A 144,179-nucleotide genomic window follows, 5' to 3' on the forward strand; every position below is an offset into this window, starting at 1 on the left:
TGAGCCACAGCACACCAGACCTCCCTGTCCATCACCAACTGCCAGAGTCTACCCAAACCCATGTCCATTGAGTCAGTGATCCCATCCAACTATCTCATCCTTTGTCGTCCCCTTCTCTTCCTGCCCTCAATCTTTCCCAGCATCAGGGTCTTTTCAAATGAATCAGCTCTTCACATTAGATGGCATTAATTTTTCTTAAATATTTCATAGTAAAAGTACAAAGAAAATAGAGAATTTTGAAAAGATCAAGAGAAGAGAGAAACCCATATACAAGAATACCCTCATAAAGCTATCGATGGATTTCCCAGAAGAAACTTTGTAGGTCAGAAGAGACTTGGATGATATACTCAAACTACTGAAAGAAAAATAACTGCCCACCAAGTATATTATATCTGGCAAAACTAAACTCCAAAAATGAAAAAGAAAGAAAAAATTTTCAAACCAAAAAGCTGACTCATAACCACTAAACCTGCTTTACAAGAAATGTTAAATGAAGTTTTTCAAGTTGAAATGAATGGATATTAATTAGTAACATAACATTTGAAAATATGAAACTCACTGGTGAAGTTATGTAGTCAGATTCAGAATACTGTAATACTGCAATGGTACATAAATCACTTTTACATAAATGGTACATAAATCACTTTTAACTCTAGTTTTTAAAAAGTTAAAAGACAAACTGTTTAAAACAAATAAAGAAACAAGCAGATAACTAGTGGGAAACTGCTGTATAACACAGGGAGCTCAGCCCTGTGCTCTGTGATGAACTAGAGGGGTGGGATAGGGGCTAGGAGGGAGGCTCAAGAGGGAGGGGATATGTGTATACTTAGAGCTGATTCACATTGTTGTACAGCAGAAACCAACAAAATATTATGATGCAATTAGCCTCCAATTAAAAATGAATTAAAAATAATTTGTTAATAGATATGGAATACAAAAAGAGGTAAATTATGACATCAATAACATAAAATAGAAGACTAAATGTAAATTTTCTTTCAAACTTATACAAAAATCAACTCAAAATGGATTAAAGACTTGAATTTCAGACTTAAAACTGTTAGAAGAAAACCTAGAGAAAAATCTCTTTGATATTAGTCTGGGTATATTTTTTATATGACTCCAACAGCACAGTAAATAAAAATTTTTGAAAATAGACCAATGGGATTTCATCAAAGGCTTCTGCACAGCAAGGGATATGGCCAACAAAGTAAAGAGACAACCTAGAGAATGGAAGAAAATATTCACAAACCATGTATCTGAAAGGGTTAATATCCAAACTATATAAGGAATTCAATAGCAAAAACCAAATAACTCAAAATGGCATAAAGAAAAAACCATTTTGCTGAAAACAGCAAAAACCAAATAAGTCAATTAAAAATGGACAAAAAAATTGAATAAACATTTCTCCAAAAAGACATACAAATGGCCAATAGGTTTGTAAACATAAACAAACAAAAATGTTCCAAATCACTAATCATCAGTTCAGTTCAGTTCAGTCATTCAGTCATGTCTGATTCTTTGCAACCCCATGGACCACAGCAACCAGGCCTCCTTGTCCATCACCAACTCCCAGAGTTTACTCAAACTCATGTCCATTGAGTCAGTGATGCCATCCAACCATCTCATCCTCTATCATCCCCTTCTCCTCCCACCTTCAATCTTTCCCAGCATCAGGGTCTTTTCCAATGAGTCAGTTCTTCACATCAGGTGCCCCAAGTATTGGAGTTTCAGCTGCAACATCAATCCTTCCAACACTAGTCCTTCCTGGCCCAGTTATTTTCTATTTCCAACCATAACTATGAATCCTCTTTCATTTTTATTTTTACTCATTTGATTGTTAATTTGCCAAATCGCTCTTCCTTTTGGATCCTATACATATTTTTTTCACTCAAATATCATTGACAACAAATCACTCAAGTCTAAAGTTATGTCCCGAGATAATTACACAGTTCTTTTTAATATTCTAGCACAAAAATTATTTAAAATTCTATGTCTCTACATATCACATGATAGTGTTCTTCAAATTGTAGTGATATTTTCAGTAGAATGGGTTACCTGGTGGCTCAGATGGTAACACGTCTGCCTACAGTGTGGAAGACCTGGGTTCAATCCCTGTGTCAGAAAGATCTTCTGGAGAAGGAAATGACAACCCACTCCAGCATTCTTGCCTAGAAAATCCCATGGATGGAGGAGCCTGGTAGGCTACAGTCCATGGGGTTGCAAAAAGATGGACACGACTGAGCGAATTCACTCACTCACTCACTCACTCACTCACCTCTTTAATTACAAAAAGAACATGACTTGAAAATGTCACAGAAACAATCATTAGGAGAGGTAGAGCTTTAGTTGCAGCTTTATAATGTTCAGAAAACCTGTCTTATTTTGTATGTTTAGATATTTCCTCTCAAAGAGGAGTAGAAACAATAAAAAGCATGGTTGTTGAGAAACAGAGTCTCTCAGAAAACCTACTCCTTTCTCCTGGATTCAGCACCCATGTGATTGGGTTAAGTTTCATTCACGCATGAATTAAACAGAAACTCACATACAACAAGGTAGCAAATTAATTGATGTCAATAATGGTTGTAAAAAGAGGCACTCAGAAACCTAACAGTGTATGATCTATGCCAGCAGTGCTTCGGTATTCCTTTAAACAGTGTCTGCGGCAACTTTATAAACTGTAGCTACTGCCATGATAAGAATTGACTAATACATCTAAAAACATCCAATGACCGTACTAAAGCTAATGAGCAAGACAATAGGAGCCTAAATATTGCCAAAGGGATCAAGAGTAATTTTACAAATTAACCACCAGAAGTAATAATCCTAAAACATTTGTCAATTAACTCCATTAACTCCATTTCTCCTTTCTTCATTTACTGTAGCATATCTCTGAACAATACTGACCTCTGAGTCAATTTCTCTGTATGTGTGTGTGTGTCTGTGTGTGTGTGTGTGTGTTCATCTGAAACTGGATATGGTTAATTTTAAATATGAATTTTCCAATAAATTCGCATTCTCTTTGTAGTTTTTCCCATGTTGTTTACACTTATTTTCCTTTTTTTTTTTTTTAGAAGTACTTCGGAATAAACTAGGTAAATTTTCTGATGTCTCCTTAGTCTTGATCCCCTTTAAAATGACTGATGCAACATTTAACATTGCCTGACTTCTCATCTGTATTCCTTGTATTGGCATGCCTTTCCTCTGCATGTCTATTAGTTCCACCCTAATATTTTGGTGTGGGAATTCTCCCATTTTAAATTTGTCCATTTCTGTTTCCATACCTTCTCTAGTTTTCCATTCCTTCTCTTTTCGCTTCATACCATGCATTCCCTATAAAGACTGGCTTCTTCTCTCTTGCAGGGACTTGCAAGTTTCATTAAGAAGTTGGTGAGATGAAATGCATGAAGTTGATAGGTAGATGGTTTCTATTCTATATAGGTTTTCTAGAAAACATTCAATGATGTAAGTTAATAAGAATGGGAAGAATTTAGAGCCATGACACTCAATTCTTTGGCTTTCTGCGGTAGATGATAAAACCAGAGACTACATGCTTTCACAACTGATTTTGAAAGTCCTTGACTTGACAACTAAATTAAATATATTTTGTTAAGTGTAAAGATTTAGAAACCATCTGACTTACAAAAATATTGTACCCTGACTTACTATAGCCATTCACTTGATCAATGTTTGTAACATCTTCCTGAAAGACTTTTTCAGGACTTACACATCTTTACCCTAAATATACAAATGATGTTTTCACTTAATGATATCTTGCTTAATCTGATATATTTAGAAAGATTTGTAAAATTAGAAAATCAACATCACTACACTACAACCCAGATAACATTCACTCAAAGATTATTTTATTAAGTATATTTTTGATCAAAATTTTTAACTACATATATCCTTAAAACTATGCATAAAAGAAACATGAACCAGATCAAATCCTAGTTAGTTTCTGTGAACACCTTAGCCATTCTTCTTATTCAGTCAACTATGAAATTCATTTCTTTTTTCTAAGATAGAGGTGGAATTCCTTGACATTTTCCCATTTTTGTATTGTTTTGTTTCTGTTTTGTTTTCTGATTACATTCATCCTAACATATTTTCTGTGCACTGGAAATTTTCACCTTATTCTCATTTTCTGTGTTGTTTTTCCTTGACACTTATTTGAGTTTCTTCCATTTTACTTTTCAGGGGAACTTCAGAATGAAATTGGTAACCGTTATTCTTCTATACTTTTGGTGATGTAATTTCTAGAACATACTTTCTTTGTTTCCCTTCCTTCATCTGATATAATCCTCAGATAATTATCAAAATTTTATCATATGCTTATTAACATGAAAGGGATTAGGCTAGAAGAAAGTGGTTTTCTCCATTAAGAATAATTTGTCTTTACAATGTGGTTTACTCCATTTAATAGAAAGTTTTCCTTAACTTGGATTCTCCAAGTTGTCCTCTGAGATAAAAGGCCCATTGTTTTGCACATGATAGTGTCCCAGTTCTGAAAGGGTTGAGCCTCCAAACACAGTGATTGAGAGAAGTTCATCCGGAAGGACCTCGTTTACTGACAACAAATGTCATCTTAAGATTTGCAGTGAACTTCTCTGTGACTGGGAAATTTTCAGTTTATTTTCACGTTCTGTGTTTTTTTTCCTTTACACTTATTTGAGTTTCTTCCATTTGCTTATCAGAGAAACTTCAGGATGAAAATAGTAAGTGTTATTCTTAAATCCTTTTAGCGATATAATTTCTAGAAACATACTTTCTTTGCTTCCTTTCCTTCCTTTGATATAATCTTCAGATGATTATTATAATTTTGCCATGAGCTTGTTGACATGAAAGGAATTAAGATAGAAGAATGTGATTTTCTCCATTAAGAATAAAACGTTTTTACAATGTGGTTTTCTCTATTTAATACAAAGATGTCGTTCACTTGGGTTCTCCAGGTTTTCCTCTGAGATGCAAGGCCCATTGTTTTGCACAACATAGTGTCCCAGTTCTGAAAGGGTTCAATCTCCAAACCCAGTGAGTGAGACAGTTCATCCAGAAGGACCTCGTCTACTGATAGCGAATGTCATCTTAAGACTTGTTAGAGAACTTTTCTGTGACCCAGAAATTCTCAGCTTATTTCCATGTTCTGTGCTGTTTTTCCTTGACACTTACTTGAGTTTCTTCTGTTGTCTTTTCAGGGAAACTTCAGAATGAAATTGGTAACTGTTATTCTTACATCCTTTTAGTGATATAATTTCTAGAAACATACTTTCTTTGCTTCCTTTCCTTCCTTTGATATAATCTTCAAATGATTATCATAATTTTGTCATAAGCTTGTTGACATGAAAGTGAATAGGCTGGAAGAATGTGGTTTTCTCCATTTAATAGAAAGTTTTCTTTTACTTGGTTTCTCCAAGTTGTCCTGTCAGATGCAAGGCCCATTGTTTCGTACATAATATTGTCCCAGTTCTTAGAAGTCTGAATTCAGCCTCCAAAGCTGCTGAGTGAGAGAAGTTCATCCAGAAGGACTTTGTCTATTGATAAGAAATGTAATCCTAAGACTTGCTAGTGAACTTCTCTTGACCGTATTCTCAAGACACCAAGATGTATAATAGTTTTTCTTGATTTTCCTTGTTATTATGTTTCCTATCATAGTTATTATTCTTCTTTCATGTTTGCTTTGATTTATTCAATTATTCAACAAATTTTTCATCCTTCAGAGTCTTTTGTATTGCATTTTGACTCATATAAGCTTCATTGATAATATATTCCTAAATTCTAAAATGATTTTATAAAGTATTCCTATACAATTTTAGTAACCTATTATAAGAATTATTTATATCCTCATCACTCTACTTATCAAACTGTATTCTTCATACTCTAGTAAATGTTTCATATGGAATGAACTTTAGAAATTTCTGTGATTATTTTTGAATGAGCAATACCTAATCAGTATGCAAACACAAACATTGGCAGATGTGTGGCTTTAATTGCCTCTTCCTTATGATGTTAAGAAATCCTGTCTCATATATGTGTGTTTCTGTATTGTCTCTCAGATAAGAGGAAGGCTCAATACAAACATGGTGAGTAATGCTTAGCTCTCAGAAAACTCCATTCTTGTGTCTATCTTGAATCTTGCCTCTAGTGCAGTAGGATAGGATTAGAGAATAAAATAAAAATGTCTGTAGTCAGCAAAGAAGAATTTCTAACATTACCTTCTAAATTTCTGTAATTTCAGTGAATTGTCTTTGAAGGTAAATGATGAGTGATTCAGCATATTTTTTCTTCTTTCCTCCTTTCTTCTTCTCATCTTTATTTAATATTCCTCACCCTCCTCCAATATTCTTCTGCTCTTTTGTTGCTTCTTTATTTCTACCTTTCTTACACCTGACCTCTTTTATTTTCATGTTTGAAAAAAACAGAGTATGAAGATAATACAGGATAGAAAGAGAAAACCCAAGGGATTCAAAACAAGAAAGGGAATAAAGACAACAGAAAAAGAAAACAATAGTAAGAGAAATCTGGTAAGGAAAAAAAAGGTAAAGGATTTCCTACTTTGTTCTTTTGCAGCCTGGAAGAATGTACCATTATACCCTGGTGAGTTACATAGACCCTGCTGAGGAAAATCCTATGATCAAAAATATTTCAAATGAACATCTACTGTGTGTAAAACATATACTGAAAATCAAAGAAACTCCAAAGCATACATAGCATGAATTCTATAGATTACTCATATGATAAGAGATAATAATGTGTATGAAATGCTAAATTTTAGCAGACTTTTTAATTGTGTCTTGCATTCTATATAAAGTGGTTTTCACTGGCTAAAATCTGAGGAAACTAATGTGATCAACAAGCTATTTTGTCAGAAACACGACGTTCCCTATTCTCTCTCAAACACTGTAAATAGAGTCTAGATATTTATCCTGCAGTAATGTCAACTTAGAGGGCATAGGAATGGGTCAAGTCTCAAGTCAGACATAATTTAGAAGAATGTTTTAAAAAACAGTTTAACTTATAAAAGGGTATTTTCTTTGATTGCTATTATTCTTGAATTAATCCTAGGGAGTTTATACTCATAGTATTTAGGACAGACAGGCAGCTTTGTTTTTCAGATGATAGTTTCTCATGGTCACTTGTTCCTTGTAGACTGGAGGAAAGAAGAATTCAAAGCTGGTGAGTATGTGATGATCCACAAGGGACCTTTTTCTTCGTGGGACAATCTGGAGGAATGTTGGGTGGAAGTGAGCTGATCTACCCAGGGTCAAAGGAGTCCTCAGAGAATAAGAACCCTCTGGCCCAGGCCTACTGAGACCTTTCCCAGAAACATGATGGTCTACTTGTCTTTGCAGTAAATATGACCCTGGATGCAGCCACTGCTCATCCTGCCCTCCTCCTGTCTGAAGAAGGAAGACAAGTTTCCTGGCAAGAAAGGTGTCAAGAAATTCCCAGCTCCTCAGAGAGATTCATCTCCAGTCCCTGTGTGCTGGGTCAATTGCGCATCATCTCAGGGAGATACTCCTGGGACGTAGAGGTTGGGGACGCCTGTTCCTGGGACCTGGGAGTTTGTAGGGATAATGTAACAAGGAATGGGAGGGTCACAATGTCCCCAAAGAATGGTTTCTGGGCCATTAGGTTCTATGATGGAGAGTATTGGGCCCTCACCTCCCCAGAAACCCATCTTACTCTAAGAGAAAAACCCTTTATTGTGAGAGTATTTCTGGATTATGAGGCTGGAGATGTGTCTTTCTATAATATGACAGATGGATCCCACATCTTCACCTTTTCCCAGGACACATTCTGTGGTGTCCTAAGACCACTTTTCAGACTTTGGTCCTCTGAGTCAGGCTCCCTAACCATCTGTGCAGGTGAAGAATGTGCTGATGTTGTAATTCATATGTCTACCCCACTCCATGAGAAATGATTACTTTGATCCCCAATGAAAATCACAATTCTCCCCCAATGAGATACAAATAGATATTTTTCTTATTCCTTACTTGTTCATTCTCAAGATGAAGCTCTGGACACAGACTGATGATTGCCTTATATCAATTCTCCCTTCTTTATTTTATCCTTCTTTATTTATCCTTATTATTATACTTTGCTATGACAGCTAATATAAATATTAGATTTCTTTATCTCCTCTACTGAAAGTGGATAAATGATGATGCTGTATATCAGCTGAATTATAAGGATGTGTCCTTAAAGGTAAATTGTGCCTTTCTATTCTTTACTTTCTGCTGGCTGTAATATATCATGATGGCTAGAACTCAAAAACTATGACATGTAATACGACATAAGTGGTGGAGAAATTAAAATGAACTGGGTTTTTGACAATTTCTTGGGGCTACTCTATTACCCAGTTCCAGAATTCTTTTCTGTGAGACATAAACTTATATCTTTAATCAACTTATATGTTGGATATTTGTCACTTGTGATTCTTCCCCTTACTGATGCACTCTCCCTTTTAAGTTTGGCAGCAGATGACACCCACAATTGAATATGCAGGTGAAACTGAAGTGTAAAGTTCCGTACTTGATCACTTAACTACTCCTCCTCCTCCAGTGTGTCAGTCTCATTAAGGCCCTTTATTTCTTCTAATTCATCAGTCACTCCTGATTTCATACCCTTTCCTATTTATGTATCATGGCTAATAATTTCAAGTATGTTCTTATTAATAAATAAAACTCTTGTCATTGTCCTGTCACATCAACCTGGCAAAATTCCAAATATGAACTGGTCTAATTATCCACTTCTTATGTTGGCAATTTATCGTGTGATAACAATTCATGCAAATGAGTAGATTGTTTTCCTTATACATGTGTAATCAGCTATCAACTCTTGCACACTAGTGTTATCTGGTAATGCTCCCATGCATCTCTAGCTACTTGCAATTCCTTATTTTGCAATCAGTTTCATTAAAAAGGGCGGGGATAGATATAGCTATGAATGATTTGCATTGTATGGCAGAAACCAACACATTGTAATGCAGTTATCCTTCAATTAAGGAGTAAATAAATAAAATAAAAATACAAACACCTACTCAGCAATATCTTCTAGGGAATCATATAAATGAAAAATATTTTGACAATAAATACAATAAAAAATTCTAATTAAGACTGACAAAAAATTTTTATTAAAATTTCCCTTTCTTTAAACTTCTAAGTTTTATTGTTGTTCAGTCACCCAGTCATGTCTGGCTCTTTGTGACCCCATGGACTGCAGCATGCCAGGCCTCCCTGTCCCTCACCATCTCCCAAAGCTTGCCCAAGTTCATGTCCATTGCATCAGTGATGCCATCCAGCCATCTCATCCTCTGATGCCTTCTTTTCCTCCTGCCCTCAATCTTTCCCAGCACCAGGGACTTTTCTGATGAGTCAGGCTGTTTGCATCAAGGTGACCAAAATACTGGAGCTTCAGCTTTAGCATCAGTCCTCCCAATGAGTATTCAGGGTTGATTTCCCTTAAGATTAACTGATTTCATCTCCTTCCTATCCAAATGACTCTCAGAACTCTTCTCCAGCACCATGGTTCAAAGGCATCAGTTCTTTGGTGTTCTGCCTTCTTTACAGTCCAGCTCTAACAGTCATATGTGACCACTAGGAAGACCATAGCCTTGACTATACAGACATTTGTCAACAGTTATGTCTCTGAATTTCAACACACTGTCTAGGTTTGTCATAGCTTTCCTGCCAAGAAGCAATTGTCTCCTGATTTCAAGGCTGCAGTCACCATCTGCAGTGATTTTAGAGCCCAAGAAAGGAAATCTCTCACTACTTCCACATTTTCCCCCTCTGTTTGCCTTGAAGTAATGGGACCAGATGCTATGATCTTAGTTTTTTTAGTATTTAGTTTTAAGCTGACTCTTTCACTCTCTTCCTTCACTCTCATTAAGAGGCTCTTTAGTTCCTTTTCACTTTCTGATATTAGAGTGGTTTCATCTGCATATCTGAGGTTGTTGATGTTTCTCTCTATTTTGATTCCAGCTTGTAACTCATCCAATCTGGCATTTCTCATGATGTGCTCAGCATATAGCTTAAATAAAGAGGGTGACAGCAGACAGCCCTGTCGTACTCCTTTTTCAGTCGTTAACCAATCCATTGTTCCATACACGGTTCTATGTTGCTTCTTGACCTGCATACAGGTTTCTCAGGAGACGGGTAAGACAGTCTATTATTCCCATCTCTTTAAGAGCTTTCCAGTTTGTTGTGATCCACAGAGGCTTTACCCTAGTCAATGAAGCAGAGGTAGATTTTTTTTTTTTAATTCCTTTGCTTCCTCTATGATCTAGAGAATGTTGGCAATTTGATCTCTGGTTCTTCCTCCTTTTCTAAACCCAGCGTGGACATCTGAAATTCTTGGTTCATGTAATGATGAAGCCTAGGATGCAAGATTTTAAGCATGACCTTACTAGCATGGGGGATGAGTGCAATTGTCTGATGGTTTGAACATTCTTTAGTACTACCCTTCTTGGGAATTGGGATAAGGACTGATCTTTTCTAGTCCTGTGGTCACTGCTGGGTCTTCCAGATTTGCTGACATATTGAGTGCAGCACTTTGATAATATCATCCTTTAGGGTTTTTAATAGCTCTATTGGAATTACATCTCATCAACTAGCTCTATTAACAGCAGTACTTCCTAAAACCAACTTGACTTCACACTCCAGAATATCTAGCTCCGGCTGACTAACCACACCATCATAGTTATCCAGTTCATTAAGATCTTTTTTGTTAGTTCTTCTATGTATTCTTTCCATCTCTTTAGCATCTACTAGATAGACATTGTTTCTGTCCTTTAATGTGCCCATCTTTGGGCGAAACGTTCTCTTGATATTTCCAATTTTCCTGAAGAGCTCTCTAGTCTTTCCCTTTCTGTTGTTTTCCTCTATTTTTATGCACTGTTCATTGAAGAAGTCTTTCTTGTCTCTCTTTGCTATTCTTTGGAATTCTGCATTTAGTTGGATGCACCTTTCCCTTTCTCCCTTGCTTTTCATGTCTCTTCTTTCTCCAGCTTTTTGTAAAGCTTCCTCAGATAACAACTTTGCCTGCTTGATTATCCTTTTCTCCAGGAAGGTCTTGTTCACTGCCTCTTGTACAATATTATGGACCTCCATCCATAGTTCTTCAGGCACACTGTTTACTAGATCTAATCCCTTGAATTTATTCATCACCTGCACTGCATATTTATCAGAGATTTTATTTAAGTCACACCTAAACTGTGGAAAATTCTTCAAGAGACGGGAATACCAGACCACCTATCCTGCCTCTTGAGAAATCTGTATGCAGGTCAGGAAGCAACAGTTAGAACTGGACATGGAACAACAGACTGGTTCCAAATAGGAAAAGGAGTACGTCAAGGCTGTATATTGTCACCCTGCTTATTTAACTTCTATGCAGAGTATATCATGAGAAACGCTGGACTGGAAGAAACACAAGCTGGAATCAAGATTGCTGGGAGAAATATCAATCACCTCAGATATGCAGATGACACCACCCTTATGGCAGAAAGTGAAGAGGAACTAAAAAGCCTCTTGATGAAAGTGAAAGAAGAGAGTGAAAAGGTTGGCTTAAAGCTCAACATTCAGAAAACGAAGATCATGGCATCCGGTCCCATTACTTCATGGGAAATAGATGGGGAAACAGTGGAAACAGTGTCAGACTTTCTTTTTGGGGGCTCCAAAATCACTGCAGATGGTGACTGCAGCCATGAAATTAAAAGACGCTTACTCCTTGGAAGAAAAGTTATGACCAACCTAGACAGTATATTCAAAAGCAGAGACATTACTTTGCCGACTAAGGTCCATCTAGTCAAGGCTATGGTTTTTCCTGTGGTCATATATGGATGTGAGAGTTGGACTGTGAAGAAGGCTGAGTGCTGAAGAATTGATGCTTTTGAACTGTGGTGTTGGAGAAGACTCTTGAGAGTCCCTTGGACTGCAAGGAGATCCAACCAGTCCATTCTGAAGGAGATCAGCCCTGGGATTTCTTTGGAAGGAATGATGCTGAAGCTGAAACTCCAGTACTTTGGCCACCTCATGCGAAGAGTTGACTCATTGGAAAAGACTCTGTTGCTGGGAGGGATTGGGGGCAGGAGGAGAAGGGGACGACAGAGGATGAGATGGCTGGATGGATCGCTGACACTATGGACGTTTGTCTGAGTGAACTCCGGGAGTTGGTGATGGACAGGTGCTGGGGTCCAGCCCCAGTGGATCCAGGGAATTTGAAGTGGGGACGGAGTCGGCGAGGAGGGATTTATTTATTCAGAGATATAAAGAGAGATTAGGAAGGAATAGTGTAGTGGGAAATCTAGTAGAGAAAAGAGGCTAAATAACTTGGTTTATGCGGAGAACCAATAAAACTCCGAGACAAGGAGTTTGCACCACCTACGTAGGCCACAGGCATCTTCCCGGTTTCCCTGTCCTGATCTTAGAAGCCTGGGCAAAATTAGTAGGCCTGGCGACTTTCCACGTTCCAGATGGGAATTCAGCCAATAAAAAAACAAGAAAGAACAACACGGGGGAAATAAGTGTTTCCAGAGACTGATCCATTTCTTTATTTTCCAGGTTCATTTTTATACTTTTTGTTATACATAGAGATAAATGGATAATACAAAGTCATGCAGGGTCAGCAGCCCTGACCCTTATTGAGACCAGGCTTTCTTTTTGCATATCTTTTTGTATACAAAAGTTCTCAGGTGATTTACATTATCTTCTGGCCAAGAGGCCTATTAACACTTTATGGCTCTCTTCCTTGATGAATGTTATTCTCATTTTCCCTGAAGTTTTTCTTTAATTTGCATCACCCTCAAAGCACTAAACAAAGTTACATTCCTACAGAACAAAGGTGCAATGGGTTACAACAAAGAAAGCACTTAATTCAAAGATCTATGTTGCTACTTGTTTTTTCTATATACCAACTATATCAACAAATAAAAGGTATGAACGCTTGGCAGCAAGTATTGGCTCAACAAAGAAATCCTTAATCAGTTTTATTCTAACAATTTTTCCTAGAATCTTTTAAGCTTTCTGTGCCTCTCATGGTTGGGAGTCTGTAAACAATCACATGCACCATTGTAAAAATCCAGACTGACCTGTCAGGCAAGTTAGGAAGCTATCAGAGAGGTTTGGATTGGAACACTCTATTATGTCCAGGAGACCAGAGCTCTAAGTTGAATTCTTTTAGAGAAAGGTGGTCGGGGATAGCCCCTTGCAATGTCAGAAGAGTGGAAAGCACAGCACAGTAAGGCAGGCAGACTCTGGTTTTGGGAGGTGGATGCTCAGGAAATTCCAGGGGGAACCCCTGAAGCCTGATATGCCCTTGCGTATGTCAGGCTTCCTTCCTCATGACCTTTGCCACGGGCGGGATTCCTCACGCTGGCTCCCAGCATCCAGGGAGGCCTGGTGTGCTGCAATTCATGGGGTCACAAAGAGTCGGACATGACTGAGTGACTGAACTGAACTGAACTGAATTGGCTGACCTAGTGGTTTCTCTCACTCTCTTTAGTTTAAGCCAGAATTTTGTTATAAGGAGCTGATGATATGAGCAACAGTTAGCTTCAGGTCTTCTTTTTGCTGACTGTATACAGCTCCTCCAACTTCATCTACAAAGAATGTAATCAATTTGATTTTTGTATTGATCATTTGGCAATGTCCATGTGTAAGTCATCTCTTATGTTGTTGAAAAAGGGTTTTGCTATGACTAGTGCTACTGTGGACAGGAATCCCTTAGGAGAAATGGAGTAGCCATCATGGTCAACAAAAAAGTCCAAAATGCAGTACTTGGATGCAATCTCAAAAACGAAAGAATGATCTCTGTTCATTTCCAAGACAAAACTTTCAATATCACTGTAATCCAAGCATATGCCCCAACCAGTAATGCTGAAGAAGCTGAAGTTGAACAGTTCTATGAAGACCTACAAGACCTTTTAGAACTAATACACAAAAAAGATGTCCTTTTCATTATAGGGGACTGGAATGCAAAAGTAGGAAGTCAAGAAACACCTGGAGTAACAAGCAAATTTAGCCTTGGAGTACGAAATGAGGCAGAGCAAAGGCTAATAGAGTTTTGCCAAGAGCATGCACTGGTTATAGCAAACACCCTCTTCCAGCAACACAAGAGAAGACTCTACACATGGACATCACCAGATGGTCAACACCAAAATCAGATTGATTATGTTCTTTGCAATCAAAGATGGAGAAACTCTATACAGTCAGCAAAAACAAGACTGGAAACTGACTAAGGCTCAGACCATGAACTCCTTATTGCCAAAATCAGACTTAAATTGAAGAAAGTAGGGAAAACCGCTAGACCATTCAGATATGACCTAAATCAAATCACTTATGATTATACAGTGGAAGTGAGAAATAGATTTAAGGGACTAGATCTGATAGACAGAATGCCTGAGGAACTACGGATGGAATTTTGTGACACTGTACAGGAGACAGGGATCAAGATCATCCACATGGAAAAGAAATGCAAAAAAGCAAAGTGGTTGTCTGAGGAGGCCTTACAAATAGCTGTGAAAAGAAGAGAAGCAAACAGCAAAGGAGAAAAGAAAAGATATAAGCATCTGAATGCAGAGTTCAAAAGAATAGCAAGGAGAAGAAAGCCTTCCTTAGTGATCAATGCAAAGAAATAGAGGAAAACAACAGAATGGGAAAGACTAGAGATCTCTTCAAGAAAATTAGAGATACCAAGGGAACATTTCATGCAAAGATGGGCTCGATAAAGGACAGATATGGTATGGACCTAACAGAAGCAGATGATATTAAGAAGAGGTGGCAAGAATAAATAGAAGAACCGTACAAGAATATCTTTACAACCCAGATAATCATGATGCTGTGATCACTCACCTAGAGCTAGACATCCTGGAATGTGAAGCCAAGTGGGCCTTAGAAAGCATCATTATGAACAAAGCTAGTGGAGGTGATGGAATTCCAGTAGAGCTGTTTCAAATCCTGAAAGATGATGCTGTGAAAGTGCTGCACTCAATATGCCAGCAAATTTGGAAAACTCAGCAGTGGCCACAGGAATGGAGAAGGTCAGTTTTCATTCCAATTCCAAAGAAAGGCAATGCCAAAGAATGCTCAAACTACTGAATAATTGCACTCATCTCACATGCTAGCAAAGTAATGCTCAAAATTCTCCAAGCCAGGCTTCAGCAATACATGAACCATGAACTTCCTGATGTTCAAGCTGGCTTTAGAAAAGACAGAGGAACCAGAGATCAAATTTCCACCATCTGTTGGATCATCAAAAAAGCAAGACAGTTCCAGAAAACATCTATTTCTGCTTTATTGACTATGCCAAAGCCTTTGACTGTGTGGATCACAATAAACTGTGGAAAATTCTTCAAGAGATGGGAATATCAGACCACCTGACCTGCCTCTTGAGAAACCTGTATGCAGGTCAGGAAGCAACAGTTAGAACTGGACATGGAACAACAGACTGGTTCCAAATAGGAAAAGGAGTACATCAAGGCTGTATATTGTCACCCTGCTTATTTAACTTATATGCAGAGTACAGCATGAGAAACGCTGGGCTGGAAGAAGCACAAGCTGGAATCAAGATTGCCAGGAGAAATATCAATAACCTCAGATATGCAGATGACACCACCCTTATGGCAGAAAGTGAAGAGGAACTAAAAAGCCTCTTGATGAAAGGAGAGAGGAGAGTGAAAAAGTTGGCTTAAAGCTCAACATTCAGAAAATTAAGATCATGGCATCTGGTCCCATCACTTCATGGGAAATAGATGGGGAAACAGTGTCAGACTTTTGGGGGGGGCTCCAAAATCACTGCCCATGGTGATTGCAGCCAGGAAATTGAAAGACGCTTACCCCTTGGAAGGAAGGTTGTCACCAACCAAGACAGCATATTCAAAAGCAGAGACATTACTTTGTCAACAAAGGTCCCTCTAGTCAAGGCTATGGTTTTTCCAGTGGTCATGTATGGATGTGAGATTTGGACTGTGAAGAAGCTGAGTGCCAAAGAATTGATGCTTTCAAACTGTGGTGTTTGAGAAGACTCTTGAGAGTCCCTTGGACTGCAAGGAGATCCAACCAGTCCATCCTAAAGGAGATCAGTCCTGGGTGTTCTTTGCAAGGACTAATGCTAAAGCTGAAACTCCAGTACTTTGGCCACCTCATGCGAAGAGCTGACTCATTGGAAAAGACTCTGATGTTGGGAGGGACTGGGGGCAGGAGGAGAATGGGACGACAGAGGATGAGATGGCTGGAAGGCATCACCGACTCAATGCACATGAGTTTGGGTGAACTCCGGGAGTTGGTAATGGACAGGGAGGCCTGGCGTGCTGCGATTCATGGGGTCACAAAGAGTCAGACTCCTCTGAGTGACTGAACTGAATTCTGTAAATACTTTAAGGTTAAACTTGAATCAAATAAGCATGGGAAAATAATATACATGTGAAGTGACTTCACTCAGTCGTGTCCGACTCTTTGTGACCCCATGGATTGTATCTTACCAGGCTCCTCAATCTATGGGATTTTCCAGGCAAGAATACTGGAGTGGGTTGCCATTTCCTTCTCCAGGAGATCTTCCTGACCCAAGGCTTGAATCTAGGTCTCCAGCATAGTAGGCATACACTTTACTGTCTGAACCACCAAGGAAGTTCATTAATAATTTAAATGAAAAGTGTTAGTCACTCAGCCATGTCTCACTCTTTGTGACCCTATGAATGTAGCCTGCCAGGCTCCTTTATCCATGGGATTCTCCAGCCAAGAATGAGGTGTGGGTTGCCATTGCAACCTCCAGGGGATCTTCCCAACCTAGGAATCAAACTCAGGTCTCCTGCATTGCAGGCAGATTCTTTACCATCTGAGTCACCAATAATTTCTGTAGACCACATGTAAAATGGACCTAATAGGGACTTCCTTGGAGGTTCAGTGGCTAAGGCTCCATGCTCCCAGTGCAAAGAGACCAGGTTCAATCCTCAGTCAGGTAACTAGATCCCACACACCCCCCAACTAACAGTTTATATGCCACAATTAAAAGATCCTGCATTTTTCAACAAACATCAAAGATCCTATATGACACAACTAAGACCTAGGACAGCCAAATAAATTAAATAAATAAATATTTTAAAAAGAAATGGACTTAATAATCCCCAACTCCTGTTATTCATACCTTCGAGCAATCCCCCTCCCACATCATACCAAGATTGGTTTATCACTTCCAAGATTTGACTCTATTTTTTTGCTTTTTATTTAGTTTAATTGCAGGCTAATTATTTTACAATATTGTGGTAGTTTCTGCCATATATTCACATAAATCAGCAATGGGTGTACATGTGTTCCCCATCCTGAACCCCCCTCCCACCTCCCTCCCCATCCCATCCCTCACAGTCATCCCACGGCACCTGCCCTGAGCACCCTGTCTCATGCATCAAACGTGCACTGGAAATTTACTTCACATATGATAATATACATGTTTCAATGCTATTCCCTCAAATCATCCTACCCTCACCTTCTCCCGAAGAGTCCAAAAGTCTGTTCTGTACATCTGTGCCACTTTTGCAGTCTCACATACAGGGTCATCGTTACCATCTTTCTAATCCCATATATATGCATTAAAATACTATATTGGTGTTTTTCTTTCTGACTTACTTCACTCTGTGTAATAGGCTGCAGTTTCATCCACCTCATTAGAACTGATTCAAAGGCACTCTTTCTAATGGCTGAGTAATATTCCATAGAATGTTGATGATGAATTGATGCCGAAGAATTGATGCATTTGAACAGTTGTGTTGGAGAAGACTCTTGAGAGTCCCTTGGACTGCAAGGAGATCCAACCAGTCCATTCTGAAGGAGATCAGCCTTGAGATTTCTTTGGAAGGAATGACGCTAAAGCCGAAACTCCGGTACTTTGGCCACCTCATGCAAAGAGTTGACTCATTGGAAAAGACTCTGATGCTGGGAGGGTTTGAGGGCAGGAGGAGAAGAGGACGATAGAGGATGAGATGGCTGGATGGCATCATTGACTCGATGGAAGCAAGTCTGAGTGAACTCCAGGGTTGGTGATGGACAGGGAGGCCTGGCGTGCTGCAATTCATGGGGTCACAGAGTCAGACACGACTGAGCGACTGAACTGAACTGAACTGAATATTCCATAGTGTATATGTACCACAGCTTTCTTATCCATTCGTCTGCTGATGGACATCTAGGTTGCTTCCATGTCCTGGCTATTGTAAATAGTGCTGCAATGAACATTGGGGTACACATGTCTCTTTCAATACTGGTTTCCTCAGTGTGTATGCCCAGCAGTGGGATTGCTGGGTCATAAGGCAGTTCTATTTCCAGGTTTTTAAGGAATCTCCACACTGTTCTCCATAGTGGCTGGACTAGTTTGCATTTCCACCAACAGTGTAAGAGGGTTCCCTTTTCTCCACATCCTCTCAGCATTTATTGTTTGTAGACTTTTGGATAGCAGCCATTCTGACCAGCGTGAGATGGTACCTCATTGTGGTTTTGATTTACATTTCTCTGATAATGAGTGATGTTGAGCATCTTTTCATGTGTTTGTTAGCCATTTGTATGTCTTCTTTGGAGAAATGTCTGTTTAGTTCTTTGGCCCATTTTTTGATTGGGTCACTTATTGTTCTGGAATTGAGCTGCAGGAGATGCTTGTATATTTTTGAGATTAATTCTTTGTCAGTTGCTTCATTTCTATTATTTTCTCCCATTCTGAAGGCTGTCTTTTCACCTTGCTCATAGTTTCCTTCGTTGTGCAAAAGCTTTTAATTTTAATTAGGTCCCATTTGTTAATTTTTGCTTTTATTTCCATTACTCTGGGAGGTGGGTCATACAGGATCCTGCTGTGATTACGTCAGAGGGTGCTTTGCCTATGTTTTCCTCTAGGAGTTTTATAGTTTCTAGTCTTACATTTAGATCTTTAATCCACTTTGAGTTATTTTTGTGTATGGGGTTAGAAGGTGTTCTGGTTTCATTCTTTTACAAGTGGTTGACCAGTTTTGCCAGCACCGCTTGTAAAAGAGATTGTCTTTTCTCCATTGTATATTCTTGCCTCCTTTGTCAAAGATAAGGTGTCCATAGGGGCGTGGATTTATCTCTGGGCTTTCCATTTTGTTCCATTGATCTATGTTTCTGTCTTTGTGCCAGGACCATACTGTCTTGATGACTGTTGCTTTGTAGTAGAGCCTGAGTCAAGCAGGCTGATTCCTCCAGTTCCATTCTTCTTTCTCAAGATTGCTTTGGCTATTCGAGGTTTTTTTTTGTATTTCCATACAAATTGTGAAATTATTTGTTCTAGCTCTGTGAAAAATACCGTTGGCAGCTTGACAGGGATTGCACTGAATCTATAGATTGCTTTGGGTAGTATACTCATTTTCACTACCTTGATTCTTCCGATCCATAATCATGGTATATTTCTCCATCAATTAGTGTCCTCTTTGATTTCTTTCACCAGTGTTTTATAGTTTTCTATATATAGGTCTTTTGTTTCTTTAGGTAAATATATTCCTAGGTATTTTATTCTTTTCGTTGCAATGGTGAATGGAATTGATTCCTTAATTTCTCTTTCTATTTTCTCATTGTTAGTGTATAGGAATGCAAGCGATTTCTGTGTGTTGATTTTATATCCTGGAACTTTAGTATATTCATAGGTTAGTTCTATTAATTTTCTGGAGGAGTCTTTAGGGTTTTCTATGTAGAGGATCATGTCATCTGCAAACAGTGAGAGTTTTACTTCCTCTTTTCCAATTTGGATTCCCTTCATTTCTTTTTCTGTTCTGATTTCTGTGGCCAAATCTTTCAAAACTATGTTTTCTATTAGTGGTTAGAGTGGGCACCCCTGTCTTGTTCCTGACTTTAGGGGAAATGCTTTCAATTTTTCACCATTGAGGATAATATTTGCTGTGGCTTTATCATATATGGCTTTTATTATGTTGAGGTATGTTCCTTTTATTCCTGCTTTCTGGAAGGTTTTTATCATAAATGGATGTTGAATTTTGTCAAAGGCTTTCTCTGCATCTATTGAGATAATCATATAGTTTTTATTTTTCAATTTGTGAATGCGGTGTATCACATTGATTGATTTGTGAATGTTGAAGAATCCTTGCATCCCTGGAATAAAGCCCAGTTGGTCATGATGTATGATCTTTTTAATATGTTGTTGGATTCTGTTTGCTAGAATTTTGTTAAGGATTTTTGCATCTATGTTCATCAATAATATTGGCCTGTAGTTTTCTTTTTTTGTGCCATCTTTGTCTGATTTTGGTATTAGAGTGACGGTGGCCTCATAGAATCAGTTTGGCAGTTTACCTTCCTCTGCAATTTTCTGGAAGAGTTTGAGTAGGATAGGTGTTAGCTCTTCTCGAAATTTGTCATAGAATTCAGCTGAGAGGCCATCTGGTCCTGGGCTTGTGTTTGTTGGAAGATTTCTGATTAGAGTTTTGATTTCTGTGCTTGTGAAAATCCTAACGGATTTTCTATTTCTTCCTGGTTCACTTTTGAAAAGTTATACTTTTCTAAGAATTGGCCATTTCTTCCAAGTTGTCAATTTTATTGGCATATAGTTGCTGATAGTAGTCTCTTATGATCCTTTGTATTTCTCTGCTGTCTGTTATAACTTCTCCATTTTCATTTCTAATTTTGTTGATTTGATTCTTCTCCCTTTTTTTCTTGATGAGTCTGGCTAATGGTTTGTCTACTTTATTTATCTTCTCAAAGAACCAGCTTTTAGCTTTTTTATGGTCTCCTCTGTTTCTTTTGCATTTATTTCTGCCCTAATTGTTAGGATTTCTTTCCTTCTACTAACCATGGGGTGCTTCATTTCTTCATTCTAGTTGCTGTAGGTGTAGAGTTAGGCTATTTATTTGATTTTTCTCTTGTTTCTTGAGGTAAGCTTGCAATGCTATTAACCTTCCCCTTAGTACTGCTCTTACAGAGTCTTGTAGGTTTTGGATTATTTTGTTTTCATTTTCATTCATTTCTATGCATAGTTTGATTTCTTTTTTATTTCTTCTGTGATTTGCTGGTTATTCAGAAGTGTGTTTTTTAGTATTGGAGCTTCAGCTTTAGCATCAGTCCTTCCAATGAACACCCAGGACTGATCTCCTTTAGAATGGACTGGCTGGATCTCCTTGCAGTCCAAGGGACTCTCAAGAGTCTTCTCCAACATCACAGTTCAAAAGCATCAATTCTTCGGCGCTCAACTTTCTTCACAGTCCAACTCTCACATCCATACACGACCACTGGAAAAACTATAGCCGTGACCAGATGGACCTTTGCAGGCAAAGTAGTGTCTCTGCTTGTAGAGTTAAGTTATTTATTTGACTTTTTTCTTGTTTCTTGAGGTATGCCAGTATTGCTATGTGCCTTCTCCTTAGCACTGCTTTTACAGTGTCCCATAGGTTTGGGGTTGTTGTTTTCATTTTCATTCATATCTATGTATATTTTTATTTCTTTTTTATTTCTTCTGTGATTTGTTGGTTATTTAGAAGCATGTTGTTTATCCTCCATATTTTGGAATTTTTAATAGTTTTTTTTTCCCCTGTAGTTGATATCTAATCTTACTGCATTGTGAATCAGAAAAGATGCTTGGAATTATTTCAATTTTTTTGAATTTACCAAGGCTAGATTTATGGGCCAGGATGTGGTATATCCTGGAGAGGGTTCCTTGTGCACTTCAGAAAAAGGTGAAATTCATTGTTTTGGGGTGAAATGTCCTATAGATATCAATTAGGTCTAACTGGTCCATTGTATCATTTAAAGTTTGTATATCCTTGCTAATTTTCTGGTTAGTTGATCTATCCATAAGTGTGAGTGGGGTATTAAACTCTCCCACTATTATTGTGTTATTGTTAATTTCCCCTTTCATACTTGTTAGCATTTGCCTTACATATCACAGTGCTCCTATGTTGGGTGCATATATATTTATAATTGTTATATCTTCTTCTTGGATTGATCCTTTGATCATTATGTAGTGGCCTTCTTTGTCTCATTTCACAGCCTTTATTTCAAAGTCTATTTTATCTGATATGAGTATTGCTACTCCAGCTTTCTTTTGGTCTCCATTTGCGTGAAATATGTTTTTCTAGCCCTTCACTTTCAGTCTGTATGTGTCCCTAGATTTAAGGTGGGTCTCTGTAGACAGCATATATAGGCGTCTTGTTTTTGTATCCATTCAGCCAGTCTTTGTCTTTTGGTTGGGGCATTTAACCCATTGACATTTAACGTAATTATTGATAAGTATGATCCCATTGCCATTTACTTTATTGTTTTGGGTTAGAGTTTATACACCCTTTCTATGTTTCCTGTCTAGAGAAGATCTATTAGCATTTGTTGGAGAGCTGGTTTGGTGGTGCTGAACTCTCTCAGCTTTTGCTTGCCTGTAAAGCTTTTGATTTTTCCTTCATATTTGAATGAGATCCTTGCTGGGTACAGTAATCTGGGCTGTAGGTTATTTTCTTTCATCACTTTAAGTATGTCCTGCCATTCCCTCCTGGCCTGAAGAGTTTCTATTGAAAGACCAGCTGTTATCCTAATGGGAATCCCCTTGTGTGTTATTTGTTGTTTTTCCCTTGTTGCTTTTAATATTTATTCTTTGTGTTTGATCTTTGTTAATTTGATTAATATGTGTCTTGGGATGTTTCACCTTGGGTTTATCCTGTTTGGAACTCTCTGTGTTTCTTGGACTTGGGTGATTATTTCCTTCCCCATTTTAGGGAAGTTTTCAACTATTATCTCCTCAACTATTTTCTCATGGTTTTCTGTCTTCTTCTGGGACTCCTATGATTTGCATTTTGGAGCGTTTGACATTGTCCAGAAGTCTCTGAGGTTGTCCTCATTTCTTTTAATTATTTTTTGTTTTTTCCTCTCTGCCTCATTTATTTCCACCATTCTATCTTCCACCTCACTTATCCTATCTTCTGCCTCAGTTATTCTACTGTTGATTTCCTCCAGAGTGCTTTTGATCTCAGTTATTGCATTATTCATTGTTGAGTGACTCTTTTTAATTTCTTCTAGATCCTTGTTAAACTTTTCTTGCATCTTCTCAATCCTTGTCTCTAGTCTATTTATCTGTAACTCCATTTTATTTTCAAGATTTTGGATCAGTTTTACTATTATTATTCTGAATTGTTTTTCAGGTAGACTCCCTATCGCCTCCTCTTTTGTTTGGTTTGGTGTGCTTTTATCATGTCCCTTTACCTGCTGAATATTTCTCTGCCTTTTCAACTTGCTTTGGTTGCTGTGTTTGGGGTTGTCTTTCTGTATGCTGGAAGTTTGTGGTTCCTCTTTATTATGGAGGTTTCTCCCTGTGGGTGGGGTTGGATGAGTGGCTTGTCAACGTTTCCTGGTTAGGGAAGCTTGCATCAGTCTTCTGGTGGGTAGAGCTGGATCTCTTCTCTCTAAGTGCAAGGAAGTGTCAAGTAGTGAGTTTTGAGGTGTCTATGGGTTTGGTGTGACTTTTGGCCACCTGTACTTTTGTGCTCAGGGTTATGTTCCCTTTTTTGTTGGAGAATTAGCTTGGTATGTCTTTTCTGAAACTTGTTGGCTCTTGGGTGGATCTTGGTTTCAGTGTAGATATGGAGGCTCTTGGATGAGCTCTTGTCAATTAATGTTCCCTGGAGTCAGGACTTTTCTGGTGTCCTCAAGTTTTGGATTTAAGCCTCCTGCCTCTGGCTTTCAGTCTTATTCTTATAGTAGCCTCAAGACTTTTCCATCCATACAGCACTGATGATAAAACATCTAGGTTAGTGGTGAAAGATTCTCCACAGTGAGGGTTCACAGAGTTACATGGAGAAGAGAAGAGGGAGGAGGGAGATAGAGGTGACCAGGAGGAGAAGAGGGGAAATCAAAAGGGGAGAGAGCAATCTAGCTAGGAATCAATTCTCTATTTGCTCTCCACAATCTGGAACACTCAAAGAGGTTCACAGAGTTCCACAGAGAATAGAAGAGGGAGGAAGGAGATAGAGGTGACCAGGAGAAGTGGAGGGGAAGTCAAAAGCAGAGAGACCAATCTAGATAGTGATCAGTTCCCTAAGTGTTCTCCACAGCCTGGAATACCCAAAGAGATTCACAGGGTTAATTAAGTAGAGACAAGAAAGGGGAGTAAGGAGATAGAGGTGACCTGGGGGAGAAAAAGGAGAGTCAAAAGGGGAGAGAGTAATCAAGCCAGTAATCACACTTCTAAGTAACAATGGGTACTGAGGATTGGATTCTTAAAGGTACAAAATTGATATCAAATACCAAAAAGCAAAGATTAAAAATCTAGAGTAGAGGTTAGATTCCCAAAAATACAATAAAAACAAAACAAAACAAAATCGCAAAAATAATTTTTTTTAATATATGAAATTTGCTTTAAAAATAGGGTCTCTTTTAACAAGGTAATAGTAGGTTTTAAAAATGAAAATTAAAGGAGTAATAAAGAACTTAAATTTTTTTAATTTTAAAATTAAAAAATGATAATAGTAAAATATACCTAGGAATATCTCTGGAGCTGTTGAGTGCAGTGTGGGGTCAATTTCAGATAGTACCTTGTTCCAGCTTATACTTCTTCTCAAGGTCTATAGGTCCCTTCCAATGTAGTCAATGCTAACTACAAGGTTTTAATCTGTTGCACCTGTCACTTTCAAAGCAGTTTCCTTTTCTTTGTTTATTTTGGTTTCCTCTGTTTGCTAGTCTCTTCAGTATCTAACTTCCTCCCTGACACAAGGGGGTGAAGGTGATAATTTATTTAGGCTCACTTGTTCAATTGTACTGTGGGGAGGGAGGAACACTGCAAACAAATATCACTGGCGTGTATGTGGAGTGTTCGCAGTGTCTGGGCCACACTGGGTTTGCCCCCGCTCCCTGCATGTGTGCTTTCCCTGTCAACACTGCTCAGGCTCCAGGTTGCTCTGCAGGGGAACTGTCTAAAGTGGGCCCTGGGTTGCATGCACTTCCTAGGTCTAAGCCACTCAGGTTAAGTTTCCTGAGTACCCCACAAAGGCACAGACTCGGTTAGGCCTGTGTTTTGTGCCCTTCCCAGGTCCAAGCAACTCAGGCGACGAGGTGCTTGGTGAGCTCACTCTCCTCAGGTCAGGCAGTGTGTCTTATCACCTCCCCAGTCCCGGCCGCTCAGTTTCCCAGATGCACAGTGGGAGCACCATCTCAGGTGTATCGTGTGTCTCCTCTAGGGAGCTGATCTCTTGCTGCGACCCTCCTGGTGGATCTCAACCATCCAGGATCCCAGGAAGACTTGGTTAGCAACTGGGAGCCTACTCGCAGTTTGTTTGTTTGGGTTTTGTTTTGTTTTTTTTTTCTCTCTCTCTCTCTTTCTCTCTGGCTATCCCACAGTTCGGGCTGCTTTCTCACATTAGCTCCCTCAGATTGCCCTCAGGGCATTCAGGCCTGGTCCTTACCCTAAGCAATGCAGTCTGCGCCTCCCTGTTCAGCCCCCACTTGCTGGTGCCAGACGCCAGCATCTGGGCTACTTCTCCACTGGGAGTTGCAGTTAGGTGCATAATCTCTGGGGTTTATTTATTTTTTTCTTCCAGTTATGCTTCTCTCTGAAGATTCCAAAAGTCCCCACAGACCCGCCAGTGAGAGGGTTTCCTGGTATTTGGAAACTTCTCTATTACAACTCCCTCCCCGGGTGGGTCTCCGTCCCTAACTCTTTTGTCTCTCTTTTTATCTTTATATTTTGTCCTTCCTCTTTTCAAAGACAATGGGCTGCCTTTCTGGGTGCCTGGTGTCCTCCACCAGCATTCGGAAGTTGTCTTGTGGTGTTTACTCAGTGTTCTAATGATCTTTCAATGAATTTGTTGGGAAGAAAGTGGTCTCCCCATTCTATTCCTCCACCATCTTAGGACCGCCCTCTCCTCCAAGATTTAATTTTAAAAGGCAGTGAGGCCTTTGTCTTATTGCTCTCTTAGTCTCTCTCTTGGATCACTCACAGAAGAAAACTAGCTATCATGTCATGAGCAGCCCTCCTAAGGAAGCCCACATGGCAAGGAATCAAAGCCTTCTGCCAACAGTCATGAGTAAGATATCTTGGAAACACATCTTTCAGCCCTGATCAAGCCTTCAAATGACTACAACCCCAGTCAACAGCTTGACTGCAATTTCATAAAAGACCTTAAACAACAACCACCCCCCTAAGCTACTCTTACCCTCAGAAAATAAGTGAGATAACAGATGTTTGTTGTCTTGAGCTGCTAAATTTGGGGGTAATTTGTTTCTTATCAACAGATGTAATAATAAGACCAGACTGTCAGATAAAATAGTTAAGTAAGTTCACAATGAGTGACGTCAGTTCAGATCAGTTCAGTTGCTCAGTAGTGTACAACTTTTTGTGACCCCATGAACTGCAGCATGCCAGGCCTCTCTGTCCATCAACAAATCCCAGAGCCTGCTCAAACTCTGTCCATTGAGTCGGTGATGCCATCCAACAATCTCATCTTCTATCATCTATCTCCTCCTCCTGCCCTCAGTCTTTCCCAGCATCAGGGTCTTTTCCAGTAAGTTAGTTCTTCACATCAGGTGGCCAAAGAATTGGAGCTTCAGCTTCAGCATCAATCCTTCCAATGAATATTCAGGACTAATTTCCTTTAGGATTGACTGGTTTGATTTCCTTGCAGTTCAAGGGACTCTCAAGAGTCTTCTCCAACACCACATTTCAAAAGCATCAATTCTTTGGCACTCAGCTTTCTTTATGGCCCAAGTCAATCATCTTTAATGTCATACCCTCTAAGCACTACCTCATAATCCAACAACAGGCATTTTCAAAGAACACATGCAGTTGGAACTCCTATACACTGCCTGTGGGAGTGTAAATTATTGTAGCCACTTTTGAAAACTATTTGGTAAGTATCTACTTAAGCTAAACATAGCCTAGCTATGACCCAGCAATTTCACTCTCAGATAAATACCCAACAGAAATTGGTGCAAATACTTATCAAACAATATATATGATTGCTCATAGAAACTTTGTTTACAAGAACCAAACATTATATATAACTCAAATGTTCAAGCACAGAAGAATACGTAAGTAAGTTGTAGTATATTTCTAAAATGGAATATCGTTCAGCAATGAAAAAGAATAAACTACAGCTGCAAGAACAACAACATGGATGAATCTCACCTCATAATTTTAAGCTAAAGAAGCCAGATAGCAAAGGGTATATAATCTATAATTCCATTTATATAAAGTCTAAGAACAGAGAAAACCAACCCTTGCATAGAAATCAAACCATAGGTACTTTTGGTAGGGGTGATATGGAAAGGGAACAAAAAAAGAGCTTTCTAGAGGGCTAGAAGTGTTGTATATCTTGATCTAGGTAGAGTATAACTGATATACCTTCACATAAAAATACATCAAGCTGTGCAGTTAAGGTTTATGCACTTTTCTGCACATATATTAGATTTAACAACAAACTCTGAACTTTTAACATGGTCAAGATCCAGTTCCAGAATTACCAAAAGAAATTTTTTTTCTTTTCAGCTTTATGATTGTCTATAATTTTTATTTTAATAAAAAGTATGCATCTTTTTTAATTTAAAAATGCCAGTTCAAAAAAACTGTACATTATAATTTAGCTGTCATTTATTACAACTATGAAAAAGCCAAATGACTAGGAGAAAAGACACTGAAATGTTAAATGACTTTTCTCTCCAGAAAAAGGTGTAATTAGGGGAACTGTAAAGATGGTGGAGGAATAGGACGGGAAGACCACTTTCTCTCTCACAAATTCCTCAAAAGAACATTTCAACACTGAGCAAACTCCACAAAACAACTTCTGTAGGCTGGCAGAGGACATCAGGCAACCAGAAAAGCAAACCATTGTCTTCAAAAACAGGTAGGAAAAAATACAAAAGACGAAAAAGGAGACAAAGGAGGTGGGGAGGGAGCTCCGTCCCGGGAAGGGAAGCCCGTCCTGGGAAGGGAATTTTAAGAAGAGAGGTTTCCAAACACCAGGAAACACTCTCCCTGCTGAGTTGTGGAGAGCCTTGGAAACACAGAGGGCAACATAACAGGAAGGGAAAAATAAATAAATAATTAAAACCAACAGATTACAAGCCCAACAGTAACTCCCCCAGCGGAAAAGTGCATCCGCCACTAGCAAGTGGGGGCAGGGCAGGGAAGCACAGGAGGTGCGGGCTGCAGAGCTTTGTAAGAATCGGGCAGGAACGCCCCATGTGCAACCAGAACGATCTAACTTGGGCTAGCAAACCAGACTGTGGGATAGCTACTGCACAAAAAGCTCGAACATAAGACACCGCCAGGACCGAGCACAGAACAAAGGATGGAACGGAATAAGCCGGCTGCAGACCATCCCCCGCCAGGGACAGGCAGCCAGAGCCATAAGGACTGGAAAGGGGCAATTGCAGACCCGGAGAGACTTTACTTACCTAACTGCAAGCAGGCTTCTTTGCTAAGACTTCTGGGGGTGCTGGACAGTCACCATCTGCCTCACAAGGGGCGCCAGCGGTCCACCCAGAAAACTGAGCAGCAGAGGCAGAAAAGGCGACAAGTCGCAGCGATCGCGCTCGCCAAACTCCTGAGCTACTCAGACCCAGGAAGGGTACAAAACGCAGTCCCAACCGAATCTGTGCCTCTGAGGGCTACCTGAGCGCTGAACCTGAGCGGCTTAGACCGGGGAAGTGCACGCAGCCTAGGGCCGGCCTCAGATGGTTCCCGGCTGAGCATCCTGGAGCCGGAGCGGATTGTGCGCTGCGAGAAGGGACAGGTCAAACAGGGCTGAGACACTGTGTGCACATGACAGCACTATTTGTTTGCAGCATCCCCCCTCCCCACAGCGCGACTGAACTAGTGAGCCTAAAAAACCAGCAAACAGAACAAGCTAAACAGAGGGAACCACCTTGGAAGTGACCCCACACTGCCCAGAACATCAGAGAAGGGTCAGATATATTTTTACTATTTTTAAAATCATTCCTTTTTTTTTTTCCAAACCTTATTTTTTAATTGTTAAGTCTTCTATTTCTCCTCTAATTTTTATTTCTATCACCTACTATTACTATTTTAAAAAAAAAAAAAAAGGACTCTTTTTTTCTTATGGCAAACACCAAATATAGTCTTTGGGTGGATGTTGGTGTTTTGTTGTTTTTTTTTTTTTAATAATTCTTGTGGGTTTTTTTCTCTCTTTTTCTTTTTTTCTTTCTTCCTTTTTCCTTCTGCTTCTTTTCTTTAATATTGTATTTTTGAAAATCCAACCTCTACTCTAGATTTTTAATCTTTGCTCTTTGGTTTTTGTTATCAATTTTGTACATTTAAAAACCCAAATTTCACTACCCAATTTTACCTGAGAGCAAGATTACTGGTTTGACCACTCTCTCCTCCTTTGGACTCTCCTTTTTCTCCACCAGGTGTCCTCTGTCTCTTTTCTCCCCCATCTCTTCTCTATCCAACTCTGAATCTCTGTGGGTTCCAGACGGCAGAGAACGCCTAAGGAACTGGTTACTGGCAGGATTTGTCTCTCTCCTTCTCATTCCTCTCTCTTATCCTCCTGGCCACCTCTGTCTACTTCCTCCCTCTCCTCTTCCCTGTATAACTCCGTAAATACATCTGAGCGGTCCAGACTATAGAGCGCACGTAAGGAAGTGACTACTGGCTAGCTTGCTCTCTCCTCTTTTGATCTCACTGCATCTCACTCCAGTCACCTCTAACTACCCCCTCCCTCTTCTCTTCTCCTGTAACTCAGTGAACCTCTCTGAGTGTCCCTCAATGTGGAGAAACTTTTCATCTTTAACCTAGATGTTTTATCATCGGTGCTGTATAGATGGAGAAGTCCAGAGGCTACTGTAAAAATAAAACTGAAAACCAGAAGCAGGAGGCTTAAGTCCAAAGCCTGAAAACATTAGAGAACTCTTGAATTCAGGGAACATTAAGCAATAGGAGCTCATCAAATGCCTCCATACCTACACTGAAACCAAGCTCCACCCAAGGGCCAACAAGTTCCAGAACAAGACATACCATTCAAATTCTCCAGCAACACAGGAACATTCCCCTGAGCTTCAATATACAGGCAGCTCAAAGTTATTCCAAAACCTTTGACGTCTCATAACCCATTACTGGTCACTCCACTGCACTCCGGAGAGAAGAAACCCAGCTCCACCCACCAGAACTCCAATACAAGCCTCCCTAACCAGGAAACCTTGACAAGCCACTGATACAACCCCACCCACAGTGAGGAAGCTCCATAATAAAGAGAACTCCACAAATTACCAGAATATAAAAAGGCCACCCCAAATGCAGCAATATAATCAAGATGAAGAGACAGAGGAATACTCAGCAGGTAAAGGAACAGGAGAGTTGCCCACCAAACCAAACAAAAGAGGAAGAGGTAGGGAATCTACCTGAGAAAGAATTCCAAATATTGATAGTGAAAATGATCCAAAATCTTGAAATCAAAATGGAATCACAGATAAATAGCCTAGAGACAAGGATTGAGAAGATGCAAGAAAGGTTTAACAAGGACCTAGAAGAAATTAAAAAGAGTCAAAATATAATGAATAACGCAATAAATGAGATCAGAAACACTCTGGAGGCAACAAATAGTAGAATAACGGAGGCAGAAGATAGGATTAGTGAAATAGAAGATAGAATGGTAGAAATAAATGGATCAGAGAGGAAACAAGAAAAACGAATTAAAAGAAACGAGGACAATCTCAGAGACCTCCAGGACAATATGAAAAGCTCCAACATCGAATTATAGGAGTCCCAGAAGAAGAAGACAAAAAGAAAGACCATGAGAAAACCCTTGAGGAGATAATAGTTAAAAACTTCCCTAAAATGGGGAAGGAAATAATCACCCAAGTCCAAGAAACACAGAGAGTTCCAAACAGGATAAACCCAAGGCGAAACATCCCAAGACACATATTAATTAAATTAACAAAGATCAAACACAAAGAACAAATATTAAAAGCAACAAGGGAAAAACAACAAATAACATACAAGGGGATTCCCATAAGGATAACAGCTGATCTTTCAATAGAAACTCTTCAGGCCAGGAGGGAATGGCAAGACATACTTAAAGGGATGAAAGAAAATAACCTACAGCCCAGATTACTGTACCCAGCAAGGATCTCATTCAAATACCAAGGAGAAATCAAAAGCTTTACAGACAAGCAAAAGCTGAGAGAATTCAGCACCACCAAACCAGCTCTCCAACAAATGCTAAAGGATATTCTCTAGACAGGAAACACAAAAAAGGTGTATAAACCCGAACCCAAAGCAATAAAGTAAATGGTAACGGGATCATACTTATCAATAATTACCTTAAACGTAAATGGGTTGAACGCCCCAACCAAAAGGCAAAGACTGGCCGAATGGATACAAAAACAAGACCCCTCTATATGCTGCTTACAAGAGACCCACCTCAAAACAAGGGACACATACAGACTGAAAGTGAAGGGCTGGAAAAAGATATACCACGCAAATAGAGACCAAAAGAAAGCAGGAGTGGCAATACTCATATCCGATAAAATAGACGTTAAAACAAAGGCTGTGAAAAGAGACAAAGAAGGCCACTACATAATGATCAAAGGATCAATCCGAGAAGATATAACAATTATAAATATATATGCACCCTATATAGGAGCACTGCAGTATGTAGACAAATGCTAAGAAGTAGGAAAGGGGAAATCAACACTAACACAGTAATAGTGGGAGACTTTAATACCCCACTCACACCTATGGACAGATCAACTAAACAGAAAATTAACAAAGAAACGCAAACTTTAAATGATACATTAGACCAGTTAGACCTAATTGATATCTATAGGACATTTCACCCCAAAACAATGAATTTCACCTTTTTTTCAAGTGCTCATGGAACCTGCTCCAGGATAGATCACATCCTGGGCCATAAATCTAAACTTGATAAATTCAAAAAAATCGAAATCATTCCAAGCATCTTTTCTGACCATAATGCATTAAGATTAGATCTCAATTACAGGAGAAAAACTATTAAAAATTCCAACATATGGAGGTTGAACAACACACTTCTGAATAACCAACAAATCACAGAAGAAATCAAAAAAGAAATCAAAATATGCATAGAAATGAATGAAAATGAAAACACAACAACCCAAAACCTAGGGGACACTATAAAAGCAGTGCTAAGAGGAAAGTTCATAGCAATACAGGCATACCTCAAGAAACAAGAAAAAAGTCAAATAAATAACCTAACTCTACACCTAAAGCAACTAGAAAAGGAAGAATTGGAGAACCCAAGAGTTAGTAGAAGGAAAGAAATCTTTAAAATTAGGGCAGAAATAAATGCAAAAGAAACAAAAGAGACCATGGCAAAAATCAACAAAGCCAAAAGCTGGTTCTTTGAAAGGATAAATAAAATTGACAAACCATTAGCCAGACTCATCAAGAAGCAAAGGGATAAAAATCAAATCAATAAAATTAGAAATGAAAATGGAGAGATCACAACAGACAACACAGAAATACAAAGGATCATAAGAGACTACTATCAGCAGTTGTATGCCAATAAAATGGACAAGGTGGAAGAAATGGACAAATTCTTAGAAAAGTACAATTTTCCAAAACTGAACCAGGAAGAAATAGAAAATCTTAACAGACTCATCACAAGCATGGAAATTGAAACTATAATCAGAAATCTTCCAGCAAACAAAAGCCCAGGCCCAGACGGCTTCACAGCTGAATTCTACCAGAAATTTCGAGAAGAGCTAACACCTATCCTCCTCAAACTCTTCCAGAAAATTGCAGAGGAAGGTAAACTTCCAAACTCATTCCATGAGGCCACCATCACCCTAATACCAAAACCTGACAAAGATGCCACATAAAAAGAAAACTACAGGCCAATATCACTGATGAATATAGATGCAAAAATCCTCAACAAAATTCTAGCAATCAGAATCCAACAACACATTAAAAAGATCATACACCATGACCAAGTGGGCTTTATCCCAGGGATGCAAGGATTCTTCAATATCCGCAAATCAATCAATGTAATTCACCACATTAACAAATTGAAAAATAAAAGCCATATGATTATCTCAATAGATGCAGAGAAGGCCTTTGACAAAATTCAACATCCATTTATGATAAAAAAAACTCTCCAGAAAGCAGGAATAGAAGGAACATACCTCAACATAATAAAAGCTATATATGACAAACCCACAGCAAACATTATCCTCAATGGTGAAAAATTGAAAGCATTTCCCCTAAAGTCAGGAACAAGACAAGGGTGCCCACTTTCACCGCTACTATTCAACATAGTTCTGGAAGTTTTGGCCACAGCAATCAGAGCAGAAAAAGAAATAAAAGGAATCCAAATTGGGAAAGAAGAAGTAAAACTCTCTGTTTGCAGATGACATGATCCTCTACATAGAAAACCCTAAAGACTCCACCAGAAAATTACTAGAGCTAATCAATGAATACAGTAAAGTTGCAGGATATAAAATCAACACACAGAAATCCCTTGCATTCCTATACACTAATAATGAGAAAGTAGAAAAAGAAATTAAGGAATCAATTCCATTCACCATTGCAACGAAAAGAATAAAATACTTAGGAATATATCTACCTAAAGAAACTAAAGACCTATATATAGAAAACTATAAAACACTGATGAAAGAAATCAAAGAGGACACTAATAGATGGAGAAATATACCATGTTCATGGATCGGAAGAATCAATATAGTGAAAATGAGTATACTACCCAAAGCAATTTACAAATTCAGTGTGATCCCTATCAAGCTACCAGCCACATTTTTCACAGAACTAGAACAAATAATTTCAAGATTTGTATGGAAATACAAAAAACCTCGAATAGTCAAAGCAATCTTCAGAAAGAAGAATGGAACTGGAGGAATCAACTTGCCTGACTTCAGGCTCTACTACAAAGCCACAGTCATCAAGACAGTATGGTACTGGCACAAGGACAGACATATAGATCAATGGAACAAAATAGTAAGCCCAGAGATAAATCCACACACATATGGACACCTTATCTTTGACAAAGGAGGCAAGAATATACAATGGAGTAAAGACAATCTCTTTAACAAGTGGTGCTGGGAAAACTGGTCAACCACTTGTAAAAGAATGAAACTAGATCACTTTCTAACACCACACACAAAAATAAACTCAAAATGGATTAATGATCTAAATCTAAGACCAGAAACGATAAAACTCCTAGAGGAGAACATAGGCAAAACACTCTCCGACATAAATCACAGCAGGATCCTCTATGATCCACCTCCCAGAATTCTGGAAATAAAAGCAAAAATAAACAAATGGGATATAATTAAAATTAAAAGCTTCTGCACAACAAAGGGAAATATAAACAAGGTGAAAAGACAGCCTTCTGAATGGGAGAAAATAATAGCAAATGAAGCAACTGACAAACAACTAATCTCAAAAATATACAAGCAACTTATGCAGCTCAATTCCAGAAAAATAAATGACCCAATCAAAAAATGGGCCAAAGAACTAGACATTTCTCCAAAGAAGACATACAGATCGCTAACAGACACATGAAAAGATGCTCAACATCACTCATTATTAGAGAAATGCAAATCAAAACCACAATGAGGTACCATTTCACACCAGTCAGAATGGCTGCGATCCAAAAATCTGCAAGCAATAAATGCTGGAGAGGGTGTGGAGAAAAGGGAACCCTCCTACACTGTTGGTGGGAATGCAAACTAGTACAGCCACTATGGAGAACAGTGTGGAGATTCCTTAAAAAATTGCAAATAGAACTACCTTATGACCCAGCAATCCCACTGCTGGGAATACACACCGAGGAAACCAGAATTGAAAGAGACTCATGTACCCCAATGTTCATCACAGCAATGTTTATAATAGCCAGGACATGGAAACAACCTAGATGTCCATCAGCAGATGAATGGATAAGAAAGCTGTGGTACATATACACAATGGAGTATTACTCAGCCGTTAAAAAGAATTCATTTGAATCAGTTCTGATGAGATGGATGAAACTGGAGCCGATTATACAGAGTGAAGTAAGCCAGAAAGAAAAACACCAGTACAGTATACTAACACATATATATGGAATTTAGAAAGATGGCAATGACGACCCTGTATGCAAGACAGCAAAAAGGACACAGATGTGTATAACGGACTTTTGGACTCAGAGGGAGAGGGAGAGGGCGGGATGATTTGGGAGAATGACATTGAAACATGTATACTATCATGTAAGAATTGAATCGCCAGTCCATGTCTGACGCAGGATATAGCATGCTTGGGGCTGGTGCATGGGGATGACCCAGAGAGATGTTATGTGGAGGGAGGGCGGGGGGTCCATGTTTTGGAATGCATGTACACCAGTGGTGGATTCATGTCAATGTATGGCAATAAAGAATTTTATTAAAAAGGAAAAAAAAAAGAAAAAGGCATAATTAATTTTTTCTTATTTTTTTGTTTCTCTATTTTCAGCATGTAGTGTGGAGCATGAATTGCTTTTATAAGAGGGAAAAATGTTTAAAGATTGACTAGCAGAGCTGTCCTTTGCCATAACTGTCACCAGGAGCACCAGGACAGGAAGATGAGCCAAAACATAGTATTTCTGAGGAACTTGTGGAAGGGTTTACTGACAGAGGGTTACATTTTTCAAGGTTTGTATTCGATTTTAAAATCTGTTATTTCGTGTCATTTTAAATAGGTATTGCTTGACCTATAGGACATTGCATGCAGTACATATGGAATAAATATTTACTTTATCAATGAACAGGAGCATTAAACAGGAGTTCATGTGCCTCATATATACTATGTACTAGTATCATCTACCAAAACAGTAAAGGCAACTGTTGTAGCCTAGTGAACCACTGTGAATAGAGTCTCCAAAGGCCACTCATCTCAGAGCAACCTTCTTATGCAATGAGACTTTCCCTGCAACACCCTAGGCAACTTTGGCCTATCCAGGCCAACACAAAACATAAAATCAAGCAGAGAAGACCATAAATGTTTCCCTATGAGAAATTTTATGTGTCTATCTTTACTTATGCATCTATCTATCTACTACTTTTATGATTTAAAAGGCAAAGCAAAATCACTGTACAGAGGAGGCCGTCCTAAGATGGCAGAGGAATAAAACGAGGAGACCACTTTCTCCCCCACAAATTTATCAAAAGAATGTTTGAACGCTGAGTAAATTCCACAAAACAACTTCTGAATGCTGGCAGAGGACATCAGACACCCAGAAAAGCAGCCCATTGTCTTCGAAAGGAGGTAGGAAAAATATAAAAGATAAAAAAAGAGACAAAAGAGGTAGGGATGGAGATCGGTCCCAGGAAGGGAGTCTTAAAAAAAGAGAGAAGTTTCCAAACACCAGGAAACACTCTCACTGGTGAGTCTGTGGCGAGGCTTGGAACCTCAGAGGGCAACATAACTGGGAGGAAAAATAAATAAATAATTAAAACCCACAGATTATGTTCCCAATGGTAACTCCCAGCAGAGAAGCAACACAGACAACCGCATCCGCCACTAGCAAGCGGGGGCTGGTCAGGGAGGTGCCGGCTGCATTGCTTAGGGTAAGGACTGGGCATGGATGCCCCAAGGGCAATCTGAGGGAACTAACTTGAGATAGCAAACTAGACTGTGGGATAACTACCCCTTGAAAAGCCCTAACCTAAGGCACTACCAGGCCCGCTCACAGAACAAAGGACTGAGCAGAGATAGCCGGCTGCAGACCAGCCCATCCCCTGCCGGAGTCAGGCAGATGAGGGAAGCCAGAGCTGGAAGGGGGCAATCGTGGCCCCAGAGAAGCATCATCTACCAAACTACAAGCAGGTTTCATTGCTAACCAAGACTTCTTGGGATTCTGGATGGTCAACATCTGCCAGGAGGGTCACAGCCAGAGATTAGCTCCCCAGAAGGGACACACGGCACACTTGAGAAGGTGCGCCAGTTGTACACCCAGAAAACCAAGCGGCAGGGACGGGGAGGCAACAAGTTGCAGCGACAATGCTCGCCAAACACCTGGTCACCTGAGCTGCTTGGACCTGGGAAGGGCACAAAACACAGGCCCAACCAAGTCTGCACCTCTGAAGACTACCTGAGTACCTGAACCTGAGCGGCTTAGACCTGGGAAGTGCGTACAACCCAGCGCCAGCCTCAGACAGTTCCTGGCAGAGCAACCTAGAGCCTAAGCAGTGTAGACAGGGAAAGAACACACACATGAGCAGGGGCAAACCCAGTGTGGCTGAAACACTGTGAGCACACGCCATTGTTATTTATTTGCAGTGTTCCTCCCTCCCCACATCACAACTGAACAAGTGAGCCAACAAAGTGTCCACCACCGCCCCCTTGTGTCAGGGCAGAAATTAGACACTGAAGAGACCAGCAAACAGAAGAAGCTAAAACAGAGGGAACCACCTTGGAAGTGACAGGTACAATAGATTAAAACCCTGTAGTTAGCACCGACTACATAGGAAGGGGCCTATAGATCTTGAGAAGTATAAGCTGGATCAAGGAACTATCTGAAAATGAACTGACCCCACGCTGTCCGCAACAACACCAGAGAAACTCCTAAATAATATTTTTACTATTATCAGTCTTTTAATTTTTTAATTTTTTTATTTTTAAGTCCTCTATTACTCCTTTAATTTTCATTTTTATAACCTACTATTACTTTGCCCAAAAAAAACCCTAATTTTTAAAGCAAACTTCATGTATATATATTTTATAATTTTGGTGACTTTCTTTTTTTTTTTCTTTAATATTGTATTTTTGAGAATTCAACCTCTACTCTAGATTTTTAAATCTTGGCTTTTTGGTATTTGTTATAATTTTGTACCTTTAAGAACCCAATCTTCAGTATCTATTTTTACTTGGGAGCAAGATTACTGGCTTGACTGCTTTCTCCCCCTTTAGACTCTCCTTTTTCTCCACCAGGTTGCCTCTATCTCCTCACTCCCCCTTCTCTTCTCACCCATCTCTGTGAATCTCTGTGTGTTCCAGACTGTGGAGAACACTTAGGGAACTGATTACTGGCTGGATCTGTCTCTCTCCTTTTGATTCCCCCCTTTATCCTCCTGGCCACCTCTATCTCCTTTCTCCCTCTTCTCTTCTCTGTATAACTACGTGAACATCTGTGAGTGGTCCAGACTGTGCAGAGCACATAAGGAAGTGATTACTGGCTAGCTTGCATTCTCCTCTTTGATTCCCCCTCTTCTCCTAGTCACCTCTATCTCCCTCCTCCCTTTTCTCTCCTCCATGTAACTCTGTGAACCTCTCTGGTTGTCCCTCACTGTGGAGAAACTTTTCATCATTAACCTAGATGTTTTATCATCAGTGCTGTATAGATGGAGAAGTCTTGAGGCTACTGTAAGAATAAGACTGAAAACCAGAGGCAGGAGGCTTAAGTCCAAATCCTGAGAACTCCAGAGAACTCCTGACTCCAGGGAACATTAATCAATAGGAGCTCATCAAAAGCCTCCATACCTACACTGACACCAAGGACCACCCAAGCGCCAACAAGTTCCAGAGCAAGACATACCATACAAATTCTCCCACAACACAGGAACATAACCCTGAGCTTCAATATACAGGCTGCCCAAAGTCACTCCAACCCACTGACATCTCATAAGTCATTACTGGACACTTCATTGCACTCCAGAGGGAAGAAATCCAGCTCCACCCACCAGAACACTGACACAAGCTTCCCTAACCAGGAAACCTTGACAAGTCACCTTTCCAACTCCACCCACAGAGAGAAAACTACACAATAAAGAGAACTCCACAAACTGGCAGAATACAGAAAGGCCAAACCAAACACAGCAATATAAACAAGATGAAGAGACAGAGGAATACCCAGCAGGGAAAGGAACAGGATAAATGCCCACCAAACCAAACGAGGAAGCAATGAGGATCTATCTGATAAAAAATTTTGAATTATGATAGTGAAAATGATCCAAAAATCTTGAAAACAAAATGGAGTTACAGATAAATAGCCTGGAGAAAAGGATTGAGAAGATGTAAGAAGGTTTAACAAGGACCTAGAAGAAATAAAAAGAGTCAATCAATAATGAATAATGCAATAAATGATATCAAAAACACTCTGGAGAGAACCAACAGTGGAATAATGGAGGCATAAGATAGGATAAGTGAGGTAGAAGATAGAATGGTAGAAATAAATGAAACAGAGAGTGAAAAAGAAAAACGAATTTAAAGAAATGAGGACAATCTCAGAGACCTCTGGGACAATGTTAAATGCCCCAACATTTGAATCATAGGAGACCCAGAAGAAGAAGACAAAAAGAAAGACCACGAGAAACTATTTAAGGAGATAATAGTTGAAAACTTCCCTAAAATGGGGAAGGAAATAATCACCCATGTCCAAGAAGCCCAGAGAGTCCCAAACAGGATAAACCCAAGGCAAAACACCCCAAGACACATATTAACCAAATTAACAAAGATCAAACACAAAGAACAAATATTAAAAGCAGCAAGGAAAAAACAACAAATAACACACAAGGGGATTCCCATAAGGATACCAGCTGATCTTTCAATAGAAACTTCAGGCCAGGAGGGAATGGCAGGACATACTTAAAGTGATGAAAGAAAATAACCTACAGCCCAGATTACTGTACTCAGCAAGGATCTCATTCAACTATGAAGAAAAATCAAAAGCTTTACAGGCAAGCAAAAGCTGAGAGAATTCAGCACCACCAAATCAGCTCTCCAACAAATGCTAATGGATCTTCTCTAGACAGAAAACATAGAAAGGGTGTATAAACTGTAACCCAAAACAATAAAGTAAATGGCAAGGGATCATGCTTATCAATAATTACCTTAAATGTCAATGGATTGAATGCCCCAACCAAAAGACAAAGACTGGCTGAATGGATACAAAAACAAGATCCCTACATATGTTGTCTACAAAAGACCCACTTGAAAACAAGGGACACATACAGACTGAAAGGGAAGGGTTGGAAAAAGATATTCCACACAAATAGATACCAACAGAAAGCAGGAGTAGCAATACTCATATCAGATAAAATAGACTTTAAAACAAAGGCTGTGAAAGAGACAAAGAAGGACACTACATAATGATCAAAGGATCAATCCAAGAAGAAGATGTAACAATTATACATGCATCCAACATAGGAGCACTGCAATATGTAAGACAAATGCTAACAAGTATGAAAGGGGAAATTAACAATAACACAGTACTAGTGGGAGACTTAAATACCCCCACTCACACCTATGGATAGATCAACTAAACAGAAAATTAACAAGGAAATGCAAACTTTAAATGATACAATAGACCAGCAAACCTAATTGATATCTAAGGACATTCCACCCCAAAACAATGAATTTTACCTTTTCTCAAGCGCACAAGGAACCTTCTCCAGGATAGATCACATCCTGGCCCATAGATCTAGCCTTGGTAAATTCAAAAAAATTGAAATCATTCCAAGCGTCTTTTCTGACCACAATGCAGTAAGATTAGATCTTAATTACAGGAGAAAAAATATTTAAAATTCCAACATATTGAGGCTGAACAACACGCTGATGAATAGGCAACAAATCACAGAAGAAATCAAAAAAGAAATCAAAATATGAATAGAAGCGAATGAAAATGACAGCACAACAACCCAAAACCTGTGGGACACTGTAAAAGCAGTGATAAGGGAAAGGCTCATAGCAATACAGGCATACATAAAAATTAAAAAAAAAAGAAAAAAAGTGAAATAAATAACCTAACTCTACAATTAGAGACATAACTTTGCCAAGAAAGGTTCATCTAGTCAAGGCTATGGTTTTTCCAGTGCTCATGTATGGGTGTGAGAGTTGGACTGTGAAGAAACCTGAGTGCCAAAGAATTGGTGCTTTTGAACTGTGATGTTGAAGAAGACTCTTGAGAGTCCCTTGGACTGCAAGGAGGCCCAACCTGTCTATCCTAAAGGAGATCAGTCTTGGGTGTTCAATGGAAGGACTGGTGCTAAAGCTGAAGCTCCAGTAGTTTGGCCACTTCATGCGAAGTGTTGACTCATTTGAAAAGACTCTGAAGCTGGGAAGGATTGGGGGCAGGAGGAGAAGGGGACAACAGAGAATGAGATGGCTAGATGGCATCACCAACTCAATGGACATGAGTTTGAGTAAACTCCAGGAGTTTGTAATGGACAGGGAGGCCTGATGTGCTGCGATTCATGGGGTTGCAAAGTGTTGGACACGACTGGGTGACTGAACTAAACTCAACTGAACTGACACCTAAAGCGACTAGAAAAAGAAGAAATGAAGAACCCCAGGGTTAGTAGAAGGAAAGAAATCTTAAATATTAGGGCAGAAATAAATGCAAAAGAAACAAAAAAAGACCATAGCAAAAATCAACAAAACCAAAACCTGGTTCTTTGAGAGGATAAATTAAATTGACAAACCATTTGCCAGACTCATCAAGAAACAAAGGGATAAAAATCAAATCAATAAAATCAGAAATGAAAATGGAGAGATCACAGCAGACAACACAGAAGTACAAAGGATCATAAGAGACTACTACCAGCAATTATATGTCAATAAAATGGACAATGTGGATGAAATGGACAAATTCGTAGAAGAGTACAACTTCCCAAAACTGAACCAGGAAGAAATAGAAAATCTTAACAGACTCATCACAAGCATGGAAATTGAAACTATAATCAGAAATCTTCCAGCAAACAAAATTCCAGGTTCAGACGGCTTCACAGCTGAATTCTACCAAAAATTTCGAGAAGAGCTAACACCTATCCTACTCAAACTCTTCCAGAAAATTGCAGAGGAAGGTAAACTTCCAAACTCATTCTATGAGGCCACCATCACCCTAATACCAAAACCTGACAAAGATGTCACAAAAAAAGATAACTACAAGCGAATATCATTGATGAACATAGATGCAAAAATCCTTAACAAAATTCTAGCAATCAGAATCCAACAACACATTAAAAAGATCACACATCATGACCAAGGGGGCCTTATCCCAGGGATGCAAGGATTCTTCAATATCCGCAAATCAATCGATGTAATACACCACATTAACAAATTGAAAAATAAAAGCCATATGATTATCTCAATAGATGCACACAAAGCCTTTCACAAAACTGAACATCCATTTATGGTAAAAACCCTCCAGAAAGCAGGAATAGAAGGAACATACCTCAACATAATAAAAGCTATATGTGACAAACCCACAGCAAACTTTATCCTCAATGGTGAAAAATTGAAAGCATTTCCCCTAAAGTCAGGAACAAGACAAGGGTGCCCACTTTCACCGCTACTACACAACATAGTTTTGGAAGATTTGGCCACAGCAATCAGAGCAGAAAAAGAAATAAAAGGAATCCAAATTAGAAAAGAAGAAGTAAAACTCTCACTGTTTGCAGATGACATGATCCTCTACATAGAAAACCCTAAAGATTCCGCCAGAAAATTAATAGAACTAATCCATGAATATACTAAAGTTCCAGGATATAAAATCAACACACAGAAATCCTTTGCATTCCTATACACTAACAATGAGAAAATAGAAAAAGAAATTAAGGAATCAATTCCATTCACCATTGCAACGAAAAGAATAAAATACTTAGGAATATATCTACCTAAAGAAACTAAAGACCTATATATAGAAAACTATAAAACACTAGTGAAAGAAATCAAAGAGGACACTAATTGATGGAGAAATATACCGTGACTATGGATCAGAAGAATCAATGTAGTGAAAATGAGTATACTACCCAAAGCAATCTATAGATTCAGTGCAATCCCTATCAAGCTACCAACAGTATTTTTCACAGAGCTAGAACAAATAATTTCACAATTTGTATGGAAATACTTAAAGCCTCAAATAGCCAAAACAATCTTGAGAAAGAAGAATGGAACTGGAGGGATCAATCTGCCTGACTTCATGCTCTACTACAAAGCCACAGTCATCAAGACAGTATGGTACTGGCACACAAAGACAGAAATATACATCAATGGAACAAAATGGAAAGCCCAGAGATAAATCCACTCACCTATGGATACCTTATCTTTGACAAAGGAAGTAAGAATATACAGTGGGGAAAAGGCAATCTCTTTAACAAGTGGTGCTGGGAAAACTGGTCAACCACTTGAAAAAGAATGAAACTAGAACACTTTCTAACACCATACACAAAAATAAACTCAAAATGGATTGAAGATCTAAACGTAAGACCAGAAACTATAAATATCCTAGAGAAGAACATAGGCAAAACACTCTCTGACATAAATCACAACAGGATCCTCTATGACCCACCTCCCAGAATATTGGAAATAAAAGCAAAAATAAACAAATGGGACCTAATTAAAATTAAAAGCTTCTGCACAACAAAGAAAACTATGAGCAAGGTGAAAAGACAGCCTTCAGAATGGGAGAAAATAATAGCAAATGAAGCAACTGACAAAGAATTAATCTAAAAAATACACAAGCAACTCGTGCAGCTCAATTCCAGAAAAATAAACGAGCCAATCAAAAAAATGGGCCAAAGAATGAAACAGACATTTCTCCAAAGAAGACTACAAATGGCTAACAAACACATGAAAAGATTCTCAACATCACTCATTATCAGAGAAATGTAAATCAAAACTACAATGAGGTACCATTTCATGCTGGTCAGAATGGCTCTATCCAAAAGTCTACAAGCAATAAATGCTGGAGAGGGTGTGGAGAAAAGGGAACCCTCTTACACCGTTGGTGGGAATGCAAACTAGTACTGTTCTCTATAGAGAACACTGTGGAGATTCCTTAAAAAACTGGAAATAGAACTGCCATATGACCCAGCAATCCCACTGCTGGCATTCACAGTGAGGAAACCAGAATTGAAAGAGACACGTGTACCCCAATGTTCATCGCAGCACTGTTTATAATTGCCAGGACATGGAAGCAACCTAAATGTCCATTAGCAGATGAATGGATAAGAAAGCAGTGGTACATATACACAATGGAGTATTACTCAGCCATTAAAAAGAATACATTTGAATCAGTTCTAATGAGGTGGATGAAACTGGAGCCTATTATACAGAATCAAGTAAGCCAGAAAGAAAAACACCAGTACAGTATAATAATGAATATATATGGAGTTTAGAAAGATGGTATTGATAACCCTGTATGCGAGACAGCAAAAGAGACACAGATGTATAGAACAGTCTTTTGGACTCTGTGGGAGAGGGTGAAAGTGGGATGATTTGGGAGAATGGCATTGAAACATGTATATCATCATATGGGAAATGAATTGCCAGTCCAGGTTCAATGCATGATACAGGATGCACTGGGATGACCCAGAGGGATGGGATGGGGACGAAGGTTGGTGGGGAGGGGGGTTCAGGATGGGGAACACATGTACACCCATGAGGGATTCACGTCAATGTATGGCAAAACCACCACAATATTGTAAAGCAAATAGCCTCCAATTAAAATAAATATATTTATATTAAAAAATAATAATAATAAATCACTGTGCAAACACAGAAAATATTAGAAAATACAAAATATTAATTCTTCATAATACCACAATGAAAGATCATTATTATTAATTTAATGCATGTTTTGACTTTCAGATTAATTTGTATTTTAATTTTTTGAGCTCCTTTTTTCTGTGTAACTAATTATATCATGTGCTCTTCCCATGTCATTAAAAATTCTATAAAAACATGCTTTTCTGTGTTGTGTAATATATTCAGGTATACAATAATTTATCAAATAATCCCTTTGTTTTAACACATTTACTTTTCTCTTTCTTTTTTCTAATTTCCCACAATGTACACTTCACCCTTCTGACTCATTTTGTAAATAGAAGTTGTACCTCTTAATTTCACTCATCCCCACATCCTCTTTCCCTTCAGCAACTACTTGTTTTTCCTCTGTATCTATGTTTCTGTTTCTATTTTCATATGTTTGTTCATTTGTTTTGTATTTAAATTTCATGTATAAATGAAATGATATGGTATTTTTCTTTCTCTGCATGACATTTCACTTAGCATAATACCCTCTAGTATAATGAGGCTAGTGAAAACCCTGGCTTAATACATAAAATTCAAAAAACTAGATCATGGAATCCAGTCCCATCAGTTCAGTTCAGTTCAGTCACTCAGTCGTGTCTGACTCTTTGCGACCCCATGAATCGCAGCACACCAGACCTCCCTGTGCATCACCATCTCACGGAGTTCACTCAGACTCACGTCCATCGAGTCAGTGATGCCATCCAGCCATCTCATCCTCGGTCGTCCCCTTCTCCTCCTGCCCCAAATCCCTCCCAGCATCACACTCTTTTCCAATGAGTCAACTCTTCGCATGAGGTGGCCAAAGTACTGGAGCTTCAACTTTAGCACCATTCCTTCCAAAGAAATCCCAGGGCTGATCTCCTTCAGAATGGACTGGTTGGATCTCCTTGCAGTCCAAGGGACTCTCAAGAGTCTTCTCCAACACCACAGTTCAAAAGCATCGATTCTTCGGCACTCAGCCTTCTTCACAGTCCAACTCTCACATCCATACCTAACCACTAGAAAAACCATAGCCTTGACTAGATGGACCTTTGTTGGCAAAGTAATGTCTCTGCTTTTGAATATGCTATCTAAGCTGGTCATAACTTTTCTTCCAAGGAGTAAGCGTCTTTTAATTTCATGGCTGCAATCACCATCTGCAGTGATTTTGGAGCCCAAAAAAATAAAGTCTGACACTGGTTCCACTGTTTCCCCATCTATTTCCCATGAAGGGATGGGACTGGATGCCATGATCTTAGCTTTCTGAACGTTGAGCTTTAAGCCACCTTTTTCACTCTCCTCTTTCACTTTCATCGAGAGGCTTTTTAGCTCCTCTTCACTTTCTGCCATAAGGGTGGTGTCATCTGCCTATCTGAGGTTATTGATATTTCTCCCGGCAATCTTGATTCCAGCTTGTGTTTCTTTCAGTCCAGCATTTCTCATTATGTACTCTGCATATAAGTTAAATAAGCAGGGTGACAATATACACCCTTGACATACTCCTTTTCCTATTTGTAACCAGTCTGTTATTCCATGTCCAGTTCTAACTGTTGCTTCCTGACCTACATACAGATTTCTCAAGAGGCAGGTCAGGTGGTCTGGTATTCCCATCTCTTAAAGAATTTTCCACAGTTTATTGTGATCCACACAGTCAAAGGCTTTGGCATAGTCAATAAAGCAGAAATAGATGTTTCTCTGGAACTCTCTTGCTTTTTCCATGATCCAGTGGATGTTGGCAATTTGATCTCTGGTTCCTCTGCCTTTTCTAAAACCAGCTTGAACATCAGGAAGTTCATGGTTCACGTATTGCTAAAGCCTGGCTTGGAGAATTTTGAGCATTACTTTACTAGCATGGGAGATGAGTGCAATTGTGCAATAGTTTGAGCATTCTTTGGCATTGCCTTTCTTTGGAATTGGAATGAAAACTGACCTTTTCCATTCCTGTGGCCACTGCTGAGTTTTCCAAATTTGCTGGCATATTGAGTGCAGCACTTTCACAGCATCATCTTTCACGATTTGAAAGAGCTCAACTGGAATTCCATCACCTCCACTAGCTTTGTTTGTAGTGATGCTTTCTAAGGCCCACTTGACTTCACATTCCAAGATGTCTGGCTCTAGGTTAGTGATCACATCATCATGATTATCTGGGTCGTGAAGATCTTCTTTGTACAGTTCTTCTCTGTATTCTTGCCACCTCTTCTTAATATCTTCTGCTTCTGTTAGGTCCATACCATCTGTCCTTTATCCAGTCCCATCACTTCATGGCAAATAGATGGGGAAACAATGGAAATAGTGACAGACTTTATCTTCTTGGGCCCAAAATCACTGTAGATGGTGACTGCAGCCATGATATTAAAAGATGCTTGCCCCTTGGAAGAAAAGCTATGACCAACCTAGACAACATATTAAAAAGCAGAGATTACTTTGCCAACAAAGATTCATTTGGTCAAAGCTATGGCTTTTCCAGTAGTCATGTATGGATGTGAGAGTTGGATCATAAAGAAAGCTGAGAGCCAAAGAATTGATGTTTTTGAACTGTGGTGTTGGAGAAGACTCTTGCGAGTCCCTTGGACTGCAAGAAGATCAAACCAGTCAATCCTAAAGGATATCAGTCCTGAATATTCATTGGAAGGATTGGTGCTGAAGCTGAAGCTCCAATTCTTTGGCCACCTGATGTGAAGAACTGACTCATTGGAAAAGACCCTGATGCTGGGAAGGACTGAATGTGGGAGGAGAAGGGGACAACAGAGGATGAGATGGTTGGATGGCATCACCAACTTGATGGACATGAATTTGAGCAAGCTCCAGGAGTTTGTTTTGGACAGGGAAGCCTGGCCTGCTGCAATCCATGGGATTGCAAAGAGCTGGACACAACTGAGTGATTGAACTGACTGAACACCCTCTAGGTCAATCCAGTTGTTGTAAATGGAAAATTTTCATTCTTTTACATGGTTGAGTAATAGTCCACTGTATATATGTATACCACATCTTCATTATCCATCTATCAATGAATAAAAACTCACTTTGTCTCCATAGCTTAGCTTATTTTGAACAATGTTACAATGAACTTGAGTGCATATACCATCTCGAATTATTGTTCAATCTCTGGGTTGAGACATGTCTCCTGCATTGGCAGGCAAGTTCTTTGCCACTGCACCATCTGGGAAGGGCTGGCAATAGTAACATTAAATTTTCTCATCTCATTCAAATGCCTAAAGTAAAGGACAAATATGCCTTTAAGATGTAATCTTTGATTATCAATGTTAGGTGAACAAAGTGTACAGATCAAAGGTGACACTTGTTATTCATTACCGTACATTTCTTAAACTGCAAACTCTAACAAATCAAGTCCATTGAAAGTTACATATCTGAACTCTTTCCACATTATTTCTTTCTCCTTGTTAGTGTTTTAGAATTCCTTTTGTGTGTGGTCAGTTTTCTAAAATAGATCAAATGTTCCCCACCCCCACTGGAAGTATACAAAGGACCCATATGTAATTTTTTTAACATGTACACTACATCATATTGACAATAATAAGACATTTAGCATAGGGGTGTATTAGTTAGTATTCTCCAGATAAACAGAATAAAATATTAATATATCTAGAAAAAGAGATTTATTGTAAGGCATTGGCTCACAATTGTGATGGCTTGAAAGTCTGAAATCTTAGGGCTGGTGAGTAGGCTATAAAAGCACAAGAGAGTTGATATTGCAGTCTTAAGTTTGAAATCCACAGGGAAGGGCAAGCAAGTTGGAAACACAGGCAAAGTTTCTATGATGCATTCTTAAGGCATAATTCTTTTTTCTTTAGGAAATGTCAGCCTTTGCTTTTAAGGCCTTCAGCTAATTGGATGAGTCCCAGCCATATTATGAAGAATAACCTACTTTACTTGAAGTCTTATGATTGTAAATGCGTATCACATCTAAAATATACCTTCATAGCAAAGTCTAGACTACTCCTTGACCAAATAACTGGGCATGTAGCCTAGCCAAGCTGATATATAACATTAACCATCACAGGGGGTGTTTAGGTTTGTTTGGTTTAGTTGCGTTTGTGTTCAGATTTATGATGGCAGTAGTAGTTATAATGGTAATATCAAGAAACTATAATGTTTCCTCCATTAGAATTTTTCTGCATGTTCACATTTAGGCTATGGTAAGATAGCTGCAATTCAGAAACCAGGCTGCTGAGATATTAAGCTATTTTGCAAAATGTTATGCAATCAAATTCTATATAATTCTATTATGGTATGCTATTAACATAATCAAAATTATATGGTTAATATTTGTAGCTGACTATTGGATTTACAGTGGTTCTAATAACTTTGTGATATAACCAGAATTAATCTATGTCAGACCACCTGACCTGCCTCTTGAGAAACCTATATGCAGGTCAGGAAGCAACAGTTAGAACAGGACATGGAACAACAGACTGGTTCCTAATAGGAAAAGGAGTACATCAAGACTGTATATTGTCACCCAGATTATTTAACTTATATTTAGAGTACATCATGAGAAACACTGGGCTGGAAGAAGCACAAGCTGGAATCAAGATTGCCAGGAGAAATATCAATAACTTCAGATATGCAGATGACACCACCCTTATGGCAGAAAGTGAAGAGGAACAAAAAAGCCTCTTGATGAAAGTGAAAGAGGAGAGTGAAAAAAGTGGCTTAAAGCTCAACATTCAGAAAACTAAGATCATGGCATCCAGTCCCATCCCTTCATGGGAAATAGATGGGGAAACAGTGGAAACAGTGTCAACTTTATTTTTGGGGGCTCCAAAATCACTGCAGATGGTGACTGTAGCCATGAAATTAAAAGACGCTTACTCCTTGGAAGAAAAGTTATGACCAGCTTAGATAGCATATTCAAAAGCAGAGACATTGCTTTGCCAACTAAGGTCCGTCTAGTCAAGGCTATGGTTTTTCCAGTAGTCATGTATGGATGTGAGAGTTGGACTGTGAAGAAGGCTGAGTGCCAAAGAATTGATGCTTTTGAACTGTGGTGTTGGAGAAGACTCTTGAGAGTCCTTTGGACTGCAAGGAGATCCAATCAGTCCATTCTGAAGGAGATCAGCCTTGGGATTTCTTTGGAAGGAATGATGCTAATGCTGAAGCTCCAGTACTTTGGCCACCTCATGCGAAGAGTTGACTCATTGGAAAAGACTCTGATGCTGGGAGGGATTGGGGGCAGGAGGAGAAGGGGGCGACAGAGGATGAGATGGCTGGATGGCATCACTAACTCGATGGACATGAGTCTGAGTGAACTCTGGGAGTTGGTGATGGACAGGGAGGCCTGGCATGCTGCACTTCATGGGGTCGCAAAGAGTCAGACACGACTGAGCAACTGAACTGAATCTATGTCAATAGATGAGTCAAAATATGGAGTGATTATTTTAATACTAGTAATTTAAATTTATATATGTAAAAATTTTTAATGACTCCTTCCTCATCAATCTAGATCATAAAAATAGGCTAAATAAGGATTTCAACTATCAGAGTCAATCTTAGAAGACAAAGTAGGTAGGTGGAAAATCCTATAACTGGAGAGCATTACTCTCTTCCTCCTGCACCTCACTGCTTAGTCTAAAATATATCACCATGGACAGTAGGCCTCCAAAACTGAAATGAACTGTGGCTTTGTAAACAGAATATGGACTCTGGAGTCAGAAACTCTACTGTTTGCTGGTTGGGCAGTTTCAGATGTCTTAGTCTTAAAGGATTTCATTGAGAAGATCATTGGGGATTAAATGTGTTGGTCCTTGGAAAGTATCTACTACAGAGCTATATTGGGGAAGGAAATGGCAACCCACTACAATATTCTTGCCTGTGAAATCTCATGGAGAAATGAGCCTGGCAGGCTACAGTCCATGGGGTCGCAAGTCAGGTATGACTTAGCAACTAAATCACCACAGAGCCTTATGGTTCCAAAACACTTAATAAAAGGGGGTTTTACTTCTCTCTTTGTCCTCCACAATGGCTTGTGAAATCCCATTCACTGGCTCATTCTTCCTCGCACCACAACCTCTTAGCTTTCCCTTATTACATTTAACTCCATTGCCTCAGCTTCATGATTCACCCTCCATTTGTTTCAAGGAACATAGAAATGTTTTTCACTTTTAATCATCAAACATTTATTAAGTCCCTAACTGCCTCAAGAGTTACAAAGATGAATGAAACACAATCTCTGGTCTCAAAATCCCTGGAAAATTAGAAATTATCCCAGAGCCCAGACAGAGTAAGTTCCCTTCCAGTATCCTAAATTTAAGATCCTCCAAAGTATTCTGAAATCTTTACAGCCTCTTGGTTCCCTTCTTCCTTTCCTCCTGCCTCTAAGTTCTAGTTCTTTGTTATGACACACATTCCAGAACTTTCACAGGCCATACTCCTGTAGTCTGCTTAGGTCTGATCAACCTGAGCCACACGATTCCTCTGTGACTCTCTGCATCCTTGTTTACAAGGGCCTCCCCCACATCCAAGTTCATACTGCTCAGAAACAGTGAGCTTGGGGTGTTTGTTTTATCTTGATTGCCCTCTGACAAAGAAATCCAGATGACACAGAACCCACTGAGGACAATACCTGGAACATGGCAGTCTTGGGTATGGACTGACGCCTTCTCTGAGGCCTTCTTGACCCTACTGGCTCAGGAGTCTTCTCTTTGGGAATTTTAATACAACTGCTTTCCTTTCCTTGCCTGCTTTCTTTCAAATCAATATCCTTTCTTTCACTCTCATTGATTTCTCTGGAAGCCTGAGGAAAACAAACCCACATTCAACCTGTAGCCTGAGTGCTGATTTCTCCTTCGGTTTCTGGAGTTGGAATTGGTCAAAGAAAATAGCTATTTTCTGGAGAAACAGGAAAATTCCTCAGTCTTTTATCTCACTGCCTGTAATATTGCTAACTTTATAATCTTCCTCCATTCTTCCTCTTATTTTCTTCAGGAAGAGAGAGGAGCATTTTCTTAGTGGTCTAACATAAGAACATTCCAGGCATCATTCAAGAGGCTTGATCCAATATCCTATGTGTTTATTCCTTCCTCTCCTAAGGATTATTTCATATCAGATATGAAATTGTTACTTTCATGATAGAGATCAAACTATTTGCTCTTCATTTTAGTGGTATATTAAGAGCAAATCTCTGAAGGTTATCTGGTAAGAGAATTTTCTCTTCTGACCTAATACATAGAAGACTCAGCAAACGTTTTCCTAATTTGCCCTAATTGGAGGTATATTGTTACATCTTGAGGTGAATTCACATACTGCTTTTTTGCAGTATCCTTAATCTTGGTGTAATGTTCTTAGCCCTTCGAAGTCTAATTTTCTTCAGCATTTTTCACAGTCATAGTCAGATTTATGGTTGGTTCTTTAATTCATGCATTCCTCCCATTCTCTCTCCCATCCTCCCTCATTCCTACCTTTGTTTTCTCTCTCTCTTTCCATCTTTCCTTCTTTTCTTCCTTCACCAAAAGCCTCCACAGTCTATGCTCTTCATAACCACAGCAATATAATCTTGTTAAGATTCTCTCTTTAGTGACACATAAACACACACTAAGGTAAGAAAGTCTCACTGCGCTCTCTCCTACTGACCACAGTAGCAACCCTCATAAATATTTATCTTATAATGAAGGACTTGGTAAGTGATGTTTGAGGGGTCTTTTTCAATAAGAAATTTCTTTCCTCTGCTGTGACTTGCATTAGTATGAACTGAATGACCTACAGTCAAATTTTTTGATCACCCATGAAAAAATTTTGAGTGTTCATTTTTTATATATGTATATAAAAATTTTATGAACACACTACTAATACATAAAGAAAACAGAAAGTCTATAAAATTTTAAGTTATAAGTTACATAAAAATAAAACTAATATTTCTTTCTAACATCCCAATGGATTTCTTTACATGCCACTGGCTCCGCTAACCATCTCTCACCCACAGAGTAAGGAGTTCAATGAGGAGGAAATCTGTCAGATTTCCCACTCTAAACCAAGGGTACAAGCATCTGAGGGTCTTAGTATCTGACCAAAAGGACCAACAGAAAAGCCAAGAAATGGGAGGGAAAATACGTGGGGACAAAAAGATGATGAAAAAGGAAGAACAGAGTTGAGGTAGCACAAAAGGGAGGGGGCGTGGTATAGGGGAAATGTCTATCTGTACGTAAGAGGTGCCCAGAAGTTGTCTCTGATAATGACCAGGTCTAAATAAACAGGCTACAGGTGAGTTTTCTTTTCAGAAATAGTTTTGGCTGTTATCCTGACTCTGCTGGGATTTGCCATTCTCGCTATTTTGTTAACAAGATGGACACGGCGCAAGCAAAATGGTGAGTAACAATGAGTGAAAATGGAGATTCTCTATGAAAGCCACAGAGGTAGGAATGTCAAGATTCAGTCTGAGTTTGTTCCTATTTACCAGATATCTAGAGAATTTGCCAGTATTCTGGAAATCCATTTCAATACATGTAATCTCTGACCTATTAGTGATTCCCCCTGAATCTCACATTACAGAAAAAAAAAAAATCACATTGAGTTTAACAAGAGAAATAATATGAATAGTCTAAAAGAAAGTTATCTGAGCTCCAAGAGAAATTACCTTAGGAAAAGAAAGCAGAAGAGAGAAGGCACTACACTAGTAGATACCACTGGTTAATATTATACAGAAAGAATTCAATATTTTTAGTGATTAGGGAGCTGATAAGAAGAAACAAATATACGGTAATAGTTGTCAGTGAAACAGAGATATGGCTTAGATCTACATTGACCTATTCCTGTGCCATGAGACACCTTCAGGAATTTTCTTAGCATCTTTCCCACTTCCTTCTAGTCAACTGCTGCTGCTGCTGTTAAGTCGCTTCAGTCGTGTCCGACTCTATGCGACCCCATAGATGGCAGCCCACCAGGCTGCCCCTTCCCTGGGACTCTCCAGGCAAGAACACTGGAGTGGGTTGCCATTTCCTTCTCCAATGCATGAAAGTGAAAAGTGAAAGTGAATGTCGCTCAGTCATGTCTGACTCTTCGCGATCCCATGGGCTGCAGCCTACCAGGCCCCTTTGTCCATGGGATTTCGCATCCCCTCCTTATTTCTCATATTCAGTGCCTACAAACTCTCAGAGAATAGTAAGTCATATGGAAGGACAAACAAAACAAGGCTGACTGGAGGCATGGGAAAAAAGGTAGGAACCAGTAATGCATGATGTCAAGACCATTTGGGGAGCAAAGAAGCATGGCTTAGAGTGAGGAGAGTTGAAACAGGATAAACAACACCTCTCACAAGTGGCTAATAGAAATATTTTTGCTTAATTCTTCCACAGAAATTGATATCTCAAGATACAGTTCTGAACAAAGTAAGTACTTATACCCATGAGAAAAAGAAAGTAAGCATTTATGAAATTTCCATAAATCAGGGACCAAATCTGTCTTGTTTACCACTGCATTTCCAGCACCTTGCATAGTGCATCATTCCGTGAACTGAACTTCTAAGTTACTGGGAGAATTTCGCCAAGAGGAAAAAGCAACTTTGAGAGCCCTTTTGATTATTATTCAGCCCAGATAATATTATGAAAATGGTGACTGGTGTGGTCATTAGCATAATCTCCTGTTACTTATGCACAGTCCTTAGTTCCTACAAAGTAAATTAATTTCCCATCATTACCTGTTATCAGGAGTTCATGTCTACTTTAGGTCTCAGAGTCTTAAAGCCCCACTAATTTTCAAGATGCAAAATCATGGAGCGCTCTCTCCTTTTTCTTCCAGGTGCTGGTCTGTTGGACTATGAGGATGACAGAGGTAAATAAACTAGGAAATACTAGAGAAAAACTAGGAAAGTGTTCCTGAGAGGATAAAATGGGCTCATCTCCCTTTGAGCATGATTTATTACATAGCATGCCTTTTGTTGTTGTAATTTCCAACTGCCAAATCATCTCCTTCTGCATATACAAATATGTGAAAGATTGTGTATTTTTTTCTGAGAAAAGACAAATATGTTCCCTTCTTAAGACCACTAAAAGAATTCTTTCCAGTTGCTTTTAATCCCAAGATCTTGGAAAGGTTAATGAACTTTTGAAATGAAACAATTACCTGGATGTGTAAAATGAGAATGAAATACATAATTCATGAGCTGTCATGAAGCAGCATACATGAGGATACTTTATAAGGTATAAAGTATAATAGGTGAGCACAATTTATATTTTTTAATCTTCATATTATAAGATAAAATTGATACACAAAGGGTTAAGATACTTATCCAAATTCACCTAGCAAAGGAAGGAGTTGAATAGTGAAGCCAATTAGTGGCCCTGAACTCAATAGTCACACTCTTACATATTACTATCCAAAAGTGATTTAAGACAAAAAAAGGCTTATTTTATACTATTTATTATTATAAAGAGAGTTACACTCTGTCCCTCAAATCAGAACGTGTGGTCTGACATGAGTGATAAAATGAAATGATAAAGCTTATGAAATAAAACACTCAGAAATCCAATAATTCTAAAGAGATTCCAAGACACACTCTACTTCTTTGTAAGGACACACAACACACACACACTACAAGCACATAGATTCATATCCCCAAGAGGAAAGAAAAGAGTGGGTAACTTGGTCACTTTGCTTGTCCCACATTTGGACTCTTGGCCCATTTCCCCTCTTCTTATCTCTATGATTCATCTGTCTCGACCAGCAAGATTGAGGAGCAAAGGGCCCTGATAATTTCCTCTTTCTTTTCTGAAACAGAATCCAAAGAAAATGAGAATATCTGGGAAACTAGAAAAGTCTCTTAGAAGCTAGATTGAAACTAATGATGAAACATTTCTTGATGGGCTGTTAGTTAACTTAATCTGTTTTTTCCCCCAAAAGATTTTTCTTCTCCAAGAGCTAAAAGAGGAAGAGGTAAATAGATTTTCACCTAATAAGAAAATAATGTAGGCATGGTTGTCAAGGTAGAATCTCATTATATTTTCCTCTTCTTTTTTAGGATTCCAGAATTTATACTCAACAGAAAGTGGTAAATAAATTAGATCCTAGCTTGCTAAGGAATTAATACAGAAATTGCTTATGAGAAATTAAGAATCTTTTTTTTCCTTCAATCCTCTAGACATTTCATATGATGATCGAGGTAAGTCTATTTAGAGATTATGGTAAAATTAAAGGAAAATCTATACTTTTTTCCTGTTATACATGAAGGGCTATAAAACCTACCCAGGTAAAAGATAAGAAACCAAAATAACATATAGAAGATTGTGACATTCAGAAATGTTCACCTTCACACTGTGAGACACTTTTTCCCAAGTGCTATTCAATTCCTCGTCTATTTACTTCCTAACTGGTTTAAGAAAAGTAATCTGAGTAACTCAGGAGAAATTCAGTATTTTAGAGCTCAGAAATGCTAAATATTCAGTGAGTCTTTCTTAATATAAGTGCTAAGAAACAAAAGAATAAACCCCTGAAAATTCAGCACATTAGGATATGATCTGTGCATGGAATGCACTGAATTTATTTTTAATGTTATTAACTTCTAAAGCAAATGTAGCATTTTCTATCTTTAAAATATCCATAGAATTATAAGAAACAAGTAGCATTAATGGAAAGCAGGGATTTTGTGTGTTTTAGTCTTAATTCACATTACAAAGACAATCAAGTATCTCCTCCAACAAGTGAGCTCATATAAATGCTCATATAAATGAGCAAAGCACTCATTTTCAGAAAAAGAGCTGGGAAAAAAAAATACATGCTGCCTTCACAGTTCTGGGTGGATCTTTAACTACTTCAGTAAAAGAACAAATGATACCATTAAGCAACATAATTTAAGTCACTTCCAGAGTGCCAATATTATTTATTTTTACATTTTCATGAAAATAACAGTGATAATATGACAAGTTTTGTGTAATAGTGATAACACGTCAAGCTTTGTATGTCTCTGGAGCTTTTGTAGAAAATCTATTTCTATAAAATCACTAAGAAACAAGTTTTAGATGAAAGGATATACATTCAATCACAATAAGCATATGCATATGGATTCATTATAATTTGCATTATCATCACTGAACTTGAATTTTCAATCAGCTGAGTGAATCTTTTTCCTTTTTTTCTCTTATTTAGCCTCAACTTATTTTATAGCTAATATGTACTGTTTTAGTGTTTTCATTATTTCTTCTCACTGCACTTATTTACCTTAATTAACCTTTGCTGCCCTTTTTTTTTCCCTTTGGGCTTGTTATTTGGCTCATAAACTAAGGCATGAAGAGATTTTGCCTTAGTTTCTTGCTTACTTGGATACTGAGGGTGTTGATTGAGTAATCCTCCATAATGATATCAAAACTATAGAAACAGAAAATTCAAAATGACTTTTCTTTGTTTTGTGTTTTTAGAGGGATACAACAGAAATTATAGTGAGTATCCTCTTATTTCTCAATAAAAGTGCATTTCCCATTAAGTAACATTTCCCTAGGTTGTTAAAGGTTTGGGGAAAGAGAAATCCTATCGGTTTATATGACTACTAAGCATTAGACAAGGTCACCCAGTGCTGGTTTACAATGATCTGTCAGTAGCACGTTTCCAAACTGACTGAAAGGAAAGGAAAAAAAAAAATTAGAGAAAGTGTTGAATGTGAGAAAAAGGAAGTGATAAACAGGGAGAAGAGAAAAAGAGACAGAAAGGAGAACAGAAAAAAATGCAAGCCACAAGTTTCATAGGAATAGCATCCATCTACTAAAACACAAAACCCTTTACAGAGATTGAAGGGATGAGAGATCTGCTGGACATGACTTCCAATGCCCACCACCAAGTCAGTGGATCTCCCTCAGCCAGGGCTTCATCTCCTGAAGAGCTGCAATGACTGAAGCTAATAGGCCAAGGTTAGGGATCCAAATTCTGATGATTTGCCTCCTGTGTCCCTGTGTTGTGTGTGTTTTAGTGCCATCAACCAGCTCCCTCGGTAAGTTCTTTGTGACTTTCTTTCAATTCTACTCTCATCTGGTTTGCAAGTCCTGAAGTTCCTGTATTTGATTTTTTCTCTTAAAGAAGTTTTAAAAATAAAGGATACAAATAATTAACACTTGTAAACCCACACCCTAAATTTGATAACTGGTATTATTTTTGTCTTAATTCTTAACTGGCAGGTAGAAATCTTATGTCTCCATTTATAGATCTATTCTACTCTCTCCTCTTCCCAAAGAGTTATAAGTGTATTATAAATCTTTAATTTATTTTCACATATTTATATAATCTCTCTGTAACACTTAACACATAGTATTGTTTTGCATACATTTTTTAAAATTTTACTAAAATGGCATCATTCTAAAACCATCATTACAACCTGCTTTTTCCCAAAAAAACATGGTAATACTGAAATATATAGAAATCCAAATTATGCATTTTAATCATTGAATGATATTCTAGCTTGCAAATATACATTATTTTTATTTTTTCCCCTACTGATACATTCTTAACATTTCCAATTTCTTCTGTCACAAATAATACTATAAAATGTCCTTCTGTAAGGGGAAAATAGTTTATTCAAGGTACCTACCCTGAAGTAAGATGAATGAATCACACTGTGTATGAACATTCACGTAAGTTAGGGATATTTTAAGTTTACTATTGTGTGAGTTCCATGGTAGTTACACATAGCAAAATGTGCTATATGTGAAGCATAGCAAAATGTATAAAAGTTTCCCATTTCCCTGCATCAATTCAAACCTAGATTTTGTCATACTTTTACACTACTGCGACTTTGATAAGTTAAATTACTTTTTTACAGTCATAGATGTATATAAATGTTTGGGCATCTTTCAGGTTTAGCATTGCTGGCTTCATCCTGTGCCTTTCTTCTTTTACTTTGGCCCAAAGACAATCCTTTAGTGGTTCTTTAAGCCCCATGTGTGTGTAAAAATTTTTCTAAGCCTTTGTATGACTGAAAATAGTTTTTCTTCACCCTCAGCCTTAAACAAGAGTTAAGCTGAGTAAATAATTAACAATTATTTTTTCTCACACTTTGAAGATTTAGTCCATTGTCTTCTGGCATTTACTATTGCTGATAAGAATATGCTACTATTTTGATGACTGTACCTAAGTAAATATGGTTTTAAGATTTTATCCTTACAGTCTGCATTTTAATTTATACATATATTAATTAAACATATATATAAAAGCCACTGGCTTCCCCAGTGGCTCAGCAGCAAAGCATTCACCTGCAGTGTAGGATCTACACTGCATCTATCTAACAAACTATAGTCTCTTCTTCTAAAATAACTGTCAAATATGTGTAAAGACTCTCCTCACAGCTTCAGGTCTGGTAATGTCTCTTTCATATTCCTCATTTGCATTAGTTAACTTCAGCTCCTATAATAGGTAAATCTTAGACTTTCAGTGATTCTAATCATAAAATCCCATTATTCTGTAATATCAAATATGCCTGGTTCATGTTTAGCTCTTCTGTTAGCAATGACTTAAGCATTTAAGTTCATCCTATATCTCCACCATCTTTACCTTATGGCTTCTAAGTTCATCTTGCCTACCTTAAGTGAGCAGAGGAGAAAAGCTTTTAGATCATGAGTGGGAGACTTTTATGGATAAGCCTGGATGTTGTCACACATCACTTCCAAATAATTGGCTAGAATTCAATCATATGTCTAAACCTAATGGCAAGGGAATCTGGGGGCAATAGTCTAACTATGCTGTATTAATTTTCTATTGCTATTATAACAAAATGCCACAAATTTAATGGCTTCAAACAACACAAATTTATTATTTTATAGTTCTATAGATTAGAAATCTGACATGTCTTACTTGACTAAAAATCAAGGTGTTAGCAAGGCTGTATTCTTTCTGGAAATTCTAGAAGTCAATCTGTTTCCTTGTTTTTTCAGCCTCTAGAGGCTGCCCACATTCCTTACGGTCCTTGGCTTATGGTCCCCTTCCTCCATCTTCAAAGCTAGTTAAAATAAGCTAAACTTTCACATCATATCACTCTGAACTTTGTTCATTATTACATCTCTCTCTTTGACTCCCTTCAACTTCCTGCTTCTGCTTTTAACACTTTTGTGAAGACAGCTGAGCGCCGAAGAATTGATGCTTTTGAACTGTGGTATTGGAGAAGACTCTTGAGAGTCCCTTGGACTGCAAGGAGATCCAACCAGTCCATTCTGAAGGAGATCAGCCCTGGGATTTCTTTGGAAGGAATGATGCTAATGCTGAAGCTCCAGTACTTTGGCCACCTCATGCGAAGAGTTGACTCATTGGAAAAGACTGATGCTGGGAGGGATTGGGGGCAGGAGGAGAAGGGGACGACCGAGGATGAGATGGCTGGATGGCATCACTGACTAAATGGACGTGAGTCTGAGTGAACTCCGGGAGTTGGTGATGGACAGGGAGTGCTGGCGTGCTGCGATTCATGGGGTCACAGAGTTGAACATGACTGAGCGACTGAACTGAACTGAACTGAATATTACACTGGGCCTACACAGATCATACAGAATAATCTTTCTTTTTTTAAGATTAACTGATTAGCAACATTAACTCCATTTGCAACCCTGATTCCATGTAATGTAACATATTCACAGATTCTGGGGATTAGGATGTGACCACGGAGGAGAGAGGAGTGAAGGGTTCTATATCATTTCCTTATTTCTCGATGCTTGACCCTGGATGTTTTCCTCAGATTATATCATTCACTAATTCTTTCTCTGTGTTGCTGTTTAGTCACCAAGTTGTGTCCGACCCTTTTACTACCCATGGAGTGTAGCCACCAGGCTCCTCTATTCATGTAGATTTCCCAGGCAAGAATATTGAAGTGGGTTGCCATTTCCTTCTCCAGGGATCCTCCTGACCCATGGATTGAACCTACACCTCCTGCATTGCAGGTGGATTCTTTACCACTGAGCCACTGAGGAAGCCCAAGTCTTTTTTTTTTTTAATTGGAGGCTAATTACTTTACAATATTGTGCTGGTTTTTGCCATACATTCACATGAATTGGCCATGGGTGTACATGTGTTCCCCATCCTGACCCTCCCTCCCACCTCCCTCCCCATCCCATCTCTCAGGGTCATCCTAGTGCACCAGCCCTGAGTGCACTGTCTCATGCATTGAACCTGGACTGGCGATCTATTTCACATATGTTATATACATGTTTCAATGCTATTCTCTCAAATCATCCCACCCTTGCCTTCTCCCACAGAGTCCAACAGTCTGTTCTTCACATCTGTGTCTCTTTTGCTGTCTCGCATATACGGTCATTGTTACCTTCTTTTTAAATTCCATATATATACGTTAATATACTGTATTGGTGTTTTTCTTTCTGACTTACTTCACTCTGTATAATAGGCTCCAGTTTCATCCACCTCATTAGAATGGATTTAAAGGAATTCTTTTTAATAGCCGAGTAATATTCCATTGTGTATATCTACCATGGCTTTCTTATCCATTCATCTGCCGATGGACATCTAGATTGCTTCCATGTCCTGGCTATTATAAACCATGCTGCGATGAACATTGGGGTACATGTGTCTCTTTCAATTCTGGTTTCCTCGGTGTGTATGCCCAGCAGGGGGATTGCTGGGTCATATGGCAGTTCTATTCTCAGCTTTTTAAGGAATCTCCACACTGTTCTCCATAATGGCTGTACTAGTTTGCATTCCCACCAATAGTGTAAGACGGTTCTTTTCCTCCACACCCTCTCTAGCATTTATTGTTCATAGACTTTTGGATAGCATCCATTCTGACTAGCGTGAGATGGTACCTCATTGTGGTTTTGATTTGCATTTCTCTGATAATGAGTGATGTTGAGCATCTTTTCATGTATTTGTTAGCCATTTGTATGTTTTCTTTGGAGAAATGTCTGTTTCATTCTTTGGCCCATTTTTTGATTGGGTCACTTATTTCTCTGGAATTGAGCTGCAGGAGTTGCTTGTGTATTTTTGAGATTAATTCTTTGTCAGTTGCTTCATTTGCTATTATTTTCTCCCATTCTGAAGGCTGTCTTTTCACCTTGCTTATAGTTTTCTTTGTTGTGCAAAAGCTTTTAATTTTAATTAGGTCCCATTTGTTTATTTTTGCTTTTATTTCCATTACTCTGGGAGGTGGGTCATAGAGGATCCTGCTGCAATTTATGTCAGAGAGTATTTTGCCTATGTTTTCCTCTAGGAGTTTTATGGTTTCAGGTCTTACATTTAGATCTTTAATCCATTTTGAGTTTATTTTTGTGTATGGTGTTAGAAAGTGTTCTAGTTTCATTCTTTTTCAAGTGGTTGACCAGTTTTCCCAGCACCACTTGTTAAAGAGATTGTCTTCTCCATTATATATTCTTGCCTCCTTTGTCAAAGATAAGGTGTCCACAGGTGCATGGATTTATCTCTGGACTTTCTGTTTTGCTCCACTGATCTATTTTTCTGTCTTTGTGCCAGTACCATACTGTCTGATGACAGTTGCTATATAGTATAGCTTGAAGTCAGGTAGGTTGATTCCTCCAGTTCCATTTTTCTTTCTCAAGATTGGGAAGCCCAACTCTTTCTCTGAGTCTCTTCTCTGTTTATCCACCTAATGATTTTTATAATTTAATGACTACATTTTCTACATTTGTTCATTCCATTTTATTCTCTATCAAATATAGCTTCTTCTGAATTAATGTTATTCTGCTTTATGGATTCTATCCTTTATTAACTTCCCTTGTGGCTCAGCTGGTAAAGAATCCAGCTGCAATGTGGGAAACCTAGGTTAAATCCCTGGGTTGGGAAGATCCCATGGAGAAGGGAAAGGCTACCCAATCCAGTATTCTGGCCTGGAGAATTCCATGGACATAGTCCATGGGGTCACAAAGAGCTGTACATGACTAAGTGACTTACACTTCACTTCACTATTTGAAAATCTCTTTTGAATTGCTCTTCCTTCATGTGTTGTCCCATTTGTTGTGGCTACTGTCTATCACAACAATATATTCTGACTTCTGTCTGTGAGCTCACTGGTTATCATCTGTTTGAGTTTCTCATAAATCTTTGTTGTATAATAATCCTATTACTGCACAGACTTTATAGGCCAGTTTTTGTAAGTTTATACATGCATAGTTTCTTCCCTACACGATGGATTCAAATGTGGGCTCTATACCTGAACTCAGCTTACACTGAAGTTCTACCATTGCTGATGACTCCATTTCCAACCATGGCCTGGTGCAAACAGGTCATTTCCTGGCATATATCACCTAACCAACAGGTGAGAATTAATGGTGCCCTTTTCACAGACTGAGCTTTTGTGAGACTTAGATATATAAGAAGACTAGTCCCAGGCTCTTAAAATGCATAAGACACATGGCCTTCATTTTTGTTTCTGATCGGCTGTTGATATCCCAGCTTCCTGTTAAGATACATGAGTGATGAAACTTCCAATTAACTATCCAAAATATGGACTACCTCTTGATATATTATTCTAGGAGACTTTTTTTCCTAGTTTTCAAACTCAGCTCTATATTTTAAATTTTTAAGAAATATTGTGCCCAACTTTTCCAAGTGATTAGAGAAGCAGGTGAAATATCCATCTTGACAGTGAGCCTTGACATTTTATCTTCTAACGTTCAGGTACATCCTGTCTTTTCTTGTTATTCAGCATTCCCATAGGACACAAATGATTTTGAAATGGAAACCCTTTGTTGACGCAGTTATATAGTAATGATTTTGTGCAACAAATGATCTTTCAAAGGAGAAAATAAGACAAATAAAATTAAGGAGAGGGAAAAGGAAGAAGAGGAGAGACAAGAAGGAACAGGGGAAAGGACAAAAGCAGCAGGATCAGAAATGAAAGAAGACATGGAGGCAGGAAAGTTTCCACGGTCTGAGAAACTATTAATCCCCGAAACCGTGTTATTCTTTTAACAAAAGAAATTAAATGATGGATTGCATAGATCTTGCAATCCTGTCCTATCTTAAGACTATTACTGATAGAATAAATAAAATCTGAAGTTCATACCCAAAGAGCAATCCATAGATGGATATCTATCTTCCCACCAGATGGCACTGCAACTGATAATAAAAAAAGGAATGTGACCTGTTTCCATAATCTCTTCCTAACATAGTAGCTATAGAATCTAAGTTCTCCCTGAGACACACTGATCTTTTTCTGTTTTCTTTTAGCACAGTCTCAATCCAATATTGGTAAGTTCCTTTCAGTTTAGTCGCTCAGTCATGTCCGACTCTTTGTGACCCCATGGATTGCAGCATGCCAGGCTTCCCTGTCCATCACCAAATCCTGGAGCTTACTCAAACTCATGTCCATTGAGTCAATGATGCCATCCAACCATCTTATCCTCTGTTGTCCCCTTTTCCTTCTGTCTTAAATCTTTCCCAGCATCGGGGTCTTTTCCAATGAGTCAGTTCTTCACATCAGGTGGCCAAAGTATTGGAGTTTCACCTACAGTGTCAGCCCTTCTAATGAATATTCAGGACTGATTTCCTTTAAGATTGACTGATTGGATCTTCTTGCAGTCCAAGGGACTCTCAATAGTCTTCTCCAACATCACAGTTCAAAAGCATCAATTCTTCAGTGCTCAACTTTCTTTATAGTCCAACTCTCACATCCATACATGACTACTTGAAAAACCAGAGCTTTGACTAGATGGACATTTGTTGGCAAGTAATGTCTCTGCTTTTTAATATGTTGTCTAGGTTGGTCATAGCTTTTCTTCCAAGGAGGAAACGCCTTTTAATTTCATGGCTGCAGTCACAAACTGCAGTGATTTTGGAGCCCCCCAAAAAATAAAGTCTGTCTCTGTTTCCACTGTTTCCCCATCTATTTTCCATGAAGTGATGGGACTGGATGCCAGGATCTTAATTTTCTGAATGTTGAATTTTAAGCCAACTTTTTCACTTTTCTCTTTCACGTTCATCAAGAGGTTCTTCAGTCCTTCTTCACTTTCTGCCATAAGGGTGGTGTCATCTGCATATCTGAGGTTATTGATATTTCTCCCGGCAATCTTGATTCCAGCTTGTGCTTCATCAGCCCAGCATTTCACATGATGTACTCTGCATATAAGTTAAATAAGCAGTTTACATCTTCTTTATATCTACCATTTACATTTACCAGGTACTTTACATCTTCTTAATAACCCTATGAAGTAGACATCATTACAAATGATCTATTTTAAGTGAACAAACTTAGGTGCAAAAAAGGAGTTAAGCAGTCTGTGCAGGGTCACACAGTTAGCAAGTAAAAGAATGAGGATGTAAATTCAAGCATTCTAGCACCTAATCCCCCACAGTACCTAAACAGAACTAATTAGGGTCCCATTTTTAAGAGTTTCATGAGAATTATGTGCTTTTTAAATCAATTAATTCAGACTTTTGTAGGTTTTTATTATTCCTCAGTGTCTATTCCAAGAATCTTATTTAAGTCTTCTTTCTATTTCTCAATTCAGGAAAGAGAAATGAGAGCAACTGAGTAAAAACAAAGGTGAACATAGGGCAACTAAAGAAAGTTTAGCTAAGACTAAGGTCTTCCAAGCTCCCTGAAGAGTTTCAACCTTTACAAAGACTGAAAAGAAAGAGTAAATGGCCTCCATGCTCATCGCTTGTCCTAAACATTTTTCTGGGCTTCAGTCACAGCACTAAAGCACAGGATCTTTAAAAATCTGTGACCAAATCTCACCACAGGTGGAACAGAGAATTGGGTGCTCCCTCAGGAGGGAAGAGTGAGAGTCTTTTCCTCATGCTTCTCTTCAAAAAGGAATTAACTCTAATGTTTTTAAGCAGCTGACCTCAAGGATTTATCTGTGTGTCCATTTAACGGAGCTCAGGGATTGAGCATGTTCCCAGTTGTTTCTCCACCATGAAGAATGTCAGCCCTTTTGCTTCTCCATTATCGTAGATTTTATCAGTTAATGATGAAAGGCCCAGGAATATAGGACTTCAGTCTGTGAATTCAGACTAAGTAAATCATTAAAAGTTGAGCCAAAAAGTGTTGTTAAACCCTATTATTTTAGAGATTCATTAAATAAGGTCCTGAAGATAATGAAAATTATCAAATTTCATATAGCAATTTAAAATTTAACAAAGCGAGTAAGACAAATGCTTATCTTTTCTGCAATGAATATAGTGAGGATTCATTCTACCGAAGTTTGTATGTTACTATTACTGTCATAATTATTATCATTAATAATTATCACAAACTTTCTCTATAACTTATTTTATAAGAACACTCCAAAGATCAATGGAAAAGAATAGGAAAAAAAAAAATGAGTTTACAAGTAGGAAAGAAATTACTTTTTAAAAGAATATTCCAGGAAGAATAGAAAGAGGAGAAAATTGAGTGGGGTACAGAGGAAAGTGCACTAACTTAGAGTCAGAGACACTGGAGGCTAAAACTGCCTATAATTTTTTGGATATTCAGGCACAGACCTTTGCCTCTCTTGGTCTTGGTTTTCTTTTTTATAAAAGAAACATGGCCTTTCTTTGATTCTTGAAGCTATCACATTTTGGAGAGGATACTTTCCAAACTGAAAAGAGAAAAGTGTAAGGAATGGAAAATAGGGGAAATAAAAGATGCTGAATAGAATCATTATATTGGGAATACAGTAAGTTTGAATTCTCTCCAAAAAATTTCCACTCCTGGATAGGGTCCAAGAGGAAAGAAGATTCGAGACTTAAAGATTCAAGAGGTGTGGTAACTTGTACCTACTGGAGAATGGAGGGTCTAATGTACAGTTTCTGGAAAGACTTGGCAAATAGGTGGATTATTTAAATAATTAATTCTTGACTGATTTGAATATTTTCTATTGTTCTTTAGTTTTACCGCAAGAATCTGTGAGTAAGTTTTCTTTTTGTTTCAAAATCTGGTTTGTAAGAGCTCTATATAAAATGAGAGGAGATAAAATCATGTGAACTGAATTGCAGCCTAAAAAATTTAGTGAACCTGTGATTTTAAAATGTTGTTCTGGGGACTGCCCTGGTGGTCCAGTGGTTAAGACTCTGCACTTTCACTTCTGGGGACACAGGTTCGATCCCTGGTCAGAGAATTAAGATCTTACATGCCATGCAGCACAGTTAAAAAAAAAAAATTAATATGGTTTGTAGGGCTCCTATATTAGGCAGAGGTAATCTCCCTGTCTTATCTGTTCCCTGCTTTAGAGTGACCAGGCTTGAGGCTCACAATTCTCCACCTTCTGTTTCATTAATTATCTTATCTATGTCATATAAAATGCCACCTGTAGATGTATTTTGTTTGAACAGCATAGCATTATTTTAAGTATTGTATTTTGTGTTTTTAAATAGGGTATGCATTTTTCAAGTGGCCAACATCCTCACTAGCCCCATAACTAACATTCATAATTCATGAGAACTTCTGGCTCCTAACAGCAACTAAGTTTGTGATACCCACAAAGATAACCAGTATTGGATTTCTGTCCAATATGGAAAATTTAGCACTTTCTAAGAGAACTAATCCTGACATTTTCATTAAGAAGAGTAACTATTCTCAAACCACATTCTTAATTAAAAAAAAAAAAAAAAGCACATAGCAGTACTTGGGCAAGATACTCATGTCATCATTTTTTAGCTACTTCTCCACTCCGAAAGTCAGTAATGGTTATCTTTCACTATCTTACTTATTGTCTTCACCTAGACAATGCCACAAAACTCTCAGCTTAAAATTTTCCTGTCCTCATTATTCTATAGTACTTTAGGTCAGGAATAGAAAATATATAATATGCATGCCACCTCTGTTCACACTTTTGCTGGTGGCAGACTTCAATAATGGATCATAGTTCTCTTTCCTGCTCATTCCTGCTCAGCCCACATGCAACCTAAAATTCTCCTAATCTCCAGGGAGTTGCTACTTAGAATAAGCATACAACTCATATTCTTAATAATATATGTATTTTTAAACTACCTTTATTTGATAGTGGGCATGACATGTTACTTTAATTTATACCATTTAGAAAAACTGACATCTCTTCCCAAATGCTGAAGTAGATCTCATCGTTTATGGAAAAAGCTATTATTTCCCACCTAACATAAAAAATTAATAAAAACAGAGTCATAAATATGCAAATGAAAACAAAGATTTACTATACAGCCCTGAGGATTATAGCCATTATCTTGTAATAATTTTTAATGGAGCATAATATGTAAAATACTGAGTCACTATGCCATATACCTGAAACTAATGTATTTTAAATCAACTATCTTCAATAAGTATAGCTGGGTTTCCTTGGTGGCTCAGACGACAAAGCATCTGCCTGCAATGTGAGAAACCTAGGTTCGATCTCTGGGTCAGGAAGATCCCCTGGAGAAGAAAATGGCAATCCACTCTAGTACTCTTGCTTGGAAAATTCCATGGATGGAGGAGCCTGGCATGATACAGTCAATGGGATAGCAAAAAGTCATACATGACTGAGCAACTTCACTTTATACTTCAATAAAAAAAAGAAAAAGAAATTGTAAACTTTGCAACTCACAATATTTCCTAGTAAATATAATTGTTTAAATAAGACTTCAGCACTCAAACAGTGATAAACAAAGAGAAATAAAAATACATAAACAACAAAGAGCTGAATAGGTTAAAAAAAAAAAAGGACAAGGTGAGGAAAGTAATAGGGAGTAAGAATATCACTGAAAATCTCTAAAACAGGAAAGTTAAAGACCAAAGTAGGTTCTAAGTCCAAGTCATAATTTTATATATATGCAAAACCTTGGGAATTCCATGAGAAAATTAACTCATTTCATTAAAATATTTTGGTTCAGTAAAGAGACTTTTGGCAGCTGAAAATAAGATGGGTTTTTCAAGCCAAAAACAACAGTTAAGAGACTGCAAGGTAACTAAGGAAAACAAAAGGATAGTTTCTTTAAGAGTAAAATCACACAGATTAATAAATCAGAAAAACATACTGAAATGCTCATAATTATGTCCTGTCACCAACATTCAGAACTTTCTAAATGACAGTAAGAAATAAAAGAGAGAAGAAAGTAGAAGAAAAGTAAAATAAAGCAGAATACCTTAAATGCAGTGAAAACTTACTATTTTGCAGAATTTCATTCCTTATAGTCACTGAATATTTCTTTCCATAACATTTCTATTAGAACTTTTCAGCTTTCCTATCAATTATTATGCTTGCTTTTTCACTGCAACATTGCAATGTATGTAAGACAGGAGATATGATTTCCATTTTAACGATTAGAAAATTAATGCTTCAAAGGTTTAGTGACTTACCCAGTCAAAGAGCTAGAAAGTAGCAAAGCTAGGACTCTCTAATAATGGATCTTTAACCTCAAGGGTATTTGTACCTTATGCCCTCTGAAAGTCTAAATCTAAGTGGGATTATATTTGTCAATTTCCTTTCTCTTTTGGTTAAACAGCAAACATTTATTTCTCAAAGTTCTTGTCAATTTTCATCATAGGTGATACAAATGACTTAAAAGCAACTCCAGAACTTTTACGTAAGTTTCCCCTCAACTCAGTTGTTTCCATCTTTTACAAAGTGCGTACCTCTGTGGGACTGGGGGCAGGGGGGGGGGGCGGGGGCGGCGGGGGCGGCGGGGGGGGGGGGTAGTGCCTACTATTAGGGGACTGCGGGGGAGGGAGTTGAGGAGGCACATAAAAATGGAAGAAAGAGAACAATTACTCATTATTTTATTGCTCTCCTTTCTGGTATGAGGAACTTGATGTTGATTTCAGGATCCCCTTAAGTAACTAATGATTTTCTTATTTTGCAAAGTGGAAATTCCGCTAATGAAAATAAAGTAATTAACCAAAACGTAAAACAAAATCCCCAGTTCAATGGGGTCATTTAGCAAAAACAAACCTTTAGAAGGATCTGACAGCAAGATGACTGTAAAAATTGAGAATACAAAAAATAATTGAGAATATGATCTTATTGGATTCCTAAGGAAAAGGGTCGAGGGAGATACAGATTCACCTTCTTACTGCCCTCCATGTAAATCTGATATGTAGTAAATGCTTATTCTGAAACTCCATGAAATGTACATTCTTCAGTCAAACTTTTTTCTGTTTACATTTTAGCTGGCACTGTAGGACCCATAAGTAAGTTCTTTTTCTGTATTTTAATCCTCCTGTGTTTTGCATCACTATGCTGTTAGAATATGTAAGACACTCCTATCCCTGGATGTTTTTAACCCCTCCTGCACAATTTGTTAATTCTTTTCTCTTTATTCTCTAATATTATCTTAACAAGCTAGGTTCCTCTGTGAGGAAGTACTGTCAGTTTTAATTATATAAAAATTTTGAGATTCGGTGGCAGAGGGAATTATTAGAAAAGTAGGAAGTTTCCTTTCTAAAAATCCCAGTGACACTCAGAGGATAAGGATAGCGAGTTCCAATTGGCTGACCTAGGATACCCAGGATATTGTTGACAGTTGCATGGAATTTAGCTGCCGTCTATGGAGTCACACAGAGTCAGACACGACTGAAGCGACTTAGCAGCAGCAGCAGCAGCAGCAGCAGCTATTATCAGAGTAAATCTGGAAGAAGTGTCCAGATAGCATTTTAAATGATATAACCAAACATTTCTGGTAGAAGCACTGGGGGAGAATAAAGACTGAGAGATAAGAGAGAGGCAGTTGACTCAGAAATGAAAAAAAGGGGGGGGGGAGGGTGTGGGGTAAAAGGAGAGAGCAATGTACAAATGCTCTGAAATTTTACCAGTCCTTTACAACCTTGCTGTATAAAGTGAGTCCAAGGACCTGTGTTGGCATCACCTTGGAGTTTATGAGAAATGCGGAATCTCAGCCTAACACCCATTCTCAGGACTATTAAATCAGAATCTGCTTTTTAACAAGATCCCCAAGTGATTTGTATGCACAGTAAAGTTTAGAACTATTGCTTTACAGAGTTTCAATCCTTTTGCATTTGGAAAGGAAATAAAGAGTTGAGTGTACTTGACCTAAGTTTAACTAGTTCCTCTATCTCTAAAGATTCTCCTGTGTCTACTCCTCCTGGAGCGTGTGCACACATGATTAAGATAATCAAAATGCAATCTTCAAGCATAAATACTGGACAGGTGCCACAAAAGTGCACCTAGGAGGTATAGAGGGGTACGTGTGTATGTGTGTAAAGAAAGAGAAGGCTGTTATTGCTAAGCATGGGTATCTCATGCCTCAATCTCTTTAGCCCCCAATTATATCTATGAATGTCTTGAGTCTATCTAGAAGTTTCTATTGCTTTTTAGACACTAGATATTGAAGACTAAGTTAATCTGTTGAATAAGGGAACCAAGGTCTCTTAAAAGAGACAGAAATGTCCACTTCCTCCTTCAGAAGATGAGGCTATGGTTTCTAGCTAAACAAGTTCAAATTAGTCCAGCTGGAGGAAGAACAATGGCCTGTAATCTACAGAGCTACAAATAGGGCACCCACTGAGGAAGGAACACTGACCACTGCACCCCTGCAGCTCCAGCGGCCAGAGCCAGTGGTCTTGGGATCCTCCAAGATGGAGAATGAAGAATATACCTCATTTACTTTTCCAGTGAAGTGGAAATTTTAGTCCTGGTGTCTATACTTCTGATGTTTTCCCAGAAATAATTTCAATGAAAATTGCATTTTCCTATGCCAAAACACCATTCTAATTAGTTCTGTCTTGTTTTTCTCATATTTTAGCTGGAACTATTGGCCCAATAAGTGAGTTCCTTTTCTGTTTCCTAATTCTGACACTCTTCTGTGGGATAGGGGACACTCTCTTCACCCTGTTTCCATTTCTACATCTCTAGGCTTTCCCACTCATGCTACTTGATTGAATTTGAATCTCCTGATGCCTAAGCTATCAGAAATAGATACCTTGAATCATAACTGAGTTTAAGACAAAGGAAAGCCAAATAATTTATATTTAAAATAATGACCAGGAAAAAATTCTCTGAGTTATGATCAAAATAATCAAAACTGTTATTTATGGGCTTTTCCTAAATTGAGGGAAGAACTACAAGAAAAACAGGTAGTTCTAGGAGAAGGCAAAAGAATAAGCATGGTGAAGACAAAGGAAGAGATGGTGATGAAAAAAAAGATAAAGGAACTGACATCTACCAATTCCTAAATAGTTAGAGTCCTTTGAGACAGCTGAAAGGTAGAGAAAAGAGGAAAACAGAAGAGGGAGAGGGATGAGGGTGAAGGAGAAGAGATAACTACCTTCAGACTAGGTTCTATACGTTCTTCTCTGCCATAGATTTATCACTTAAGATGAATGCTGAACGATTTGATCCAGTGGGTGGATTATGGGTCTTCCTGGGTTCTTAAAAATAATATTAGTGGCATAAGAATTCAGTTATCATCAAACCACACCAATTTCCTTCTTCTTTGCATTTCAGTGCAATTCACAGCACCTATTCGTAAGTACTGAACTTGTTTATCTACTCTGGTTCCTTTGATATCTGACCTACAGGTCTTTAGAACTGATCTGCCCTTTTTCTTGATATCATGCTTCTTGACTCCCTAGTATTCCTATCACAGTTTCCAAAAAAGCTCTGAATGAAGTAGAGCTTCTATGGGCTAATGTAAGAAAGTAGAAAAGAAAGGACCCTCTTAGAAGCAGTCCTAATGCTGTCAGCAAGGGAAGGTTCACTTTTCAAGTAACAGTAAGTCCCTAAAGGAATGAGGAAAAAAAGAAAAAATTCTAAGGAAAAAAAGAGGCATTACAAATTAGCGGGAATGAGTCTTTCCAAATCCTCTAAAGAGTTTCAATCAACACTGAAAAGGGAAGGCCTCCATTCCTGTAGGTCTCCTAGGTTGTGCAACAGGAAGCCTATCCAAGGACTGCCATACACGCAACCTTTGATCTCCCTGGGGTTTTCATTATGACACTCCCTCTAGAGTAAGTGTTGGAGAATGAGTTTCACAGTTGTGCAACATACTGATCTCTCTCTCTCTCTCTCTCTCTGTTTCTCAGCTGGAGCTACAGGACCTATCAGTAAGTTTTCTGTCTAATTCTTCACTGTAGAACATTTTAAAAGCCTTTGGTATATTAAAGATCCTACCTTGGATTCCACGTTAGGACTTCAGGGGTTTGGGGGTCCACATTTTCTTGACCTTTCAATTTTCTTCTACAAGCATTTCTGCAAGTCATTAATGATTCTGTAAATGTACATTCCACTGCTAAATACAAGCTATAAAGTAAAAGACAAACACTTGTAGAAGGTTTCCAAAGACTTGTCAACATCATACAAAGGACTTTTAAAACCAGAATGAGATAAAGTGAAATGAAACAAGGGAGAAAGGAAGATAACCAAGTTTAAATGGAGAATTTTTCCAGTCCTCTACAGAGATTTTAATGGACCACCAGAGTAATCTCTCTTTACTACTTACCCTCTCAGTGGATCCATTAGATGAGGAACTCTTATATGTAATAGATTTTCTTACCATTCCAGCAAGAAAGGCAACAGCCCCACTACCCAACTGCAGCTTTCCCCAAGTTTGGTGGTACAGAGTCTTACTAAGGAACACAAACCAGAACCTGAAAGCACCTCCTCAGTTCTTTTCACTTCTTTTCTTCTTTTTTATTCTTTTATAGAGCTGTCTCAAAAGACCATCGGTAAGTCATCTAAGTCTCAAATTTTAACACCTTTTAATCCTTTATAATGCTTAAAACATCAGTCTATTTTTATTTCAATGATTCATGCCCACAGACTCCAGGACCAAGTGTTTCCACTGCCTCATTATCCCACCCAGAATTCCTAAAGGTTGGATTCACCCAGATTCTGCAATAAAAGATATTAACTACAAAGCTGAAAAACAAAGTTTTTAAAAAAAAAAAAAATCCCCTAAGGATGGTCTTCTGTGAGCTGTTCCCACTTTAGTACACAATCTAGCTCTTTAAAACCAATATGTAATAAAAATTTAGAATATAGCTTCTAAAATTCTAGCTTTCTGTGCATGTAATCTTTCATGTACTTTCATAGTACATTATCTAATCTTCATTTTGTTAAAAAAAGAAAAGAAATTTTAAGATTCTTTTCATTTCTAACTACTCTGAAAAGTTCTCTCCAGGATAGGTAGGTTCTATTTCACCAACTTTTAGCAACTTGCCCTGTTGCATTTTTCCATAGAAACATTATAAATAATGGTTAGGCTTCAAGATACAATTATCTATATATATATGCTTATAATCAAGAGCATACAGTCATAGCTTCACACACTGGATTATAGTATTCCTAGCAAAAACTGAAAATATTTTTAAATTATAAAACTAAAGAAATATGATTTTAGGTTCCTCTATGCTCATTTGACAAAATGAACATGAGTCTTGTATTTGTATCTAGTCACATTCTTTGAATGATTCTTATAATGCTTTATGATGTTTCTAAATCTCAAATGCATTATGTTGTTGGATTCAGTGGTGGTGGGTAAAGCAGATATTATACCCATTCCTCTTCTGCTAGAGTAATCTTGACAATGGTCCGTGCAGATATCTAAAGAGATCCCATAAGAAAATGCCTAAACACATGGGCACTACACTCAAGGAAGCCCAAAGCCATGGCTTTCTAATAGGTATTTATACTTCTCCCAGTTCAGATGCAGTTCACTGTTCAAAGATGATCCTTGTGTAAAACCAATGCTGCCAAGTACATGGCAGATTTACAATCTTTATCAGGTCACCAAAGGATCAGAGCTAGAAAATCAACTGAAGGCTAAATTCTCATTAAAAACTGAAGACTTTGTTGACCCTTTATCCACAGACACTAAAACTAATCAAGGCAGTCTTTGACCCTTTATCAGCCTCCAGTAAGCTGGAAGCTGTGAGAAGACAGGACCCTTATCTTCCTACCCTAATACCTACTCCTAGAACATATTAGCTGGTCAGAAATATTTTAGTGTACAGGGTGGTCCCTTGAAAAGGCAGTATCTTCTGTTACTGATAGGAAAGAAAAGTATAAAGTTTCGCATTTCTTTACTGTCTCCTTGCTTGGCAAGAATCTTAGGAAACCCTTACCTCAGGCTGAAATATTGCAGTATATTTGAATATCCCTTTTGTTCTATAGTTAACCAAGCTCCCTGATGTTCTCATTACTGATACAACTTCCTCTCCCATACTCTACCTCTCCAAGTCTCATCCCTAAATAAAATTCATTAAAAGATGTATTCTTCATCTGAACATCCATACTCATTTGTCAATTTGAATTTCTTTTTAGTGCAAACTCCAGGACCTATTGGTAAGTTGCCCATATGTATGTGTGTGTATATATATATATATATATATATATATATATATATATATGATACATATGTACATTAATAAGGATGATGTAATAAATGACAAAGAAGACAATAGAAAGATGGCTCAGAGAGGGATCAAAAATGATGTGAAGAAAAAATATGAGGCAAATGGAGAGAAGAGAATATAATTAAGATTTTACCATAAACTCTTGGAAAGGCAATGATGAAATGGTTATCTTGCCAACTAAAACAGGGTTACAAATCTCCTAGAGGAAGATTCAATTCTTATGGAAAGGCTATAGTCCAGCAGCAGTGCAGTAAAAAATATTTAATCTTGAAAACTGGAATTTAGTTATTCCAGGGAAACCATTTTCATTGCTCTCCTTTGAAAAACATCAATGGTACACATGCATTTTTCATGTTTAACAAGTACAATAATTTATGTTTATTTCTGTTTTTAGTACAATATACGGGACCCAGTGGTAAGTCCCTTACCTATTTCTTTCCTCTGGTGTTCTACAGTGTCTAAAGGGCCTGTTTCCTGTCTTAAATGTATCTATTGCCAGAAGGATGGTGGTTTTAGACATGTTTTCATGCTTTCCAGTTTCTACCTGCCTAGAACTTTCCAGGGCTATTTTTTATAGAAAAATAATAAGAAAATTCCCTCAATAATGATCAGTAATGGCTTCTAAAACAATATAAAATTTTCTAGTGTGACAGAGGAAGAATAATAAGGATGACTTTCCAGTTCTGAAGTGCTTTGTAGTTTATTAAGGGCCTACTCAAAGATAATGGAGACAATGTAAAGACGATGAGAAAAGGCAGGCAATATGTGAAAATAAATGTAAAAGAGGGGAAACACAATCAAATGTAAACAGATAGAGGTCTTACCAGGTTCCTTCTAGTTTCCAGGAATATTGCTCAGAATCTAGTCTACCCTAGGATCCCTCATCTTTTCCCCCAAGACTCACCCCAAACAACCCTCAACACACACACACACACACACACACACACACACACACACACACACACACACATGAGCTCAGGGAACAGGATATGACAGTAGTTGGGCTGCAATTACAGGAACTGACAGATTCATCAAGTACCTACAAACCACAAGTAGAAGAAAGTAGAAGGTTATGTTTGTACTGCAACTAGAAAGAGCAAAGCTGGTGTCAAAATCTGGAGTGTCAAAACCAACCCCATGTGATAGAAAATTTTTAGTATGGAAATTAAGTAATAGCATCCCAAAGTTTAAGCCAAATAGGAAAAAATTACCAGAAAGCAAGTCGGGTGTACTCAGACATTACTTCAACTAGCTGAGCTTCCACCATGTATCAGAAACTGATGAGCCCCGGGGATAAAGTCATGAATAAGAGAGAGAAAGATGTGGTTGACCCCTGGTGCTGTGGAGTTTACAGTCCTCCAGGATGTCTTGGAAAAAGGAACTCAAAATGTGGTGACTACAGGCGGTCTCCCACACAATCATACTATGACTGCTGAAATGGATGTTACTTGCCCTGAATGCTTCCTGCTGTGGATGAATACCAGCCATCATTTACTGACTGCTCCCCTAAATCAAGGCTGCCTTTCTCAGTGCTTTTTTTTTATCACCGAGACTTACAATCTTGAAAGTTCTCATAGTTCTTATAAGGGGAAAAAAATCATAAATCAGTTCACCACGGAGGATCCCACTGTGGCTAAAGGAAGGGCTTCATTGGTCCAAGTCCCCTACTGGTCATGTGTGCCAGAGAAGCTATATAGGTACATCAATTCCCTTTCCCTTCTTTTGCTCCCTGCTTAATTCCCTCTCCTAATGTGTAAACACTTTTAAATATATAGCAATGTTTAAATGAATTATATTGCTACATTCATTCCTTCCTAAGCTTTCCCCTAGACTACACGTGATTTGGAGAATGCACAAAACACATTGATTAATTTTTTAATTAACAAAAGCAAGTGCTTCAAGTGGGACTAGGAAAGAGAAGCATTTGGAAAAAACTTTTCAAACCAATGAAAACATCAGGAAGGGAAAAGACTAGTGAAAATAAGAATGGCAAAACTACACAGAAGTGTAGAAGCACAAGTTTAAGAATTTATGAACATCTGGATGTGTTTCTTCTGTTTACAAGACCCAAAAGGAATGGAAAGGATGGCCACTTTTCTGCCTCAGGCAGGAGATACAGACCTGAGGATACAAAGCACAGGGGTGGGTTCTTAAGCCCAGACCCTCAGCTAATAGGCAGGTTTCAGAGCTCCCTGCATCCTCTCTGCAGTTACTCTTTTTAAGCCTATAATGTGAGAACTGAGTTCTCTTGGTTCTACAAACTAATTTCTCCTTTTTTTTCCCTTCCATTTTTCCACCAGCTGAATCTTCAGAAACAACCTGTAAGTTCCATGCCTGTTCTTACAGTTGCTTTCAGCTCCTTACAGTATCTGGGTATAGAAATTTACATTTTCTTATCCCTTACTCATTCCACTATCTAGCTGCACCTCACCCCAAGAATAAATGAATTGAGGGGACTACAATCCCACTTAATAACCTAAAATATATTATGTAATCTATACATACATGTAACATACATTATGGGCTTCTCTGGTGGCTCAGAGAGTAAAGAATACACCTGCAAGGGAGAAGACCCGGGGTGGGAAAGATCCCCTAGAGCAGAGGATCGTAACCCACTCCAGTATTCTTACCTGGAGAATTCCATGGACAAAGAAGCCTGGCAGGCTACAGTCGATGGGATCACAAAGAGTCAGACACGAATGGGCAACTAACACACTAGTTCAGTTAAGATCAGTCACTCAGTTGTGTCTGACTCCTTGCAATCCCATGGATCGCAGCACGCCAGGCCTCCCTGTCCATCACCAACTCCTGGAGTTTACCGAAACTCACATCCATCAAGTCAGTGATGCCATCCAGCCAGCTCATCCTCTGTCGTCCCCTTCTCCTCCTGCCCCCAGTTCCTCCCAGTATCAGGGTCTTTTCCAATGAGTCAACTATTCGCATGAGGTGGCCAAAGTATTGGAGTTTCAGCTTCAACATCAGTCCCTCCAATGAACACCCAGGACTGATCTCCTTTAGGATGGACAGGTTGGATCTCCTTGCAGTCCATGGGACTCTCAAGAGTCTTCTCCAACACCACAGTTCATAAGCACCAATTCTTCTGTGCTCAACTTTCTTTATAGTCCAACTCTCACATCCATACATGACCACTGGAAAAACCATAGCCTTGACTAGACAGATCTTTGTCGACAAAGTAATGTCTCTGCTTTTGAATATGCTATCTAGGTTGGCCGTAACTTTCCTTCCAAGGAGTAAGCGTCTTTTAATTTCATGGCTGCAATCACCATCTGCAGTGATTTTGGAGCCCAAAAAAATAAAGTCTGACACTGTTTCTACTGTTTCCCCATCTATTTCCCATGAAGTGATGGGACTGGATGCCATGATCTTAGTTTTTTGAATGTTGAGCTTTAAGCCAACTTTTTCACTCTCCTCTTTCACGTTCATCAACAGGCTTTTTAGTTCCTCTACACTTTCCGCCATAAGGGTGGTGTCACCTGCGTATCTGAGGTTATTGATATTTCTTCTGGCAATCTTGAGTCCAGTTTGTGCTTCTTCCAGCCCACTGTTTCTCATGATGTACTCTGCATATAAGTTAAATAAGCAGGGTGACAATATACAGCCTGACGTACTCCTTTTCCTATTTGGAACCAGTCTGTTGTTCCATGTCCAGTTCTAACTGTTGCTTCCTGACCTGCATACACATTTCTCAAGAGGCAGGTCAGGTGATCTGGTATTCCCATCTCTTTCAGAATTTTCCACAGTTTATTGTGATCCACACAGTCAAAAGCTTTGGCATAGTCAATAAAGCAGATGTTTTTCTGGAACTCTCCTGCTTTTTTGATGATCCAGCATATGTTGGCAATTTGATCTCTTGTTCCTCTGCCTATTCTGAAACCAGCTTGAACATCTGGAAGTTCACGGTTCACGTATTGCTGAAGCCTGGCTTGGAGAATTTTGAGCATTACTTTGCTAGCATGTGAGATGAGTGCAATTGTGCAGTAGTTTGAGCATTCTTTGGCATTGCCTTTCTTTGGGATTGGAATGAAAACTGACCTTTTCCAGTCCTGTAGCCACTGCTGAGTTTTCCAAATTTCCTGGCATACTGAGTGCAGCACTTTTACAGCATCGTCTTTCAGGATTTGAAACAGCTCTACTGGAATTCCATCACCTCCACTAGCTTTGTTCATAGTGATGCTTTCTAAGGCCCACTTGGCTTCACATTCCAGGATACCTGGCTCTAGGTGAGTGATCACACCATCGTGATTATCTTGGTTGCGAAGATCTTTTTTGTACAGTTCTTCTGTGTATTCCTGCCACCTCTTCTTAATATCTTCTGCTTCTGTTAGGTCCATACCCTTTCTGTCCTTTATCGAGCCCATCTTTGCATGAAATGTTCCTTGGTATCTCTAATTTTCTTGAAGAGATCTCTAGTCTTTCCCATTCTATTGTTTTCATCTATTTCTTTGCACTGATCGCTGAAGAAGGCTTTCTTATCTTTCCTTGCTATTCTCTGGAACTCTGCATTCAAATGGGAATATCTTTCCTTTTCTCCTTTACTTTTCACTTCTCTTCACAGCTATTTGTAAGGTCTCCTCAGACAGCCATTTTGCTTTTTTGCATTTCTAACACATATACACATACATACACACATACATTGTATACAAATATATACATACATAAGGTGTACATACATATATATTATATTTTAAAATAGAGGAAACTATCTGAAGTACTGTGACTTGTCAGCAAGGGAGGGAGTATATTTATATGAGTGAAGGAGACCTTGAGAAGCCTGCAGAAAAAGGCAGAAAAATAGTAAAGGCAATACAGTTTAAATTACCAACCCCACTGTAAGATTTTAAGCAGTTGACCAGCCACTGCAAAAAAGGAAGAGATAAAATCATCTCCCAGACTAAGCAGAAGCCAGAATCCTACAATTCAACCTACAAGGTATGATGGCAATTGTATTCCCCACCACAGTGTGCTATAACACCTACAAGGATTTGATTCTATCTCCACAGATATTTCTGATACTCTCTCTCAGAATAGTAAGAGGAAAAGTAGTTCTTATTTCATCAGCCTTTCCACACTGATTTCTCTCTTTGCTTTTCGGCTTTGAGATCATCCTGTAAGTTTGAATATCTCACTTTCCAAAGGAACTCAGTTGTCTCCAGCAGTATCTAACAGATCTACCTGAACCAAAATTTATCCATCCTTATTGGGACTGCAATAACTTAAAGCTCCCACTTCCTTGACCTTTTATTTTTCCATTATTCAGAATTCCACTAAGTTATTAATAAGTTTCCAGAATGTTCACTGAGTCATATAAAAATAAAGAGCAGGAAAAAAAATTTCTCCATGGTTCTAAAGATTGTTAGTTAGGGACTTTCCATGCAGAAGAGAAAAATGAGTGAGAGAAAAAGATACAGATAATATTTCTATTTTCCAGCTAGCTCATTTATATCAGCAATTAGTAAATTGCTTATTTCTCTGCTGTGCAATTATCAAGGTCCAGTAATGTCTATTGGAACTTGAGTTCTGGTATAGGAATTTGAAACTCCTATTTTATTTTCCTTTTTCCTTTTCCATTAACCAGTATTCCATCAGCTGATTATAATTTTTCTGGAAAGTTCAAATGTCTGATCAGAAAAACTTTTTCTGTCTCTGACAGAAAAAATGAACTGAAGAATAAACAAGAAAGGAGTAACTTAAAAAATCTCTCTGCTTGTTTTCAGCGGAATCAACTCCTCATGCAGTCAGTAAGTCTGTTTGTTTGCCCCAGAGTTTAACTGATTTCAAATGGGGTCCAAAATTCTTTACCTGGCCATACTGGAATACAAAGGGCTTGAGGTACATCTTGTTCTCTTGGAACCTGGCTATCAAAATGCCTCTGGGTTATTTTGACCAGGAAAGGTCTGACACTACTAATTTACATAAAAATGAAGAGGGGATAAAAAAGTTTTGTTTAGTTATAAAGACCAACAAGAGACTACCTACAGACAATGAAAAAATGATGGGCAAGAAAGGAGGGGATAAGAAGTTTCTAAGACAGTTTTCATTTGGACCTCCTGCCCTACTTAGTCTATTTTTCCATATTTGAATTCCAAGATACTTGAGGAAACTTCCCTGACCGTATAGGTATTTCAAAGATTAGAAGTAACTGTTTCCTTCATGTCTCACATTCATATTTTCAATAAGTCTCTCAGCTTTTTAATAACTTTGTGGGGGAAAAAAAAACTCCACTGATTCACATAAAAAATAAAGAGCAGAGAGGAAAGTTTCCCAGCAGTTAAAATGATATGTTACAAGGGACTTCACAAAATGAAAAACATATTGAATGGGGAAAAAGTGGGGGGAAAGATAAAAATTTTCTCGGTTGTGTTTTCTAGATGGACCAGCTCCACAAGCCCTCAGTAAGTCACTCCATGTTTCTTCCACTGCGGGATCCTATTTCTCCTTTCCCCAGCTGTGCTGGAACTTCTGGGCATAGGGTACATGCTGCTTTAACTAACCACTTACCCTCTCATGGTCAAAATTCCATTGTTATAAATGATTTTTTGAAAAGTCCAAATCCTGCTGACTTATGCTAAAAGTAAATAAAGACCAAAGGTAACATTTTTTCCTAATGTTATAATGACCTATCAAGAAGGAACTCTCTTTAAAAATGCAGACAGGAATACAGTGGGAGAGAAAAAGAGTTGTGACAATATTTTTCTGTCTTTCAGCTTGTCCACCTTCAATGCTCAGGGGTAAGTTTCATCCGTTTTTCCACTATTTCCTATTGTTGTTCTCTACAAGGCCTAGGGACCAGACCCTGTCCTCTTCATTTCTAACTCTGTGTAGCGACCTGAGACTCATAGCTCTCAATTCCCTCTGCCTTCTGCTCATCCAGCTTCTTTCTCTGAGAAATCAACTTATATTTACTTAATTACAAATATGTATTTACTTTGCATCTCCTATGTGATCATAATTATATAAGTGCTTTAATTATTAATACTTTACACTATTTAATTCTTAGAGTAACTTCACTGACCTCTCTGTAAAGACTAAGAAACTGAGGCCACATCCTGGCCCAAGAATACATAGTCATAGAACCATAATTTAAACAAAGAGCTATGGAACAAATTAGCTTCTCCCCTACACAAATATAATTCCTTAAAAAGAAAGTTTGGTTTTTTCAAACAAATATCCACTGATATCTAATTTGTTTTCTAGGTCTGCCCCTGGCACCCATAAGTAAGTATAACATCTCTTTCTCTACTTTGGTTCTGTTTGGTCTTCAAAGTCTGAGGGACTTTTTTCCGTTATAGTGATTTATTTTCTCATTGCTCGCTTATGTTCTTATTACTCAGCTTCCCCTACATTATTTTATGGGCATTATTATTAAGGGCTTCCCTGGTGGTTCCGCCTGCAGTGTAAGAGAACCATGTTTGATCCCTGGGTGGGGAAGATCCCCTGGAGAAGGAAATGGCAACCCACTCCAGTATTCTAGCCTGGAGAATCCCATGGACAGAGGAGCCTGGTGGGCTACAGTCCATGGGGTCACAAAGAGTCGGACATGACTGAGTGAGTGACTAACACTTTCCCCTACATTATACATAGTTTAAGAAAATACTGATTAGGGACTTCCCTGGCATTCTAGTGGTTAAGACTCTGTGCTCCCAGTGCAGGGAGCAGGGGTTCAAATCCCTGGTCAGGGAACTATCCTGCATGCCATGTGGTACAGTCAGAACAAGGAGTAAGGTAGCATTTGTCAACAACAACAACAACAAAACAACTGAATATTATGAAATAACAGAGGTAGGCAGATTTTTTTGAGAGAGAAGGAAGTCCAAAATCATGTTTAAATGGAGACTGACTTTTGAGTGTTCCCTCAAAGAATACATTGCTATCCAAAGGAAACAGAAATATCCAGTTATCTTCACCTGGTACTATACCCAAAGTTGTTCAGATCCAGTATATTAAGAAGATTTCTGAGAAAACCCTGCTTTGACTTCATCATTAAATCATCACTGCTTGATCTCATATCTAAGTTTGCATTGCAACTGCTTTCTACAGCCATTTGTGATGCTTTCTTCTTAGTCCCACCCAAGTCCTCCCCTCACAGACACAGACAGAATATATTAGATACTATTATGTTTTTTGTATTTAACAAAAATTTCATGGATTTCTTTTTATTTTTTAGTGATTTCACAGAGAACTTCAAGTAAGTTTTTTACTTATCAATCTGTCTTAGGTGAGACTTTTTCTCAGCTTAGGTGTTTCTATTTTAACTAGCCAAAAGGTTGAGACTCGTGTTTCTCATATTCAGTTGCTTCCATACTACCCAAAGGCCTCAAGATTAGGAATGCAAAATGACCTTTTTGAGACATAACTATAGAAGTTCCTATTATTTCAGCTCTTAACTTCTCAGGTTACAAATACCAACAGTGACTTAATAGTTAAACCAGATAAAGCACTGACCATGGTGATATTCTGGAGAAGGCAATGGCAACCCACTCCAGTATTCTTGCCTAGAAAATCTCATGAACAAAGGAGCCTGGCAGGCTACAGTTCATGGGGTTGCAAGAGTCAGACGTGACTTAGCAACTAAACCAAACCATGGTGATATTTAATATAGAATTCATGAAGCCATATTTTTCACTGTTCTGGTGTTCCATAATTTGAATTTGGTTCTCATACCTATAAGTGGTTTTTATGCAAACCCAATATCCCCTAGGGTTTCTCAGATTGAAATAAAATCACATTAATATTAAAACCCAAAGTGCCTGTCAAGGTTAAAATTTTAGATGCCAATAGAGCCCAAAAATGTAATATAACTGAATGAGGTAAAGTACATCCCTTAAGAATTATGGAGAATTAGAAAGCCATATACAGTCTAAAGAACACAGCTGCTACTTAACTCTACCCAATTTTCCCACAAATGGTAAAATTGTGGTCATCTGATACAAAGAATTGCCATGCTGCAGTCCATGGTGTCGCAAAGAGTTGGACATGACTTAGTGACTGAGCAAAAACATCAACTTGTAGAATATATGTTTTAGTTCTTGGAAGGAATCTACAAGAGCTTGCCCATTTCTAAGGGCTCCACTGCACTATCCTTGATGGGGAAGTACTGACTCCAGTCTGGACTATTCCAAAACCCCTTAGTTCTGTCCCCCCTGACAGTATATCCCATAGCCTGTCATTGATGAGATACCCTCATCAAGTAGGCCACCAACTTGAATGAAGTACCAGTACCAAAGCTCAAGCCCAGATATCTTCCACAATGCCCACCTGACCTTCAAGAAGCTCAAGTATCCTTGTCACTAGAAAAGGAAGAAGATGCCTGCTGCTCCAAGGCATCCTCCTCACTGTACACTGCTCCCACTCTTCAATTTTCTTTTCGTTATGCTCAAAATGCACAAAACAAATCAGCAAATCCACCAAGCAGACATTCAATTAGGAAATGGTTTGCCACACACCTTTTCTCACAGACAATCCCCGCCCCAGTCTTTATAAGCAAATCTCTTGAAGTCCTTCTCATTTACTTTCAGGAAGGAAATCACTATACCTTCCTATCCCACATCGTTTCTTAGTCAACTACCCACAACACTGAAGATTGCTTTAAATTTCCTTCCTCTTAAACTTGTGTGCTTATGGAGGCTTGGAAGAAAGATGGTATGTGAGACAGAAGAACTAATTTGGCCATCATTTGTTAAAGCCTTAGAGCAGCATTTCTGCATTGCACAGCTCTAGGAGTCCCTTCCCACTATGCTTCTGAGTCATGCAATCCTTCCTATGGGTTTGTCTTACCTAAGTTGTATGAGGAGGGAAATATGAGAGGTTACAGCCTCTTTTTCCTTAGAGTTTTATCTCAGTAGTAATAGAGACATTCCCATTTCACATCCTCTTCCCCTTGCTTTAGGGGGAGAGCAGGTGGAGAATGAACTTGACAAATTTAGTGTAGAGATAGCATTTTAAAACCACTGGACTAAATTTGATTACCAGTGGTGCCTGTAAAGATAAGAACGCTAAGAACTGTGCTCAGGAACATCAGTTTTAGAGGTTAGGAAGAAGAAAAAAATCCAGCAAAGTATAGAAAGAAGGAGTGTGCAGGGAGGAAGAAGAAAAACCAGGAGAGTGGCTTATAGAACTCAAGAAAGTATTTCCAGATGAAAAGAGTATATAAACAACTGCACCTAAAACTTTCAAGAAATAAAAATTTGGACTGAAAATTGGTCATTGCATTTTGTAAAATGAGGGTTATTAGTAATCTTAATAGGGTAGAGGGGAAACAAAAGTCTAATTGAAGAGGTTATGGAGAGAGAAAAGTTAGAATGGTAAAGCAGTTGATATATAGCATATGGCATATAGCATACGGTAGAGCTAAGATAACATAAGAGCAGCAAAGACGGGAGCTCTGATCCTCGTGGGGAATAAAAGAGACTATCCATGTTTTAAAAAGATAAAAGAAAAAGTTACATATATTTTTTAATGCAGTTTGGAAAAAGAATAAGCAGATATAAAAAAGAACAAAGTTGAAATCTTTGAAATGAAAAAAGTTACTGAAATTGAAACAGATAATTAAATAAAATCAGAGACCTAGATGGGAAAAGAAAGAGTGAGCTCCATCGCTAGCTATAGACCATTTCTTCCATAACATTTCCAAGGGAAAGTGGTCCTTGCAGAATCTCTTTTTTTCTTTCCACTACTGTTCAGTCTATGATGCTCATCATAACATCAGTGAAAATGTGTTTCTGTTTCATTAGACAATCACACTAATTTGTTCCTTTGCTTTTTTTATTAAAGCAAGACCTGAAAAATCTAAAGGTAGGTCCCATGTTTCTCTCAATTCTGTTGTTATCACTGGTGTTTCATGGTACCTAGAGGCCCTTTTGTGCCTTGTTTTTAATGTGAATGTTCACCAGGGCTTAAGATTTATATTTCTGATTCTATGGTTTATTTTTTTCTAGCATTTCTCTCCTTCTAGCTTCTTGTTTCCCTATTCATATTTTCAGTAGCTTGCTTCATTTTGAACTATCAACATTCATTTGGAGGCTATAATTGAAACTAATTGGTACTCTATGGGGTACTATAATAACAAATACTAGTTGTTACATACTTACAAGGTACCAGGCACTGTACTTAGCTTTATATATGCATATACATTATATAAGATAAATATTGTTATTCCTATAAGAAGAAGGAAGTGGTAAGACTAGGTAACTTGCTCATGACCCCACAATTATGAGCAGAAGAGGTTGGGATTCAAATTCAGGCTTATTTACCTGAATCTAAAAGCAAGTACTGCTTTCATCCCATTCAAATGGGGAGTCACCAGCCCTAAGATATCTATGTGACTGGGAAAAAGAGAACTTTTCTAAAATTAATCTAAAAAACAATAATTAGCAGGTAAGAATTACAGTAATGATCATGAGAAATCAATATGATCAGTCCAAAGAAGTGATGAGAGAAAAAGGAATAATAATGAGGCAATAAAGTGTGACATAAAAATCTTACCAAAAAGTTTGAATTAGCAGAGAAAAATCAAAAAGAAGAAATAGCATCTTCCAATGATTCCTCTCTGATCCTTTCTTTCAAAAAAAAGCACTCAAATTAAAAGGTACTTGAGCAGAATAATCTGAAGACATTTATTCTCCCACTAATTTAACTGATTCCAAATAGAGAGTTTGGTGGTCTCTCAAAGTCCTGTTTTTTAAAACTTCCTGCATAAAGAATTTGAGAAGTAACTCATTCTTCACGTCTCATTCATTTAATTATTTTATTTCTCTTTCACAGTAAGGCAAGAACCACCAAGTAAGTTTTATATCTATCCATCAATTATAGGGTTGGTTCCTGTGTTGATTATATCCTTTTCTAAACAAGTAAGACCTTGACATTCAAGTTTTTCAATTTCTTTATTAATATTGATTAACTTCCTCTGCTGCTGCTGCTGCTGCTAAGTCACTTCAGTCATGTCCGACTCTGTGCGACCCCGTAGACGGCAGCCCACCAGGCTCCGCCATCCTTGGGATTCTCCAGGCAAGAACACTGGAGTGGACATTGCCTTCTCCGAACTTCCTCTAGTCACTGATGAATATTTTGAAAGTAAAACACTCACAAATGGCAAATAACAAACAGGTTAAAGGTGACTTGGAGTTGGAAATAATGTTTTTGAACATTATTTTTTTTTGAAAATTGTTACCTATGGAAAAAAGTGTTAACTGTTAGTATTTTTATTAGAGTTTATAGGTTCTCTTTGGTAGGAAATTTAAAAAGCATAAGACAGAAATAAAGATGAACTGGCAAAGTTAAATTCATTGAGATCTTACTCATTCAAAAAAATATAATTATTGAGGTCTTATCATGTGCCAGGCACTGGGAATATAGTAGGGACCAAAAATAGAAAAAGACACCCCTGTCCTAGAGTTCATATGTAAATTTGAGCATTCTAGACATGTTTCTCATCCAGAGAAGTTGGGGAAAATAGAAAGAAAATGTAGTTTATTTCTCTCACTTCTAAAAATGGAACTGTTGTATCTGACAAATATGTTTCAGAAGTATTATAGAGTATATTTCCATCTTTATTTACCAAACAATATCAATTAGATCAATGAGAGCCATATTCTCTGTATCTACATTAATGACAACTGCAATTCTAAGAAATTTCCCTTCTGTTTGATATTTGTTATTTACTCACTGTGGGCTTTTTCCTAAAAATGATTGTTTCCATTTCAAGGAAAAAATTGACATTTATATTTTTCACACCCTATCCTTAGAATCCTACTAGAATATTTATGATTCTATACAAAGCACAGATTACAATGATAAGTGGGGAATATTAAAATGATTGATTTTTTTCATAGTAAGTTAAAATGTCCTACTAAAAACAAACTAGACTTCATATATTTTAAGAGACTTATGATAAGGACACAATAGAGATTATATATTATTGCCCAAGGAGAAACACAGGGAAAGTGAAGTCAGTCTTCATTTCTGACAGCTGGAATTGCTTATGTTCATTAATTTTTGCAAACACACAGACCAACTTCTTCCCACTTGGATTATTAAATAATATCTAGAAGATGAAGCTGATAAGCTGAAATAATTAAGAATGCCATGAAAATCTTGGGATTCACTATACTGACTTTTCAAGAAAAGAATACGTTTTCAACTAAATGTAAGACAGGAATCACAGAGAAAAGTGGGAAAACTCACAGGAAAGAATAAATAAAGGATATGAGGCTTTTCCAGCTCTGTGGTATTTTAATTTTCCGTGAGAAATTAGATAAAAAGAAAATAACCTCCCCCTTTCTTATCCTTTTAAAATGATTGTGTTACTGTACAAGAAAGATTAAAGTAACTCATGTAAAAGGTTTGGAACTTACTCTTCCTTTTTCTTCCCAGAAATTCTTGTCTGGAAACAGTATTAGTAAGAATTCTTTTATCAGTGTCAATTCTGTTATCAGTGTCAACCCATACTAATCATTTGTGTTTGGATTTTAGCACATGTAGCAGTACCTATCAGTAAGTCCTTTTTCATTTCATAAATTTGGTACAAAATGGAATCATAAATGGAGATATTTTTCCCAAATATGACCAATTGCATTTATTCTATTTATAAGTAGTCTCTCTCTCTTTTACTTGGCAACCTGCTGTGTTATTAATTTTTCAATAAAAAGAATAAATATTTGATTGAGACTAAGTATAAAAAATATTTTATTTTCTAAAACTGTTCAAAGAGCTTTTAATAACAAGAACCTTCCATACTACAAAAAGGAAAGATATATAGGTGGGATATAACAAATATGGAGATACCAATAAAAAATCGAGGAAAATTCAGTATGATATGTTAGGTGTGGGAAGAGGAAAGAGAATAATTGCAATTAGCATTCAAATTTTTTGAAAGTTCTCCACATGATTTAAATCCTGTATACTAGAGGAGAAAGAAAAAGAATGACATAAGCACTTACGTTATTAGCCCAGTCTGCCTTTCTACTACATTGAAATACACTGAAGACAGTTGCATCAGACTAGGATTACTACTTCACCACAAAGAAATGCTAATTCCTCTTATTCCATTTTGGATTTCTTTCTGGGGGAGGTTTAGTGTTTTCCAAACATCTCTCTGTTGTCTTGGAAAAACAAGGAAGGTAACTATATTCTTGATCCTAAAATTCTGCTATTATATATTTGTTTCATGTTGTTCTGCCAGTTACTCCAGTACCTATTGGTAAGTTATTATTCATCTATTTCTTAATTCCAATGTCTTTTTGAAAATTAGCCCTCAAGTAAAGGACTTCATATTCACCTTTTCCAACCCACTTTGCCTCCCCATTATCCAGTACCCTTAAGTTACTGATAAATTTCAAAACCATAGTATGCCCAATGACTGGTAAAAAAAAATAAAGGATAGAAAATTAAGACCTTGAGGTAGTATTTTTCATCCAAAGAAGAAACAGATTTAAATAGAATAAGTAATGTCAGCATTGCTTTGGTAAGTAGTATACATTGATACATCACTGATCCCATTTAAATTAATATAACCCTTTTAGAAAGCAAACGTGCAGAGGCAGTATATAAAGATACAAAGAATATAAGATATAAAGAATAGAGTATCCTTTAAACTCGTAGTTCCATTTCCATATACATGCTCTAAGGAATCATTCTAAATATGGAACAAAACAATTTGCATGATGCTAACTGGTTAAAAAAAAAAGTAAAGGTAATATATTTCAGTGTTTAAGAAAGGAATCAGATAGACCAATCAAATCGCAGTTAAAACATCAGCCATGTGGCTGTGAGTAAACTATTTAATGTCTCTTTATTTAATTTATATTATCTTTACTTGGTATAGTCTTTAATCATTTCCTTGAAAATTTGATGTTCTCATTCTCATTATTCCACACTACTGGAACAACTAATTTATTTATAATTAGTGGAAAACATAAACCCCTACTGACAGAAAAAAAAAAAGTAGGGAGAAGCAAGTGCTGGTGACAGTTTAAACATTTCATCAATACAAGTCAAGCTGTGAGGAAAATCTGACGATGAAGAGGCGAGAGCAGGAAGTCAAATCTCTTCACCTAAAGAGAGAGGCAGGAAAATTATGAGCTACATTCAAATGTGGTAACATCTGATACCTTTCTCCTACTATCCTCGAGGTCTACTTTAACGTACTTTGCAGTGGAGAACTTTAAAAAAAAATAATTTTTCAAAAATTACCAATGAATATGAAATTCTTTTTTCTCAGTCTCCTAAGAAACGTGTATAGATACATACTTTACCCTCTTACCTATGTCTCCTAAAATAGACTTAAAATTTTCATGTTCCAGTTACTAGAGGATGATAGCCTCTCTAACTCTTCTAGTCAGAGAGACTACATTATTCTTTCAAAGTAACACCCCAAAGAGAGATCTATTTTTATGTTTTTGACACAGGATTTTGAAGTACCTCTAGGAGTTTAGTTCTTTATTTGGCGGTCACACAGAGCTTCTTCTTGGTTGACGTTAGTTAAGTGCCCTCTAAGTGTCATGAGGAAACTGGCTATTCTTATCAAATGATAAAATGTTTAGCCATTTTTACTACTTTCAAGAGTAATAGCATTAATACAAACTCTGTTCAATACACTAGGGAAGTATGACCTTGACTTGGATGAGATATTAGGTATAAATTCACCAGCTGCCTATTTTTCAGCAGCTTTTCATATCCCCTCCACATACAAGGCCAGTCATTCTATCTAATGACTATATTTCAACTCTTTTCTAAATGACCTATGAGCAAAGAATAAATCTAACTTGGTGTAATAACAGTCTTTACAGTCACTATTAGCTACTAATTCATAAATAATGCATATCTATAATTGTGACATTTTAATACTTTATAATAATGTAAACTATTAATAATATCTAGATATTAATAACTTCTACCATAACAATTTCTGAATGTCATCCCCCAGCTTTCCTATTTATATGAAGTTGTGGGTATTTTAATGCCTCCACATTTGTCCTTCAGCTCTCAATTATTGGACAAAAACAGTAGAGGGGTTGATTTATGATGTTTCATTACAGCTTCCTTCTTAAAAGAGAAAGTGGTCTCAGGAATTTCTTTCCTCTTCCACTACAGAGAAATTTATTAGTAATTGAATTTTTGGAAGCTTGAGTTTTGTGTTAGGTGAGTAGAGTTCTTTTCCAAATGCACCAACAATTGTTTGGTTAGCAATCCTAGTGTCCTTTGGCCCCCACAGGGTTCCAGTCCCATGCTTTGACTGGCTGTAATCATTTTTATTAATGCAAAATCTAAGTAGTATATTTCCCTATCTCCTTTGCTTTTAAATTTTTCCCCAAAATTATTGATATTAAGTGAGAAATATATTCACGCAAAGAATAAACAGAACAGACATAATATGGCCTTATTTTTAATAGAAGAAATGTCCTAAAAGAGCAAAGGTTTTAGCTCAAATATTTTCAAGATAAGACAAGGAATAAGTAAATTAAGTGACGGACTTAGAAGAATTATATAATGGAAAGTGAAGAACAGAGCAGATGCATTATGAGATTAGACTCTGAAGTAGAAAAAAATAGGAGCAAAATTTAAATAAATACTTTAAATTTTCATAAAAATTGAGAAGAAAAGTGAAAGTAGCTTAACTCAACTCCATTTGCCCACTGTAAACATATGAAAGACTTAGGCCTAGAAAAGATCAGGAATTGAAGCTCCTGAGACTTTTCATTTGTCATTATAACCGATCTTGGTTTTTCCTGTTCTATACCGCACAATTGCACTCATCTCACATGCTAGTAAAGTAATGCTCAAAATTCTCCAAGCCAGGCTTCAGCAATACGCGAAATGTGAACTTCCAGATGTTCAAGCTGGTTTTAGAAAAGGCAGAGATCAAATTGCCAACATCTGTTGGGTCATGGAAAAAGGAAGAACGTTCCAGAAAAATATCTATTTCTGCTTTATTGACTATGCCAAAGCCTTTGACTGTGTGGATCATAATAAACTGTGGAAAATTCTGAAAGAGATGGGAATACCAGACCACCTGACCTGCCTCTTGAGAAACCTATATTCATGTCAGGAAGCAACAGTTAGAACTGGACATGGAACAACAGACTGGTCCAAGTAGGAAAAGGAGTACATCAAGGCCGTATATTGTTACCCTGCTTATTCAACTTACATGCAGAGTACATCATGAGAAACGCTGGGCTGGAAGAAACACAAGCTGGAATCAAGATTGCCAGGAGAAATATCAATAACCTCAGATATGCAGACACCACCCTTATGGCAGAAGGTGAAGAGGAATTAAAAAGCCTCTTGATGAAAGTGAAAGAGGAGAGTGAAAAAGTTGGCTTAAAGCTCAACATTCAGAAAATGAAGATCATGACATCTGGTCCCATCACTTCATGGGAAATAGGTGGGGAAACAGTGGAAACAGTGTCAGACTTTATTTTTTTGGGCTCCAAAATCACTGCAGATGGTGATTGCAGCCATGAAATTAAAAGACGCTTACTCCTTGGAAGAAAAGTTATGACCAACCTAGATAGCATATTGAAAAGTACAGATATTACTTTGCCTACAAAGGTCCGTCTAGTCAAGGCTATGGTTTTTCCAGTGGTCATGTATGGATGTGAAAGTTGGATTGTGGAGAAAGCTGAGTGCCGAAGAATTGATGCTTTTGAACTGTGGTATTGGAGAAGACTCTTGAGAGTCCCTTGGACTGCAAGGAGATCCAACCAATCCATTCTGAAGGAGATCAGCCCTGGGTGTTCTTTGGAAGGAATGATGCTGAAGCTGAAACTCCAATACTTTGGCCACCTCATGCAAAGAGTTGACTCATTGGAAAAGACTCTGATGCTGGGAGGGATTTGGGGCAGGAGGAGAAGGGGACGACAGAGGATGAGATGGCTGGATGGCATCAGTGACTCGATGGACATGAGTTTGGGTGAACTCCTGGAGTTGGTGATGAACAGGGAGGCCTGGCATGCTGCGATTCATGGGGTCGCAAAGAGTCAGACACAACTGAGCGACTGAACTGACTGAACTGAACTGATACCCTTGAAAGATGTGCAAGTAAGAACTCTAATCTTAAATGGTTACATGTTTCACACATGCTACTTATTAAACCATATTTTAAATTTCTGGTTAAAACCCAGAGGTTATCAGAAAGAAAAAAAATTGAAAAATTATGACAAAAATTTTTTAATTGACAAAATTATAAATAAACATTCTCTACTGCAAAAGGAATATGAGAGCTGACCTAGTGGCTAGAGGTTTGAAATGGAGAGAGAATATTGAAAGACAGAAAACAAGAAGAGAAACTTAAAATAGTAATCTTGAACTGGTGATCATTCTCCTACAACGTTGTGACTCTTGCCCTAGTTAAGAATCTTAAAAACAAAAATTATTTCATTAGAAAAGTGAATTTCACTCATATAACCCATTAAACAGGCCTTCCTAAAGGAAATCAACCTGCAATATATACTGGAAGGACTGATACTCCAATACTTTGGCCACTGATGTGAAAAGCCTACTTATTGGAAAAGACCCTGATGCTGGGTAAGACTGAGTTCAGGAGGAGAAAGAGACAACAGAGGATGAGATGGTTGGATGGCATCACCAACTCAATGGACATGAGTTTGACATGGGGTCGCAGAGTCAGACACAACTTAGCAACTGAACAATAACAACAAAAAATCTCAATATTTAGGTTATTCAAGTGTAGTTACGATTGAATTAATACAGAATAGAGTATTGATATAAGATGTAATGTTTCCCCAAAGTCCCTTTTCTGATGTTCCTAGTGGGATTTTCAATGGTAACCAAGTACATAATTTTTTAAAAATAATAATTTGTTCTATTTTTCTTTTTTAGTAATTGGTCCAGTGGCAGCTGGTAAGTTCTAATCGTCTTTCTCAGTTTCTTCTGGCCATCTGTAATATCTGTGTTCCTTTATTTGTCCTGATACTTTTCACATCTGACCAGTCTGAACCCTGAGTGACTATTTCCTACTACTTTTCTTCCACACTTTTTAGTATTACTTTAGGTAATAAATAGTTTGGAGGGTTGTTGGGTTTGGGATTTTTTAGGGAGGAAGGCTGTAAATTAAAGGCCTACAGAAATAGGAAACCATATGTCAAGGATAAAGAAAAAAAAATGTTCCTTTGGTTAGAGAATTAAGTTATAGAATAGAAACAAAGGGAAACAATGCCGGCAAAATACGCTGAAGTCACATCACCAGAAAGACCATGGATATAACATAATAACAAATTTATATTTTAATCTGAAATATAGGGTCACAAAACAAAATTCCAAAAGATGAAAGGTAGAAAAATAAAATTAGAAAATATGAGTAAGCTGAGAGTATAAGGAAGGACAGATGCACAATGTAAACAAAGAAAAACAAATTAAAATAAGTTGAATACAGAAAGAAAGGTTGATCTTTGTCCCCTCCTTCATCTCTAAATCTGAACCACCACTGCTGCTCAGAGAGTAAACATTAGGAGCACTACTCTAGAAGCCTTTTCTGATGCTCCCTCCTTGAAAGAACAGAATAGGAACTTATGTAATACTCAGGCAAACTTTTAAAAAATGAATACGTCTCCATTTTCCAAAAAGAGTTGGTCTGAATGGATCAATTGAAAAACAAAAATTACAAAACTCTGATGAATGAAATCAAAAAACTAAATAAATGGAAAGATAGTCCATGTTCAATATAATAACCAAGATGTCAGTTCTTCTCAAAGTTATCTATAGATTCAATGCAGTTTCAATCAAAATCCTAGGAAGATATTTTGTAAATGCTGAAAAACTGATTCTAAAGTGTATATGAAGTAGCAAAAGACACAGAATAGCCAATACAATATATTGAAAGAGAAGAACAAAATTGGAGGATCGACACTACCCAACTTAAAGACTTGTATATAAAGCTACAGTTATCCAGACAGTGTAGTATCAGTGAAAAAAAAAAAAACATAAATAGATCAGTAGAACAGAATAGACAGCCCAGAAATAGCCCTACTTACATATATAGAGTCAACTAATCTTTGACAAGGGAGCAAAGACAATACGCTGGAGCAAAGATAAACTTCAACAAATGGTGTTGCAACACCCGCACATACACTTGCAAAAAATTAACCTTGACCCAGATCTTACTTAATTCAAAATGGATCACATCCCTAAATATAAAACCCAAAATTTTAACACTCCTTGGAGATAGCATAGGAGTAATCTAAATGATGTTGGGAATGGCAGTAACTTTCTAGGTACAAAACTAAAAGCAGAATTTATAAGAGAAATAATTGATAAGCTGACTTCTTTAAAGTTTTCTCCTCTGCAAAGGCACATCAAGAGAATTAGAAAATATGCCATGGACTGACAAAAAAGTATTTGCAAAGACACTGTAATCTAAAACATACAAAGAACTCTTAAAATTCAATAATAAGAAAACAAGTTAAAAAATGAGCTAAAGACCTTAACAGATACCTCACCAAAGAAGATATATGGATGGCAAATAAACATTAAAAAAGATGTTCAACATCATATGTCACCAAGGAATGCAAATTAAAAATTAGATACCACTGCATATTCTATTCTATTTAGAATGGTCAAAAATCAGAATACTGACAATACCAAATGCTGACAGGGATATGAAGCAACTTTGCTGAAGGAAATGCAAAATGGTATAGCCATTTTGGAAGACAATTTCGCTGTTTCTTATAAGTCTAAACATACTCTTAACATACAATTTGGCAATCATGCTCCTTGGTATATACTCAAGGGATTCAAAATGTATGTCTACACTAAAACCTGCACACAGATTTTCATAGCAGCTTCATCTGCAATTGTCAAAACTTGGAAGCAAACAAGATGTTCTTCAAACTGTGGTACATCCTGGCAATGGAATATCATTCAACACTAAAAAGAAATGAGCTATAAAATCATGAAAAGACAGAGAGGAAACTTAAATGCATATTATTAAATAAAAGAAGCCAAACTGAAAAAGCTATATACTGTATAGTGAAGTGAAGTCACTCAGTCGTGTCCAACTCTTTGCAACCCCATGGACTGTATAACCTGCCAAGCTCCTCTGTCCATGGGACTTTTCAGGCAAGAATACTGGAGTGGGTTGCCATTTCCTTCTCCAGGGGATCTTCCCAACCCCAGGGATCAAACCCGGGTCTCCCACATTGTAGGCAGATGCTTTTACCTTCTGAGCCACAAGGGAAGTATACTGTATGATCATATACTGTATGATCCCAACTATATGACATTCTTGAAAGACAAAATTATGGAGACAGTAAAAATATCAGTCATTGCCAGAGGTGAAGTGTGGAGTGGGGAAAGGTGTAAGGAAACATGAATAGGTGGAGCACAATAATTTTGAGTGCAATAAAATACTGTGTACGATAATATAATGCTATTTATGTCACTGAACATTTCCCTAAACCCATAGAATATATCACACCAAAAGTGAATCATATGCATAAAATAGGACACTCAAAGCCAGTGCATTGGGCCAACCCTGAGGGATGGTATGGGAAGAGAGGCAGGAGGGGGGCTCAGGATGGGGGACACATGTACACCTATGGCTGGTTCATGTCAATATATGGCAAAAACCACTACAATATTGTAATGTAATTAGCCTCCAATTAAAATAAATTATTTTCTAAGATACATACACATATATATAATGGAATATTCAGTTCAGTTCAGTTGCTCAATCGTGTCCAGTTCTTTGTGACCCCATGGACTGAAGCACACCAGGCCTCCCTGTCCATCACCAACTCCCAGAATTTACTCAAATTCTTGTCCATTGAGTCGGTGATGCCATCCAACCATCTCATCCTCTGTCGTCCCCTTCTCCTCCTGCCCTCAATCTTTCCCGGCATCAGGGTCTTTTCAAATGAGTCAGTTCTTCACATGGGGTGGCCAAAGTATTGGAGGTTCAGCTTCAACATCAGTCCTTCCAATGAACACCCAGGACTGATCTCCTTTAGGATGGACTGGCTGGATCTCCTTGCAGTCCAAGGGACTCCAACACCACAGTTCAAAAGCATCAATTCTTCGGTGCTCAGCTTTCTTTATAGTCCAACTCTCACATCCATACATGACTAGGCAGACCTTTGTGGGCAAAGTAATGTCTCTGCTTTTTAATATGCTGTCTAGGTTGGGCATAACTTTCCTTCCAAGGAATAAGTGTCCTTTAATTTCATGGCTGAAATCCTACTCAGCTATAAAAATGTAATATTGCCATTTGTGACATGGATGGATCTAGAGGCTATTATGCTAAGTGAAATAAATCAGACAAAGATAAAAAAAAGGGAATCATAATGTAAACTACAGACTTTGGATGAGTATGATACTTCAATCTATGTTTATCAGTTTAACAAATGTACCACTCTGATAGGGGATATTGATAATGCAGAAGGTTGTGCATCTGTAGCAATAGAAAGAATCTGGGAAATCATATTTTCTTCTTAAAATTGCTGTGAACTTAAAACTGCTCTTAAAAATGCTTACTAAAAAATTAGCATAGTATATTTTTAATTATCCAACTATGAAATCATAAGAAAAGTAAGAGAATATAAAATCTATACTATGAAAGTATCAATTTTTAAAGCAAGAGTGGGTAAATTAATATCACAAAAAGTATACCTCAAAGCAAAACTTACCAGAAACAATGAAGGATATGACATTAAGATAAGAAAAAAATCAAAACACCAAGAAGACATAGAAATCCCATATATGTATGCACCAAACAGAGCTTTAAAAAATACAGGAAAAAAAACTAATAGGAATGAAAAGAGAAAGAATAAAACTCACAATTACAGCAGGGAAATTCAAAGCCCTATTCTCAGCAACTGATAGAACTACAAAATAGAACATGAAAGAGGTGAGAGGCAGGCAGATATCTAAAGGGCAGTATCTCAGGCAGAGAGGACAATGAGCAAACCACTCTGTGATTGAAACATTTCTGAACTCTTTGAGGAAAAACAAGAATCACATGCAACTGGAGCATAAAGAGATAAAGAGAAGCTATCAGAGAGCTATGAGGGGATAGATGTTCTAAGGCCTTCCTTGGAAAGGCACTGCAATGAGTTTGGCTTAAACAAGATGAGGAGTCATTGGTAGATCTTAACCAAAGTGATCCGATCTGACTGAAACTTTAAAAGGATACCTGTAGCTACTATATTGGAAAGTTGACTGGCAGACAAGGGTGAAAGCAGTAAGATCAGTTAGGGGGATGACAGTAACTTAATTCACAGTGAGTCATTAAGGTAGCAGGAAATATCAGATTCTTACAACACATTGAGGAATCTGCTGTCCTACCATAGCACTGTGTCCTACTAGAGATCTTGATGGTACCATAGAAGAAAGAATTAGGGAAATGGAAGCAGGGAAGAATTGTTTCTGATCCAAAAATTAACATACCTCCTTGTTCTGATTTTCAGGAATACCTCAAGTACTTACTAGTAAAATTGCTAATCTATTTCTAGTATTTTAGTTTCCTCTAGAGCACAGATGAGTAAACTTTTCTGTAGAGGACAGATAATAAATATTTTAAGTTTTGTAAGCCATAAGGTCTCTGTCACAACTACTCAACTCTGCTGTTGTAGCACAAAAGTAGTCAGAAATAATATGTAAAAGAAACAGCACGGATGTGTCCCAATAAGGCATTATTTGTAGACACTGAAATTTTAATGTCAATTTTCACACCTTACAAAATATTATTCTTATTTTTTCAACCAATTTTAAAATGTAAGCTCCATCCTTATCTCGCAGGATGTATGCATATATGTGGCAGGCTGGATAGATTTATTCCATTGGCTGTACTTTGCTAACTCCTTCTCTAGAATATAACTACTCATTTTCCTCAGTGTAAACACATTTTTTCCAGGTATTGTGTCAATTCCATGTTCTGTTTTCACTTTGTAAAGTTAGATATACCAAAAAACATCATGAAAAATGCAATAGAGAGCAAAGGTAACAAGGCAGACCAAAAGGAAGATGGAGGATATGACTTAGAGGACATGAATACAGAAATAATTCAGTTATAAGAAGATAGAGAACTTAGATTTTTTCAAGTGAAGAGACGCTATAAGAGCTATCAGATTCAACCTGAAAAAGCAAGAATAATTGGTGTAACATAAGGAGAAGAGAGGGAAAAGTAAGCAGGGAGTTTATTTTTAAAAGATAGCTGAGAACTTTCCAAACCTGGTGAAGGACTTTGACATAGGCATCCATGAAGCTAGTAGAACGCCTTATTATCTCAATGCTAAAAGGCCTCTCCAAGACACATTATAATGACGCTGCCAAAAATCACTGATAAAGAATCTTAAAAGCAGACAAGAAAAAAAAGTAACCTACAAGTTACCCCCAGTGGACTGTCAGGGGATTTCTTAGCAGAAACTTTACAGGCCAGAAGAGAGTGAAATAACATATTCAGAGTGCTGAAAGGTAAAATTTATCAACAAATAATACTTTATCCAGCAAACTTATCTTTCAGAAATGAAATAAATAAAGGTTTTCTCAAAAACACAAAAGCTGAAGGAGTTCACCATGACAAGACCTGCCTTGCAAGAAAATCTAATCTAATTCTTCAGGCTAAAATGAAAAAATACTTATCAACTACATAAAAATATGTGACAGTACACAATTCTCCTGTAAAGGTGAAAAGTTAACAGAATTAGAAAAGTATAACTCTGTATTTGAATGATGTGTTAACTACTTAACTACAGTATAAAAGTTAAAGGAAAAGAGCATTAAAAATAACTATAGCTATACTGCTACTGCTAAGTCACCAGTCGTGTCCAATTCTGTGTGACCCCATAGACATTCGTTGACAAATTCATAGCATAAAAAATATAAGCTGTGACATGAAAAATATAAAAAGGGATTCAAAGTTAATATTTGATATGCAAGGTCAGATCTTCATATAATTCAGTTGAAACTGCCTATTAAACAATTGAATGCAGAAGCAGATATGAGAATTTAGCCATATTCTCTTTAGCCAGACATTAAAAAGATTTGCAAAAAAATAAAAAAGTATATACACATGGAAGAGTCAAAGGACAGAGCCTTTTAAACAAATGAAAATAAGTTGCTGTTGGCATAAAAATGGACTCCTGTATCTATGAGACGTTTTATGTAATCCTCATTCACCTACAAAGCAAAAATCTAGAGTAGATTCACAAAAAAATGTTAAAAAGGAAACTAAGTACATCACCATGGAAAACCACCAACTTACAAAGATAGGCAGAAACAGTAGGGAGAAAAAACAATGAAAATATCCATCAAATAAGAAGACAAACAATAAAGCAGTAGGACAAACTTACAAATCATAATAATCACACTAAATTCACCAATCAAAAGGTACAAAAACGCTGCTGCTGCTGCTAAGTCGCTTCAATCATGTCCGACCCTGTGTGACCCCACAAACAGCATCCCATCAGGCAAGAACACTGGAGTGGGTTGTCATTTCCTTCTACAATGCATGAAAGTGAAAAGTGAAAGTGAAGTCGCTCAGTCGTGTCCGACTCTTAGCGACCCCATGGACTGCAGCCCACCAGGCTCCTCCATCCATGGGATTTTCCAGGCAAGAGTACTGGAGTGGGTTGCCATTGCCTTCTCCGACATAAACGTTAAATAGATTTAAAAACAAGATCGGACCATATTCTGCCCATAGGAGAATTATTTCAGCTCTAAACACACACATGTCCATCTCTTTGCGACCCCGTGGACTGCAGCCCACTCAGGCTTCCCTGTCCATAACCAACTCCCAGAGTTTACTCAAACTCCTGTCCATTGAGTCGGTGATGCCATCCAACTATCTCATCCTGTCATCCCCTTCTCCTCCCACCTTCAATCTCTCCCAGCATCAGGGTCTTTCCTGATGAGTCAGTTCTTCGCATCAGGTAGACAAAGTATTGGAGGTTCAGCTTCAACATCAGTCCTTCCAATGAATGTTCAGAACTGATTTCCTTTAGGATGGACTAGTTGGATCTCCTTGCAGTCCAAAGGACTCTCAAGAGTCTTCTCCAACACCACAGTTCAAAAGCATTAATTCTTCGGCACTCAGCTTTCTTTGGAGAAGGCAAAGGCAACCTACTCCAGTACTCTTGCCTGGAAAATCCCATGGATGGAGGAGCCTGGTGGGCTGCAGTCCATGGGGTCGCTAAGAGTCGGAAACGACTGAGCAACTTCACTTTCACATTTCACTTTCATGCATTGGAGAAGGAAATGGCAGCCCACTCCAGTGTTCTTGCCTGGAGAATCGCAGGGATGGGGCAGCCTGATGGGCTGCCATCTACGGGGTTGCATACAGTCTGAAGCGACTTAGCAGTAGCAGCAGCTTTCTTTTTTTTTTTTTTTTTTTTTGTATTTTTTTTTTCGTTTTTTTTTGTTTGTTTGTTTTTTATTTTTTAAATTTTAAAATCTTTAATTCTTACATGCATTCCCAAACATGAACCCCCCTCCCACCTCCCTCCCCAGAACATCTTTCTGGAGCAGCAGCTTTCTTTATAGTCCTACTCTCACATCCATACATGACTACTGGAAAAACCATAGCTTTGACTAGATGGACCTTTGTTGGAAAACCAATGTCTCTGCTTTTTTATAAGCTGTCTAGGTTGGTCATAACTTTTCTTCCAAGGAGCAAGTGTCTTTTAATTTCATGGCTGCAGTCAGCATCTGCAGTGATTTTGGAGCCCAAAGAAATAAAGTCTGCCACTGTTCCCACTGTTTCCCCATCTACTTCCCATGAACTGATGGGATCGGATGCCATGATCTTCGTTTTCTGAATGTTTAGTTTTATGCCAACTTTTTCACTCTCTTCTCTCACTTTCATCAAGCGGTTCTTTAGTTCTTCTTTGCTTTCTGCCATAAGGGTGGTGGCATCTGCATATCTGAGGTTATTGATATTTCTCCCAGCAATCTTGATTCCAGCTTGTGCTTCATCCAGTCCAGCATTTCTCATGATGTACTCTGCATATAAGCTAAATAAGCAGGGTGACAATATACAGTCTTGACGTACTCCTTTCCCTATTTGGAACCAGTCTGTGTTCCATGTCCAGTTCTAACTGTTGCTTCTTGACCCGCATACAGGTTTCTCAGGAGGCAGGTCAGGTGGTCTGATATTCCCATCTCTTTAAGAATCTTACACAGTTTACTGTGATCCACACAGTCAAAGACTTTGGCATAGTCAATAAAGAGAAAGTAGATGTTTTTCTGGAACTCTTGTGCTTTTTCAATGATCCAGCAAATGTGGGCAATTTGATCTCTGGTTCCTCTGCCTTTTCTAAATCCAGCTTGAACATCTAGAAGTCCACAGTTCACATACAGTTGAAGCCTCGCTTGGACATACTTACCTGAGACAAAATAAACTTTAAGCCAAAAACAGTAATAAGAGACAAACAAAGTCATTACATAATAAGGAAAGGTTCACATCAAGAAAATATAACCACTGTGAATACATATGCACCCAACATTGGCACACCTAAATATATTGTCAGTTATAATATTGAAGGGAGAAAGAGATAACAATACAATAACAGCAGGAGACTTCAATATCCCACTATCAGCAATAGATAGATCATCCAGAGAGAAAATCAACGGAGAAGTGCTGGAACTGAACTATAAGCTAGACCAAATGAACTTAACAAACATATATAGAACATTCCATCCAACAGCAACAAAATACACATTCTTCTCAAGTGCAATTGGAACACTCTCAGGGACAGATCATCAGTACAGTTCAGTTTAGTCACTCAGTCGTGTCCGACTCTTTGCGACCCCATGAACTGCAGCATGCCAGGCAACTCACAGAGTTCACCCAAACTCATTTGTATCCAGTCGATGATGCCATCCAGCCATCTCATCCTCTGTCATCCCCTTCTCCTCCTGCCCCTAATCCCTCCCAGCATCAGAGTCTTTTCCAGTGAGTCAACTATTCACATGAGGTGGCCAAAGTATTGGAGTTTCAGCCTCAGCATCAGTCTTTCCAATGAACATCCAGGACTGGTCTCCTTTAGGATGGACTAGTTGGATCTCCTTGCAGTCCAAGGGACTCTCAAGAGTCTTCTCCAACACCACAGTTCAAAAGCATCAATTCTTTGGCTCTCAGCCTTCTTCACAGTCGAACTCTCACATCCATACATGACCACTGGAAAAACCATAGCTTTGACTAGACTGATCGTTGTTGGCAAAGTAGTACCTCTGCTTTTGAATATGCTATCTAGGTTGGTCATAACTTCCCTTCCAAGGAGTAAGCATCTTAATTTCATGGCTGCAATCACCATCTGCAGTGATTTTGGAGCCCCAAGAAATAAAGTTTGACACTCTTTCCACTGTTTCCCCATCTATTTCCCATGAAGTGATGGGACCAGATGCCATGATCTTCATTTTCTGAATGTTGAGCTTTAAGCCAACTTTTTCACTCTCCTCTTTCACTTTCATCAAGAGGCTTTTTAGTACAGATCATAGGATAGGACAAAAAGAAATAGAAGAAATCCAAATCAGGAAAGAAGTAAAACTGTCACTATTTACAGCTGGTATGATTTTATATATCAGTTCAGTTCAGTTCAGTCAGTTCAGTCACTCAGTCATGTCTGACTCTTTGCGACCCCATGAATCACAGCACGCCAGGCCTCGCTGTCCATCACCAGCTCCCAGAGTTCACTCAGACTCACATCCATCGAGTCAGTGATGCCATCCAGCCATCTCATCCTCTGTCCTCCCCTTCTCCTCCTGCCCCCAATCCCTCCCAGCATCAGAGTCTTTTCCAATGAGTCAACTCTTCACATGAGGTAGCCAAAGTACTGGAGTTTCAGCTTTAGCATCATTCCTTCCAAAGAAATCCCAGGGCTGATCTCCTTCAGAATGGACTGGTTGGATCTCCTTGCAGTCCAAGGGATTCTCAAGAGTCTTCTCCAACACCACGGTTCAAAAGCATTAATTCTTTGATGCTCAGCCTTCTTCACAGTCCAACTCTCACATCCATACATGACCACAGGAAAAACCATAACCTTGACTATATAGAAAATATCAAAGATGCAACCAAAAAACTTTTGGAACTAGTCAACAATTTCAGTAAGGCTTCTGACACAAAGGCTCCCCTGGTGATTCAGACAGTAAAGCATCTGCCTACAATGTGGGAGACCCAGGTTCAATCCCTGGGTCAGGAAGATCCTCTGGAGAAGGAAATGGCAACCCACTCCATTATTCTTGCCTTGGAAAATCCCATGGACAGAGGAGCCTGGTAGGCTACAGTCCAGGGGGTCACGAAGAGTCAGACATGACTGAGCAACTTCACTTTCACTTTCACTTTTCCGATACAAAATCAATATTTGGGAATCAATTGCACTTCTACACACTAATAATGAAACTGAAAAAGTAATAAAGACAACTTTCCCATTCACAGTAACATCAAAACCAATAAAATACCTAGGAACAAATTTAACCAAGAAAGGGAAATCACTGTACAACAGAAACTATTAACACTTTGCTAAAAGAAATCAAAGAAGGAACAATGGAAACCCATCCCCAATGTTTGTGGATCAGAAGAATTAATACTGTTAAATGTTCACACTACCCAAAGCCATCTATACGTTTCAAAACAATCCCCATTAAAACGGTATTCTTCATATTCAACACAGAAATAGAAGGAAAAAAAGTCTTAAAATTTATATGGAACTACAAAGAACTCAAATCCTGATGGGAAAAAAACAAAAGTAGATATGTCACATTTCCTGATCTCAAACTATATTACAAAACTATAGTAATTAAAACAGTATGGTAGTGGCATAAAAATAAATCAATGTAACCAAATAGCTCAGAATTAAACCTTCGCATACACAGTCAACTCATATGCAACAAGGAAGCCAAGCACATCCAATGGGAAAAAGATAGTCTCTTCAGCAAATGGCGTTTCACCTCACACCAGGTAGAATGGCTATACCCTAGAGTGTGAGATAACAAGTGTAACAAGGATGCAGAGAAAAGAGAAACCTTGTGCACTGTTGATAGGAATGTAAATTAGTTCAATCACTATGGAAAACAATAAAGAGATTTCTCAAGAAATTAAAAGTGGATCTACCAAATTATCCAGCAATACCTCTTCTGCTATATACCCAAAGGAAATGAGACAGGATATCAATGAGATATATGTATTCCCATGTTTACTGCATCATATTCACAATAGCCAAGATATGGAAACAACCCAAGTGCCCATCAATGGATGAGTGAATAAAGAAGATGTGGCATACAATCATTCCTCTGTATTCAGGGATGCAGCATCTATGTACTCAACCAACCATGTATAGAAAGCATTTGGGAATAAAAATGCCAGAAACTTCCAAAAAGCAAAACTTGAATTAGCCACATGCAAACAACTACTTACACAGCATTTACACTGTGTTAGGTAGGTGAAGTCGCTCAGTCGTGTCCGACTCTTTGCGACCCCGTGGACAGTAAACTACTAGGCTTCTCCATCCATGGGATTCTCCAGGCAAGAATACTGGAGTGGATTGCCATTTCCTTCTCCAGGGGATCTTCCCAACCCAGGGATCAAACCCAGGTCTCCCGCATTGTAGGCAGACGCTTTAACCTCTGAGCCACCAGGGAAGCCCCAACACAGTGTTAGGTACTATAATAAATCTAGAAATGATTTAAGTATACAGGAGAATGTTCATAGGTTTTATGCAAATATGACACCATTTTATAATAAGAAACTTGAGCTCCATGGATTTGAGCAGGGGGTGCAGAGAATAAAATATCTCCCATAGATACTGAGGGATGACTGTATGTATACACTGAAATATTATTCACAGTCATGAGAAAGCACATATCACCATTTGCAACAATATGGATGGACCATGAGTATATTATGCTAAGTGGATAAGTGAGAGACAGAGGAAGTAAAGTACTACATGTACTCTATATGTGGAATCTAAAAAAGTCAAACTAGTAAAAAACAGAAGTAAAATGGTGGTTACCAGGGCATTGGGGGTGCAGGTATAGGAGAGATGCTTAAAGATACAAACTTGCAACAAGTAGTAAATAAGATCTGGAGATCTGATACACAGTATAGTGAATATAGACAACAGAACTATAACTGTCAAACTTGCTAAGAGACTACAACATAAGAATTCCAACCACTAAAAAGAAAGGATCATTATGTAATGTGATAAAGTTGCTAATGATCCTGCAAAGATTGTCATATTATAATATATAAAATATATCAAATTAACATGTATATTTCAAATCTGTATAATGTTGTATGTCAATTATATATATTCATTAAAACATCTTTAAATAAAGTAGCTAATCACAACAGACCAAAAGAAGGGGGAAGGGAAAGGAAGGTTTTCCATATTCAAATTAGTAGAACTTAATTGTTCATGACACAGATTGTAACCAGTGCAGAGGATTGAGGGTTGAAGAAGAGAAACCCAATACCTACTGCTGTGTTTATCTTTGTCTCTTTCAGTGGACAGTTCTGGAAAAGTCAGTAAGTTTGGATCATTTCCTTGCCTTATCCATTTCTGTGTCTAGATACTTTGAGTTTTTGTTACCAGATATTTTTGTATTCCAAGTGCTTCTACCTTAGAGTAATCAGTATTTCTTAAATAAGTGATTTTCTCTTATTTTTATTTCCTTTTCTCTATTTTTTCTTTGTCACCAAATATAATGGTCTTGTAGTTGGTCCTGATTATTTACTACCAAACATTATTGGCAGTGTATATTCCCAGCTAGTCTGTCACAAAAGAGTCTGTTTTCTTCATGCTGAAATCTGGCAATAGATAATTTTTACTAAAAAAAAAAAGCTCTAGGATTGACATAATGATAGATGTCAGAAAAAGATGGTGATTTTGATAACTGACTAATGATACATATTTTTCAAACTGAAGCAGAGTGGGTAAAAATCTGACTTGTAAGAGAATAATGAAAGGTGGGAAACTGTTTGAATTTTGGTAGAATATTACTTACCCACAGATTCAAATCCATTAAATGGCTTTCTAATGTTTGCATGTTACTTCTCTATGGAGTAGCATATGGAGTTTTGGCCACCAGGATTCCTGAGTATGAAATAGAGGGCTTTATACTCCCTGGAAGTCCTATTTCTGGATTCACCAACAAAGATAGTGAAGGACAGGGAAGCCTGGCATGCTAACGTCCATGGGGTCACAAAGAGTCGGACATGACTTAGGACTGAACAACAACCAACAAAGGGTATCATTGAGAACTGGGTTCTTCTTGAGTATAAAAGTCCAACTGACTTCCTTTTGTATTTCATTTTTAGCACTATCTCCTATGGGTAAGTTCATTATCTATTCACAACTTTGATATTTTACATTATTTATAGTTATTGTCTGACCTGATTGTTTTTACTCCCCAAATAGTCTTGTGTTTCCAAGGTCATTTTAAATGTCCCTATTCTCCAGAATTTCCCAACACTTTCAGCAACTGTTTTTGGAGAGGTTGCTGTAGAGGAGATCAAGTTTACACAAAAGGGTGTGATAGATTACTAAGTTGTAGGTATTGTTATTCATCAATAGCACTGGAAAACACACTGGAGACAATTTTTGCTTTATGTCATATATCAGTACAGTTCAGTTGCTCAGTCATGTCTAACTATTTGCGACCCCATGGACTACAGCATGCCAGGCTTTCCAGTCCATCACCAATGCCTGGAGCTTGCTCAAACTCATGTCCATTGAGTCAGTGATGCCATCCAACTATCTCATCCTCTGTCGTCCCCTTCTCCTGATGTCTTCAATCTTTCCCAGCATTAGGGTCTTTACTAATGAGTCAGCTCTTCGCATCAGGTGGCCAAAGTATTGAAGCTTCAGCTTAAGCATCAGTCCTTCCAATGAATATTCAGGATTGATTTCCTTTAGGACTGACTGGTTTGATCTCCTTGCAGTCCAAGGAACTCTCAAGAGTCTTCTCCAACATATGTCATAGATATATGACACCAATTTTTGAAACAATACTTTAGTATTTTTTATACTTTGTTCCTAAAGCCAAGACAGTCTATTTTCTCTGCCCTCTAACTCTTATTTCAAATAAAAAATAATGGACTAAGAAAGTAGAAAAAAACTTTAAGATTTTAAAAAGGGTGCTATAGTATCTGGCCATCTTCTAGGCTCTGAAAAAGAATCTCCTTACTGACTCCCAGGAAAATACAATGAAAGACTGATTTCTGAATTCTGTTAGCTCTTTGCTGGTAATTTAGAACTCTATTTAGTTATAAGTGAAGTTCAACTGAATCACATTAATAAGAAAAAGAAAACTACTTAAAAACAAAATTTTATGGACTTCCTGTTGCCTTCTAAATAACTTTACCTTTGAGAGATATAGTAGGTATTGAACACCTCTTATATACTGTGCACTGTGCTAGGCACTAGAGTAGGAAATGGAAACCCACTCCAGTATTCTTGCCTGGAGAATCCCATGGACAAGGGAACCTGACGGGCTGCAGTCCATATAGTCCATACAGGGTTGCACAGAGTCGGACATGACTGAAGTGACTTAGCATGCATGCATGCGTGTGCTAGGCATTTTCAAAAACAGTATGTCCTATTTCTACTATAGCCCTGCCTGGCAACAATTATTATCCCCCACTTTACGGATCAGGAAAACGGTTCAGACATGCCCAAGTTAAAAGAATTTGTAAACAGCAATATCAGGATCTAAAACCAGGATTTCTTGTCTCTGAAGTACACACGTTTTCCACATCAACACATTGCCTCCTATACTGAACCACCAATGCCTTTTTTGTAGTTAGACCTGAAACCTTATCTACAAATCAGATATTTTTAAATACAAACATATACCTACTAGAAAAGCTATATAATTAAATGTGTAAAGAATCCTTTTTAAAATGGAAGACATCTCATTTAAATCGATTAAGCTTTTAACTTTCCTAAATTCAGATTTGTCTATATCAGCATTATTTAACTAAGAGCTCAATCTTCAATGAAATCTTATAAAACAAAACAGAACAATAACTTAAAACTGTGGAAAATGTCACCATAAGAAACAATATTTAAATGTCATGAGATACATTTCAAGTCTCTCAAACTGTTCTAACCACTGGTAAACATAAAATATGTCTATATTTAATCATAGTTAAGGCTTACTGTTCTTTCTCAGTTCACACTTAAAAGGAGGGTGGGTTTGTGGGTGCAGGAAGCAGGCAAAATTGAAAGGGACAATTATTTTCTTTTGATTCACAGAACAAAGAACATACAGTCAGACTAGTCCTGAGGTGTCTGTAGCTCTCAAATGCCCTCCCCACATGGGGAAGGTGATAATACTGTGTATGTTTTCTTAACAAAAAGAAAGTGGGCTATAGGAAGGGATTGCAGGGGGATTCATTTTTAATGAATATTTCTTAATTGCCAGCTTAATCTTTTAAACTATTTCCTGGTGAAAGATATGTTCTTATTGACAATATTTCAAACATATTCTTCCCAGTTGATATTTTCAGTGCAAAGAAGTTAAGATTTAATTCATAGTTCAAAGAAAGATTTAAAACAGATCAGCCCATCAAACTTCATCATCCTCTCAAGCTGAGGTTATTTTCTCACCTCCACTTTCAACTAATAAGTATATGATCTTTCAAAACTTAACCCAAAGTCTGAGAACTATGATTCATCTCTCCAATACTTAAAGATCTTTTAGAGTCTATATCTGATTGTGCTCTAACGATCACTAAATTAAAAACCTAATAAGATTAATATCCAACAAAGCCCACGATCTATCTTCTACCTTATTTAACTATCATAGAATTAGAATTATTAATGTGACAGTTGTTTCACGATATCACTTAGCGTTAGTAAAAATTAATCCAATTCAAAGTTTTTAATCAGCCTGAATACAATGATCACTAAAATTTTAATTAAGTCTTTTGATTATACTATAATTTTTTTGTATAGGCTTTTGCCTGCAATAAATGGACTTTCAACCAGAGCTTACAAATTTTTATAATACAGAGATTATGTGGTTCAAGGGAAAGAAAAGATTTATGTATTATCTAGAAATTTAGGGGAAGGGACAGACGAACTTAAAATTTGATGAAAGAATGATCTGTGGCTTACTTCTGCAATTCAAAGTTGAAATAGGGGTAAATTTCACTTTATGGGATAACTAGTTTTCTGAAAAATAAATCCTAGAAAATCTATTTCTGATAATTAACTTTAAAGCAGAAAATATACAGCAAAGATATTAAAATAACCAAGGGTATGAAGATACTGTTAGAAGTAACTAAGAGGTATTTTAGATTGGGAGGTTCAGTAGAGAAGCACGCTCTTTACCACACCCCCAAACAAAGTGTCCACTGGTAGTGCTGTCAAAATCAAAATATTCTGGATTTTCTCAATACAGAAATGCTTAAGATATATTACCACTGATTTTCTTTAGAAAGTTGGAAATGGGTTTTTCTAGAATAAAATATCCATATTAATATCTTGCTGAGCAGTATTAGGGAAGAAAATATACAGAAGGGCTCAAAAAGCATTACTGCAGGGTTCTTAATGTTATATTTATCTTGGTGTCAAAGTCTTAAAATACCAAACAGAAAACACTGAATTACAATATCCAGTTTGATTCAGAGTTACCTTCTTACCTAATTCAAGTATCTCACTTTATAACTAGTAGAATTCAGTTATGTATATATTAATTTTTCAAACATCAAACCCTAAATGTACCAAAGAGCTTCCTATATTAAAAACTGAAGTTAAATTTTAAGCACTAAATCTTTCTGTAATGCAATTAACCATTTCTTTAAATTATTTGGTTGCAACTAAGAATGTCTTGACAGATCAGAGAGAGTTTTGATAGATCAGAAGCAGAGACAGACATGTGTCTGTCTCACGTGGCAGTAATAATAGTTAACATTTATTCACTACATACTGTGTTTCATGCACTGAACTGACTGCTTAACTTAGATAGTATTGATATTTAATCCTCCTTATACTTCTGTGAAGTAGCTACTTACACTTCTGTGAAGTACCTATTCTCATTTTACAGCTTAGAAAGTTTCCCCAAGATCACCCAGCTAGTCAAGTATGGAGTTGGATTTAAACCAGTCTGTCTCTAAAGGCCATGCTCCTTAAACACTGTCTAGAATCCTTAAACAGCTGAACAAAGTGGGCAGAAAAGACTAAATATGAAAAAAGTAAGTCTTTGGGTTTTAACTGATTTACTCAGATAAACCCAGCTAACAGGGATGTTTTTAAGTCTTAAATTCAGTATTCTTTCTATGCCATTAAATATTAAATATTGGATTTGCTCAAGGCAAGGCATCCCTCTGCTTCATGGCAAGAACCCACACAAGTTTCCTTGGTACTACAGATACTGTTTTTTCTTAATCCAGGAATCAAATCATCAAAAAAAAAAAGGCAAACACTAACAAATTCAAGTTTATAGAACACACAGAAATTGAGACTCAAAGAGTTGATTTACCTGTATATGAAAAAAAGGACTTGAAATTTTTGTATAATGCATTAGCAGGTGTCTAGGGTATCAGTTAAAACAGACCTTTGAAGTCTGACTACTCAGGTTCAAATCCCAGCTCCACCATCTTCTAACTTCATCACCATATTCACACTCATTTAAACATTCTGTACCTTAGTTTATTAATCTGTAAAATAGGGATAGTAATAGTATCTACCCTATATGGTTTCTGTGAGGATTAAATGAGTTAATACATACAAAGTGCTCAGAACATTACTGCCTGGTATATGGTAAGCACTAAATAATTATCAGCTAGCACTAGCATTACTTTTGCACATTAATAAGATATGGTTTTATTCAATAGGGAAAGCATATTTTGAATTTCTTCTTTCTATTTTAAGAAACAATCATTGCTTTCTATAATTTTTCTAGAGTTAAATTCTATTTCTTTTTGGAATACATCCTCCATTAGCTATCAAATATTATTTATTAGACACAATATATTGAACAAAGGCCAGTTCATTTTGAAAACATTTTACCTTTTCTTCCATTAATCTTTTGATTTATTGAAAGAAGTCTGAAAAGTTATCAATATTTATATAATTTTATGTGTAGAGTTTCACCATTTTATATTTTGAGGAAAATCTCAGGTTATCTCCACAAGTTATCTCCATTTGTCAATTTTATGTAGGAATAAAACAAAAATACTTGATATCTGAATCATGCACTTTTGTTGTGTGCTCAGTTATATTTCCAGGTTACATGGATGGAGAACTTATAAAAAAATCAGATTCCAAAGCCCAGATTCTAAAAAGTGGAAGCACTACAAAGTTTCAGAGTAACCAAGAAGAAAACAAGGAAGAACTACAGAAAAAAATCTCATTTATAGATTCTGATGAAGTCATGATAGCAGAGCACAAAAGAGAATTAAGCAATTTCCAAGATGTCGAGTTGCAGAAAGGTAAGATAGAAATGGAAGTCAAAGTAAAAGACAGTAATGCTGAGATAATGAAAAGACGAGAATCCCAAGAAAAAGTAAGAGACATGAAAATGCCAAGAGAAGCAGCAGCCCAGGTAGAGGAGAGTGAGGCTGAAGTACCGCAAGGACAGGAAGCCCAAGTAGAGAAGAATGAGGCCGAAACAGCACAAGGACAGGAAGCCCGAGGAAAGAAAAGTGAAGTCAAAATACCAAAAGGACAGGAAGCCCAACAAGAGGAGAGTGAAGTCAAAATACTACAAGGACAGGAAGCCCAAATAAAGAAAAGTGAAGCCAAGATACCAAAAGAACAGGATGTCCAAGTGGAAAAGAGTGAGGCCAAAGTACCACAAGGGCAGGAAGCCCAAGTAGAGAAAAGTAAAGCTGAAATACCACAAGGACAGGACACCCAAGCAGAGGAAAGTGAAGCCAAGATACCAAAAGAACAGGATGCCCAAGTAGAAAAGAGTGAGGTCAAGGTACCACAAGGACAGGACACCCAAGCAGAGAAAAGTGAAGCCAAAATACCAAAAGGACAGGATGTCCAAGTGGAAAAGAGTGAGACCAAAGTATCACAAGGACAGGAAGTCCAAGTAGAGAAAAGTGAATCCAAAATACCAAAAGGACAGGACACCCAAGTAGAAAAGAGTGAGGCCAAAGTACCACAAGGACAGGAAGCCCAAGTAGAGAAAAGTAAAGCTGAAATACCACAAGGACAGGACACCCAAACAGAGGAAAGTGAAGCCAAGATACCAAAAGGACAGGATGTCCAAGTGGAAAAGAGTGAGGCCAAAGTACCACAAGGACAGGAAGCCCAAGTAGAGAAAAGTAAAGCTGAAATACCACAAGGACAAGACACCCAAACAGAGGAAAGTGAAGCCAAGATGCCAAAAGGACAGGGGCCCAAAGTAAAGAAGAGTGAGACCAGAATACCAATAGGGCAGGGGTCCCAAGTAAAGAAGAGTGAGACCAGAATACTAAAAGGACAGGGGTCCCAACTGAAGAAGAGTGAAACTAGAATACCAATAGGTCAGGGGTCCCAAGTAAAGAAGAGTGAGACTAGAATACCAGTAGGACAGGGGTCCCAAGTTAAAATACCAATAGGACAGGGGTCCCAAGTAAAGAAGAATGAGACCAGAATACCAACAGGGCAGGGGTCCCAAGTAAAGAAGAGTGAGAAAAGAATACTAAAAGGACAGGGGTCCCAAGTGAAGAAGAATGAGACTAGAATACCAATAGGTCAGGGGTCCCAAGTGAAGAAGACTGAGACCAGAATATCAAATGGACAAACGGCCCAAGAAAAGGAGAGTTCAGAAGACAAAGAAAAGCAGGACAATGAAAAGGGAGATACAGGGAAAGATAAAGAAGAAAATGATGCCAAAAACAAGAATGTTCATGGAGAAAAGAACAAAGTTCAAGGAAAGAATAACTTGACAATCAAGGATAAAAAAGTGGAAACTTCACAAAGGCGCAAAACCAAGTAAAGCTTCCTTTGCTTGTAAAGTACAACAAAAAGGAAAAGCAGTGGTAAATAAAAGGCCCATAAGACAACTGATTATTATGACTTCTGTCCTCCAAATACAAGTCATATCCTAGCCATTACTTAACTGTATCATAGTAGATTGCCTTTAAATTATACACCTGCAGAGTTTCTGCTATTCGGAAGTTTCAAGAGTTTTAGACCTCTTCATTCACAAACCTTAGCTTCTACCTCTGTTATAAATTGATACTTAGATTTACTCAGTCAATAAAGACTGGATGCTTTCTGAAATAAAACATTTCTATTTTAAAAATTAAAATAATTTCCTTTGACAAATATTTTATCTTTGTGATAGCCTGACCAATCAACCAACCAGTAATTCTTCCCGGTGGATCTGTTTCCAAGGCACTGTTCTAGCAATAAGGGGTGTACAGAAAAATATGAGTCCCTACAAATCAAGTAGCTTGTAGCATATACAATGACATAGTATGTATATGTGTGACAGTTTTTTTTTTAAGTAAAATCTAAGCATCAAAATGAAGCTTATGTGGACAATATAATACAAGTTAGCAACCTCTTTGGATGAGAAGATGAAGGGATACCCTCATGAGGAAGAAAGAAGTAGTATATGATGTATCTCAAAAGAGAGATGAGATGCTGAATGAAGTAGAACAAGTAGAAGAAACCCAAAGGGATTAAAGACTGCCATGTTATGTTCCAGGAGAAGTAGGAAATTTTATTGTTGGAGCAAGCTCATAAGCATTTGGTGGTATAATTTTGAAAAAGAGGGTTAAAAGAAGATTCTAAAGGGATTTTAAAAATAAACCCAGAATTTATACTTTATTCATTAGGTAACTGGAAGCCTCTTGAGTGTTTGAGAAGGAGAGTGAAGCAAATAAAATGTTAGTCATGTTAGAAAGTTAGTCGCTCAGTTGTGTCTGACTCTTTGCAACCCCATGGACTGTAGGCCACAAAGCACTTCTGTCCATGGGATTCTCCAGGCAAGAATACTGGAGTGGGTTGCTATTCTCTTCTCCAGGGGATCTTCCTGACCCACGGATCGAACCCAGATCTTCCCTGGTGGCTCAGAAGTAAATAAGGTTGCATTTAAAGAACAATATTCAAAATAGACTGAAGAGGAGAAACATCATAGGTAGTAAAACTAGTTAAGGGGCACTTGGAGTAGTAAATGGTAGAGAATAAATAGAAGAGATAGCTATGACACATTTTCTCAAAAAGAATCACTACTTCATAATGACTGACTATGAGTAAGGAAAAGCAAAAAGCAAAATAATTGATGACTCCATGACTACTGAAACACAGTGGTAGACAATAACAAACAAGGAGTTAATTTGTGGAGCAAAAAGGGAATAACAGATATATTGAGTTTAAGGGGACAAACCATAACACTTGTCACTTGAGGGTCTGCAGCCAGTCCAGTAGAGATCACAGTTGAAGCCTTAAGAGTAAATGACCTCCTCAAAGGAGAACGTACAGAGCTAGCAAAAGCACACGTCTAAGAACTAACCTTGTTGTACTATGTTGAAGAAGAAAACTAAGGTATGGGAAGACAGAAAGGAGGATCTATATAATGAACGTTATGATAATTAAGGAAGATGAGAATTTCAAAAAGAAACTATAATTAAAGGATAGCTGAGACTCCAAGGAGAATAAAAACAGAAATAGACCACTGAAGTTGCTGTTTTGAAGATGACTGATAAACTTGTAAAAAGCACTTTACAAAATGAGATAGCCAAGAGAAGGAATGTAAGTGGGCAGAATATAGAGACAAATTATGTAGCTACAGGATATACCTTACAATAAAGTCAGTTTTAGTCTGATTAAAAGTATAGATTTTAGGAACTGTATTTTCATGCTACTACTATTCTGTGCTAGTTAACCCATACTCTGAATATTACATTCAGTTCTGTCATGGGGTGTGGATCAAGTAGAGTGCCTGCAGAAGAGAAAGACTATGATGGTATGTGTGTGTGCTAAGTCACTTCAGTCATGGCTGACTCTTTGTGATCCTATGGACTATAACCTGCCAGGCTCCTCTGTCCATAGGATTCTCCAGGCAAGAATTCTGGAGTGGGTTGCCATGTCTTCTTCCAGGGGATCTTCCTGACCCATGGATTGAACCCGCATCTCTTAATATCTCCTGCATTGACAGGCAGGTTCTTTACCACTAGTGTCTTCTGGGAAGCCCATGATGATAAGGGAATTCAAATAATTTCAAGTAAGCAGAATGTTCTACAGTCTCACCTGGGGTGGTAGGAGAAGGACACACAGGGAGAAAATGAGAATTATTTTCAAATATTTGAAGGTTCATCAGGGATTAGAATATTTTGTATAACCCCAAGGAAATAAGACCAATGAATGGAAGATTCAAAGTAATGGATTTTTATATAAGCAATAAGGAAAATCAGGATACCTAAAAGAGTCTAAGCAAGAGTTTAATGTATACTTATGGTTGATTCACATTGTCGTATGGAAGAAGCCAACACAATATTGTAAAACAATTACCTAAGTTTTTAAAACAAAGAGGAGTGCATGATCAATCAGTGGAAATGCTGCAGAGGAGATTCTAAAGAATCAGCTAAGTGGTTGGAATAGATTATCTTTATGGTTTCTTCCAAATATGAGTTTATATTTCAAAGTACAAAATTCTTTTGGACTAACTGGATGTCTTCCAAGGAAGTTTTTCAAATTAATCTAATATGCTAGGATTCTTTAAAGGGGTTTGACCAAAAACAAAGAGAAAGAAACCATACTTTAGTACCTCCCCAAAGTATAAAACATTACATAAATGGCTCATGCTGTTCAACCATAAGCTGACAAGAGAAGCTCCACAAGTCAGACCACCGTGTGGACCCCTCCCGTGTGCTCAGAGCCCCACACCTGGTGTAGAATCCTAAGTTAATTTCAGGAGTCTCAAAACTCCTTAAGACCTTTGATAAACTACATGGATTTATTAGCAAGACTGCATTGAGAACAAAAATGGAGTGGATGGGGGGAATAAATATTGAATATGGTTGATATCTCTTGCATATATTATACTAATCAGGAAAAATGTAACCAGAAGGCTTTTAATATAGTGTAAAAAATTTAGGTTTTCATGACCCTTATGTCATTTTTCTATAGCTCTCTGGGTTCAACTGGTAGTTTTGTTGTTGTTCAGTTGCTCAGTTATGTCCAGCTCTCTGCAACTGCACTGACTGCAGCACACCAGGCTTCTCTGTCCTTTACCATCTCCCGGAGCTTGCTCAAACTCATGTCCATTGAGTTCGTGATGGCATCCAATAATCTCATCCTCAGTAACCCCTTCTCCTCCTGCCTTCAATCTTTCCCAGCATCAGGATCTTTTCAAATGAGTCAGCTCTTTGCATCAGGTGGCCAAAGTACTGGAGTTTCAGCATCAGTTCTTCCAATGAATACTCAGGGTTGATTTCCTTTAGGATTGACTGGTTTGATTTCCCTGCAGTCCAACAGACTCTCAAGAGTCTTCTCCAACACCACAGTTTAAAAGCTTCAGTTTTTCAGTGCTCAGCTTTCTTTATAGTCCAACCCCCACATCCATACATGACTACTGGAAAAACCATAGCCTTCACTATACAGACCTTTGTTGGTAGTTAACTAGAGGATTTAGAAGGCTCTGACAAATGCAGTTTCTCTAGGATTTCTGCTAAGAAGCCAGGACCCTGCCAAGGCAACTACTAAAAAAAAAAAAAAAAAAACAGACACACTTTAGCAATCAGCACAGCTGACTCCATATTGAAGAGTATATCCCTCTGAACCAAGGACTCAGAAGAGATGAATTCATAGAAACCTCCCTGTATGTTCGCCAAAATTTCTAGCTTGCAGTCAAAACATTTCTATCCCCACTAGAGGTTTCTTTGAAAGCAAGTAAGTCATACAATAGGAAACTCCAACTATGGAAATGGAACATTCTCTAAAGACCACCAAAAAACAGACTAGTTAAAAACAATTGTTAATCCTCCATTTAAAATATAGATATGAAAACCTTCCCTGGTGGCTCAGATGGCAATGAGTCTGCTTGCAATGTGGGAGACCCAGATTCAATTCCTGGGTTGGGAAGATCCTCTGGAGAAGGAAATGGCAACCTACTCCAGTATTCTTGCCTGGAAAATCCCATGGATGGAGGAAGAGTTGAACACGACTGAGTGATTAACACATGAAAATCTTAAAGGACCCCCAAAAAAGGAAGGGGAAAGGGGTGAGCTATCAAAATAGCACCATGTTTAGCAAAATGATGCAAATATTAGTAAAATGAATATATGTACTTTCAAGATAGTTTAGATACAAAGGTAGGAATATAGGACGTAACAGAAAATAAATGGTGGTAAACTTTATCTTACAAGTAAGCTAACAAATGTCAAGTGCCTGGTTCACAAAAACATACAGGAAACATACATCAAAACTTCAAGTTGGTTGCTAAGAGAGTAGATTTTAAAAGTTCTCACCAAAGGGAAGAAAGAAAATTTGTAACTGTGTGAGGTGATGGATGTTAACTAAACTTATTATAGAAAACTATAATATATACACATATATCATATGTTGTACACCTTAAACTTACACAGTTATATGTCAATTATATCTCAATAAAACTAAGGATGAAATAAATTATTACACTTTCAGTTCAGTTCAGTTCAGTCGCTCAGTCATGTCTGACTCTTTACAACCCCATGAATCGCAGCACGCCAGGCCTGCCTGTCCATCACCAGCTCCCGGAGTTCACCCAAACTCATGTGCATTGAGTCAGTGATGCCATTCAGCCATCCCATCCTCTGTCATCCCCTTCTCCTCCTGCCCCAAATCCCTCCCAGCATAAGGGTCTTTTCCAGTGAGTCAGCTCTTCGCATGAGGTGGCCAAAGTATTGGAGTTTCAGCTTTAGCATCAGTCCTTCCAATGAACACCCAGGACTGATCTCCTTTAGGATGGACTGGTTGGATCTCCTTGCAGTCCAAGGGACTCTCAAGAGTCTTCTCCAACACCACAGTTCAAAAGCATCAATCCTTCGGCGCTCAGCTTTCTTCACAGTCCAACCCTCACATCCATACATGACCACTGGAAAAACCATAGCTTTGACTGGATGGACCTTTGTTGAAAAACCAATGTCTCTGCTTTTTTATAAGCTGTCTAGGTTGGTCATAACTTTTCTTCCAAGGAGTAAGAGTCTTTTAATTTTATGGTTGCAGTCACCATCTGCAGTGATTTTGGAGCCCAAAAAAGATAAAGTCTGACACTGTTTCCCCATCTATTTCACATGAAGTGATGGGACCAGATGCCATGATCTTCGTTTTCTGAATGTTGAGCTTTAAGCCAACTTTTTCCCTCTCCTCTTTCACTTTCATCAAGAGGCTTTTTAGTTCCTTTTCACTTTCTGCCATAAGGGTGGTGTCATCTGCATATATGAGGTTATTGATATTTCTCCCGGCAATCTTGATTCCAGCTTATGCTTCTTCCAGCCCAGCGTTTCTCATGATATACTCTGCATACAAGTTAAATAAGCAGGGTGACATTATACAGCCTTGACATACTCCTTTTCCTATTTGGAACCAGTCTGTTGTTCCATGTCCAGTTCTAACTGTTGCTTCCTGACATGCATATAGGTTTCTCAGGAGGCAGATCAAGTGGTCTGGTATTCCCATCTCTTGAGGAATTTTCCACAGTTTGTTGTGATCCACACAGTCAAAGGCTTTGACATAGTCAATAAAGCAGAAATAGATGTTTTTCTGGAACTCTCTTGCTTTTTCCATGATCCATCAGATATTGGCAATTTGATCTCTGGTTCCTTCGCCTTTTCTAAAACCAGCTTGAACATCTGGAAGTTCATGGTTCATGTATTGCTGAAGCCTGGCTTGGAGAATTTTGAGCATTACTTTACTAGCATGTGAGATGAGTGCAATTGTGCGGCAGTTTGAGCATTCTTTGGCATTGCCTTTCTTTGGGATTGGAATGAAAACTGACCTTTTCCAGTTCTGTGGCCACTGCTGAGTTTTCCAAATTTCCTGGCATATTGAGTGCAGCACTTTCACAGCATCGTCTTTCAGGATTTGAAATAGCTCAACTGGAATTCCATCACCTCCACTAGCTTTGTTCATAGTGATGCGTCCTAAGGCCCACTTTACTTCACATTCCAGGATGTCTGGCTCTAAGTGAGTGATCATACCATCGTGATTATCTTGGTCTTGAAGATCTTTTTTATACAGTTCCTCTGTGTATTCTTGCCACCTCTTCTTAATATCTTCTGCTTCTATTAGGTGCATACCATTTCTGTCCTTTATCGAGCCCATCTTTGCATGAAATGTTCCCTTGGTATCTCTAATTTTCTTGAAGAGATCTCTAGTCTTTCCCATTCTGTTGTTTTCCTCTATTTCTTTGCATTGATCACTGAGGAAGACTTTCTTATCTCTCCTTGCTATTCTTTGGAACTCTGCATTTTAAGTATATACAATTTTTATTTGTCAGTTATACCTTAGTAAAGATGAAAAGAAAAAAATGAGTGGAAGCATTACCATTAGTCATTTTACATTTAGAAGACAGACATAAGGAAAGGAAAAAAGGAAAGTGATTTTAGAAACAACTAAATTAAATAAGAAATGCAAAGATATTGGGAAATAAATGATTCATGTAAAATTACTGTGACTCCTATCCCAAAAAACATTTCCTGGGTTAGAATTGCATTAAAAATACAATTTCCCATTGTTCCAAAATACCTCTCACCAGGTAGTAATTGGCATATCTAGGAAGTAAATACAGGGAGCTATTTAAAGGAGAAAAGTATAGAATTTTAAAACAAGATCCAAAGGAATAAAAGAATAAACTGAAAAACTGATTAGAATATTCAGTTTTATATTTTATTAAATTCCATTACCCTCCTCTTTTCCAGTAGTTAAGAGTAGAAAAAACAATCACTGTTCTTACTCACTGGAGAAGGCAATGGCACCCCACTCCAGTACTCTTGCCTGGAAAATCCCATGGACGGAGGAGCCTGGTGGGCTGCAGTCCATGGGGTCATGAAGAATCAGACACGACTGAGCGACTTTCCTTTCACTTTTCACTTTCATGCATTGGAGAAGGAAATGGCAACCCACTCCAGTGTTCTTGCCTTGAGAATCTCAGGGACGAGGGAGCCTGGTGGGCTGCCATCTCTGGGGTCGCACAGAGTCGGACACGACTGAAGCGACTTAGCAGCAGAAGCAGTAGCAGCAGTCCTTACTACTTGGGAGGTTCCAATTAGGCTTTGAAAAAATAAAAACCTATTTCTCTAATGTTTCAGGAATATTCTTTTCTGTCATCATCCAGAATCCTAAGCTTCTGCCAAGACTAAGAAGTCAAAGTACACTACAGGTTAAACACACTGTAACCCAGGTCTCAAAAATATTTAAATATTTATTAAACTTCTCTCCAAAAATTAAAAACTCAAAATGTTACTGTAACTTCCTATGAATCTCTCCATATCTTAATCCATGCTCATATAAACATATATGCAAAAGAAATCAAGCATATGCCTTCTGAAACTTGATTTCTTCACTTAATAACGTCACACATATCACTCCAGGTCAACAGACATCATTCACAGAAATTTTTTATTTTAATGAAGTCTAGCTCATAAATTATTTTTTTCACAAACTGTGCCTTTGGGATGTTGAACAAAAAAGTCATCACCAAGTCCGAGCTAAATTCAAATATCTTTGTTAGCTTGATCTGGAGTTCTTTAATTTTTTTCTTACTGTTCTTACCTGAGATTTTTATTTGCTCTACTTCACAAGATGACATGCTTTAGATATTCACTTTGGTTTTCCTCCCTCTGGCTTTTGAGTGAAAGATCCTTCTTTGATTGTTCAGGCTAATCTCCCCTAAACCATCAGATTAACTATCAAACTCTTAAGATTTCTATTGACAATCACTATGCTATTAAAGTCATGGCAGGATCCTTGCATTCGTGTTTCTCCCTAACCAGATCTTTCCTACCTACAAGAACTGGGAGCAATCTGGCCCAGCAAGACAGGCAGGGTCAAGGATACTCTCCTAGGAAAACAAATGAGCATAAAGGAACAGCCTTTCCCAATGGGCTTCACAGTTTTCACATGCTGCTGCTAAGTTGCTGCTAAGTCACATCAGTCATTTCCGACTCTGTGCGACCCCATGAACGGCAGCCCACCAGGCTCCCTTGTCCCTGAGATTCTCCAGGCAAGAACACTGGAGTGGTTTGCCATATCCTTCTCCAACGCATAAAAGTGAAAAGTAAAAGTGAAGTCACTCAGTCATGTCCGACTCTTTGTGACCCATGGACTGCAGCCTACCAGGCTCCTCCGTCCATGAGATTTCCCAGGCAAAAGCACTGGAGTGGGGTGCCATTGCCTTCTCCGTTTCACATGCTAAGCACCCTCAAAGAACCAGTATATCTTAACATTTTCCCCAGATCTCAAGAACAGAAAAGTCCTCACCACCAGCACTAATACCTCAGCTCTATCATAGAAAGGTGGTGGTCCTCTTTCTCCCTGAAGACACTATAGAAGCAGCAGACTCAAAGGTAAGGACAGGGAATCACAATGTACTCACACCACCAAATATCAATATCCTTTATTCTCAAATACAGTAAATATTTGCTAAACATTTTTGAGGAGCAATAAAAAAGAGCCCACTGGAGCTCTTAGCACATGGAGTCCCTCAGTACTAAGAGTCCCTTTAGCACTAAGCAAGTATCATACGTAAGGAACAATGACCATATTAAAACTCTCTCTCAGGATTACTTATACTGCCTTTTCAACAACAAATATTCAGTCTGGGTAGGAAGGTGGTGGTGGTGTGAGTGGGCAGGCATGAGAAGCAAAATTAGAACAGAGAGAAGAAAACAGAAGTGGAAATACAACATAGTGCAGTGTTAAACATCTCAGAGGCTGAAGTCAAATCCCAGTTCACTCTTGAAGAGAATTCTGAGTTTGAAAGAAAACAAAGGCAAGAAGAAAAGAAACATAACTTCTTACCCAAGACAAACTACATTCATTTATTTATTTTGGTAGGTATTTTAGACAGATGGGAAAAACATACAAAAACTATTAGCAATTCTTTATTTAACATCTCCAGTTGTTTTTTTCTTAATCCATGATTGATAGGGACAGAAGATAATAACTATGGATATTACCATGGATATTCCATATATCATTCCCTCTTTCCCTTGCCCTAATAAGTCAGCTTTCCCTAGTAAGTCACCTTGCCACTAGCTTACTAACAGTGGGAAAAATCATTTAAGTAGAGTAGCTAACAAAATCTATTTTCCTACCATCTGTATGTGGTTGAGCTGTTCTGATGTAGGCTGCCTAACAAACAGGAGAAAAGTAAGAATAATGATGTAAATGTGGATACAATAGGATTTGCATGTTCTAATGCTTTTACCTAAAATGAAAAGTTTCAATCTAAGATACATAAAAATATTTATGGATGTTATTGTCTTAAATCTAAAAAACTCAAGAAATCTTAAAACCATCAGATTACTCTGTTCTTAAATCACATCAGGGGATGCATAAACTGATTAATTCTACTGAAGCTAACTTTTCTGATGCAAAACTATAGATTCATTTTTCTGATGTTCCTCACTTTTAATAGAAGCTTTGTTCTTAATCAAAAACATAAACAAATTAAAAAGCTTTGATACCTTTGTGACAAAATTATCTCATCAAAAATAGAAGTTATTTTATTTCTCAGCAAATTTACAGAAATCTGAATAGTCCCTGAAGTGAAAAGAGATGAAACGGAAAACAGAATGGTTGCACGGATTTCCAAAACCTACGACGTTTCCACCATAGAGACCAGGAACAACAGATAGAGATGACTTAGAGTCCCAAAATAGTCTAACTTTAAAATGAATTCACCCAAAAGACGATTAGAGGAAAACATGACATTGAGCTCCTTCTATGAAGGAAACAAGTCATATATTTGTTTCTATTCTATGAAAAATTCAGAATCTTCAGCAAGTTCCTCTACTGTTCCTTAATTCTGATGAACTTCAGTTTATTATTTAAAAGTTTTTGATCTAGTTACTAGTATTTTTAGTCCTACATACCACGCAACAAAATAATACTAAAGAAAACTAGAATCTCCTTTCCTTAAGCAAATGATATTTATATGTTTATTTGTGTTTATATTTCAGAAGAGAAATCAGAACCCAGAAGTAAGTTTCTTTCTCATTTGTTTCTTATTTGTAACTGACTTTGTATGAATGGTGTGTGGAAGAATTTTCACCCCTGTGGCTATTACTAGTTCCATGTCCATTATGTTTAAATATGAACCTCCAAATGAGTTCAGAGTGGGCAGGGAGTGTGAGTTCTATTTTACAAGGCATTTATCTAACCTCCCTGCTAAAATCTCACTGGAGTGAAAATAAAGAAATGGAAAAAGCATGCACACAAAATACAAAGAAAAGGACAAAAGGAAATGAGAATGATTTTTAAGTGTTGAGAAGTTTTTCAAAAGCAGATGACTAACTTAGCAAACAGAAGAAGCCTGCACCTAAACAATGGAGAAAGGCAAGAAAAATATCAATTCAAATGGAGAACTCCAGAGAGGCTCGAGAACTGATGGCAGATGTGAAGGGTGAGACCAAAACAAGATGACTAATTAGAAGTCTTTATCAGAACCTTGAATACCCTCTTCACTCCTCACAACCAGGCAAACACTGCACTTTATTTTTTTTTTTTAATTTTAGTTTTTTATTTTTTAAATTTTAAAATCTTTAATTCTTACATACATTCCCAAACATGAACCCCCCTCCCACCTCCCTCCCCATGGTCATCCCCATGCACCAGCCCCAAGCATCCTGCATCCTGCGTCAGACATAGACTGGCGATTCAATTCACATGATAGTATACATGTTAGAATGTCATTCTCCCAAATCATCCCACCCTCTCCCTCTCCCTCTGAGTCCAAAAGTCCGTTATACACATCTGTGTCTCTTTCCCTGTCTTGCATACAGGGTCGTCATTGCCATCTTCCTAAATTCCATATATATGTGTTAGTATACTGTATTGGTGTTTTTCTTTCTGGCTTACTTCACTCTGTATAATCGGCTCCAGTTTCATCCATCTCATCAGAACTGAATCAAATGAATTCTTTTTAACGGCTGAGTAATACTCCATTGTGTATATGTACCACAGCTTTCTTATCCATTCATCTGCTGATGGACATCTAGGTTGTTTCCATGTCCTGGCTATTATAAACAGTGCTGCGATGAACATTGGGGTACATGTGTCTCTTTCAATTCTGGTTTCCTCGGTGTGTATGCCCAGAAGTGGGATTGCTGGGTCATAAGGTAGTTCTATTTGCAATTTTTTAAGGAATCTCCACACTGTTCTCCATAGTGGCTGTACTAGTTTGCATTCCCACCAACAGTGTAGGAGGGTTCCCTTTTCTCCACACCCTCTCCAGCATTTATTGCTTGCAGATTTTTGGATCGCAGCCATTCTGACTGGTGTGAAGTGGTACCTCATTGTGGTTTTGATTTGCATTTCTCTAATAATGAGAAAAAAAAAAAACACTGCACTTTAGAAGAAGTCAATGACTAGAGAGGTTGAAAGAGAAGGCTGTAACTTCCAAACACAATACACAGTTGAGATCAGAAGTAGTACTGCTATCAGGCAATTAAATAAGAGACTACATAATAAACACAAAAATTTCCAAGTAATAAACACAACACATCATTCTACACAGTTCTTAGTACAGTGGCAACAAGGTATATACTTGCTTACCAGGTAGAACCTTAGAGAAAATTTTGTGGGGAAAAAGGCAGACTACTCAAAGAAAATGCTTATATATACCTCAGTTCAGTTCAGTCGCTCAGTTACGTCTTATTCTTTGAGACCCCATGGACTGCAGCACACCCGGCTTCCCTGCCCATCACCAACTCCCGAAGCTTGCTCAAACTCATGGCCATCGAGTCGGTGATGCCATCCAAACATCTCATCCTCTGTCATCCTCTTCTTCCACCTTCGCTCTTTCCCAGCATCAGGGTCTTTTCAAAACGAGTCAGTTCTTTGCATTATGTGGCCAAAGTATTGGCATTCCAGCTTCAACATCAGTCCTTCCAATGAATATTCAGGACTGATTTCCTTTACGATGGACTGGTCAGATATCCTTGAAGTCCAAGGGACTCTCAAGAGTCTTCTCCAACACCACAGTTCAAAAGCATCAATTCTTCGGTGCTCAGCTTTCTTTATAGCCCAACTCTCACATTTATACATGACTACTGGAAAAACCATAGCTTTGACTAGATGGACCTTTGTTGGCAAAGTAATCTTTCTGCTTTTTAATATGCTGTCTAGATTGGTCATAGCTATCTTCCAAGGAGCAAGCATCTTTTAATTTCATGGCTGCAGTCACCATCTGCAATGATTTGGGGGCCCAAGAAAATAAAGTCTGTCACTATTTCCATTGTTTCCCGATCTATTTGCCATGAAGTGATGGGACTGGATGCCATGATCTTAGTTTTTTTTAATGTTGAACTTTAAGCCAACTTTTTCACTCTCCTCTTTCACTTTCATCAAGAGGCTCTTCAGTTCTTCTCTGCTTTCTGCCATAAGGGTGGGGTCATCTGTGTATCTGAGGTTATTAATATTTCACCCGGCAATCTTGATTTCAGCTTGTGCTTCATCCAGCCTGGAATTTCATATGATGTACTGTGCATATAAGTTAAATAAGCAGGGTGACAATATACAGCCTTGATGTACTCCTTTTCCTATTTGGAACCAGTCTGCTGTTCCATGTCCAGTTCTAACTGTTGCTTCTTAACATGCATACAGATTTCTCAAGAGGCAGGTCAGGTGGTTTGGTATTCCCATCTCTTGAAGAATTTTCCTCAGTTTGTTGTGATCCACACAGTCAAAGGCTTTGGCATAGTCAATAAAGCAGAAGTAGATGTTTTTCTGTAACTCTCTTACTTTTCAGTGATCCAGCAGATTTTGATAATTTGATCTCTTGTTCCTCTGCCTTTTCTAAATCCAGCTTGAACATCTGGAAGTTCACGGTTCATGTACTGTTGAAGCCTACCTTAGAGAATTTTGAGCATCACCTTGCTAGCATGTGAGATGAGTGCAATTGTGTGGTAGTTTGAGCATTCTTTGGCATTGCTTTCTTTGGGATTGGAATGAAAACTGACCTTTTCCAGTCCTGTGGCCACTGCTGTTTTCCAAATTTGCTGGCATACTGAGTGCAGCACATTAGCAGTAGCATCTTTTAGGATTTGAAATAGCTCAGCTGGAATTCCATCAACTCCACTAGCTTTGTTGGTAGTGATGCTTCCTAAGGCAGGCCCACTTGGCTTCACACTCCATGTGAAGGCACACACCACTTCACACCTTAAATAAATACAATTTTGATTTACTGATCATACTTCAATAAAACTGGAATAAAAGAAAAATAAATAAAGTCTTGCTTCAGTTCCACCCCACAAAGGCCTGCATAACTGAGTCACATACAGACAACTGGAACAAGGAAGAAAGGTAAGGGTTCCCAAGAGTAGCCACAATCAGGAGCAACCACAGTTCATAGTATCCTGCTCAGACAAACCCAGAGCTATTGCCACTAAAGAAACCATCATTCAGCACAACCACCACAGAACCTTGAAGTTTCATGAGGTTTTGCCCCACAGATATTCACCTTCCCTGATGCCACCCAACTGAGTCACTCCCCATTCCCCAGCCCCCAGCCCTGACCATTCAGAGTCTGGGAACCATAATAGCATCTAGCCCAGTACTCTGTGGCTTTGCAAGTGCAAGATACCAGCCTAGAACACTGCAGCTGACCCCACCACCATGCATCCACTCAAGGATAACACCTCTAGCTATGCAAGTACATAGTGTCAACCAAACACAAGTCTCTGGCCTTCACTACATGCACACAGCCAGGAGGACTCTATGTAGCCATGGGAGAGCACATTGACACCCAGGGCCCCCACACCTGCTATTGTGCCCACTATTGTTCCTAGTCCTTGCTGACTGCCCTGGCCTCCATTACTACCTATATGTCTGCAACCAGTGTATACCATAACACAGGCACCTGCAGTTGGTCTCTACAGCCAAATGGTGTCAGGAGGTGCACACCACTGGTTCCAGCCACCACCACTACCAGTTCTGGTCCCTCACTGTTAGATATGGAGGTGCCACTAAGGACAACAACAACCCATGTACCCACTGCAAACACCCCTCCCACAGCAACCAGCTGTTGATGTTGTGGACACTGATGGCCTAAGTCAAAGAGATATTGTAACGTCCCTGACCCAGTATCACCATGTGCCTCTACACATGGTGCCTAGCACCACTAGACCTAAAGTGCTAGACTACTAGACCAAGCTCCATCATAATCCTACCTGTAGGTGAAAGTCTTCTGTTACCAAAGTAGGTCCACAACTTCTGGAAGAGATAACCTCTCTAAATATTCAGACACCTACACAAAGGATCATGAAGAACTAGGGAAACATGACTCTATCAAATGGAATACAGTAAAGCTCCAGTTACTCTTCCAAAGAAATGCAGATCCAGGAATCATCTGACAGCTTAAAACTAATTGTCCTAACAACACTCCAAAAGCAGCAAAAGCAGTTCTAAGAGGGAAGTTTATAACATTACAGTACTTCCTTGAGAAATAAAAATCTCATATAAACAACCTACACTACCACCTGAAAGAATTTAAGAAGGAACAAACAAAACCCAAAGTCAGCAGAAGGAAGGATATAATAAAGATCAGAAAGGAAATAAATAAAATAGAGATTTAAAAAAAAAAAAAACAATTGAAAAGATCCACTGAACAAAGAACTGTTTTTTTAAGATACACAAAATTGATGGCCTTTAGCTAGGCTCAACAAGAGAGGACCCAAATAAAATAAGAAATGAAAGAGAAGAAATAATAACCAAGAAATAGAGATACCAAAAATCATAAAAGTATGTTATGAACATTTATAGCCAATAGATTGGACAACCTAGAGAAAAATGGACAAATTTCTAGAAACACAGCTTGCCAAGACCAAGTCAAGAAAAACAAACAGTTTGAACAGGCCAATTGTTAGAAGTGAAATAGAATCTGTTATTTTTTTAACTCCCTGCAAACAGAAGTCTAGGACCAGATAGCTTCACTGGAGAATTCTTTTAAACATATAAAGAAGATCTTACACCTATACTTCCCAAACTATTCCAAATAATTGAAGAGGAGGGGACACGTCTAAAGTCACTCTTTTATGAGGCCACCATTAACCTGATACCAAAATCAAAGACACTACAAAAAAAGAAAATTACAGGCCAAAATCTTTGATGAATACAGAACAAAAAAATCATCAATAAAATATTAGCAAATGAAACTCAAAAAAATATAAAAGGGATAAATAACCATGATCAACCTGGATTTATTCTTATTCCAAGGTCACAAGAATGGTTCAACATTCACAAATCAATGTGATGCACATTAACAAAAGGAAAGACAAAAACTACATAATTATCTTAATAGACACAGAAAAAAACACTTGACAAAATTCAACATTCATTCACAATTTTTAAAATCTCTCATCAAAGTTGTTATAGGGAGAACATATCTAAACATGATGAAGGCCATTTATGAGAAACACAGCAAATATCATATTCAATGGAGAAAAGTTGAAAGTTTTCCCATTAAATTCAAAGACAAGAAAAGGATGCCCACTCTAACCACTTCTATTTAACACAACATTGGAAGTCTTAGCTTCAGCAGTCAGACAAGAAAAAAATTAAAAGTATCAAAACTGGAAAGGAAGATGGTAGAACTGTCACTATGCAGCTGACATGATAATCTACATAGAGAACCTTAGAGTCTCCACCCAAAAACTACTAGAACTAATAAATGAATCCAGTGAAGTTGCAGAATACAAGTTTAATATATAGAAAACTCTTGTGTTTCTAAAACCAATAATTAAATATCAGAAACAGAAAGTAAAAAAAAAAAATCCCTTAAAAAAAAAAAAAGATAAAGCCCTCTGCATAGTAGAAAACCAATCTACATCTTCCAAATTTGAAAAATCATGAAATATTATTTAGGAATTCTAAGACCAAATATAGCTAGCCCTCCAAAAGAGTAAAAGAAAAACTGGAGATGAAAAGGAATGAGTAAGAGAACTGATATTTTTACCTATGTAAAACAATTTTATCTTTAAAATAAAGATGTACTTTGATAGAAGAAAAATTAGTCATATAAACTTTGCATTCTATAGATTGATTTTACAAAGCTATTTTTTAAAAGTAATCTCCTTCAAATGGCAATCAAACCCTACAATTTTCTTCCTATTACAATTGTGACTTCAAAACCTGTTTCCCTTTTGAAGCTCAAACCTTATGTATTTTCATAACCATTTATGTGACTTTTGCATTCTCTGGTCATCATTATTCCTAGCTTTGTTAATTTATCTTTTGTAGAATTAGAGAAAATAGTCATGTTATCTTTAAGCTAGCTTACATGTTTATCTGTGTTTTTTCCTCTTGTAGGACATATCTCACAACAACCCAGTAAGTTTCTTTCTTCAGTAAGTTTCTTTCTTCTATGTCTAATCTATGGTGATTTGGTCTGCTAACTGCAAGGGTTTTGAACTTTATATATGTCACTGTTTCTGACTGTAAAAAATTCTGTGTAGAGAGTATCAGAGTCCTTTTGAAATAAATTGAAAAGGGGTACTTCTCTTCCCTCCTGAGGTTCACAAAAATGACAGGAAAATAGCAAAAGTCACAAACTTCTAAAACATGTTAAGAAAGCATAAAAGAATGTAAAAATTAACTGCAGTATATGTTTACTTATGTTTGCCCACATATTTTGGAGAAGGCAATGGCACCCCACTCCAGTACTCTTGTCTGGAAAATCCCATGGACAGAGGAGCCTGGAAGGCCACAGTCCATGGGGTCGTCGCTGAGGGTCAGACACGACTAAGTGACTTCACTTTCACTTTCATGCACTGGAGAAGGAAATAGCAACCCACTCCAGTGTTCTTGCCTGGAGAATCCCAGGGACAGGGGAGCCTGGTGGGCTGCTGTCTATGGGGTCACACAGAGTCGGACATGACTGAAGTGACTTAGCAGTAGCAGCCCACATATTTCTTTTTTCTTGATTCTTTCCTGCATTTCTATGCTTCCTTCAAAAAATTTGTTTTTATTCCCTTTAAAATCTTGTAATACTTTTGAACCATTATCTCCCCCATCCATGTATGACTAATATTTTATGCTTGTTAGATGATTTTGTGATATCTTATATATCTTCTCTAAGGTCCCTTATCATTGCATTCATCTCACATGCTAGTAAAGTAATGCTAAAAATTCTCCAAGCCAGGCTTCAGCAACACGTGAACCGCAAACTCCCTAATGTTCAACCTTTTAGAAAAGGCAGAGGAACCAGAGATCAAATTGCCAACACCCTCTGGATCATGGAAAAAGCAAGAGAGTTCCAGAAAAACATCTATTTCTGCTTTATTGACTATGCCAAAGCCTTTGACAGTGTGGATCACAATAAACTGTGGAAAATTCTGAAAGAGATGGGAATACCAGACCACCTGACCTGCCTCTTGAGAAATCTGTATGCAGGTCAGGAAGCAACAGTTAGAACTGGACATGGAACAACAGACTGGTTCCAAATAGGAAAAGGAGTACATCAAGGCTGTATATTGTCACCCTGCTCATTTAACTTATATGCAGAGTACATCATGAGAAACGCTGGGCTGGAAGAAACACAAGCTGGAATCAAGATTGCCAGGAGAAATATCAATAACCTCAGATATGCAGATGACACCACCCTTATGGCAGAAAGTGAAGAGGACCTAAAAAGCCTCTTGATGAAAGTGAAAGAGGAGAGTGAAAAAGTTGGCTTAAAGCTCAACATTCAGAAAATGAAGATCATGGCATCTGGTCCTATCACTTCATGGGAAATAGATGGGGAAACAGTAGAAACAGTGTCAGACTTTATTTTGGGGGGCTCCAAAATCACTGCAGATGGTGACTGCAGCCATGAAATTAAAAGACGCTTACTCCTTGGAAGAAAAATTATGACCAATCTAGATAGTATATTCAAAAGCAGAGACATTACTTTGCCGACTAAGGTCCGTCTAGTCAAGGCTATGGTTTTTCCTGTGCTCATGTATGGATGTGAGAGTTGGACTGTGAAGAAGGCTGAGAGCCAAAGAATTGATGCTTTTGAACTGTGGTGGTGGGGAAGACTCTTGAGAGTCCCTTGGACTGCAAGGAGATCCAACCAGTCCATTCTGAAGGAGATCAGCCCTGGGACTTCTTTGGAAGGAATGATGCTAAAGCTTAAGCTCCAGTACTTTGGCCACATCATGCGAAGAGTTGACTCATTGGAAACGACTCTGATGCTGGGAGGGATTGAGGGCAGGAGGAGAAGGGGATGACCGAGGATGAGATGGCTGGATGGCATCACTGACTCAATGGATGTGAGTCTGAGTGAACTCCGGGAGATGGTGATGGACAGGGAGGCTTGGTGTGCTGCGATTCATGGGGTCACAAAGAGTCGGACACGACTGAGCGACTGAACTGAACTGAAGGTCCCTTATGTCTTACTTGATGTCACCTGGGGACACTCAAATCCCAGAAACCCTGAAGTTCTTTGCTCCACTGCCCTCGCACAGGCAGTCTCACAACTATGTAGCTTACTTCTTCAAAGCCCAGCAGCAGAATCTCTCAATTTTATCTGCTAACAGAGAGTCTTAAATAATGCAACATGATCATGGGAGTGACTATACTACGGCATTGGCCATGTTTCTAAGCTGGAAGCAAGTCAAAGGTTCTTCCTTCACTCAAAGGGAGGGCATTTAACAAGGGGTGACTGATTAGGGCAATTCTGAATACCACAGAAATGTAAAGGAAGTGAGGTACTAAGGAAGGTCTCATCTTAGTAGAAAGTCAGTAAATACTGTATAAAACAAGCAAAGAAATCACATTTTCAGAAAGTTATTTCCAGCAAAAGAAGCCTACATTTAGGTAAAAAGTAGACATAATTTGGAAGAGCAAATCTGATTTCAAATGGTTGGTGTAAGGAACCAATATAAGCATACAAAGTTAGTGTTTTAATCTGTAGGGTTTATTATTATTTATGTGTGAATAGGCCAATAGATAAGTAGATGACTACAGTGAAAACATCGTTTGTAACTCACAGGTCCCCAGAGGACAGGACATGCCATATTAGGCAGGGCCACATGGGGAATCATCAGGGTCAAAAAGAAGATAGAGGGAGTAAAGGGAATACAATAGGGGAGGGGCAGTCCAGGCAAGAGGACAATGAGCAGGACAGTAAACAAGCTAAGCAGTTCTAGGAATAGCTAATTTGAAGAATTTCAGCAAGCTCCAGGGTATAGTAGTTTCACCTAATTATCTGATACCTGGCTCCGGGGAAATTAGGGCAGGGAAACAGTGGCTCAGAGTACAACAGCCCAATAAAGGAAGTGATTTGGGGGTATAGGTTCTGGATTTGTTAGTTTGCATATTAAAGGTATGCTGGCAAGAGAGTTATTTTAAGGTCTCAAGGAATTGGGTAGGCCTGGAGGGGCAGCAAGTTCTCAGATATCAAAGCATCAGAAATACAGAAAAGAGAAAAGTATGAGTAATACAACTGACTTTTTAATTTTTTGAAAATATATTTTATTACAATTAAATTTTAATAATACCATCTGATTGTGACATTATTGCATTCCCTTCATCATGATATCCTATTGGAGAAAACTAGTCTATTTTTTAGGATCAAGTAACAATTTGCATTTGTTTATTTTGTGTGTATCTCAGTTGAGATTAGTAAGTCCATTTTCAATCTTCCCTGCATGCTTTAGTCTCCCAAATGAAACTTTTCATTCTCTCAAGCCATTATAATTTACATTTTAAAAACCTCTCTAGCATAGATCAGCGGAGAAGGCAATGGCACCCCACTCCAATACTCTTGCCTGGAAAATCCCATGGATGGAGGAGCCTAGTGGGCTACAGTCCATGGGGTCGCTAGGAGTCGGACACGACTGAGTGACTTCCCTTTCACTTTCTACTTTCATGCATTGGAGAAGGAAATGGCAACCCACTCCAGTGTTCTTGCCTGGAGAATCCCAGGGACGGGGGAGCCTGGTGGGCTGCCATCTATGGGGGTCGCACAGAGTCAGACACAACTGAAGCAACTTAGCAGCAGAAAAGATCAGAGAATAAAAATATAATCTTATCTCAGACAAGTTGCAGTAACGTTATTATTTGTATTCTAGAAAAAACCCTAGAAGCTATTAGTACCCTCTGTTTGTGTTTCTAAGCTGTGGATGATCTGGTCTGCTAATTGTGAGGATTTCAGCTTTCCATGTATTACCATTTCTGATTGTAAAACTACCCATGAACAGTATCAGAGACAATATTATACAAATCAAAAGCTGGGCACTTTTTTCTCTTCCCTCCTGAAGCTTGCTAAAATGGCTAAGCAAATTATAAAAGCCATAAACCTGTAAAACATTTTAAGAAAATAGGAAAGACTTCAGAAATTAACTTCAAGTCAAAGAAAAGTTTGCACAAGAAAACTGATACATGGCTCAATTACAAAGATCGTTTTATGATCATGGTGTTGCTAACACATTGATTTTCTTTTTAATGTGACATGACTTTTTTGGAGAGAGAGCAAGAAAGAAGGGTAGAAAAAGAGGTAAAATCTTGATTTCCACAAGAGGAAGCTAGTGTACACTGTTCAAATTGTAAAAATCATAAAATATCTTTTAAATACTCTAGCATTGAATATCACCCAATAGCCAAACCTCCTTAACACAGTGAAAATGAAAGAAGAAACAAGGAGTAAGATTTGATTGGTGAGAGGCCTGGCATATTAATTTTATAAAACAATTAGACTTTTAAAATATATACAGGTACTTTGATGTATTAAAATTAATAAATTAAGGTAAATTTTGAATTCCAGTGCATAATTTTAGAAAGATATAAAGTGAAAGTTGTTGTTTAGTTGTTCAGTTGTGTCAGACTCTTTTACATCCCCATGGACTGTAGCCCACCAGTCTCCTCTGTCCGTGAAACTTTCCTAGGCAAAAATAGTGGAGGGGGTTGCCATTTCCTTCTCCAGGGGATCTTCCTGACCCAGAAATCAAACCCATATCTTCTGAGTCTCCTGCATTGGCCAGCATATTCTCTTCCACTGAGCCACCAGGGAAGCTCCAAAGTAAAAGTTCAGTTCAGTTCAGTTCAGTTCAGTCGCTCAGTCGTGTCTGACTCTTTGCGACCCCCTGAATCACAGCACGCCAGGCCTCCCTGTCCATCACCAACTCCCAGAGTTCACTCAGACTCACGTCCATCGAGTCCATGATGCCATCCAGCCATCTCATCCTCGGTTGTCCCCTTCTCCTCCTGCCCCCAATCCCTCTCAGCATCAAAGTCTTTTCCAATGAGTCAACTCTTCGCATGAGGTGGCCAAAGTACTGGAGCTTCAGCTTTAGCATCATTCCTTCCAAAGAAGTCCCAGGGCTGATCTCCTTCAGAATGGACTGGTTGGATCTCTTTGCAGTCCAAGGGACTCTCAAGAGTCTTCTCCAACACCACAGTTCAAAAGCATCAATTCTTCGGCACTCAGCCTTCTTCACAGTCCAACTCTCACATCCATACATGAGCACAGGAAAAACCATAGCCTTGACTAGACGGACTTTAGTGGGCAAAGTAATGTCTCTGCTTTTGAATATACTGTCTAGGTTGGTCATAACTTTTCTTGAGTAAGAGTAAGCATCTTTTAATTTCATGGTTGCAGTCACCATCTGCAGTGATTTTGGAGCCCCAAAAAATAAACTCTGACACTGTTTCTACTGTTTCCCTGTCTATTTCCCATGAAGAGATGGGACCGGATGCCATGATCTTCGTTTTCTGAATGTTGAGCTTTAAGCCAACTTTTTCACTCTCCTCTTTCACTTTCATCAAGAGGCTTTTTAGGTCCTCTTCACTTTCTGCCATAAGGGTGGTGTCATCTGCATATCTGAGGTTATTGATATTTCTCCTGGCAATCTTGATTCCAGCTTGTGTTTCTTCCAGTCCAGCGTTTCTCATGATGTACTCTGCATATAAGTTAAATGAGCAGGGTGACAATATACAGCCTTGATGTACTCCTTTTCCTATTTGGAACCAGTCTGTTGTTCCATGTCCAGTTCTAACTGTTGCTTCCTGACATGCATATAGGTTTCTCAAGAGGCAGGTCAGGGGGTCTGGTATTCCCATCTCTTCCAGAATTTTCCAGTTTATTGTGATCCACACAGTCAAAGGCTTTGGCATAGTCAGTAAAGCAGAAATAGATGTTTTTCTGGAACTCTCCTGCTTTTTTGATGATCCAGCATATGTTGGCAATTTGATCTCTTGTTCCTCTGCCTATTCTGAAACCAGCTTGAACATCTGGAAGTTCACGGTTCACATATTGCTGAAGCCTGGCTTGGAGAATTTGGAGCATTACTTTACTAGCATGTGAGATGGAAGCTCCAAAGTAAAAGTAATCACCTTCCAAAGAACAAACTCTTATACTTTTATTTGACTTCCTATTTCAGTTGTGGCTTTCAAACATGTCAATAAGTTGACATTGCTGAATATTTTATTGAGGATTTTTGCATCTATTTCATCAGGTGATATTGAGCTGTAATTCTCTTATTTGTATGTCTTTGCCTAATCTTGGTATCAGAGTGATACTGGTTTCAGAATAATTTCAGAAGTCTTCTTTCTTTAAAAATGTTCATTACCCAAAATAGGAAAATCATGAAATATCGTACAATTATTCCATAACTAAACATTAGTTCTAAAGTCCTCCCTCATAAAAGTATGTAAGTAAAAGAAACTAACAGGTAAGAATGGATGAGTAAGAGAACTGGAGGTTTTAACTTCGATAATTCGGCTTTTCAAATAAGCACGTGTGGTGACATCTCTGGTAGTCCAGGGCTTAGGAATTTGCCTGCAATACAGGGGACACAAGTTCAATCCCTAGTTGGGAAGCTAAGCTCCCACATGCCTCAGGGCAACTAAGCCCACATACCACAACTACTGAACCCACTCACCACAACTAGAGAGCTTGCTTGCTGCAAGTACTGAACCCATGCACCACAATGAAAGTGCCTGCATGACAAGGTGAAGTTCCCAACACAGCCAAATAAGTAAATTTTTAAAAAATAAATACATGTGCTTTAATAAAAGTTAAACTTAAATAATTCATGCAAACTTTGCATTCTATAGGTTGATTTCAGAACAATATTAAGGAAAAGTAGTCTTCTAAGAGATAATAAATGCCTTTTTTTTTTTTCCTATTTCAGCTGTCACTTCAAAACCTGTTGGTATGTTTTCTTTTAAATCTCAAATATCCTGTGTTAAAAACAACCTACAAGGAATACTTGCATACTTTAGTTGTCTTCATTTCTAGCTTTGTAAATATACTATTTAGAGAACTGGAGAAAATAATACCTTTGTTTGCTTATATGTCTATTTGTGTTTGTTTCTGTAGGGACTACCTCAGGACAAACCAGTAAGCTCCTTATCTATCTCTTATGGCTAGTACACTTTGGTATCTGATGAGTAGAAAAATATTTTAATTATATAATGATGACTGTCATAACAGTTTAAATCCCATTATTATAAGATTTATACTGGAGTACTTTAGGTTGAAAATGAACACTTGAATAACTATATTTTCCTCCATGCACTCCTGGAAACACATTAAATAACAGAAAAAGAATTTAAGGCAAAACTATGATGTCTAGAAATAACAAAAGAAATAAGCAGATGAAAATCTGAAACAAAACTATTCAAGTTTAAAAGCAGATGGATGAGTAATAACTAACTTGGCTAAGACAAAACATGAATCCCAGAAAATTCAAGAGAATTAAATCTAACAGTAGAACCAGAGGACTCAGAATTTCCAGACTGGGTAACATTTAACCAACCATGTAAAGGTGGAAATGAAGACAGGATGATCAGCCAAAAGTTTGTTAAAAATAAGTCTATATAAATCATCTCTTCCACTTCTCTCAATCAAGTTTCTTTGATCCCACAATTTAATATTCTCAGGAAAAGTTGGATCAAAGGAGTCCTGGATACAGGGATTGTCTCTCTTATATTTCTGACAGTTCATTGGTAGTGTATAGATATGCAACAGATTTCCATATAATAATTCTATATCCTGAAATTTTACTGAATTCATTGAAGAGTCCTAATAGCTTTTCAGTGGTATCATTAAGATTTTTTAAAAATAGTGTTATGTCACCTACAAACAGTGATAGTTTTATTCTCTCCTTTCCAGTTTGGATCCCTTTATTTCTTTTTCTTGTCTAACTGCTATGGCTAGGACTTCCAAAACTATGCTGAATAAAAGTGGTGTGAGTGGGCATCCTTGTCTTGTACCCGATCTTAAAGGAAATGCTTTTAGTTTTTCACTATTGAGTGTAATATTGGCTGTGGGTTTGTCATGTATGGTATTTGCTATGATAATGTACATCCCCTCTGTTTCCACTTTGTTGAGAGTTTTTATCATAAATGAATGTTTAATTTTGTCAAATGCTTTTTCTCTATCTTTTGAGATGCCCATGTGATTTTCATCTTTCATTTTTGCTAAGATGTATTTTAAATTAGCATTTATTTTAATCTGATAATGCCTTTCCATTATTTTTAAACATATAATATTTATTTATCTCTAATTTGTGCTATGCTCGTTGCATCCCAAATGACCATACTTCCATCAGGAATTATTTTCCTTTTATTTCATTTAACATTCCCTTGGCTTTCCCAGTGGCTCAGACGGTAAAGCGTCTGCCTGCAGTGTGGGAGACCCAGGTTCAATCCCTGGGTTGGAAAGATCTTCTGGAGAAGGAAATGGCAGCCCACTCCAGTACTGTTGCCTGGAAAATTCCATGGACTGAGAGGCTCCTCAGAGCCTGGTAGTCCATGGGGTCACAAAGAGTCGGAAATGACTGAGCAACTTCACTTCACTTTAGTGCCTGCCCTATTCTCTCTGCCTCACTTCTATAACTAAAATGTCATGTTTGTTAGGTTATTTCACACTATACTATATGTCTCTTTCATGAGGTGTCCATTTTCTTACTGGCTGTCAACTGAGGCCACTCTCAGATGTTAGAGACTTCCAAAGTTCCTTCCTACCTTATTCTCTCAAAGACACCGCACAACATAGAAGCTTACATCTTCAAAGCCAGCAGAATCTCACTCCAGCCCCTAGAACTAAGCCACAGATGCTGAAACACTATCATGGTAGTGACTGTCCTATAACCTTTGCCAACTGCTATTAACTGTAGGTTCTATTCCCACTCAAGTGGAGTGCATTACACAAGGGTGTGACTCATTGGATTTACCTTAAAATATGGCTATCACATATGTTTAGTGGAGGAACAAGAAAGCCTAATCTTAAGAGTAAGAAATCAGTGCCTGATATTTAAAACTAAAAATACAAGAAACCACATATCAAGAAAGCAGTTTTGAAATATTTCTTGTAAGTCCCAGAAAAAGAGATTGCACACAACTGCCTTTGAGGAGAAAAATCCAACTATGAATATATTCACTAAGGAACTAATTACTTTTGCTGCTGTTGCTGCTGCTAAGTCACTTGAGTTGTGTCCGACTCTGTGCGACCCCATAGACAGCAGCCCACCAGGCTCCCCCATCCCTGGGATTCTCTAGGCTACACACCTATAAAATGAGTTGACTTTAAAATTAGAAAACATATGACTTTCATAAACAAGTAAACATTAATGATATATTTGACTACGTCCATTTCACAATGTGACTAAATCAAAAATATTATAAGAAAACCTAGTTTTCTTTCATTAAGCAAAGAATTTTGCATTGATTTTGTTTGTGTTTTGGTTGAGACTTCAAAATCCATCTGTAAGTTAGTTTTGAAATCTGCATATTCTATTTGGAAAACTTTTGAGTTTTGCAAGTTATAACTTCAATTTTTAAATCACTCTAACTTAGTCAGAAATATTTTCATTTTTTCACCAAGTACCTTCTCTTTCTATTTTTAATCTTGGGATAATTTAGATCACTAATTGTGAAGCATCTGCAATTTTGGAATGTGACCATTTTTAATTGTATAATCACCAAAGAAGAATATCAGAACCCATATTAAGATAACTAAATATAGGAAATTCAATGGTGGTCCTGTAGTTAGGACTCTATATTCTCACTGTCAAAGGCCTATGTTCAACCTTTGGTCGGGAACTAAGATCCCATAAAAGCCACACAACATGGCCAAAAAATTAAAAAGTAAAATATATTTATTAAAAAGATAATTGAATATGATACCATCTTCTTTTCCCTCCAGAAGCTCACTTAAATGACTGAGGAAAAATACAAAAGGCAAAAATCTTCTAAATTATGTAAGAAATCAAAAAAAACAATTACCTCAGAGAAAAGAAAATTTTGCACATGAAAGCTAGATGACTCATCAATAAAAATAATTCACATAATCATGATATTGCTAACAAAATATACTGATTTACCAAAAAAAAAAAAAAAGTTCAACAGGTTTCTTTAAAAGATAGGTTCATGGAAAATGAAGCAGAAGGGTAGAAAAAAAGAGGCTAAGCACAGTTACCCATAGTAGGAAGCCTTTATACACTATCCATATTTTTTAATCCTAAAATAGACCTTCTATAACCAAATATTAGTTAAATTGACACTCCAAAGAGATGAAAATGGAAAGTAAATTAAGGGCAAAAAGGAAATGGTCAGAGAATTGCTATTTTTACTCACATAAAATAATCTTACTTTTAAAATACATATATGAACTTTGATATAGGATAAGTTTGACTTAAATAACTTATGTAACTTTTGAATTCTGTAGTATGATTTTAGAAATATAGCAAAGAAAATTAATTTCTTCCTAATGGGCAACAAATGGGTATATTTTTCTTTTTCTTCTTATTTCAGTTGTGACTTCAAAACCTGTCAGTAAGTTCCTCTTTTGAATCTCAAATATTGTGTTTTCATATCAGTTAACACGAGATCTTTGTGTTCTCCATCTGTCATCATTTCATTTCTAGATTTGTGTCTGTCATTTAAAAGTTAGAAATAATTGCTGTATCACCTTTAAGTTAACTTATATTTCTTTTGTATTTGTTTCTATAGGAACTGTATCAACACAAACAGGTAAGTTCCCTCTATATTGCTTACCACCAAGAGATGTTTTGCTCTCTTAGGAAAAAGAAAACATTTCCTTTCCCACACTTTTATAAATCTTGTTATTAAGAGTACTATTGGGATACTGAGGCTGAAAATTAAAATTTTGTTTTCCTCCAGGCATGCTCGGGAACCCATTAAATTGAGAGAAAAGACTTATTTTAAAAGGCTAAACTATTATGTCTAAGAAATAACAGAGGAATACAAGCAGAAGAAAATTTGAAACAAAATTCTTAAAGCTTAAATGCTCTCTGATTTCAAACTTTATTATGTTATAATATTCATAACTCTATGATACTAGCATAAGAACAGACATATAGATCAAAAGAAAAGGAGAGCCCAGCAATGAATCCGTGAATATTTGATCAATTAATTTAAAACGAAGAGGCCAAGAATATGTAATGAAGAATTCCCTGGTGGCTCAGATGGTAAAAAATTTGCCTGCAATGCGGAAGACCTGGGTCTGACCCCTGGGTTGGGAAGATTTCCTGGAGAAGGGAACAGCTACCCACTTCAGTATTCTTGCCTGGAGAATTCCATGGACACAGGAGCCTGGCAGGCTACAGTCCATGGGGTCACAAAGAGTCAGACATGACTGAACAACTTTCACTTTCTTTCTTTCAGTAAATGGTGGTGGGAAAACTGAATAACCACACACAAAAGGGTCAAACTGGACTTAATCACACCATACACAAAAATAAAATCAAAAATAAACTTTAATTAAAGACTTAAATGTAAGATATTCAACCATAAAAAATCTGGAAAACATAAGCAGTATACTCTTTGACATCACTCTTAGCAATATTTCAGGAGTATGTCTCCTCAAACAAGGGAAATAAAAGCAAAAGTAAACAAACAAGACTACGTCAAACTAAAATGCTTCTGCACATCAAAGGACTATCAACAAAACAAAAAGGCAATTCACTGAATGAGAGAAGACATATGCAAATGATATGTGATAAAAGGCTAATATCTAAAACATTCAAAGAACTCAATCAACTCAACATCTAAAAAGAACAAACTCCCTCCAAAAAAAAAAAAAAAATTAAAAAATGGGCATAGGACCTATATAGACAGTTTTCCCAAAGAAGATACAGCAATGGCCAAAAGGTACATGAAAAGATGCCGAATATCATTAATTATCAAAGAAATGCAAATCAACAATGAGGTAGCCATCAGAATCAGTTCAGTTCAGTTCAGGCACTCAGTCATGTCTGACTGTGCGACCCCATGTCTCGGGAGCCAGCGTGAGGAATCCCACCCGTGACAAGGTCATGCGGAAGGAAGCCTGACAAAATGCAAGGACGTGTTCGGCTTCCCCCTGGAAATTCCTGAGCATCCACCCCCCAAGACCAGAATCTGCCTGCTTTACTATGTTATGCTTTCCACCTACTCTTCTGTCATTAACAGGGGACTGTCCCCCCACCATCTTTTTCTGGAAAAAATTAGAGCTTTTAGATAATAAATCTCCTGGGCATAATACGAGTGTTTCCAAAAACCCCTCTGATGGCTTTCTAGCCTGCCTGCAGGACTCATATAGCTGCGCACGTGGTTGTTTGAGGCCTCCTGACTGCGGGAGGCACAGGAAGCTTAAAACATCCTAGGAATGTCGGGGCTTCCGAGGAGTCAAAATCATTAGAATAGGACTGATTAAAGGTTTCATTTGTTGAGCCAATACTTGCTGCCAAATTTTCATATCTTTTATTTTTAGGTATAGTTGGTATATAGAAAAGCAGGTAGTAGACCTGGTATTAGCAACACTAGATCTTTGAGTTAAGTACTTTCTTTGTTATAACCCACTGCACGTTTGTTCTATAGGAACGTAACTTTTTTGTACTTTGAGGGTGATGCAGAGTAAAGAAAAAACACTTCTAGGGAAAAGGAGTTTTCTGGACAATTATCCAGGAAGAGAGCCATAAAAATGTTAACAAGCCTCTTGGCCAGAAGATAATGTAAACCACCTGAGACCTTTTATATACTGGAGGGTATGCAAAAAGAAAGCCTTGTCTCAAGGGTCAGGACTGCTGCCCCTACATAACTCTATTTCTTTATGTACAACTTGGGGTATATAAGCTGATTTTGAAAAATAGTTTTTGGAGTCTTGCACCGATGCTGGGCTTCCCCATGTCGTTCTTTTCTTTTTCTGGCTGAATTCCCATCTGGAGCAGGGAGGCTCATCATGTCTACTTATTTGTCCCGGCTTCTAAGATCCATAAGAGAGCCCAAGGCGGGGCACTCTCCGATATTCAAACGGACGCCGGTGGCCTAACATAAATGGTGCAAGTTCCTTGTCTGGAACTTTATTGGTCTTCCACATAATCCAAGTTATTCAGCCCTCTTTCTCTACTTAATTTTCCTACTATACTATTGTTTCTTAATCTAATATTATATTAATAAACAAATAAGTTTTTCTCACGCCAACGCCATCCCCGCTTCGAATTCCCTGGATCCACCGGGGCTGGACCCCAGCACCCATGGACTGCAGCATGCCAGGCTTCCCCACACATTACCAACTCCCGGAGCTTACTCAAACTCAGGTCCATCAAGTCAGTGATGCCATCCAACCATCTCATTCTCTGTTGTCCTCTTCTCCTGCCTTCAATCTTTCCCAGCATCAGGGTCTTTTCCAACGAGTCAGTTCTTCACATCAGGTGGCCAAAGTGTTGGAGTTTCAGCTTCAGCATCAGTCCTTCCGATGAATATTCAGGACTGATTTCCTTTAGGATAGACTGATTGGATCTCCTTGAAGTCTAAGGGACTCTCAAGAATCTTCTCCAACACCAGAGTTCAAGAGCAGAAATTCTTTAGTGCTCAGTTTTCCTTATAGTCCAACTCTCACATCCATACATGACTACTGGAAAAACCATAACTTTGACTACATGGACCTTCGTTAGCAAAGTAAGGTCTCTGCTTTTTAATATGCTGTCTAGGTTGGTCATAGCTTTTCTTCCAAGGAGTAAGTGTCTTTTTATTTCATGGCTGCAGTCACCATCTGCAGTGATTTTGGAGCCCCCCAAAATAAAGTCTGTCACTGTTTCCACTGTTTCCCCATCTATTTCTCATGAAGTGATGGGACCAGATGCCATGATCTTCGTTTTCTGAATGTTGAGCTTTAAGCCAACTTTTTCACTCTCTTCTTTCACTTTCTTCAAGAGGCTCTCCAGTTCTTCTTTGCTTTCTGACATAAGGGTGGTGCCATCTGCATATCTGAGGTTCTTGATATTTCTCCTGGCAATCTTGATTCCAGCTTGTGCTTCATCAGCCCGGCATTTCACATGATGTACTCTGCATATAAGTTAAATAAGCAGGGTGACAATACACAGCCTTGACATACTCCTTTTTCTATTTGGAACCAGTCTGTTGTTCCATGTCCAGTTCTAACTGTTGCTTCCTGAACTGCATACAGGTTTCTCAAGAGGCGTCTGGTACTCTCATCTCTTAAAGAA

General features: G+C 38.0%; 1 protein-coding gene across 1 annotated transcript; it reads left to right on the forward strand.

Moving 5' to 3' along the window:
- Positions 1 to 51,029: 51,029 nt before the first annotated feature.
- Positions 51,030 to 113,530, forward strand: TSBP1 (testis expressed basic protein 1). The gene is made up of 33 exons (XM_069562756.1): positions 51,030 to 51,042; positions 52,680 to 52,760; positions 53,748 to 53,780; positions 54,190 to 54,222; positions 55,291 to 55,323; positions 55,409 to 55,438; positions 55,529 to 55,549; positions 56,802 to 56,822; positions 57,347 to 57,367; positions 66,197 to 66,217; positions 68,806 to 68,844; positions 69,428 to 69,448; positions 71,020 to 71,040; positions 71,721 to 71,741; positions 72,299 to 72,319; positions 72,920 to 72,940; positions 74,538 to 74,558; positions 75,024 to 75,044; positions 76,930 to 76,950; positions 80,365 to 80,388; positions 81,019 to 81,042; positions 81,355 to 81,378; positions 81,845 to 81,865; positions 82,815 to 82,835; positions 85,421 to 85,441; positions 86,411 to 86,428; positions 88,118 to 88,138; positions 88,827 to 88,844; positions 93,485 to 93,505; positions 106,098 to 106,118; positions 106,911 to 106,925; positions 111,816 to 112,474; positions 112,520 to 113,530. Exons 1-33 carry the CDS (start codon positions 51,030 to 51,032, stop codon positions 113,528 to 113,530), a joined length of 2,433 nt encoding a protein of 810 aa, XP_069418857.1.
- Positions 113,531 to 144,179: the final 30,649 nt, after the last annotated feature.

The sequence above is a fragment of the Ovis canadensis genome, chromosome 20 (assembly GCF_042477335.2).
Source record: "Ovis canadensis isolate MfBH-ARS-UI-01 breed Bighorn chromosome 20, ARS-UI_OviCan_v2, whole genome shotgun sequence".
Taxonomy (NCBI): domain Eukaryota; kingdom Metazoa; phylum Chordata; class Mammalia; order Artiodactyla; family Bovidae; genus Ovis; species Ovis canadensis.

What these genes read in the sequence shown, in the direction of transcription:
- TSBP1 (XM_069562756.1), top strand. An exon ending in GCCATCAACCAGCTCCCTCG is followed by an intron (nt 57,368 to 66,196) that starts GTAAGTTCTTTG and finishes ATTGTTCTTTAG; the next exon opens with TTTTACCGCAAGAATCTGTG. An exon ending in CCCAAGCAGAGGAAAGTGAA is followed by an intron (nt 112,475 to 112,519) that starts GCCAAGATACCA and finishes GAAAAGAGTGAG; the next exon opens with GTCAAGGTACCACAAGGACA.